General features: G+C 37.7%; 2 protein-coding genes and 2 long non-coding RNA genes across 21 annotated transcripts; 3 read left to right on the top strand and 1 right to left on the bottom strand.

Moving 5' to 3' along the window:
* Nucleotides 1-4280: 4280 nt before the first annotated feature.
* ZBTB38 (zinc finger and BTB domain containing 38) lies at nt 4281-64135 on the top strand. Of its 14 annotated transcripts, none has more exons than XR_012630002.1 (4): nt 35896-36763; nt 37604-37669; nt 42985-43091; nt 47519-49402. XR_012630002.1 is itself a non-coding variant. In XM_074877616.1 (3 exons), exon 3 carries the CDS (start codon nt 58168-58170, stop codon nt 61744-61746), a length of 3579 nt encoding a protein of 1192 aa, XP_074733717.1. In that variant the 5' UTR covers nt 37604-37669; nt 42985-43091; the 3' UTR covers nt 61747-64135. The 14 variants fall into 14 exon arrangements, 11 of the variants coding, with proteins under 11 accessions (XP_074733724.1, XP_074733717.1, XP_074733718.1 ...); XR_012630001.1 differs by lacking the exon at nt 47519-49402 and adding an exon at nt 43306-44412; XM_074877616.1 differs by lacking the exons at nt 35896-36763; nt 47519-49402 and adding an exon at nt 58168-64135.
* Nucleotides 21656-28619, top strand: LOC141947277 (uncharacterized). The gene is made up of 3 exons (XR_012630067.1): nt 21656-21759; nt 24830-24931; nt 28366-28619. It is a non-coding gene; the product is annotated as an uncharacterized LOC141947277 (long non-coding RNA).
* On the bottom strand, nt 36958-51116 carry LOC141947031 (uncharacterized). 2 transcript variants are annotated; one of them, XR_012630004.1, is made up of 3 exons: nt 50857-51112; nt 38123-38298; nt 36958-37186 (listed from the first exon to the last, which is right to left on the bottom strand). It is a non-coding gene; the product is annotated as an uncharacterized LOC141947031 (long non-coding RNA). The 2 variants fall into 2 exon arrangements; XR_012630005.1 differs by lacking the exons at nt 36958-37186; nt 38123-38298 and adding an exon at nt 50590-50725 and having other exon boundaries at nt 50857-51116.
* Nucleotides 64136-67121: 2986 nt separating the features above from the next.
* On the top strand, nt 67122-118363 carry RASA2 (RAS p21 protein activator 2). Of its 4 annotated transcripts, XM_074877607.1 has the most exons (25): nt 67122-67258; nt 73857-73962; nt 79302-79405; nt 80409-80503; nt 86881-86957; nt 95629-95712; nt 96636-96662; nt 97588-97660; nt 98923-98999; nt 100360-100458; nt 102556-102712; nt 103849-103997; nt 105310-105424; nt 105876-105950; nt 106656-106779; nt 108179-108285; nt 109570-109656; nt 109738-109815; nt 110270-110343; nt 111609-111715; nt 111995-112077; nt 112971-113179; nt 114198-114301; nt 114888-115077; nt 115966-118363. In XM_074877607.1, the coding sequence occupies exons 1-25, from the start codon at nt 67198-67200 to the stop codon at nt 115994-115996; spliced, it is 2493 nt and encodes an 830-aa protein (XP_074733708.1). In that variant the 5' UTR covers nt 67122-67197; the 3' UTR covers nt 115997-118363. The 4 variants fall into 4 exon arrangements, with proteins under 4 accessions (XP_074733708.1, XP_074733709.1, XP_074733710.1 ...); XM_074877608.1 differs by lacking the exon at nt 96636-96662; XM_074877609.1 differs by lacking the exons at nt 67122-67258; nt 73857-73962; nt 79302-79405; nt 80409-80503; nt 96636-96662 and having other exon boundaries at nt 97553-97660.
* Nucleotides 118364-119153: the final 790 nt, after the last annotated feature.

The raw sequence follows: 119153 nt of genomic DNA, 5'->3' as shown, positions 1-119153 counted from the left end.
CCATACTCTTTGGCCTATGTGCTGTTTACACATGTGAATCTCATCTATTTTTTCATAGAAGTTTAGTGTTCTGTTCCATTATATATCTAGTCCATCAAATATATTGCTATGAAACACTTTCATCTGGTTTTCATTCAAGTGGCAGACCATGGGCTATTGCTATGGCTCCAGTCCTTACGTAAATCTTACACTACTTTGCATTGTAGTGTTAAAAAAATAATCCTTTTCCAGAATAAGCAACTGGGTTAGTGTCAGAGACTTGCAATTGGGTTCACTTACTTCTCCTTCGTAAACAAAACTAGATTTCTCATTTTAAAAGATTATGGTATTGCACTGCAAATGTGTGTCATTCTGGAGCATACATGTTCCCCGATTACTTTGTGGTTTGCAATACCTTGCCCAACAGTGTATTGGGCATTCGTATCCCAGATTTTAACTTTGGCATTAGCTTTTTGTCTGAAGTCTGGTTTCTTAAAAGGTTTAATGCTACAGACTTGACACTTGAAATTTGCGGCTTATTGGCTAGTGTTTTTACCCAAGTTTGAAACACATGCATTTTGATTTGTGTATCATCTAACATGCTAACATACTTTATTAAACCTAACCACAGAAACAGATTTACTGGGATTGTGGGATGACTAGTCACAAAAATATTTGTTTGACTGGCTGTTAACCCATGTTCCCTCTAGTACTTGAGACTGCACGCTTATATCCTTGTGCTAGGAGAGATTCTGTTTTTACAGTCTGATTTGATGCAGAATTCACTTAGCTGTGTCATACTGCTTCAGGACTTCTGGTTCATATGTCGTTGTGGTTCTGGGCTAAAATCTGGGATTTATGTTGTCTCTTGGGAAGATGAGTATGTATGGATCTACTTGAATTTTAACCATTAAATTGTGCAGGTCTAGCAGCAAGGTTACATATGATGTTCGGTGAGGGAAAAAGTCCATCTTGTAAGAATGGGAAGGACAATTCTATGGTATCAGAAAAAGTTTGCAGTTTTTAGCAAAGATGCATAAGGTGCCTGATGCAGTAAAATAAGATGTAAACAAAGTCTGACAGACCCAGGTCCCCTAGAAATCAACTGTATAAAGTAGTTGGATGTCAAGCAGAATAACCCCAACTGAAAAAGAAGGACTTTTTACTAGTCCCTTACACATGATGGTAATTATATGTAATAGTATAGCTTAAAGGGAGAGAGGAACAGAGGGAGGGAGAGAGGACGGAAGGCAGGGGTAGGAGGAATTGATAACTCAGTTTTGTTTACGGGGGCCACTATGGTGGCTTAGACTTTTACAGTCACAGAAGTGGTGGTTGGAAGGGATCTCTGGGGTCCAGCCTTCCACTGGAAGCAGGACTGTGACCTGTGGTATTTTGGGTCAGCCATGGCTTTGCCTAACCTGCCCTTGAAAGCCTTCCAGGATAGAGACTCAACAGCCTTTCTGGGCAGTATGTTCCTGTGCAGCACCACCCATGCACAATCACATGCATCCAGTCACAGCTCCAGTGACTCAATTTGTGGCCTTTGCTCCTCGTTTTACCATTCGCTACTACTGAGAAGAGTTCAGGTCAATGATCTTTGCCACTCCCCTTCAGCTAGTTTTAGATTGTTATCAGATCTCCCCATATTTTCTTCTTTGCCAGGCTAACCAAGCCCAACTTCTTCAACATCTTTTCACAAGTCCTATGCTGTAGGCCACTTACCGTCTCATCAGCCCTTTGAATGGCCCTCTCCTGTTTCCTGACATCCTTCTTTAACTGGGGAACCCAAAACAGGACACATTATCCCAGGTGTTGACTCACTAGCACTGAATAAGGAGGGATAATAATTTCTGTTCGTTTGCTGTCCATGTCTAGCTCAGTCTGTGGCTCACTTTATTCACAATGAAAACACCCTGTTGGCTCATATTCAACTTAGTGTCCACTGTGACAGCCACATGCTTTTCAGCTGGGCTGCTGCTCAGGCAGCCTGCACTGGTGCTCGGCACTTCAATCCCATGTGCACAACTTCGCACTCCTTGTTAAATTTCATGAGGTTTCTGTTGACCCAATTTTTAAGTTTCTCAGAGTCCTCTCAGCTGCAGCTCCACTGTTTGGTTTGAGAACCATACCTTCTAAGTTAGTATTGTCTGAAAATCTGCTCCAGGTGCATCCGGTGTTATCATCCAAGTTACAGTGAAGGTAATGAACAATACTGGCCCCATTATTGACCCCAGAGTGTTCTGCTTGCACTGGCCACCAACTAAACATCAACCCATTGATTACTACCCTTCAAGCCCAGCAATCCTCCCAGTTTCAACTCATCTGGCAGTTCATTCATCCAGATCATACTCCTCAGCTTTTTCCTCACCTTGGGGTTTAACCACTTGCTTAAGCCCCATTGCTCAAAATGGCAGCTGTGCTGGAGAGCTTACAAACTGTTCAGCCCTCTGAAAATGTGTATTGATGAAAATATAAAGTGCTGATTTAGCTTCCCAGCACTTTTCCTCTACCGTTGCTGCAGTGCTGATTGCTCTCCTCTCTAAAGCTCTCATTAAGTCGCCACCCTACTTCCCTTGAAATGGTAGTACTGCAGTGATTGATAAGAAAATAAAGATTTGAAGTAGCAGCTTGGTCAAGGCAGCATCAAGATACAAAACAGAAAAAGCATCTTGCTCCCAGTTTTGTTCGATCCCTGAACTTAGAACCAGTGCAAAGTATCATGAAATAACCTGTTCAACTCTTGCTACACAGTTATTGTTTAAAAGAAAGACAATTAATGGTTTTTAAAGATTTAACCTCCTCTTTCTTGCAGTAAGCTCTTTGGGTTACTGAAGTATCCTGTATATTTAGAAGGGCATGTTACATTGGTCCTGGGTTAAAAAGGAAAACAAGTCAAACTTAGTATTTTAATTTGACACAGAGATTGCACAGTACTACAGCTTTCTTGTAACACCCTAAAAGCTTGTGGTACCTCTTCATTTTGGCAACTCCAGACTGCCAAACAAAAATAATGCATATTTTCTTTTTTTTCCCACTGCCTTTCTGAAGAGAATCCTTGGTATCTTTGGTGGATTTACTACAAAAGAACATCCTCAAAGAATACCGCAAGCAAGTACGAACATTTTCAGCAACTCCCCCACCTCCTCAAATGATAGCTGCAGAGTCTTACCCAAATGGGAAGGCATGAACTAACTTGCTGTCTTCAGGTTCACCCAAGACTGGAGATAGACCATGGGAATGGAATTCCAAAGTGGAAGAAAAAGCAACATTTTTATCATTACTGGCATGGAGATTTCCATTTGGACAGTAACTACTTGTCTTTTCTCTTTCTTCCCTCTCCAAGAGCTGATGCATTATGCCAGCTACAGATATGGGAGGGATCAGGAAGTCCTGTCCAATTTTCTTAGATCCTTCAGGGATACAATGTCCAAAAAACACATGTATCCTGTGAGAGATGTGAAAGTTTCCTGGAGTGTATTAGAAGGACAACAGGATGGTCCTCATCAGATGGGGATGCTGAAGAGCTTAACAATCCTGCCTCAGAGTGGCGTGGCTATTTCATCAGTGCCTTGTCAAAATTCACAATAGAGATTCCCCCAGCAAAACTGAATATTGCTGTTCCACACATGAGAGGCTGGGGCTAGGTTCTTCCTGCCACAAGAAGTGCAGCAAGAATGAAAGGGGAAGGTGAGTGAAAAAAGGACACTGAGCTGGAGAAGAAGCCTAGGGAGATGTCACAGTATGTTGGATGGGTAGGAGTATGTATAGTGGCTTCTGCTTCTGAACTGAACCGCTGCCACTCATATACTTTTAAGCCCTTCAGGGGTGGCAGCAGCAGCAGCAAATGTGGGTTTCCAGGTTGTAGATGTAGAAACCAGTGGGAAAACGGATGTTCTGTGGCTCTGTGGTGGTGCAGTTCCCCCCACCCCGGGCTGCTCAGTGCTTGGTGCTGTTCCCCCCTCCTGGCCACATACCAACCCAAGATGGATTGCGAAAGGCAGCGGACCAGAGCATTAAGGCACGCCCTTAATGTACCTGGCTCCTGCTTCCCCTATCACTTGGGAACGATAATGACAGTCAATCACCTCCTGACAGCCCAGTGCATCTGTACGTGGGTCGTGGCCTAAAGGGGGTGATACCAGAACTTCAAAATCTAGCAAGTTCTGGGCCTGCACAGCTGGTGGAAAGTACCAGAGTATTTCCTCATCTGAGTTGAGCTGAAATGGAAAATTACCTGACAGGAGTCAGTTATCTTGGACCCTATAAATAACGATTCTAAGCGAGACCCTTTGAGCTCTCCTGGATCAGTGGGCTGCGACCACCATCACCCCTGAGCTGAGACACCTCTCAGGCTCAGACTTCTCGAAGTTTGAAGATCATCTGCCCTCAAAGCCAACGGAAGGCCAGGGTGAAGACAAACTTACTCCTGACTCTCGATTATCGCCCGTTGAGAAATACCAATGCATTGTGACTATTTGCTCCAGACTTGAGAAGAGGGAAATTTTAAGTACAGGCTAGCCTCTTCCATCGACCTCCGAATCTATCCATGTTTAACTACGCACATCTGCCTTCACAGGTGTGGGTATTTATATATACTTCACTGGACAGTCAAATATTTTTGTGCTGTTTGTGTGTGTATGTCTATTGTTTTACATATGTAGATGTACACTTTGGTTCAGAATACCTTGTAGTAAGTTAGTGTGAATCTTGTTATTCTTGAATCTGTAATCACGTCACTATTTTAATCGACATATTTTACCAGATCACTTTGCTAATCTTTAAATCAATCAACCATTAAGTGCTGCTAAAATTTAGCCTTTGATCTACTGCACACCATTAATAAATCTTAAATTGCTAGTGTGAGATACCTTCATCCGCAACAGACTCCCTATAGTCATTTCCCTGCTTCAGAAAGTCACAGCACGGGAGAAATGACACTTGCTCACAAAACAAAGGAAGATGTGATAAAACTGTCCTTTCCTGCAGCATTATTTAATTTCAGCCTTGTACATTAGCAATCCAAGTTGCATATTGAGAAGGTAAAATAAACTATCTTATCAAAAAAATCCTGTTAGTCATAAGTGCTATTGTGACACTAACGTTTTGCACGTGGTGATATCTCACTTTTCTGGTTTAAAACGTGTGAGCATAAGGGCGCGGTTGCAGTTGGTTAAACATCAGAAGTACCGTACTAGAAGAAAGAACTCAGGGGCCCTCGATGTGACGCACAGTTGCGCTGCAGTCACTTCCTCCTCTGGGTCAAACTTCTGCGTGTATGAAATCTCAGAGCATCTGGTGAGAAGTGTATGACTTGGTCCTGGATTGCACCTGTTACAAATATAGCAAATTAACTGCAAATTCCAGTAAGGTCAAATTAGCACTCAACTAGTTAATATAAATTAACGTATTGATTTCAGTGGTACCAGGATTTAGTCCTTCAGTCTGTGGCATTCAGACCACAGTATTAATCTGTGTGCAGTAGCTTTCTAAATTTTCACTCTTTAAATATTTTACTCCAGTGGGTATGAAGTTAGTGGTTTGTATATGTCTTGTCTAAACCAATAAATTTGCTTTTACTGCAGAGTAAGCATAGTGTTTTAAATATATTGCTAGCTTTGTTCTGTAGTTTATGCTTTATGCTTTTCTTGACAGGCACTTAGATCAAAAGAATCTCCTGATCTGTAATCAGTTTGAAAATACTATATAAAACAGTATTTGTGCTTGTAAAATTTGAGTTTGTCTGAGTTGGATTTGAACTGTGATTTTTTGTTTCTCTTTTTATTCTCTGTAGCAGCTCTGTCAAATTATTGCATTTGTTTGATAAACAGTTCATGAAATATCATAGCTTTTATGAAATACTAACATTAAAATTTTAATAACTTGATGTGTATAAAATCCCAAAGCAATATCTTTTCAGAAAAGGTATTTTTTTAAATGCAAGAACTGCAATACTATGATTCATGAGAACAGAGCAAGTAAACAATGACTAGAGACAGGAGGAGAGACATATATTGTCCTCCACTGGAACAAGAGCTGTAAATATTTTAGCCAAGTTACAGTAGGCAACTTACTCATTTCAGAGCTAAATTGCATTGTGTGATTAGTGGGTCAAATCTTATAAGGTTACCTGCATCAGTACTTGAACCAGATATTTTCAGATTGCAGGAAGCTGCCAGGGTGTTCTCACTGTTCCTGGACTTTGCTGGTGTCGAACTCTCCAAAGTTGCACGGGCCGTTTTGGAGGGCCAGAGTGTGATTGATCTGCATTAGGCCAACAAAACCCAGAGATCCTGCAACAGAGATTGCTGTGAGAATTCAGCCAGAACTATTTGTACAAAAGCCAACGTTATGTGTCCAAGATAGAGTCATTCCTTCCTTCTCAGTAACTTTTCTGATGTCACTTGCTTGCTTTGTGGGTTTTTTTCAATTTCTGATTATACAGTGCTCATATTTTCAATGGCCACAGTTTTCCCTAAACAGAGATAGGTAATCCTTGGACCATCATTTTTCAATCTTTATTAAACTGCTTCAAGTTCTTTAGAAAATGTAAATAAATATAAACAGGAGTGCAAAATAGAAATATTTTTTTATGTTTCTTTTATTTATGAGCATTTTGTAAACTTCAAAAGGAAATTCAAACATTTATATTAAGGCCTGGGTTATGTTTCCTTGTTAACTTTTCCTTCTTGAGCAGTAAACAGAGGTCTTCCTTTGAAATTGATAAGAGCCCAAACTAAATAATTGTTGCCTTGTGCTCAGTTTGTTCATATTGCAGTATATATAAAAAAAAAAAAAAAGCGACTTTTCAAGGTCAATTAAACTTTCAGTGCTACATTATTGCTGTGACAATCTACATACCAACCCCTCCACACAGCATTTCTTCTTACCCTGTCTGCAGTATATTTCTCCAGTGAGCTCTAAATGAAGTCAGGATTTCAGCCTTTGATGATATGGTCTCCATGGTAGTCCTACAGGTACTGGGCATCCTGTGCCCACTTTCCAAAAGACAATACATGCATCAGAAACTCGATCTCATTCAGTAGTCTCTAAAGCTGGATAGAGTGTCTCATGCTTTTGTGAGCTGGAGCAGTTCCCATATGCTGTGTGGGGCACACAGATCACTATCACTTGTTTTCTTACCATATGACAAACTGCAAACCGACAGGACCAAGAGTCCACAGGACTAAAAGTGATATCATTTGTGTGGTTATCATGGTCTGGATCATGAGGGGTTTTTATATGAAAGGAAACATCCACAAATTCTGTGCAGTTACTGTCAGATTGTCTTTGAGGAGGTCAGACTTCTCTGAGCTTCTGAGATAGAGGGTGATCTGTTGGGTGGAAGAAATCATGCTCTGATTTCTAAGCAAGCAGTGAAAACCACGCAGTACTGGTAAGAACGTTTCCCATTCAATACAGAATGGGAAGTACAATATGGGTCATTTTGCTTCATTGTCAAATTAGTAATTGCTTTTCAATATTACAATTTCTGTTACTTTTGCTATTTATTTTAGATTTTTAATAAATATGTTAACATCCATGTCTAAAGAAGTCAACATGGTGCAGTAAATAGAAGTAAAAAAAAACCTGACCCGTCACTGACCATTCATATGAAATTAAATTGTCTGTGTTCATCGTGCAGTCCTAATGATCACAGAAAGTAACCTAGCAGCAATGAAATTTTAGATTTCAGGGCTTTAATATTTTAGAAATTACTTTGTGTTTGGTGATATAATGGACTAAATTGTTGTTGTTTGGTTTTTTTCCAAATTTGACATTATTGCTTTAAAGGATGTAGAATGAAATTGTTTTCCGAATCTGCCTAGCAACAAAAGATGCTTTCTCAGATGCTTTCTCTCCCTCTAGTGGAGGAAAATAAAATAGTTTTCTTTACGTTTTTGCATGTGTAAACCATCAAATAACACTATCAGAGGTCAAAAGCTTTTCTGAACAAGAATATATAATAATTTGTGTTTAATGTATAACATAAATGTTATATGACTAGCAGTGATAATGAGATATTCATATTAATATTTTTCTGCAAGTGCACTGTTTTTAAAGTGATCCTTAATGATATGAATTGTAAAATATTTATGTGTGTAAATATTTACAGATATCTAGACACATTTTAAAACAACAATAAAGGCCCACCAGTTAAGATTAAAAATAACTCTTAATCTCAAAAGTAAAATACAGCATGCTTAATGCTGAACACAGGAGTAGCTTGCATGTCGGTATTTGCCAGATTGATCCTCAAACAGCATATGCCTAAATGATAAACTTTCTATTTTAATCCAAACCTTTTCAGAATTTGTGGTATTCATCTTAAGGAGGAGACTGCCACAAAACTTGGATGTGTATCCATCTCTTTCTCAAAATTAGATGTTACAATCTACTGTTTTGTTTCAGTCTCCTAATAAAAAAAAAAAAAAAAAAAAAAAAAAAAAGAACAGTATAAACATCTTCCAAGCACTTAGTATTCATTGTAAATGCAAACTGCTTATGTAAGTAATGATTTACAGGACTAAGGCCATAATTAGGGTAGTAGAAAACACTTCTTATGTATTACTGATTAAACAAGATGTGCCTATAATTACTCCACTTCTAGTTTCCAAAATACAAGACCATTGTTTTTGGCTAGATTCCTGTTACTGTTTTCCCTGGAAAGTTTTTCTTATTCTCCTCCTGAGCTACTTTTTACCATATTTTTCTATTTTGTGTTTTTATTATCTCACTTTCTCTATTAGTATTTTTCTTTCTCTTCCTTGTTGCCATGCAAAACTTCACACAGGTAGGTGGAAAAGCTGTCACTCCAAGGGAGTCTGAAAGACGGTGTGCATGTAGGTAACCTCACAGTCTTCAGCTTTTAGGGAGAGGGGCTTTCTCCACCTGCAAGTCACCAGCTTGCACCGAGTGTGTCACTGTGAGCGTTTTTGTTCAAATTAATTGGAGGTTGTGTATTTGTTGTTCTTACCAAGTCGCTAAAGGGTAACAAAGCTACTTAACAAGAAGTGTTGGGTGACAGTTCTGGGTTGCCACTGTCTCTCTCAAGTACCAGCAGAAAGTGGATTATTTTGTATGGAGAACTGACTCCAAGGACAGTGGTGCAATGAGTCACTCGAGTTGTAATTGCTGTAAGTAGCACAGAAGCTGAAAGAGTGGGGTGAAACAGTGCGCTAAGAGATGATACAGAAGAGATGATGGAATGCTCTTCAGAAATGCCAGTGTGGCCTCGGGGCTATCTGTACTTGAAAGTCTCCTCCAGCATGAACAACAGAGGTAACAGAGGGACAGAGAGATGTATGAGGCAGTGCTTTTGTGGCTGCCACAGCAGCTCTGCACTTCCGTCCTGACAGAGATAGGCTGGCGTAAACGCATCCCAGGCTCTGGAATTTGACAAACTATTTACGGCTCGGTTAGTTTGTGCGGTGTTTTAGGGAGGGTGACAGAGAACAAAAAGCAGAGGAGCAAAGTGTGAAAGGGACGTTTGTCCACTCACTGTTCATGTTATCAAATGGGGAGAGAGAAGTAATAGATTGCTGGCCAGGATAACGTAGTAATGTCATCACACACACCAGCCTGTATTAGTTGGTTATGTTTTCCCAAATGCTGTATTCCTTTCCCTTTAGTGTAATAAGAATGTAATAAAGTTTATTATTTGAGAGAGAGAGCATCGGCTCCTGGGGCATTCAAAGTTAGTTGTTAACTTTTCCCTGGTTTCAAAATGGAGTCTCGAGCTCTAGTGGTCGGTATCTGCCCAGGGACCTGCCAGATACTTGGAGATGCCCTTTCTGCTGCTGTGAAGGCTGCAGCTGAAGTGGCACCAAACACACAAAATGAAAAAGAAAAAAAAGGAAAATTATTAAATGTTCTCCAATTTAAATCAGTTGATCATCTGTGGAGTTGCATTAATAGAGACTGCAAATACGATTTGAATGCAACTTTATGTGCTAAGGAAATTATTGTTAACCTTTATAAGCTTCATTTTGGAATAGCTTTTTGTTCATGTTCTAAAATGGTTTTTCACCCAATTAATGTGTTTCTAACTTTGAGATGATGATTACTTCAGCCTCTTAGTATTTCCAGGTGCACTGTCTTTCAAGATTAAATATTGCAGACCCACTTCTCAAGATTTTCTTTAAAAAGGCACGTGCTTTATTCAGCTCATTTCATTGCTGACCTGACAGTTTGAATTTTTTAATTTATTTCTTAACAGAAATGTAATGAGACTGTAACAAGAAGCTATAATTAGTATTAATGAGGCTTCCTGGAATGAACAGCCACCACAACATTTTACCGCCCCTAAAAATAATAGGGCCTCCAGTTGTCCCCCCGGTACGCGTGTGGCGACACCGCTCCCCTGAAGGGCTGGCTGCTGGAGCCGTGGCTGCGCTGCCGAGTGAGGGCAGCTCCGCCGCTGCCGGCCCCCCCGCGCCCCGCACCCCGCGCCCCGCACCCCGCGGGACACGACGAGGGCGGCTGCGGTGGCGGCCTCCGGCCCGCCCGCCCGCCAGGGGGCGCTGTCGGCGCAGGCAGCCCAGCCCGGCCCGCCTCGGGGCCGGAGCGCGTGGACCGCGCCGCGCGGGCGGGCGGTGGCGCGAGGCGGGCGGGCGGCCCGGCAGGGGGTTGGCGCGAGGGGCCTCCGCCCTCGCGGGTGCTCGCTTGGCGTGGTGCGGGGCAGCGTCCGGCACATCCTCAACCTTGTTGTGTCACGGAGAGAAACAGCGGCTCGGAAAGGTACGTCGCATGCAGATGTGACATACCAGACTCTGCGGTGGGGTGTGAATCCGGCATAATGCCAGTTAAATCAGTGGAGTGACAGCAGGTCACGCCAGGCTCAGACACATTATGGCTTCTGAAAATGTTTAATTACTTGGTAAGGATACACTATTAATATTTATTTCAGCCAAAATCCATCTGAAAATGTTGCTACTTCGGATGTAGCAAAATAGATCAAAAATATATTTTAATTCCTATATTAATTTATCTTACAGTGTTGCCAATTTATTGGCGTTTTGATAGGTGATTTAAGTAAGGCCAATATAGAAAAAGGGGGTTTACTATTCAACAAATAATTGGTCTATATCCTTGGAATTTTATAAATGTTTGCTGCACTAAGCAACAGCTGTTAATGCTTGTTGAGTATCTTTAGTATGCACAATTCATAGTGCTTTGCAAATCATTATAAACGTTATATTGTTTCACAAACAATGCCATTTACGTCACAGAGAAGCCAAGAGACAGCCTTGGAGCAGACTGCTGAGAAGACTGGAAATAATGAGCTCGTCCTCTGACCCCATTTTGATGACTCTTTGACACAAAAAGCGGGTAGTGCTTGATAGGCTGGTAAGGCTGATAATCCTGGGCCTCTAAGGAGGTTACAAGTTGTGTGCAGTAAACCTTAGAATCTCTGGTGTTCGCATCAGGCTCAGAAAACTATCCATGGTTTCAGTATTTGTTGAAATTCACCTGACACCTGTTAGAAAGGAGGGTTCCTTGCTGTCAGCTGCAGTATTCTGAGAAATAGAATATAGTACAGAAAGTATATGTCTGACCTCTGTGTCAAAGTTCAATTACCCTAGTCTTTCTCCCTGCAGTTCTTCTGGGCAGGTGGGGAAGCTTCTGGATCTCACCATTGGCCTTATCCTCACTTTTTGAGAAAAAATGCTGTGGACCAACTAATAATACTACTAAATGACGACGTCTCCATTTTCCATAGTTGCAGCAGCTTTACAGAACCAAATCTAATCTTACTCTGTCAGTAGCCAACTGTAAACCTTCATTACCTTTTGTAGAGTTAGCATCAAGTCCCTGGGCCTGATTCCGCCAGAGAGCTCCAGGCAGTTTTAGATAACTGTTCTCACAATATCATTTGTCATACCAAGGTTTTGACTTACACAAGATCTGAAAGGAGAACAGTCATCAACCTACTGCCAAGTCATGGTTTCAGTGGGAGAGCACAGGGAAAGAAAACTGTTACAAAACCTTTCAGATGTTAAATTGTTTTAACTAATTTTACCCTCACTTTCATTCGCCACTTTATTAAAGTTCATTTATAAACAGAAGAAAAAAAGTTTCAGCCATTGAGAAAAAATGTTTTATGAAATACTTTATTTATAGCAAATAATGGAATAAATTGGAAAGAAGCCTGGATTCTGTAAATGTGTACACTGACTATGAAAATTGCCAGTAAGTCTTTATATAGAGAGTCTCATGAAAGACATAAGTTTCATTATTGCCTATTATGCAGGACCAAGTCCATAACAAGTTAACATGTATGACACTAATCCTGCAAAGCTCACATCTGGGGCCTAAATGATACAGAATATTTTTCCAGATTTTTTTTTTTTCCTTATTTTTAGAGAGCTATATTTGCATTTCAAGTTGCTGCCTATTTTAAGTCTCTTGTTTTGGGGGGTTATTAGTTTTTTAATATTTTAGAAGTCTTATGTCCATCTGCTGAGTTCCTTCTGAACTTCTGCCCTCTTTAAGATATTTCAAATTTGATGCCTAAAAATTGAGATGCTAATGACTTCTGATTCTTTGATAGCAGTACAGTGTGTTGGATTGTTAAATGTATCTTGATTTATGTGTTTCTTAGTGCAGTTAATAACTTCTTTGCTTAGTTAGCTGGAGTGGCCTGCAGCTGCTCCACTGAAGTCTCTGAGTGTTTTTTAGCTTTGACACCAGTGTGAGCCTGGCTGTGTTCTAACCTAGAGGCTGTGCATCTGGTTTTTACCATACTTAGCTGGCTATGATAGCATCATATTAGTCAGAACAATGAGGAGGCAAAAGCAAAGCTAAAACTGAAGCTTTAAGTATCTGACTCATTCAGTTTTTGGCTCAGGGAGGTGCAAATTGCGCTTCCTGAGTTTGCAGCACACCTAGCAAACCTCAGTTACAGCACATGCGCTATGCTATGAAAAGGTCTGCTCGCTGCCTCAGCACATACTCATCTAATTTGCATGTTGTTGCTTCTCATTGCTAATTTAATGCTGGTAGCGGCTTCTTGTAGGATGTTTGCTGAAAGAAGGCTTTGTTTTTGCAATTCTCCTTACCAGTTTTGCAGTCTTTGCTCACTGTCACCCAGAGAGGACAGTTTGTAGTAACAGTCAGTAGGGCAGTAACTCGACAGACATAGGGCCCACTTCCTCTCTGCCCTTACCCTTTGATATTGATAAGTGGAATACTAGTAATTGCAGTACCACTCATGGTGGTAATAAGCAGCATATTGCCTAGTGATTCCATTTCTCAGAAATAGCAATAGACCTGCTTCTCAGATGTGTTCCATCTGTTCCATCCACCAGAATAATTTTATGACCCCAATTCCATATAATTATACCCAAAAAAAGTCCAAAGCTGGCAAGTGTGCTGGCATCTTGCTGAAAGCATGTTGCAGCTCCTTTCAAGTCACAAGCCCTGTCTGAGAAATACCAACAAAATGTAGTGCGTTGTAGTAATGTAAATCAGATTCAGCATATACTGTGCATGGAGATAGCCACAAGGTATGCTGAGCATGAGGAACCAGCAAAAGGAAATTATGTCTGCAAATCTGTGGTGGCCAGAGCAAAGGAGGAGCTTTTGAGGGCAAGTCAGCAAAGATGGTAGACATGTTTTACCCAGTGCCCTTGTCATTACACAAAATACTCTGGTGCAGGTACTCCTGGTTGCTGCTGTTTTCTACACAGGATACCAGCTTGCAGCTGGTAGTGAACACAAAGCAAGCAAGGCATGCTCCAGCTAACTTTTTAGGACTTTCATAAACATCTGCTTTGGGGGAAAGGCTGGTTTCATTCTAAGGCTTGGAACCAATATTTGGATCAAAAATATGGAGATTTTGTGGTTGCTTCACCCACATTTTCCAGGCCACTTAGGTTTTTTCTTCCACAGTTAAAATTCACTGCGTACATTTGAGATTCTCAGAAGTGATGAAGAGAGTCCCAGGAAGGAATTTTCATTAAAGGTGAGTTAATTTTTCGGTTATATTGTTATTTATATATATTTATTTCTACAGCACTTAGAAGATGCTCTCTTGAACCACCCTGGACAAATGGAAGGCCACAGTACTCCATAAAGGCACAATGATCCAGTCTCCGATGCAGAACTGAGTAATAAGCTGTAAGAATGGGTAGTGCTGATATAGAAGGAGGTGTGCTTGCTCAATCACACCTTTCATCTTGCTTATCTGTATTTACCTTACTGAGTGCCATGACCTTGTAAGAATCACTCAACCTATTTCCCGTGGGCTATTCTTTTCCCTATTCCTTCTCATATTACTTTTAATATTTTGTTATTTAAGAGATTTAGTTCTAAAATAATTTTATGCATTTCTTAGAATATTTTGAAACAGCTTTGAAGGCTTGTCTTTGAGCTCTTTAAGCTAAAGGGACAGGTGAGGTGAATTACATGCAATTAAATAGTTTATATCATTCATGCCATAAGAAAATACCAAAAGCTCTTTTTTTTTTCCTATTCTACCTGGGTGGAAGAAGGATTTTTGTAAAATTTTCAGAGAGGAATCCTAGAAAACATTTTGGGAACCCAAAGAATATTAACAGAGTGATAGAATGTCCTCCGCAAATAACAAAAAAAAATTGGACAATGAGTGCATGTGTTCCCTCTTTTGTGAAAGACAATCAGAAATTATGTGAAAATCAGTGTGACCTGTGCACAAGTGGTGCCTTCCTAGCAACTCACATTGTAATCCACATTTCTTTCTTGTTTGAAGTCTGTCCCACATTAGGATTACAATTAGGCCAGAATCAGAACTGTTCATATGGTGCTATTTGGGATGAAATTCAGTCTTCTAAATAGAGGCTTCCAGTGCCTTTTAAACACCCTGACTTGCCTAAGACATCCCTACAGGGCTGTCAGGTATGATGGGGCTGTCAGGTATGATGGGACTGTCAGGTATAATGGGGCTGTCAGAATAAGGAGACCTGTATTCTTCTGGAGCACAAAGTGGTTGGAAGGTGGGACACTCTACAGCTACCTGTTTTTAGGGAGGTGAAATCTCCTTTGTACTGTCAGTAGACAGTGTAGAGTCAGTACTGTCACAGCTACCACCGCTGTTGAAAGGGGAGCTCCTTCCACACAGCAGCGTCACTGACTGCAGGAAGGACCACATAGACTCCTTAGATACAGACACTTCACCATGATACTGGCTAAGCAGTTAGTGAATCCTAGGTCCTGAATATCAGATTGGCCTGCCTCTCTTGAGGGGGCGGAGTTTCCTTCTGCTGGGGGTATACTCTTTTTGATTTGCATTACCAGACCACTTCAGCAGTTAAATATATAAGTATTATAAATCTTTTTATTTCCACTGTAACCAAACATTGATTTCAGATTTTCAGTTATTCAGATTATGAAAAATTTTCAAACATGTTTAGTCAAAATTAGCATGGAGTTTTGAGAGTTGGTAGATGTAATGATTATAAAAGATAGTATAAAACAGGTTAGAATGGTGATTTGATTTTAATTGCCTTTAAATCTTTCCTAATTTATTTGTCAGTGTAATATCAGTGTAATGCCATTAGTAGTGCCCGAAATAATACAGCTAACATACATCATGGGTTTATTATTTTGCATAAGTCCCAAAATGGAAGAGTTTTACTCCTATAGATAGTCTAATTAAAACCTCCAAATGAAATCTTTGATGCTTTTAAAATGAAGCTTTAGCTTCATGTATAAACATTGCTGATGCACAGACAGCTTTAATTTCTTATCAAACTCAGTGTTAACATTTTTTAAGCTTTTTTAATATTGGAAAATCTGCAAGATGAAGACTTCTATTCTATACCAGGAAACTCCTTCACCTATGGCAGAGGGCTACAGAAAATTTCTTAGAATAACAGAAATATTCCTAGAATATCCTAGAAAAGTATCAGTGTGGCATTGAATGATACACAATCTAGACCTTACAAGATGTCCTGGAATTGTTATGGTGAAGCCCATGAAATGTTAGAGAAACTGCTAAATTAGGGTTATCTGTCTCTCAGTGTCTGCCAGGATGATCCCAATGCTGCTCTTGGTTATTTTGACAGTTGAATAGTCTACCAAATGAGAACAGCTCAAAGGTGGCTTGAAACTTCGGCGTCTCAGAAATCCTCTTTCTTCAGCCAGACAAGTAAAACCTGTGGGGCTTTGTTTCAGTATTTCTTACCCACACATAATTACTATTACGCTAATATAGTCACACTAGTGTAAAGCCAGTCCAATCTAAATAAGAGCAATAGACAGTGATTTCTTTTGTGGCAGATGAAAACAAAATCCTGTTTCCATCCCAGTGCCTCAACTCTCAAGTTCCCAGTGAAAATGCTGGGGAAGCTCTGATAGGTCTAACAAGTCAAACAAGTCTCTGCCATCCTGTTACTGATTTGTTATTAATTTGAGCTGATTTTAATGATTTTGGTGATTCTGATTTAAATAAGGAATGGTTAGGCCTAATCAATTAAATGGAATTTTACACGAGTATGGGTTTTATAATAGTTTGAAAAAAAATAGTAGTGTAATGTTTTAAGAAGCCGTAGAAATACTGTATTTAGTTTAGAGTAACCATACAACTAGTCATGCTGCTACAAAGTTCTTTGTAAAGTCCTAGGCTAAGGCTGCGTAGGCTGGTAATAATCATTAACTAGATTTCTATTCAAAGAATAAGATTCATGACCAGGTACTATTGTTAGGCTGTTTGGTACAGACGATTTATTGCCCTGTTGACCAGGATGTTCTAAAGGATACATTGTGAAGGGACCTTGAAGCATGTTGAAATTGTAATCTGAGCCAAAGTCCTTGAGACAAGGACATTGGAGGGTCTTTCTTTTGAGTTGGTGGTCCGTGGTGGTCATAAAAGCAGCCCTTTGACTCAATTTAAAGACAAAATGTGCATGACTGGAAAGGGGTGGGATTAGGAAAATTATTTACAAGAACTGATATGACTATGTATGAGAATCTGTTTACTATGCATCATTCTATCCCATATAATCAGCATGCTACATGAGTTAGGTGTGCGTTGTTGATGAGACGACTCCCCTGCACACCCAGCCATTAATAAAGAAGTGTCTGCTTATCTACATCACATTGGTGTCGATAAGTTCTTTTATCCCGTTTGGTGACAATCCCAGACCATGCATTTAATCTTGCATTTTTTAAACAAAAGAATTTTTCACTTTTGCAAAGAGTGGCATAAATACGATAGGTGAAAACACTCTAAGAATTTCTAACCATACAGGTAGTATAAGGATATGTAGTGTGTGAAAGTTTTGCTGTAGTGTGGTAATGCTGAGTGTCTGTATTGAATCAGTTTGTATTGTTCTCAGAAGATTCGGTGCGGTAAGACACATTGATATTAATCATTCCCTGTTAACGATCCTTCTGACTTTGCAGACTACATCCTAATAGCCATCTTACATCTAAGCACAGACCTGAGGTTCCTGTTAAATGCCAACTAGGCACACTGCAGGCAGCATGGAGCTGCTGCCCACACTGGGTGTGAAGCCATGCTTCACTGTGTTGTGGGTAAAGACTTGCATGAGCAGGCCCCATGACTCCATTACAAGAGCTGTGAAAATTCATAAATTGAAATTTTACAATATGCCTGCGTACTGATCTAAATCAGCATACAGATCTAAACTGCAGATAAGACCCTTAAGCTACTGTTTCCTTTTGCCCATACATAGATACACTGATAGATGAATGACTAAGCAAAGCGTTAGTTATTTATGCACATATAAAGCTGACTTTCTAGGGCCCCTGACAACACGGGAGACAGTGGTTTAATTTTACTATGTCTATTCTGCATATTCTAGCAAAAACAATAGCAGTTTTCTGCTTATTAAGTGAATACTTTCAGTGAGGTCATCCTTCTATACAATAAATGGAAGATAGAGTGCCTACCATGTGTGTATATATATATACAGTAGGCACTCTATGTACATAAATATATATATTTTTTTTTATGGCTGAAGTAGCTAAATGCTCCACTTGCTAAACAGATTATTCTGGGAGACCAGAAGGCTGGTTTGTGGTAATGCAGAGCATTTTAAAAATAGCTCCAGATGCCAGTATTGACACTGTTCAACTGAAGCTGTATGATTGCACAGAGCCCCAGTAAAAGCAGAAGCTGGCCTGTCTGGAGCAGTTTGAAGCTTCGGAGCCATGACTCTGAAGTGAGGCATTAGTGTTAACAGGTTGACAGGAAGGGATGACTCTGCCTCCTGAGGGAAGCTGCAGTCACTGGCCACTGCTTTCCCTTTTGCTTAAATAAAATAAAAAATGTTAATGTTTCTCTTTTTGTGAAAAGCAAGTACACATACAATGTCTGTCCCCGATATATTCATCAAAATAAACTTCCTATACTCTGTGTTTTTCTCAAAACTTTTTGCAACGTGTAGATCATTTTAAAGCATGCTTCTCTCTTCTCCATGTGCTCAAAGGCCACATCTGTCTATGGAGACTAAATGTAATTTTCTTGAACCACGCAGACTCAGTAAGGAGATGCCAACCATGCCCCATCCATATACTGTCTGCATTCAGAAGTATTCTCGAAGAAGATAATTATAGGTAAACTATGTAAAATCTAGCTTTACTGTTTTGTCAAGTCAGAAACTCTATGTAGTACCTGTGTTATGGCTTACTGTTACCTAACAATCAACCACAGGCTGGTCCTAGATGTAATAAAAATTAGGCTGCTGTGTCCTCAGAAGCAGCCGTATTAGGTGGGAAACCTGCTTGTCTGTAGTAAGCCTCTGGCTAATGGTTGAGCGACAACAAGCCATGAGCAAAATGAAAGCTTGCATCAAAGTTATTATATGACTTTTGAAAACAGGACTTATGCTCTGAAATTACCTGCCTGCTTCCGAAATGCTTAAACTGTAGTATCTGCATACGTGCATACTTCCTTAACTGATCATCACACAGAAAAAATCTGAGACTCCTCAGATCATTTACAGTGTCCTTCTTGCCTCTGAAATACCTGTTTTTGAGTGCTTGTCTCTGTTCTCAGGTATCAAATTCAGTCTTCTCAGTGATGTATACTTTGGTTAAATGCAGGGAGCATCTATTAAAGATGCCTGAAAATCAAACACAAAATAAATTACAAGTTACCTCAAGGAAACCCAGCATTTAAGACTGCATTGCAAAGACTCTGCAGTTACATAAAATTAAGAAAATGTTAGAGGTTGGGGAGGCATTCATATATCAGAAATACAAGACCCTGAGACAGCTAGGTTTCAGTGGAGGACCAATGCTTACAACAGAATAGTTTCAAAGGCTCTGTACACGTAACATTTATATTTATGGATTTTTTGTATGTGAGGTTTTTGTTAAGTTGCTAAGTAAAGCCAATTGCTAGTGACAATTGGCAAAGCCAATTTGTCTTTAAATGAAAAATCATATCCTGCTGACTAAAACTTTATCTCAAATACTGTTCAGAACTGTCATCTGTTTGGATATTTGAAAGCAAACATTCAGAGCACATTATGTCATACTAAGTGCCAGATAGATACTACCATGAATGTACCTTATTTTTCTGGTAAATGTAGTACTTGTGAAATATTCTAGAGTCATGGTTTTGGATGCTGCAGTATTTTAGCCATTAGGGTTATTGCATTGCAGGTTTATTTCCCTGCACTACCCATCTGACAATTGAGGGACCATCAAGAAGGCTCATTGAGCAGCTTACTCTCTTTATTTGTTTGTTCCTTGCTTTGCCCTATGAAATATATCAAATTAATCAATTTAGCTATCAAAAATGGTGCTTTTTATGATGAGGATACTTTTCATTTCCATGCTCTCTATATTTTTCTTTCTGCTAAATGGCCATCAAAAGGAGACAGTTAAGGATATGCTTTACAGGTTCTGGTATGATATTCTTTCAACCATGAAAACCAATATATCACACGTAAAAGTTGCAGTAAAATCAGCTAACAAACGCATTCAGACAAAGCTGTCTTAGTGTGAATGGCTGCTAACGGCACTTGTGGTTGTGGGGAAAAATAGCATCAAGCTCACTGTACAAATTATTACCTTCAGGTGTTTTATTGTGTTTTTTTGTTACAGGACCTGGGAGCTGGCTTTCAAGATCATGAACATTCTCAGTGTTGCTGCATATAGAAAATGTAGTAAAAAACATCCCTTTATACAGTTGATTTCAATTTTATTAATTCAGTTAAGTTGCTAATACCAAAGATAGTTTGAAAATGCTTTCAAATGAAGAAAGAAGTTCAGTATTTTCTCCTGTGACATCACCTCCTCTGTTGTTCCCTCTTCTGTGACCTTGGTGCTGACTGTTATACAGTACAAATACTTGATACGAGAACTCCACCATTTGTAATCTGGATAATCTTTGAAGTACAAGGAGCAAGTGGTAGAAGAACTTTTGCTCTGATGACATTTAACCAGTGTCTTGCTGCATGTGCTGACCTTTGCAATATTTACCACTGGTGCACTCAGTGAAACAAGTCACCATCAGTGCTTGGATTTTAACAAAGCTTAAAGCTATATGCCTGTTACTAATAGAAGGCATAAAAGAAAGGCCGGAAGATATATTCAAAACAGAACCTCCTTGGCCAACTGTGCTTGGAGCTACTTTTGCCAGGACAGCTGGAATTGTTTTAATTGTAGTTCTTATGATCATCATTGTAATTAGCTACTGCCTCTTCTGCAGAGAAGGAAAACATGCTGGCCATTTAAATAGCTCAAATAAAAAGGCCAGAAAAACTATCATTATTCATGGACTGCAGATGAGTTTGCATCTTCTGCTACTTCTGATAACAGCTATGGGAAGACACCCTGATAACACTATTTTACATTTATCAGCCTTTCTTGTTTTGTTGTTTGCACTATGCTTTAACCCTGTGGTTTATGGTCAGCGAAACACAGAGCTGCAAACCAAGCTATTCAACAGGCAAAGACCTGGTGCACTTACTCACCGCATGGCAAACAGTAATGACATCGCAGCTATTTAGCTTACTGAGTTAGGTGGCTGTTCCTAGACGTAAAACTCTAGCTCTTGCACCTTCTAAGAAACTATGATCATCAGCACTGTAAAATAAAGAAAAAAGCCTGGGATGCTCCTGCACAAAGTGTTTTTATGACACTGGCTGGTACTTAAAGGAAGTTGAACTGTTTGACTTTAACAATTTTCATATCCTTATGGCCATACTACTATGAAGCTTACGATGAAACAAGATCAAGCAGAAGACTGCATATGAGTTGGCATGTGAAAATGCTACAGGTTTGCAAAAGGAGATCTAAGACAGGATTTATTTTAAAAGAAATTAAAACCTACTTTCACTGGGCTGTAGTAAAAATGATGATTATAGAGAATACAGTGGAATCTAGCTGCGGGTACCTATTGTTAGCTAGGAAAACAAAAGCAGTGAAGTTGGGACCACAGCCTTTCCAAATACAAAATCAACTTGCAGAATCAAGTATCGGAATTGTTTTTAATATTTGAAAAGATGTACACTGTTTTGTCTTTACTCATTACATTTAGAACAATTAAGTTTTATTAAGATTTTAGTGAACTACCATTTTTTGGTGAATTTGTCCCCTTTACAGTTGAATGCTGAAATACATGAAAATTAGGAATACAAATCCTTATTTATTTATTTATTTATTTAAAGCAATAAGTTCTTGATCTAACAAGCCTGATACATTGTTCTTGTAGGACCTCTGCAAGTGCTGTACTTGAGGGAAGGACATGCATATTTTTCACCTCTTGCTTCCCCACAGTCACTGTATCCCCTGAAAAGTCTAGAGGTTGCCTTTTGGAGTAAGGTAAAGCTAATAAAATCTTCGGGTTTTTGTTTTTAGAGAGACTATGTAGATGTAGAAATTTGAAAAACTAGACTAATTTTTGTTGAAAATGTTTCCAGCACTCTCAGCCCCAAGAGACACATTCATAAGTACGTACACCAGAAAATGAGTTGTCAGCTTCTGAATGATTATAAAACTAAAGGAAAGCAAATCTGATGTTCACTTGCCTTTTAATGTTTACCCTTTTAGGGTATGCTTGCTTTAGCTTTGATATACATTTGTGAAACTAAAAATTATTTTTAAATTTAAAAAAATAATAAAATAAAAGCTAATATTCTTTCTGCTAATAGGATCCCAGAATCCTATCCCATGATGCTGTGATGAGGAAAAAAGTTACACTGTACTTCAGGATAAAATTTCAGTAACTGCTGCATTACTGTATGATTCACTACGTATTTATATGCTTATCTTGTGACATTTAAATTTGAAAGCAGTGGCCTTCTGTATGTGATCTTACTTCTGCAGATCTAACAAGCAGATGAAAATGCGAAGAAGAAAACTGCTTATTTAGCAGTGAGTTTAGAAGAGCCAATGAGATCCTCCACTGAAACCTAAAATACAAAAAAAAAAAAAAAAAGAGGAAGTATGAGCCCAGCCACTTGCCAATTTCTTCCGTGATCAGGCAGCAGATAAGCTGTTTTCAGCTTGGCATTTATTTTAGCTTAATGTCATTGTAAGTACAGCACAATTTGCACAGGAACTGAAAACTAAAGCCAGCTGATAATGAGCTACACTTTGCCAGTTGAAATGAGTTGTGAATTTTAGGTATGATGGGGAAAAAACATTTCCTGCCTCACAGTATAGCGTAAACAGAGAGAATGGGATCCAAGTAATGACTTGGGAAGAAGTGACCTGAGGTTTGTGGGTAAGCCGAGCCCTGCTTGGAGGCTACTGCTGCCTGGTGCCTGGCGGGCCCCTGCCCGGAGCTGCCAGCCCAGTGCTGCTCACTAGTGCCCTGGACAGCCCCGCGAGGGCCGTGGGCTGCACTGCTCTGTGGGGCCTTCCAGACTGCGGTGGGACTGCACGTTCCCGAGTGCTTGGTTAAACCTAGCGTTCGGTGAAGAAAACATCACAGGATGTCAGAAACAACAGATGAACCCTGAACTGTATGGTCATGTTGCCGTAAAGCAGGTATTAGAAAACCCTCTCAGACTCAATGTGAGTTTTAGAAAGCAGGCACTCTTTATTGCGGCGCTGGGCGCACAGGGGATAGCTCTTCCTCAAGTGTGTGCCCGCCAATTGTCTCAAAAGTCCAAACTTGTATAGTAACCAATCATACATATTCAGCATTATTCCGAGAAATGATTAACATATTCAACACTTTTCCTGGAACTCATTAATATATGTAAATGTCCTTCTCACATGTGCACTTAAGTTTCTGAGTAACCTTCGGGGATCCTCTGGTGGTCTCCAATAGTCTCCATCACGATGTTCGCTGGTTGACCCTTATCCTTGTGCATGCTCTTTCTACTTGGCTGATTCCCATCTTCTTGCTTAACTTGTACCACTTCTGTCCAGAACAGTTCTTTCTTCTCGCCAGTACCTATCATTAAGATTTATTTTTCTGTTTTCTTCTTAATCACCAAGTTAATCTATTGCAAGTATTTCATAATTTAAATTTTCCACTAACCACTACATATAGAAGATTATTAAGTTACAATTTTTACTTTAACTAAATACCTTTTATTTTACTATATTGATCAGTCTGATTTAATTATGTATTTATCAATACTTATCTTCATTACTACCATTAATCACTTTTATTCATTCGATTTCTTGATCCTTAAATCAAGATGGTAAAGGTCAGGGGATTTCAAGCAGCATTGTTGGTGCATAACAAGTTTCCTTAGTTTCATAAGACCTAACAAAATATTATAACCAACAAATATGATTCCTAAAGTTCATCTAGTTTCTACAATTGAATTTCACAACACACAGCCTTCTAACATGCTACTTCTACTACATTTAAATCTGGTGCTTTTTGTAACATTCACACCTACAAAACATGTCTTCTAGAGATGTACACATTTCAGCATGAAATGCCATGGAAAAATATGAAAACCAACTATATAATGATACCAAAGGTCCATATTAGCAACGGAAGTTAAAAATTATTTCAGACAAATACTAGAAAATAAAACAACAAAGATGCGGTCTTTGATTATTAATTTTGTTTTCACCATAAATAAATTTAATTCCTGCTGCTTTTCTTATTTCATCCTGTTATGCACAGTGTTGAAACAGGGGAGGAGAGAGCGGGTGAGAAGAGTCCTGCTCTAGGGGGGTGGGGAAAGTCCAACCTGATAGATGGAAAAAAGTGGTGTCTGTTTGAAGACTGGAGTAACACAGTGTGAAGCAGACCGTTCTGAGTATCGCTTAACTGCACTGCAAATACAGTACCAGATTTAGAATAACCACAAATTGAAACCTGAATAGTGGTGGAAACTGTCATCTCTACAGAATTTTGGTAACATGGGTAGAGTGATTGAGGGGATCTCTCTTCTGAGTGTCTTGTTCAAAAGCACTTGCTGCCCTTGATACCAGGAAGCAGATCTCAGTTTTCCCTTTCTGTGGCTTCTTTGGGGTTATAGCCCTAGGAGCAGATGGCCCTAAGTTCAGTCACTAGTGCAGATTTATGGTGGCTGTTATAACCATAGTAATTTCAGTATCTTTTAAAGGCAGACTGTACAGTCAAATTCAATTCCAGTTGATAAACCTTTAGGTAATACCAGATTTTCACATAGTTTAATCATTAGTGAGGTGATTATAGACCACAAGCTAAGGCAACCACAGACCTTTTCAAACAAATATGGTCAGCAAGTTATATTTAACTAGATGCTAAACATTCCAGAAGCATCAAATCCTTTTTTCCAATAGAGCTCCTCATGAAAGTAAGGGGTAATGCCAGTGGAATTTTTGTCAAGTAGGCAAAAGCTAATGAGGGATGTAACTAATTTCTGACTTTTTCCCCTTATCCCGTATGAGAGTTCTAAAATTGCTACTTTTGCTTTGTTGTGTTTTTATGTTTTAGCTGTTTTGTTCCTGCTCTTCCGCTGTATTTGTCCAGACATTGGTCCATTTTATAGCAGCAGAGAAGCTCAAACAGCAGAAGCAGCCAACCTTCTTTCCCATGGTGAGTAACCACAGGCTTGCAATGGCTGAGAACTATATGCCATGTAGAAAAAAGACATAGAGACTGATTGTCCTTGTTCTGATCCTTTTCCCTTCGGTGGATTATGATTGTTATTGCTGGTTATGATATTCATATATTTTTCATTGTTAATGGAGAGGATATCTTCTGATGATTTATACAGAGGATTTCAGAGTGACGGCAGCTGTTGATGGGTTATCATTTCGGGAAATGCAGATAGAAACACCTCGGGGTGTATCTTCAAGCTAGCCTTCACTACAGATGTTCTACTGTCCTGCAAAGCTTTTCAGCACTAGTTCCAGGAAGCTCTCTCAGGCAGTGCTGTTTTGCCCACATGTAAAGATAGGTTGGGAGATTTCACACATGCTGATGGAAACCAGTCCTTGGGTCTAAATAGAGTGGAGGCTAGACAGCAGTTTAATAGACCAGAAATAGACTCCTCTTCCACAGGAGCTAACATCTGCCGGCAGTAACTGCAATCATAGGATTAGCTTTCCAAATTTTAGGTATTTCAGGAGAAAGCATGCTTTTATATATATTTTTACCTTTTAGTGTTTCTACTCTGAAGGAAAGCTGGCATCATGTATATCATGATTATTCTCTTTCAGTGTCTTCAAATCAAAAAGTGATAGGTTTTGGTGATATGTCTTGTTTTCTGTATTCGCAAGCACAGTGAGTAGTGTGGTCTCTGACAATGAAGCACTGTGCTTTTCAGTGCATTTTTCACTGATAACAGAGATCCTGGAAAAGCAAGTTATGGCCTTACTGGTATATGTTCAGCCTGGCTTCCTAGGCCTAGAGCTTCAGTAGCACTTATAGCAGGACCATAGTGACTTCACTGAATTTGCAGTGATGTGACAGATTGAAATTCAGCTTGAGAAAGAAGTAAATGGATTCTCAGCTGAGTGAAGAGAAGTTGAACTTACATGATTACTTTCCAAAACAGATTCGCTCACAGCATTAGATGTTTCCAACAAAGCTGGCTAGCACATTGCTGGCAAAAGATTTTGTGAGCAAGTTTTGCTTGGATTGTTCTGCTTTGTCAGTGTGGTTTGGAACACAAAGGCTATTGTTTAAAAAGACATGGATGTTAATTTGCATTCCATTGCTGGGTTATTACACAGGGTGTGGAAAGAAAAAGCAAGCTCTGATTTTTTTTTAAAAAAATACATTGTTTCCTTTTTCCTTTCTTCTTCCTCGTGCCTGGTTCTCCTTTATTTTAATGTTTCTTCTCCATACTATGCTCTTTGAGATGGTGAGTGTCCTCTAGCACTTTCACGCAAATGTAAGTACATCCACAGCTGTGTCTGTAAAATAGAATAGAACAGAATAGAATAGAATATTTCAGTTGGAAGGCACCTACAGCAATCATCTAGTCCAGCTGCCTATAGATCATCTAGCAGAGCTATATAAACTAAAAAAAGAACTTAACTTACAGAATCAATTCTATAATGATGTCTATGAGCAGTGACACTTGCAGTATTTCTGCTCTGAAATTGGAAGGTAATTGCAGTATGAAAATCCATGTCCAAGCTATTCCAGAAAACTCTGCGTGTAGTTTCAGAAGTGGCATAGACCCCGCTTAGACCACACTGCCACCACCTCTGCCACCATCCATTGATTCTCAAACCCAAGCCACATGCTCCAGCTGCCTCCATAGCCCTGGTTCTAGTGGTCATACAGCAGTGTGGTGAGATGGATGAGCTCACTAATATAACCAGAAATAACCTTAACAAAAGACTGTTAGTTTTCAGTTGAACTGGTGAGCTGGTCTGAGCACAAAGGCTAGCATAAGGAGGGTGGGAGGAACTGGACACGGGAAAGGGGAAAGAGTAGAACTGTCAGGGCCCTGAAGGCACTAATAAGCCTTTTTTGGCCCCACCTGGGGCCTCCTCCCACACTCCCGCCCATGGACCCAGGGCCTCTATTTCGGTTTGGATGTACCTATTTCTACCACAGCCACGCCTGTGCCTGTCTGTAGGTCCTGTTGATCTGGGTTACTGTGGACTGTCTCAACCTCAGACCTGTGGACTGACTTCCTAGCCTGACCTTGGCTCTCTTCTGTCACTATGGTCCTGCCTGGTGATTACGAGGTTGGGTCTCATCCTGACCTGTAGACTGGCTTCCTGGATTGACCTCAGCCCTGCTCTGGCACCATGGACCTGCCTGGCAATCACAGGGCTGTGTCTGCCCCTGACCTGCAGACTGACTTCTCAGCCTGACCCTGGACCTGCCTCATTGCCATGAACATGCCTGATGATCTGGTTTGACCCTGGCTACTACCCCTAGCCTGCCCTGCTCCATTATTTTAGGACAGTAGGACAGTGTCTGGTGATGCCTCTGCTTTACTTGCTGTGATACATCTCGCTGTCCCTTAGGGAGCTGCCAGCCCTCGCTGTTCCCTGGCAAGGACCAGGCACTGGTAGCAGTGTGGTCTCTGACTGGCTCCTACCAGTCTAAATTAATTACAAGACTGTGTTAAGAGGTGGCAGTAACAATGAAGATGTTGTTACCTCTTCCAGGAGCTGCTTCCCAAAAGAAGCAGTCTTGCCTCTTCCTCAATGGCAGGTACTTGTTCCCACCCCTCTTCCTTGTGCCAGCACAAGCCTTTGTGCAGCAAGGCAGTGAACCAAAACAAATGTAATGAAGTTGGTTCTTGAAGAAAACAAGGCGTGGATTTATGTGGGGCAGGAACAAGCACCTAGTGTTGAGAAGAGTGGCTGACACAGCTTCAGCCTCAAGTGTTTGTGGAAGTCTGGCTGAAAGATCACCAGGGTTAGGGGTGTTCTGGTGATCACACCAGGTCTGTCTGGGATCCTGGGAAAGTGTGAGATTGGCCTAGGCTGAAGTGAGCGATGGCATGTCTTCCTTTCTGTCGCTACCCAGACTAGCTCAGGCATGAAGGTGCTGCTGCAGTTACATCCTGCAACTGGCAATGTAGATATAGCTGTGGTTGTTTAGGCCTTTCTTGCATAAGTAGACGAAGCAGCAAGCATATTCATATAGACCCAGAGGTGCTGGGCACAGGGTTTACTTTCAGTTCATACTGAATGAGGAGAAGGTCAAAACCTAAGTGTTCTGTGCTTGACTTTGCCAATGTATTTATGTGAGGATCAGCCCATTTAGTACTGATTGGTTGTTTTGGGTTTTTGTACTGCCTAGTATTTCTGTTGTTCTTTTCAAATGTCATCTTCTATCAGAATCAGCATGCAAGTAATGTCATGACTGGTATGTGTCTGAACCAGCTGTGTTCAGAAGATGTTAACTTCTGAAATCTTTAACCCACTAAGTGAGATCTCCAAGAAAAAGCTCTCACCATTGACCATAGTTGTAGCAGGGAAGATAGTGATTAGATGGAAATGGAGATTAAGCTATGCTCTTGATCATTAAGGTGTTCTCTCTGGATCTGGCTTTAGGCATGCTGAGGAAGCTTGCGCTGCAGTTGATTACTCGGGATCTGCTCCATATCTTCGGTATCCAGCTCTTGTGTTACGCTAACTTAATTTTTGGTAAATGAGGAAGGAGGGAAAGTTTTCATAAGAACTGATAAAGCCAGAACTGCCCAGCAAATAAAATGTATCATCTTCAACATAAGCAGGTAAGAAACCTCTAAGAAGATTAATGAAGAGAGAAAACGGTAATCAACAAGAATTTATTCAGTATGTTGTAGGGGAAAAACACATTTCATAAATTACTTATTACTAATGGTTGGATACTCATAAGAGAACATTCGCTTTCTGCCATTAATATTGAGGAATCTGTTAAGGACTTAATTAAAATTATTTGCTTTGGGACTAACAAGATACATTCGCATAAAGATTATGGTATTCTAGAAAATTCTGAAGTTCCAGAATTTATCAAATATTACGGACATATAAGGAATCATTGAAAAGACAGTCTAAAGGGTAGTAAAACCAAGCAGGCATGTGAAACAAACTGCCAGTATAAGTAAGGAGCAAATAATGAATGGTATCAAGGGTGGAAGAAACAAAGATTATTTTTGTCTGGAATAGAGTCCCTGATGCTTGGTAAAGATTAAACGGTTGTACATCTTGTTGTGAGCTATATTAAATCAGATTAAGGTTAATGAGTGCCAGATTAAGTGTTTTCCAGGATATTCAGTAAGGAAAGGAATCTGAAAAGCTGTTATTTTTTTTTTTCCAAGAGCGGAAAGTGTTGAAGGAGATTGGAATGGTACTTGGAGAGACATATTATTATTTTAATTGTTTTGCCCTTCTTTCTATATGCAGCTTGATGTTTTAAAGAAAAGTGGATACAGTCATGCTGTCCTCCTTTGAAGTCATAAATAATGTGAATAACACAGATGATTGATTCACGCCTAATGGCCGTTACTAAAAATATCCTCCACTTTTAGATTTGCACCTGAGTAAATCAACATAACCAGTAAAAAATTCTTGGTGCTTATGAATGATCCTGCAAAGGTCCAGTGAAAATTACAAAATAAAAGAACAAATGAAAGAAACTTACCTGCTGTTAGTCCACAGCAACACTCTTTCCTTGTCTGGTGAGCACTTCCTCAGACTAATTATATCATGGTTTTGGAAGCCTTTTATAATGTTTGTCTCTGACATCCCACTTCAATTTGTCTGACAACAATTCTTCTTGGTTGGAATAACCCACTTGTGCACGTAGTTCTGGGTTCTGTTCCTGAGTGAATCACTTAACCTCTCTGTCTTTTTCTCTTTCCATCCATAAAATTAGCATAATAATGCTAATTTATTGCAGGCTATAGTTAGGCTCAATTAATGTTTGTAATGATCTCTGAGATTGTTGGATAAAACATTCTGTAAAAGTGTATTATTATTGTTAATAGAGCCTTTTGTACAACTGCACTCTAACAAAGCACTACCATTGCTCTGTAGCTTTAGTCCTAAAATTTCACTGAAATTCCTAAGGACTTAATGGGATAAAACTTTCTGTTAGTGTTTCTATTTCTCTTCCTGACTCATTCATACCATCAGGAGAACAGTTTCAGTTCTGAAACATGGAAGAGCTGCAGAGTTTGTACGAAGAGAAATGATGTCATTTCATAAGTGATTTAGGTCTGAAAGCTTTTCAAACAGGGCCTCATTTACACTGACCTCGGTTCCAGCTGAACTAATTCAGACTTCAAAGAGCTGCGATGTGTAGAACAGCTTTCTTAAATTGAGGTACCTGTCTAGTTGGGAATATAAATAGTCCTTAACTGTGGAAATGATGGCAGTGTAAGAGAGTGGTAGTAGACACAACTCAATCTGTACCATTGGAGGAAAAGTAGTCTGAGGTTCATAGTTAATACTCTTGGGTTTGGTTACATATACCAGGTTAACAGCTGGAAGACAAAGGCTTAGAACTCCCCTCCCATTTGTCAGGAGCAGATGAAAAGCAAAGGAACAAGCCTCACAACTGAACTGGGTGGGAGAAATGGTTTGAGCAGCCCACACTTAGCAGCGTAAGGGATAGCTAAGCTTGAGCAAGTAAGCTTGAAATGGAGTTTTTGTTGCTTTGGTTCTACATTTGTTAGACTGTTTGGAGTTGTGAGACAGTCATCTATACCCATGGGTTTTAGGAAGTGAGACTTCTCCATCCTATTATGTGACATTTGATTTTATCAAATGCTAAACAGGTTTTTTGGAACTTCCAAAACACTTTCTTTTCTGCTGACATACTTCAGCTTCCTACCCCTGCTTGTTCTTGCACTTGTATTACTCAAAATTGATTTCTTACTCTTTTTAATAATGAGAAATGTGTGTTATTCTCATCCTGTCTGTTCTTCAAAATAGCTGAATGTCCCTACTGAAACTTTATGGAAAAAAACCCTCCAACAATAACTGAGAAAGACCATGTCCACAAAACTGATCCTGCTTAAATTCATATGTTTCAGAAGTAACTCTAATCAGGAGTTTATAAAAGGAAATTTTCTGGTGATTTGAAGACGTAAAATGGCTGAACTTTCTTTTGCAAAGAATAGATTTTATGTTGACTGCTCTGAGAAACTTCTTTTTTTTTTAACCTAATTCTTATTGCTCTCCTTGTCTACTGCCTGGTATTAATGATTTTGCTAAAATGACTGTATCTCTCTCCAGGCTGTTATGTGATTAAGCGAAGCCTCTTTCCATATCAAATCTTTGAGTCCGTTACTCTAAATGAAAACTCTGCCCCTTAAAACTGGAGGAAAAGAAGCAGGTGATGTGAACATGGAAATGCTGATCAACACAAGGGAAGCACAGGAAGAGTGTAGGTATGGCATCAAGCACGTTGTGCCATTTAGTACAGAGAAGAATAAAATTGATAGGAACACATTAAAAATACAATACCTAAATCCACTAATCAGGTAAATTAGCCAGGAGTGATACGAGATAGAAATTTGAAACCTTTGGCATTGTGTCTGGCAGCAGTTTAGAAAGCAAATAGGGCCTTAGGAGGTATAATTAGAGGGAGAGACCATGCTCATCAGTAATTAAAGACTCTTCAGGAAAAAAGCAAGACAAAGCCACTTTTTATTGCTATTTTGAGTGTCACGTTACACAGAAAATACAGAAATACAACCTGTAAAGGTAAGTGCAAATATCTATAAAGGCATCGCTTTCTTCATATTCTATGGATGGATTTACAGTTTTTAAAGAAATTCTCTTCACCATTTGTTTACAGTGAATCCCAGGTGTTCTAATCCTTAAAGATTTTATAGTTTATAGAGTACTAGACTGTAAGTGGCTGTTAGAAGTGTTTCACAAAAAAGCATATACAGCACTTCAATATACCTTAATACATGACTTCTCTGTGATTCTTCCGTTTAGGCAAGCCCATACTTTTTCATCATGCAGATTCATAACACATTGATACAATGCAGTATATCAGAATACATTTCATAATATTCAGATATTTGCTATTTTTGTAGAATCTCAGTATTTGCCTTTTATAAGTGGAATTGCCTTTAAATGCTGCTCTGCTTTTAATTCAGTAGTGCTGAAAAACATCCCCATCTAACAGGAACAGCAGGAGTTTGAACTTGCGTCTTAGACCACTTAGGTATTAGTTTTGATGGCTTGTTCATGTGAGTGTGGCAATTAAGAATGAAGGTGTGTAAACCATGTATAGGAATAACCAAGAACAACTGTTTCCTGTCCCAACAAATAATGGAAGAATTTGCTTAGCCATACAGAGACACAGAAGGAATTGCGGGAAAGCCTGGGAAAACGGTCAGCACTCAACTGATTTAGTCTGTATCCTTGGGTCAACTTGAGCTAGATGTGTGCACAAATGGAAGTCCAGGGCATGTTAGCTGGGTTAGGTATAAAAGTGCTTTACTTTGGCTCTAGAAAGGCAAACTGTTGAGGTTCTATCATCAGTCCTTTCTTCTCCTTCCCCCCCTGCCTTGTTGTCCAACAACAACTAGTTGAGGTTTCAGTACTGAAGAAAGTAGTAAGCAGTAGGATTTGGGACAGAAGGCATTTGACCGGTGAGTTCATTGCTAGCCTGAATGTCTGGGCATATGGATGCTTTGCTGAACGTGAGTGTTAGGTCAGAGAATTTAGTTCATGATCAAGGGTGTGTTTTGTCTTTTCCAAAATAATTCTAATTTCAAACTGAGTATTCATCAACAATGTATTTTTTGCAATGGCACTAGTGGAATGAGACAAATATAATTGATGTAGCTAAATTCAGAGGCTGAAACTGTTGTTCCAAGAGCAGGTTTGTTGAAAGGCTGTAGCCAGTTTTGGTATGCACTTTTGGAAACACCCACCCTGGATTCCCAGCTGTGCTTCATGTCCCCTTGTCACTGCTTTGTGAGGATGGTTTCACAGTACAGTTGACTACAGTTTCTTGAGGGCTGGGATTGATTCTATCCTTCGTTTTCTGTATGTTTCTTGTTTACTTGACAAACAGTTAAAAAAACCCCAAACATAACTACCGAGGTGAGAATGAACCTAAGCATAGTACGTCTGTTCATTCATTTATATATTATTAAGCATAACTTCCATGTCCAGGGTGTCTTCTGTAGCTAGAGGGACAATTTATTCTGTTGGTCCAGCTTGGGCCCATGTTGAATCAAGACAGAAGTGAGCTGATCCATACAAAATTGAAAGTGTTTGTCACTTTTTTCTCAACGTCTGCTAGTCTTCTTCCAGATATTTACTGCTACAAGGTTGGTCCTTGGCAGAGTTCCCAGTCTATCAGACTGCCCTCATGTATTTACTTCTAAGGATGACAAGATGTGGTAATACTTTCAGACAAAAATCAGTAGAGTTTTAGGGACTTTAAGTGAGTCTTTCTTTCCACAGCCTATCTCCTTTTGCTTCGGCTCTCCAAATGATCAACCTGGAGGACTAGGACTTTTCCTCTAAGAAGCCATATACCACAAGGTGGAGGCTGCAATGCAATGTGACTTTGGGACTTCTCATTCCTCACCAATTTTGATAAGCTATAGTATGTGCGGAGAGATTAGATGTTGTTGCCCTCGAGTGGTGATAAACAGAGGAAGAGGAAGCACGTTTACAAGTAGGAAGCTTGAAAAGTGGGTAAGATTATGGCACAAATGGCCTTTGAGATCCAGTGAGAATACTTGAAATGGCCTCACTTTAAGCTGATTGAATAAAGAACTGACACAAGCTAAAAGCATGGGCTGAGCTAGTCCTGACCCAGCAGAGGCAGGGAATTTTGAAGTCAAGAATCAAGAGAGCCAGTGCCTTGGGATTATAACAGTTTGGGCACAAATCAGGTTAGAGCTTAAGTCCCAAGTTTCTGACTGAGGAATAACATACAATATTAATGTATCTCTACCTTGAAAATTTGGGCCTAATTTGTGCAACCTACAAATGCAGTTTTTTGAATATATTTATTTACTGTGCCACGTATCATGCAGCTGTAGAAGGCCCTGGAATATGATTTCTGAACTGAATTTATGTTGACTATGAGGCAAAATCATTGCAAATCTAAGCCTGAAAAATTATTACTAAGCACTGAAAATGGTCCATTAAAGCAAGAGGTATGCATAAAGACTTAGACAAGCTCACTCCCCTGTTCACTGAGATGTTTATTCCTCTGCTGCGTTCACTGCCAGCAGGCTTTTATTATTTCCTAAATCACACAACCGAAAACACCTTGCTGTGTCTCTCCCAGATAAGTACTTCTCTGGGAGAATGAGAATGGCGACCTCAAGAATGCAGAATGGATGTATTTGTTGTGACACTCTGCTGAAATCTGTCTTTTGCTGAAAATCATTGTCTTTAAACAAACCTTTCGCTTGATTCTGAAATTGTAGTATCATACATTCTCTTAAACCTGAAAGACTGCTACATAAGGCCCAAATCTTCCCTTCTTGAAATCTATAGGAGCTTTGCCGTGGTTTTAAACAGGGCATGACTAGCTTGATAGTATACATTTGTAGTGCTAGGACCTGAATAATAGGCCTTGAAACAAAGTTGACCTCTAGATGAACCTCACAACCAAACACTATCCATTATTAATATCTGCTGATTAGTGAAATCTGTATTACCATTAGCGTTTAATATTGGTATCTGATCATTAAAGAAATATGTATGCTCATTAGTGAAAGATGTAGCTTAGACAAAATATAATCAGTTGTAAGGATGAAATGTCATGAGAATGTATCCAACTTTCCTTGTATGGCCTTGTTCAAGGCTGAGAAACCAGGTGTCTGACCTTGTTGGAATCTTTATGGGAACAGAACCAAGTAGATAAAGAGACTCCCTTGGTTCTGTCTGGCCTTGTTCAAGGCTGAGAACCCAAGTGTTTGGCCTTGTTGGAAACTCCCTTGGTTCTCCCGTCCGAGCCCTGGCCAGGCTTTGGGTAGAATCCAACAGGAGGATGAAACCAGATGTTTCTGCTCAAAGGAAGGTGCCAGTCATTTTGACTTGCTGATTTTTGACATATAAGGCTGGACCCTCTTGTCGCGACTTTGGAAGCCTCACCTACGGATGGAGGCACCGCGTAGGACTTCCCACTTGCAGGGAAAGGGACTTCAAATCCTCACTGCAACTGGGGCTCCCCAGCGACTGCGGATCTGGATGATGGTGACGTATGCAAGTGGTGATGTATCTTTCTTAATCACTATTCTCCCCATTGTGTAGTAATGATTAGGTGCATTACCTTGCTTATTCTTATTTTCTATAATTAACTGTATGTAGTAATAATTAAGTGTACTATTCTGTATTTTTCTTACTGCTTATTCTCTGTATTACTTGGTTATATCCTTTAATTATTAACAGTAAAATAAGCCTACTCTTTTCACTCTGATGTCTGAGTTTAATTGGCATCCTCGATCAGCAAAACAACAGTTGACTAAGCGATGAACATTAAAAACCCCTCAAAATTAAGCCATATTTAAATTTTTAATTTTAAGTTGATATATGGTGGCATGTGTATAATCAGACAGCTCTTAGTTTAAAAAGCTCAAAACAAACAAAAAAATCCAAATAAAGGGTTGCTAAAATCCTAACTTATTTTGTAATCATGTATTGGAATAGCAGTTGTTTTTGCTGGTCTGGTCTGCCTTTCTGCTGGCTGGGTTCCCTTTCTGTGTGACAGATGTGCTATTTATGGAAGGGGATTCTGAATATTTTAAAGCACTGACTGTTAGGATCATCTCATTCCCAGCCTTTAAAATGAAAGGGAACAAAATGCCAAATAAATTCCCAAAGAAAAACCTCCAAATTAAATAGATAACTATTTAATCATTAAAAAACAAAGAAGAGGAAAAAAGGCAAAATCAGATTGTCTATTTTTTACAAGAAGTGAATACGTACATACAGCCGTCTAGTTGTTGCTGTGCAACATTTTCTGATTTAACACACCACTTGGTGGTAGTTTTCACCCTTAAAAACAGGTGCTCTTTTAGGAAAAAAAATGATAGGGTACATAGGCTCCTCGAGAAAGAATATGTGGCTGAAAATTTGGCTGCTTTCTTTCTCAGCTATATTGGCAGGTCGAATTAAAGATAGCGCTTCTCTGTACAAATCTGGCCTCACAAGGATCTATTTATTTCAGCACTTGGCCAGAAACCATTTATATTCACTTATAGATACGGTAAATAATATTTACCTAACGAAATCTTTCAGTGAAATATTTTCAGAGCTAACATGTTAATCTTCACAATTCTGTTGATGTGTTGCGTATCAGCTTGCGGTATTTGCAGGTAGAGAGAAAGGAAGCTGGGAGAAGTCACTGAAATAGTGTGGAGGGGATTCTGCTCTCTAAACAGGTAGATCTTATGGTTTATTTTACCTCACCTGATGGTTTAGCCTTCTAGGAAGGTAATTCAGGTTATAGTAGACTGCGGCACGGGTCTCTTATTCTCCCTTTGGAGACACGGTGAAAATAAAATCAGTTTTGCTTAATAGGCATTTAAAAACCCCTCAGATTAGCAGTTTTTAATGCTTTTTTCTCTGCATATTTTTCATTATACATGCAAAATATTATTGCATTTTGAAGTTTTCCAGAAAATAAGCCTTTTTTAACATTTATAAAAATCTACTTCCCACAATTACTCTTGCAGTCTCTGCAGAGGGTGATACCAATTTAACGTATGCGGCTGAACAATGTGCATGCTATTCATCTGGGAAGGTAACAAAAAGATGTTAAGTAGGTGATGTACATTTTTTTATTATTATTATTTTTGCAGCTGTGGTTTAATATTTCAAAATTATTTTTTTCTTAAAGACGACAGCACTTTAGTATCTGCATTGACCTCCATGATGTCAGAATGTCATTGTGCAACCGTAGCTAAGAAAAGCCTCTGAGAAAAAAAAACAAAGGAGCTTTGCATCTTCCAATAACATGAGATGTGCATATACAGTACGTAGCATTTTGGAATTCATACTGTGGTAGTGAGTTGTTGCTTTCAGTTTGATTAGACAATCATTGTTTCGTTTTCCTTGCTTTGACAGTGAGTATGCTTGCACGCTGCTTAAGTCTTCTTAGTGCTATCTAGGTCAGTATACTTAGGACAGCTTTTACGTTCTGTAAGTCTGACAGATACCGTGCCTGATGGAGATCAGCACCAAATTTTCTTTTATTTATTGTATCTGAGGGTAGAAAAATATTTTATAATTAATCAGAATTGTATACCACATAGCACCTACTGTTTCTGCATTGCAGATATATTTAGCTCTAACACTGCTTGTGGTTAACAGGGTGTAGCGTAGACACAGACAGCTGATCATGCAGTCAGACCCTGTGTTCGTGTGGTTTGTCAATACTGCTCAGGATTTTGATGGACTGTAAAAGAGAGAAAACAGAAAGGAAAGAAAAAGAAATGGTTTATTTTTGTGAACATTAGACCTTTAGTTATGCTATTTTTGCTATCATTGTCTTTTTATTTTAATTTTTAATTGTGAGACTTAAAAAATAGGAAGGCACAGCAAATGCATCCAGGATTTAATATGTGCGACGTGAAAGCCTTCTGCATCAAGAGGATGTTACTGTAGTCACTCCAGCGTTTCTCCAATAAGCAAGAAGATTGTTTTGTTTTCCCCGGCAGGCGGACTCAGCCATTGCACAGACAGATTTTGATAAGAGTTTGAAATGCCTACTACTGTATCATTGTAGAATTTGGAGTTTGCTAACAGTGTTAGTGACTGGAGCTCATCTTGCATCACCAGTTGATGACAATTTTCTTTGTTCCCTCCCACCCAGTTGAACCAAGACTCTGTAGCTGATACGCAATGTCACTTACAACATTAATCAGATACTGCATTTAAGGTGAGCTGTCCCTTGCCTCCTCCCTTACCAGAGCTGTGCTGCAGTATGTATCTTACTCCTGCAAGCCTAAAATGGCAGGCAGGATTAACGTTGCTTGTGCTGTGTGCATGCTGTGTATTGAATTCATTATACTGTGCCTAGTATCTCAAATGTGAGTATGTAAATGGTCTGTGTGCCATGTCATGCAGTAGTGAAGACTGGTTTGTGCTTCATTACAGGCTTAGATATTTGAGCATCACCTTAAGAATTCTTTTTTCATTTGCAATGTGGTGAGCTGTTAGCTTGTCATCACGTTCAAACTACATTATTAGCCCTTGGAAAGGGGGAAAAAAAAAAGCAAACTGTGCTTCCAGATGGTGTCACCCTTTTTCTTCTTGCGTTTACTGTAGTTTAAATAATGTATATTGTATTGTTAATTAATGTGAATATCGAATTAAAGCACTTGAAACTTACATATTTATTATGCAGGTAGGAGGCACGTCGAATCTATTTTTAACTCTTACGCAGTCCACGTTGTGCAATGGGCTTTGGTTGTCGAGTTTATATTTTCAGCTGTGATATCAATAGGCTGATTTTCAGTAAATGTGACAAGTGGCCTTTGCAGTGGTCAGCTTCAAGCTTTGAACCCTCTGAGGAGGAGAAAAAAAAAAAACCAACCTTGTGTTGCAGTTTCGGAAAACCTTGGATGAGGACATTTTTTTTTTCCCCACTCCTGCTTTCCCTATTGATAAACTCGGTTCTCCTGATCACGGTCTATTCAAGCTGCTTCCCATCTGATTTTTGACAACTGCTTCTAAAAAATTATCAAGAAGACCAAGAATAGAACTTATCTCCATCGCTTTACATAAAAATGGCTGGGTGCATTGCCATGCTAACACTGCACTAAGTGGTACACGCAGGTAGGTTGAGATTTGCATGTTTTACTGATTTCTCGGTCAGTGTTGCAAGAACATGAAATGGGCTTTGGAATGTAGCTTTCAGTTAAAAAATGTATTAAACTGTTAATGAAAACAACATAATATTAAATTGTTGGCTTCACATACTGGCATGACAATTATTCTTATCTGTTTTTAAAAAATCTATTGTGAAAGTAGAGCAATCATGTCTGTTAAAATAATCATATGTACTAAGGGCGTGGCAACGCTTATGCAACAAAAGAATTTTTGAAAACCCTATTGATTCGATTACATTTTAAATCTGACTATAAGCATTACTAAGCTTGCAGTTAAAATGCAAAAGTAAAAATTGAGGTAGATAAGGAAAATGAAAAATATTTAAATTCTGTCGTAAGCGGTTTTGTGTTTTGTGCGAAATCTTAAATAAAGATTAATATGCTTTAATGCTTATTTTTTCAATATTAGCTACAAACATAAACCTGCAGTATTTCTTTTGATTTTAAGGTAGAAGGACTTTAAAGAGAGAGATTGATATAAATGGCCCTGTCAGCTTAAACTGAGTATCAGTTTACTGAAGTGTGTTTTACTTCACACAAAAAAGGTTATGAAATAAAAACTTAACAGCCTTAGGTACAAAAACCTGAATTTGAGCATTAAGAATAAAAAGAATTATGAGTATTGCATTACTTACACCAACTTTTGTAATATATTTGTTTCAGATTAATACTGGGCCAGAATCAGTTTCCTTGGCAACCAAATCCTTTTAAAAGGTGCAATAGTATAGATGTAGAAGATGTTATTCTCTTTAATAGCAATATCACAATGCAAATGGAAATTTTGCAGTTGTTTCCTTTCAGTTCCAAATGAGAATCTGATCTCATTTTATGTTTCCATGCGGCTATCATTTCTTAAACGATGCCATGTTTATAAAGCTGTACACAACAAAAAACTGTTTTATTCCTGTTTTGCATTGGTTGTTTCCAGAAATGTACCCCAGTTTCTTTTTTTAATTTAGCCTAGTCTTGCATGTAGGTCAAGGTTTGTACTGTATGTATATAAAGTGATAGTTTCATTATCACAAGTATAAAAGTATCACTGAAATATTTAGCAGCTGAGAAATGTAGAGGATCAGAAGTATGTTTAAATCTTCTTTCACTGTTGCTGAATTCAGCCACAGTAATGTTAATAAACCTTTCTTTAAATAGTGGACCCATTCTGAAGTTCAGGTAAAGAACTGTGTTTAAGCATGCTGGAAAAGAACTTGCTGTCGGATCTTAAACAAGCCTTCATAGAATAAACTCTCTTGTGGTCTGCGGTAATTTGCAGACCTTATAGATTTTGCAAATTTTAAGTATTATAATTCCTTATTTTATTTCTAGCTAATATTTTTAACAGCATCAGTAAAGTTAAATCTTATGTGTACCACAGGTAACTGCTTGTACAGAATCAGATGTTACTAAACGTCTGCACTGAGCTTATAACGTAGTGTATCTCCTTATGAATCTCCTTTGTACATGACTTGAGAAATTCTCACTACTGCAATGAGACTTTTGCAGCCCGGTAGCCATTTTCCTTTCATGTCCTTGACTTTAAAATGACTAAGTATATTTTGTGTGGATGAGGACCCAGCACTGAAAATTAATGCAGAAGAGGTGTTTAGAAGCACAGCCAATTATCAATAATAGCCTTGACAGTGTCAGTAATATCAAGCTATTTCTCATTTATTTCTAAATATATCAGTTCAGTGCATTCCAAATAAACAGAGTATAACTGTTCAGGAATATGACTTATCATCTGTCTCGATAGGCCAATGCTTCATAATGATAATAAAACCATTTGATTCATAATTATGAGATTAGCTTGACATGGTGCAATATTCCCCTGTTCCACCTAAAGAAGCAGAACTGAAAACGTAATAAACAGCATCTCTCAAGTAACATATTAGAGTTTGCATTTCTTTGCAATTTGATTTATCTCCAGTAGCTTGCTTCTGCTGATTATTTTCCTGTCTGAAATGTTAATATGGAGTGCGCCATTACATGTAGTTATCAAAATTGCATTTCTTTGTTTATTTCTTCTGTGGTTATTTTTAAAGGAAGTTGCTGAGCAAACGCTATGTAGAAGCAATCTATTTATTGCTGCTGATATTTATCTTTAGAAGAGATGGAGCACTTAGCGATAAACTGTTTTTATTACGTCTTTGTGTTCAAACATACCCACTTGAGACATTTTAAAAAAGTGTAGCTCCGTTACATGAGCATGCTTCGCTATGGTTGTTTTAAATCCATTTGCAAATTTGCTCTTTTGTTAGGGGGTGCAAGTCCTCTTGTAATTAATATGACTGAACTCAAGTGCTTTCATGAGTCTGGAAAAACTCATTGGCAGCCTGTGAAGGGTAATTTCTTCTAGCTAAAGAAACTGATTTATTTATTACAGAGCAGTCTAGTAATTAGCAATTTGTTTCCAGTTTGACTATTATACGTGGGTTGCTGTATGTATTTTAATGGTAGTTACATCTAGCTAACGCAGAGTGTCAGAATGTTATAGCCAGAGGTGCCATAAGAAATCTCTTGTAAACTTCATCCATTTTATTCTCTCTGGCCAAGGGGGCTAACGGGGGCACATAAGAGCAGGTGCAGTTTTTCACACCTCCAGCTCAGCCTGCAAATGTTATTGTTAGGGGGGCTTGGGGGTTTTTTTTCAGTTTTATCATATAAGTCTAATTGTTGATATAAGTCCTCCTTTTATAATTGAAATGTGTTCTTTTATCTGTGCAAATTCCATTTCTGCGTAACAGAATATCTTGCTTTTCAATGACCTTTCTGATTAAGGTTACTTCTGCCTCTAAACTTCATTTTGATTTGAAACTGCAGGGCTCTCAGTGTGAAACTATCTGTGTTCGGATAATATTTGTCAGACTATTAGGCAGACTCTGGTAGTAATGAACAGGTACCAATTAACCCTTTGGAGGCATCCAGTGTCTGTTGTACTTTATCATGTGAATTGCTTTATTATGTCTTTAAAGGGCTTTATTATATCTAATATTTGAATTCTAGTATTATCAAATTTGGGAATTCTTTAGCTTTGATATTTTACTGTCAGATTCCTCCAAACGTGATGCTTAAGCTTCCCATTCACTGTAATATTTCACAGTCATTTGTGAATATGACTTTATTGGTATTTGAAGTAATAATAACAGCTTAATGCAATTTTCTTTATTCGAGCCTTTGTTACGGGTAGATGTGAGCTATGGAATACTTATTCAAATCAAGATATAGTAAAAATGTACTCAGCTAAATCAACAAAAAAAATTAGCTCACGTTCTTACCTTTTAAAGCCGAGGTAATGGATCCTGTATTTCCTAATGTTATTTATAAAAGTATACAGTATATTTGTAAATGGAAGATGGATCTATGTATTCTTAATTACTGCAATATAAATAAATGACTAACAGCTGAGTCATAAGGCCTTATCCTTAAGGTTTTGCATTTGCTTTATGGAAGAATTTTATTTTGTTTAGTATTTTTGAACCAAAGCCCTGTTCTGAATAATTTTTACACTATTACATGATAACTTTATTAGGATGTTTGATATAGAACATAAAATCAGGATGTTTGACAACAATGAATAATCAAGTGGAGAGATACAGGAAGTGTATTCCAGAGAACAAGAGTTGCCTAGAAATGTCATTATCACAGATACTGTGATGATATCTGTGACAAAAGAGACAAAAAGAAAAGTGGCAGAATGGAAAGAAGAGAAAGGACCTTTTGAAAGACTGAAAAAAAAATAGAGGCTTTTAAGATAAAGAATAACTTGTAATTGGTTTCAGCAGTTTATGTGGAGTCAAGGAAGTTGGCTAGTAATGATGACTGTTTCTCCCTGTACCATGATTTGTTTTCTAAACTGGGAAACTGTGAAGCTAATCTTAAAATACACTTGTTTTCCACTGACTCTGCCCTGTGAAACTCAGGACCAGACTAACTAAGGAAGCTGTGAAGCCTCCATTATTTGATGTCTTATTAGGTAAATGTCCAAGCCATAATTTGGATATAGTTGAGATGGGGGAAGGAAGTAGAGCCAAGGATTAGTTTTAGTCTAATTTTTCCATCGACCCCAATGAAAAATCATTTTAAACTTGAAAACGTCCTTACATTTCTGTCTAGAACATATTATGAAATATTATGTCCAGTTTGCACTACACAGGTTAAACTATAATAAAACAGTGCAGACAGAAGCAGTATTTGCAATAGTTTGGTTAACAGTACTGTTTTATTGCTGGTGTGTTGTAAGCCTCCCCGATGTAGATTTGGAGTCCTACAGTGCTCCAGGGAAAATTTTGATGAATTCCACAATGTATCTCAAAATTAGTAGTTGTCTAATAATTTAGTCATTAAATTTGGATTTTCCCCTTTGCAGGCTGATACACAGTAGCCACAGAGTTCACAAAATTACTGAGATGGTTTTGCCGAAAATACCTGTCGATACCACTTTTAAAAGACTCTAACAGAAGAACCTCATTTTAGGTGGGTAAGTTTATGGGGTGATTATAGCAAGCCGAAATCTCTTTAAAACTCATATAGAAACAGTGCTAAAGTATTTAACACTTTTAAACCACTGCATTACATGATTTTTTTTTTCAGTTAAAGTTCTACCTTTTTTAAATAATAATTTAAGAGTTGTTCTCACTATAGTACCACATTGCTCTATTCTCATGTCAGTACTGTTGGATTTTTCCAGCTCCCTCTGGATTTTCATTGCCATAGAGGTTGGACAAACAAAATCAGGCAGAACAGATCTTTGAAACAGGTTGTTACAGCCTCCAGTGATCTGTACAAATCAAACATATTGGCAGGCAAGCAAACCTCCTGAGCTTGCCAGAATGTTAACTCTGGATCCCAGTCGCTAGTGTTCATTACAAATCTGTGCCATACAGTAAAAGTAGAGGAACTCCTTTAGTGCCAATGCCCACTTCTGATGTTGTTTTGGTCAAGCTGTATGTAGTTCATCTGATCTGTACCTTTATACATGACTGTAATCGTGGTAGTAAAAACCTCCTGAATTCATGAGCTGCAAAGAGCACTTTGTAAATTCAAGTATAATATTGTGATAAATGATCAGGATATTTCAAAATAAGAGATTCACATTTTGCATGGCTTCTTCAAGTATTAGCAATTTCCTTTCTTCTTACTGCGAATGTGCAATAATCATCTTGGTTAAAATAAATTGTCTGGTACCTGTGCTTTATATTTGAGATATGTATGTACTGAATGAAAGAATCATTGAAATCCTGATTAATTCATTAGTTTTGAACATGGTTCTTTGTATCATAGAGTATGATTTGCGTTATAGAAAGGGAGTAGTTTCATTGATTTCAGTGGCACTATTTGCACAAATTTCTGCAGGAAATGGTTTGCTGCATCATAGTCATTAATGCTGTGATATCTTAAGTAGAAATAAGTAATTAAGGCTACCAGGCAGGATGTAAGATAAGGAAGCAAATTTAAAAACAAATCAAAAGATTCTTCAATTCCTAAAGTATCTCAGAATGTTTTCTGTATTTAAGTTTACTTTTAATATACAATGTTGTATGATGTAGAAAATGGTAATGGATTTCCAGAGACAATAGGATGGCATTGGTGGTTTAAACTAATCAGAGAAACATTAAAATTAGATAAATTCAGGTTACCTGGACTTAGAGACCAATGGGCTACAAAATCTAAGTTGTACCTATTTTAAGTAAATTATCATAGAACACTTGCTCAGTATATTTTAGGTAGAATACTGGGCCATAACCTGTTTCCTTGGCAACCACATACGAATAAAAGGTACATTAGCAAAGCTGCAGATGTGTGTCAGTGAATGCTTATTAAGCAGCCCAATGCATTTACATACCATGTGCTCGCAATAATGCATGCATCTTGAAAATCACCATATAAAAAGATTTTTGGGCATGGCCCAATGTGGATTCTTAATACTCAAAGGTTTTAACCTAAAAACATCATGTTTTCAACGGAAATATCTCTTCTGATTTTTTCATCGTGCTTTAAATTGGACTTGCAATAACTGGACAAAATTGGCATGGTAGGCTTGCTCTGCAAATGGAAACCTTTCTCCAAGACTCGGAATACTTATAGCACTGCTTTAAGACAACAAAATATGGAAACAAAGGTTTACGGTATCTTTCAGAAATGCTCAGGCATTCTAAATAAGAATCTTGTACCAGGGTTCTGAAGTAAGTATAATTATACTGGTGTACACAGTGACAAACTAAAGCCACTTCATAAAAACGAAACTGATGTTGCTTGTAGCACTCTCATTCTATCCAGCATTTCCAGGCAGAGATATGACCAAGTGTTGTCTCCTAACACCGAAGAAGGTGGGGGGGAGAAAAAGCTTAGAAAAAGTCAAAATGGCAGTTGTTCAAGGACTTTCAAAATAACATTTGGATGTAGCATTTAGGCAGTAGTCACGCTTTCCATACAGGTGTTTGTATGGTACTATTTTGGTTTATATTCCTGGATTTAAAAGAAGCTCAGATATATATGATCAGTTTTGACAAATATGTTTACTGACTTCAGCAAGTTTACGTACAGGTTATTTTTGGCCTTTCTTGAAGTATTAATTTGTACATAGAATGGAAAGCGTATACAACCCTTCGGGTTCACTATGTTATCCCAAGATGATAGATCTTTAAGAAATAAGTCTAAAATGCTTATCATTAAAAAGACAGGAAAAATGGGAATCTGCAAATCCAGAGTTTAAATTCAGTTGTGTAATCTGAGAAGTTGTTTATGTGACCAGTAGCCTAATTAAAACCCCCTTGAAATCAATGAAAAGATTCCCATTGACTTTTTTTGAAGTGTGCAGCAAGAGAGAAGGCTTCATACGTAACAATGAGCTTTAGCAAATAAAGATTATCGTGACAGTGTTAAACATGTCCATAACTCTCAACGGTCAAGTGTACCAGAATCTAGTATTAATTCCAGATAGTTTGAACACTCTTACATGAATGTTTCATGATCCTGAACCATAAACAATGTTATAATATACCATCACGTGCTACAATACTATTAAGGTTTTTGAACAAATAAGAGTTTGAGAAATTATTAGGGAGACACAAGTCAGCTGTTTTTTTCTTTTTATTATTTGTTGCTCCCCATCTGAGCTGAGCTCACTGTCAGGCCAGGACTGGTGCCTGGGGCAACTCACGTTGGTGGCAGTGCAGGCAGCACAAACCAGAGCTGGAGCCATCAAGATTTTCTTCTTCCTGCCAGCTGCTACCTGCTTTTGCTACAGTCCTCCTCCACTGCATGAGCAGAGGCCCCAGTACAGCTTTTAGTTTGGAAACATGCAGCAGGATGGAGGAGAAGGAGTAGGGCTTGGGCTGGGCTACTTAGGTCGGCACAAAATGGAGCATAAGAATATTTAAGAGCCAAAGTTCTTGTGTCCAATAAGTTGTCATAATAAATGGCCATACTAAAGTGGTAATTCAGAGTAACTGCTATCACTTGTGCCTTGTTTTTGGCATGCTAAAGTTTACCACTATAACAGCAAAAACATAAAAATATTTTGCAATATTTTAAGGAATATTGGAGATCAGTGGTGGCCAGTTAACAGCTTGAAGACCAGTTCTAGCTTTCAAAATGGCTGTGTCCAGCCATCTAGCAGACCAACTAAATGAGGTGTTTCCAGGGGAAAGGATTCAGCTCTGTTTGCAGTCTAGCATGATTTGCTGCATCAGCTGTAGTAAAGGGCACGAATGGCCACGTTGGCCTGGCCCCCAGCACACCTGACGGAGAGTGACAGTGGCCCCGGAGCACGCAGCCTGGCTGCTGCTCTTGTGGATGTTGGTTCGGATAGTCAAAGGATGTTTCCTCTGAAAACTGGAAAATTAGAGGCTGGGTTCAACTACTTTTATTTTGTCTTTCTGATAACTGAATGAGCAACAGAATACCACACAGTAATTGTCCAAATTTGCTACTTTTGTTTCAAGCTATTAAAATATATATATAAATTACTACATTTGACAACAGTCAACAACAGAAAAATGTGTTGTCTTGTTACTCTGTCTGTAAACATAACTTCATGATTGCAACTGACCTATGCTAGCTAAGGACTGTGATACGTCCCAGAAGTGTAGGAGGCTAGAAAGTGGCTTGTCAGCAGCACATAAAAAATGAAAGACTGTCGTGGTTCAGGCCTAGCCAGCAACTAAGCACCACGCAGCCCAGTGGGATGGGAGGGGAATCAGGAAAAAAAAGTAAAACTTGTGGGTTGAGATAAGAATGGTTTAATAACTAAAATTTAAAAAATACAATAACAATAATAATAAAAAATATTATAATAATTGTAATGAAAAGGGATATAACAGAAAGAGAGAGAAATAAAACCAAAGGGGGAAAAGGAAAAAAACCAACCAACACAAAAACCGAAATCAAGTGATGCACAATGCAGTTGCTCACCACCTGCTGACCGATACCCAGACAGTCCCGGAGCAGCGATCTGCCCTCCTGGCCAACTCCCCCCAGTTTCTACAGTGAGCATGACGTCCCGTGGTGTGGAATAGCCCTTTGGCTAGTTCAGGTCAGCTGTACTGGCCGTGCTCCCTCCCAGCTTCTTGTGCACCCGCTCGCTGGCAGAGCACGGGAAACTGAAAAATCCTGAACTTAGGATAAGCACTACTGAGCAACAACTAAAACATCAGTGTGTTATCAGCATTATTCCCACACTTAATCCAAAACACACTGTACCAGCTACTAAAATAAAATTAACTCTATCCCAGCCAAAACCAGCACAAAGACTTAAATAGAACATAATACTGAGATTGTTCAGAGAAAGCAAGATGTAAAGTCAGCTGATTCTTAGTAGCACTACAACATAAGTTTTTGTATTTTGTGCAAAAGAAGAATTTGGATTAATGTCAGTTATTGCTGTTGCTTTTCTTTTTTAGACTGGTGGAGAGACAAAGGTATAGTTACACCTTTAAAAGTTGCTTGCATGTGTTCTGCTTAGTGCTAATGGGACTCAGATTAGGCCATGCCTAAATTTTAAGAAGGCGACATACCTTGGAGAAAGGCTGGCTTTGGTGCACATCAGAGCTCACGCAGTTTGAGAGCCAAGTGAGTTCTGCCAGTCTCCTGTCCTCTCAACCAGACTTGGAGGAGCAGGCAGCTGCTGCAGGTCTCCATGACTGCACTCCTTCTCCCTTCCTCTCCCTCCATTTGATGCTCGAGAAGAGGAGAAGGGTTACACAAAGGAACTCTTTCCCTTGCTCATGTAAGAGAAAGGGGAGTGAAGCCACTTTGGGCTGCTGGGTCCTTCTTGCACCCCACTTCTGAGTGAAATGTTGGCCTGCCCAAGAGGAGCCGTGTTCTCCTCCTCAACAGCATCACTGGCTGCTTTGACCTCAGCAGTGAGCGCAATGAAGAGTCCATCCAAGCGCTTTTCTCATGGATAGGCTGGCCTGCTCAGGGCACTGAGAAGGAAATCAGTCAAGCCTTGGCCAAAATCTTGTCACTCATGAGGAATTTGCAAGAGTTGGTAATGCTATATATGTTGTTTCCTGCTGTTGTTTAAGAACTGAAACTGCTTGACTAGAAAGGAACATTGGAACATTTTTTTCCTAAGCAGTCTGAAATACTCTTAAGGAAAGAATACCACGTGCCATGAGTTGCAGAAGTGAGATTATCAGACTTCGGCAAAGCATCCAAACACCACCACTTCAGTAACACTGGAACTGTTTTATACATTTTAGAGAAGTAAAAGTTTGCTGACAATTTTCTCTATACCTTGTAATTTTACCACGTAAGAAGTAAAGAGCTGCTAAACTGCTTGGACTTCTATTTAAAAATAACATATTCGTGTGATGGTATGTGCAACCATTTATATGTTTAATGTGAATTAGTACACATTAATACACATACACTAGCAAAATTTCTATTTTTAAAGTATATAATTTGTATTGTGTCTTACACCCTGAAATCAGGACTGCAGATGCAGATAAATCTTGTCTGACTTCTCACAGATGTCAGTGTAGTCCATTCACATAGGTCCGACTGCAGCACCTGTTCCTCCATTTTCTTTACATGCAATTGGTTTTACATGAAACATTATAATGAGAATGTAAAATCTTGGGTGCAGCCAAGATGGCCTTATAAAGAATTTTTTTACTCTGAAGAATATTTTTAATACATAAGGAGATGCTGGGACTGTGAATTCCAGATAGCTCAAATTATATATATATGGAAATTAGTACCTTCAATTACAGTACTAGTCACAGAAAAGGTGATTCTTTTTTTAGTGGATGAGCTGAAATTGCCTTAAAAAACACTCTATCAATAAAAAAAGGTTAGTTTTCTCACAGAATCACAGAATCGTCTAGGTTGGAAAAGACCTTGAAGCTCATCTAGTCCAACCATTAGCCTAACATAAATCTCCAAATCTGTTACATTGTCTATAGATATTAAGACTGTCAGAGCATCAAATTGTCAAGTACAAATAAATTAATCTCTCTAAATTGGGGGTACTTGCTATAGAAATGATGGTTATGCATTTGATTTTCAAAAAAATTTAAAATAATCGATTTTAATTAAGATTTAGGGGGAATGCATAACCTAATCTTCCTTAAATTTGTTTCATGTGTCAGTAATGCATTTCTTTCTTTTAAAGGACTACAACAGGTTTAATTTAATCCATATTACTTTATTGTTATTGACAACACATTTGTCACAAACACTTCTTATAGCACTTGTGTCAGAAATCTTCATTAATACATATTAATATGTATATGTGCACCTAAAATTATAATAAAGAAACAATAGTAAATAAGCAATAGACAAAGTCCAAGATTAAAAGTAACCTACATGTGAGTTATGACACTTTGCTTCTCATTTATGTAGGTTGGAATAAAAAAGAAGGTTGTCAAAACTTTGGGACGCACTTTGCTTTTGCAATCAACACTGCTGTGTTCTTCAACTATTTGTTCCATCTCTCATAGCTGCTGGTAAACAGCTACTGACACGAACAGCTCAGCTTGTCATGAGATGAAAGAAACCATTTTGTGGTAGCAGAGTCCTAAGGTAAAAAGATACTAATTTCTTCAGCAGGTGAACTTACTTACAAAAATCCCAGTAATCCAGAAGCAGTCATTAAGCTCTCCACAGAGATGTTCAGCATTTCTAAAATGATCTTTTAATGTGGATTGTGTAAAATAGTGAAAGAAGAGGGATGTACAGATCAGTTTATGAAATTATGACAATTTCCTGACAAGAACAACTTTCCTTCTGTATCTTTTAAACAACCAGGAAAGCATATGATAGCTCCAAGGCAGAATACTGGGAAAAAGACCTCCCCTCCTTACAATAGATTGTATATCTTATGTTGATATTAAATAGTTTTCTCAAATAAGCAGTGTTTATCATGAAGGGGCTCTAGCTAAGTTCTTACGTCCAGGCTCATCAAGGGTGACAATGATAAAATATGCCTCTGGATTTTGTTTGTTTAAGTGAATCAGTTCCTACTATTCAGTGCTTCTAATGCATAAGTTTAAGATTTGAAAACAAAGTAACTGTCCAGTAAACCTCATACAAAATAGCATGTAAAAATAAACACAGGTTAGTCTTGGGCAAAATTATTATTTTCAAGCAATCTTTAAGACAAAAGCAAATTGTCCCATTTTTCCAACAGTGTTTTCCACCTGTCTCAAAGCCCAGTTTTTCTCTAAACTTCATGATTCTGAGAACTGGGAAAACAGATTTTGCTGTCTATTTAACATGAGAGGCAGAGAGAGAATATATAAGACTGTACCAAACATATCAGAGCATCTGGCTAAATGAAATCAAGCTAAGCATTTGTTAGTGCTTATGATGCACTAATAGTATTGTAGTGCTTGTTTCCTGAGGCAGTAAATAATCAGAACACAAAATTAAAGAATAATACTACTTTAAAATAAACATTCTCATGAGTTTCTATATATGCTTAAAAGATACTATAATCACATAAGGAAAATAAACGTGGCTGTAGTTCAGTAACCAAATGTAATTTATTTCAGATTTTTTTCAAGGAAGTATTTCATCTGTCCCTTTTAGTGGGAAGTTGCAGAAGTTATGCACGAGGCTGTGAATCTCCAGAAATGCTTTCTCTTTCTCCCTGAGACAGGCTTTGAAGGAGAGAGAGTAAGGCAATCAAAACGCTTTGTGAGGTTTAAGAGGAATTCTAAATTACATGGGCAAAACTGCATCGACAACCAGGAAGCAAGGGGTTAGATATAGAAACACTGCATTTCCTCACCTTTCTAAATTCACAGTCCTTGCATATAAACAGCTCGTCTGATACGCTCAGTATCCCAGCTGGCTGCGCTAATTACGCACCAAGCATTTGCTGTAAAACAGGCACGTGAAAAATAACGCAGCAGTTAGCAGAGGAGGAAGGGGAGCCGGGGCGCTGGAGCCAGCCCGTATTTCACAAGCCACAGGCAAATCTGATTACCGGGATTATCAGAGCAAAATGGCTGCTGCGCCCTGCTGCCGCCGCGCGCGGGCCGCGCGCCCCGGCGGGGCTGGCGGGCGCCGGGGGCCCCGCGCCGCCGCCAAGATGGCACCTGCCGCCGCGCCCCGCGCCCGCGCACCCGGCGCGCCCGCCCGCTGAGCTGTTGCTGCTGCTGCTGCCGCCGCCGCCGTCCTCCCGGCTAGAGAAAGCCCCAAAGACATGGTTTATAATCGCCAGGTAGCTCAACAACAGTGAGTTGCTCTACATTCGAGCGTGAAGTTGCGTAAGCGTTTCTAGTACTGCTAGGAAAAACCCTACTGCGCGTGAATGTGCATTGCTTCCTCGGCTCGAGATTTCGCTGAGCCCGAGCGCAGTTGTGCCCCATAAACAGGAAGTGTCTTCAAGTGATCTGCAGCTGACGGGCTGCCAAACGTTTGATGTCTCGAGAGGGCCCGCTCTGAGAGAGACAAACATCCTGGCGTTAACATGCCGCACCGGGAGCTCGCGTTTTAGCTGATTCGGGCAGGATTAAGAGACAATCGCGCTTGAACTCTGCAGCAGCAGTTCACGTCTAGTGTACCCGAAAAAGCCTTTATTTCGTATCTCGCTTTAGTGAGGCGGGGGGACGGGGGCTGGCGGCGCGCGGCCGGCTCCCCCGTGTGGGCGAACGGCGCCAGGGACCTCGCGCCAAGGGCGGCGCCGCCTCCGCCCGCGCGGCCCCGCGGGGGGAAGCTCGCGGGAAGCGCCGCGGCGGAAGGGTGAAGCCTCCCGGTAGCGGAGAGGGCCGGGCGTGCCGCGGGAACGGCGGGGGTGTGGGGGGGGGTGTCGGGGGTGTGGGGGGGGGGGGCATGTGTTTGCAGTTATTTTTATAGACAGGTCAGTGAGAGAGAGCCCTCTTACAGAGACAGGCCGCGCTTGGGTTTCCGAAGTGAGAAACACCCCTAATAAAAAGCGCAAGCCTGCGCCGAGCTCTGGTAAGGTCTTCAAGGGTGTTTTCCATGCGGCCAGAAACGATCATAGAAAGTGTAAAGTAGGAAGTGAGAGATTGAGTTAAGGATGCTGATAATAGGAAGGAATTACAACTCTGAAAGAATGGTTCAGCTGGGGGCCTCAGAGATCTGCTAATACCAACATCATATTCTTATGCTAAATTCCACCCACCCCCCAGCTGTCTGAATTAGAAGTTTGAGAAAACGGTGCAAGGCTGGAAAAATTAAAGTCTATCATGCTTATGAAGCTATAACATAGAAAAGGTATGTTAATAGGGCAAGATGCAAGCAGTGAGAGTCTAAAAGAGAAAATACAAATGTAGAAATAATGTGTAGCTATGTAGATTGGAGCACTAAGCTATACACCACTGCAGCTAGTAAACATAATTAGACATCATTAAAACTTCCCAGCATGCCTGAAGCTGCAAGGAGACTGAAGGGACCCTGGTTGGGGCAGCCCTGTGTAGCTGTACTGCCCAGACAGGACTGGGAAGCGATTCCATATAAAAACTGAGCTGCCATCATAAAAGCGATGTTGGACAGTAGGTTTCCAGGTGGGCAAGAATCAGGATAGTAGAGCTGGGGGGCAGGTGGTGTGTATGTGCTTGGTTTTGTTTAGGTTTTGTTTTGTTTGTTCGTGATGTGTAGCCCTATTTCTGCTTTAGAACAAAATGGTGCCCTTTAGGAGAGCTAGATACAGATGAATGTTTGTCTTAGCTGGGGAAACAGGCCGGAAACAAAGCTGAGAGAGCCTTCAAAGTATGATAATAGAGTGGAATGAAACTGAACATAAGAAAATTGTGGAGTGAACATGTTTCCATAGTGTCATGTTGGTAAGTACCAGAAAATATTAGCTCCTTTAAAATCCTGGTAAAAATTCATGAAATAAGAAAACAGAGGGACAACTGTTACTACACTTTATCAAGTATCTTGCTGGTTTTTATTTTGCCTGGATACTAGCAACTGGCCCTAATGGTTTTTTTTGTTGATGCCACTAGTTTGTCTTTCAAATTTAGGTGACCGAAGTGGAATAAAAGAATCTTTTTCACTTATGTAATGGGGTACACTTGCCTGGCAGTGGGCTGCAGAAGTGAAAAAAAAAACATGCCTAGGTTGCAGCAGGTAGTAAAAAAAATTATTTTTGTTATAGTTGGTATTCATTGGCCAGTAAAACTCATGGTGATATCTTTGTTTAATTCAGAGTACTATTAATGTAAAAACAGTAGTTTCTTCCCTCTGCAGTATCTGTGTACAGCTAGCTGCTCTAATATTTATAATTAGCGGTGTCATCTGTGAGGCATAAGTAATCAAATTTGTGTTTGGATGCATCAATCTCTGATCTTTCCATTAACTTTTAGTATTATTTATTTTCACTTATGACTATTGTCCTGGAGTGGCATTTTGTTGATGTCGGAAAAGGTAACGTTATAGTTTAATCAACCTATTGACTGTTACACTAAGTTTCAGATGAATAATTAAATCTTATTTCTCAAAGTGATTTAATAATTGTTAATGATAGGTTAAGTTTGTTACTGTCTTCGCAGAAAATCTGCAAGTAGTAAGGTAAATCCCAATCAAAAATTTTGCTCTTCAGAAGCTGAAATTACCTATAGGTACACCAAAGACTATTAAGTTATACTACAAAGGTACTGTTTAGATTCCTAAGAAATTATTTATGTTTGAACTGAGAGTAAAAAGTATCAAAATAACACACGTATTTGTGTCAAAAAAAGATGACTTAGTAGGCTGAAGAGTTTTCTTGACCTTTAATAGGTCAAATGGTATTTATATGTTTTGGGCAACACAAATAATACAGGAATTTCTTATATAGTTCTATAATAAAAATCATACAGAAGAATAGTAACATTCCAAATTGATTTTCCATTGTTTTAATTGAAAATATTTAATAATGCATCTGAAAAGTTTGATCTCAGTGTGTTCTTGGTCTCAGTAGAGCTCCCTTGGAAACTGAAGAGTAGGTTTTCCTTTTGCAGTATGAACTGCAAATGGAATGTAAAATATTCCTAAAATATTCCGTTTATGTGTGTGCTAGGTAGAGCATTCTGATTTTATAGCATTTCAGACACATTTCTCACAAATGCAAGAAGCAAAGGCAGTAGAGAATCATTACACACATGAATAAATGGACTATTTGGGGAATGCCTAGGTTGAGACAGAGAAGCAAAAAGTGTTGGCTCTGAAAATCAGTTTGCTCTGCAGTTTTTCTGTATGACTTTAATACATAGCAGACAGTTTAGCACATAGCAAAAAAATTAAAGCTCCAAATAGCAAATGATAGTTTCTACTGTCTTTACACAAGGAATCTAGTTTGATATTTTATGGAGCATACCAAAATATCCAGGACTACAGAAACTGGCAATCTATGTACATGCAGGTAGAAGCTGAAAATACTCACTTTTCTCCTTAGGAGTATAAATTTTGAAATAGCTACTTGAATAAGAAAACTTCTACTGAAAACACTTGGGTTTGTAGGCCTTGTTTATAAGTGCCTCTCAGTATATGTGGTGGTGCAACCCCCCCTATGCTGGGCTGCTCAGTGCTTGGTGCTGTTCCCCCCTCCTGGCCACATACCAACCCAAGATGGATTGCGAAAGGCAGCGGACCAGAGCATTAAGGCACCCCCTTAATGTACCTGGCTCCTGCTTCTCCTATCACTTGGGAACGATAATGACAGTCAATCACCTCCTGACAGCCCAGTGCATCTGTACGTGGGTCGTGGCCTAAAGGGGGTGATACCAGAACTTCAAAATCTAGCAAGTTCTGGGCCTGCACAGCTGGTGGAAAGTACCAGAGTATTTCCTCATCTGAGTTGAGCTGAAATGGAAAATTACCTGACAGGAGTCAGTTATCTTGGACCCTATAAATAACGATTCTAAGCGAGACCCTTTGAGCTCTCCTGGATCAGTGGGCTGCGACCACCATCACCCCTGAGCTGAGACACCTCTCAGGCTCAGACTTCTCGAAGTTTGAAGATCATCTGCCCTCAAAGCCAACGGAAGGCCAGGGTGAAGACAGACTTACTCCTGACTCTCGATTATCGCCCGTTGAGAAATACCAATGCATTGTGAGTATTTGCTCCAGACTTGAGAAGAGGGAAATTTTAAGTACAGGCTAGCCTCTTCCATCGACCTCCGAATCTATCCATGTTTAACTATGCACATCTGCCTTCACAGGTGTGGGTATTTATATATACTTCACTGGACAGTCAGATATTTTTGTGCTGTTTGTGTGTGTATGTCTTCTGTTTTACATATGTAGATGTACACTTTGGTTCAGAATACCTTGTAGTAAGTTAGTGTGAATCTTGTTATTCTTGAATCTGTAATCACGTCACTATTTTAATCGACATATTTTACCAGATCACTTTGCTAATCTTTAAATCAATCAACCATTAAGTGCTGCTAAAATTTAGCCTTTGATCTACCTCACACCATTAACCTTAAATTGCTATTAAATCATAACTGTGTGAGATACCTTCATCCGCAACAGTACAGAAGTAGCAGTCTGATATATTTAGCTAACAGTATGTCAGATGATGTGTCTTTGAACTAAAACCATCTGTCTCCAATAAAGAAACAGAAAAAACACAGGCAAGTTCCTATGGGGCAGTTCACTGGGAGGTAGAGTTGACATCATTTATTTCCTATACTCAGGAAATAACTCTATCAATAGCTCCTGTTGTGAAATGTTTTTGATGTCTGACAGTTGGTTTCTAATACCACATCACATGAGCAAGTCAGATGTAATCTCAGACATTGTCCATGAGAAAAAAGTATCAATTATGGGATAGTAGCTGCTTGCTTGAAGAAAAGTGTTCTTGTCAGTATTCTTTCTGTAGAGGACTCTATACTAGAAACCATCTACAACTATATATGGGTTTTCAGATACCAAACCAAAGCAGATAACCATACCTAACTACTGTGAATGTCAGGTTATCACTCCAAAGGAATAAATATCTCTTATTTTAAGCCAAATATCAACACATGATAAACTATGATGTTAAGATTTACAGGCACAAAATAATGCCTCTAGTTTTACAGCTGTTGTGAGCGACCAGATAAGCAAAATAATATATGTCTACATTTCTATCACAGTTGTACTGATGAATTAATTTCTTGACATCCGTGGCATATGTAAGCATCAGAAGTATTTTTTGTGAATCACAATTTTGATTTTTCTGAATTCTGTTCATTGAAAATTCTCAGCCATTAAACTGTATTAGAAGTTTGGGCCATTTACATAGACAATACCTTTCTGATGGAAACAGTGGCCATGCTGCAGAGCACGAATTTTACTTTTAAGCTTCATCCACAATGTACCAAATTAGGATCTTTTTCATATTCGTTGTGTTTGTCTTCACAGTAAGGTGGTCACTGTTTTTTGTATAATTTGATTTGCAGTGAAGTAGGTGGTGGATTTGTGATAAAGTGTCCCAAGTGTAACTAGATTAGCTAGAGCAAGGGTGTCTGTCCCATATTACTTTGTGATAAAGACGCTAATTTCAAGACAGGATTACTTCTGAATAGCTTGGGTGAGAGAGCCAATGCGTTCTAAATGGCCATTGCTTAGTGAATATGGGTTAAACCTTTATTTCACCATTTGGATCAAACCCATCTTAATAAATATATTGACGTTTTTAATGTAAACTATTAGAGGGTAAGGGTCATAATAAAAATTTTCAAGCTTAACGTTTAAGTTTGGAGCAGTAGATGGAATGTTTAGAAAGTATTCCTAACTTACTAGAGCACTGCAGTGTGGCACTATTTTAACGTATCTTACAAAATATCTGTAGTTGGTCATTTTCTTTAAGGTGCTTTTTGATTCCACAAGTTGAAAGGAAAGTGTCTTTAATAAATACACGTTGTTGTTTTTTTTTTACTGTAGTGATTGGTAAGTGCCAGTAGGACTACTCTTTCTTCATGACTTGATATCAGAAATGGGCAGTAGTAGAAAACAGTACTCAGAGATGGAAAAAAGGAACAAAACTCATTATATGGTACAGATCTGAATTTGGACAAAACAAAATCATCTGATTTAAGTCGGATTTTCTCCAGATACCTACTGTCAAATTAATCCATTTTTTCAGTCTATTTATCATTCATATTTTGGATCTTTTATCTCAATTAAATAAACTACTGTATTCGTACAGGAACAGCCTGGCTAATCTAAACATTTTTTTGTCAGCATTAAACCTTATTATTATAAATTTACAGTTATTTAGTGGTACTTACTATTGCAACTAAATATTACTTGGTGGAATTTAAGAACGGACTATCAAATTACAAAGTGTGAACTCTATAAATCTAAACTATAACTGAAGAAAAAACATTCTATTACTCTCTTGTTCACTGAATTTATGAATTCAGTTATTTATAAATTTTCAGTTATTTTAAAGTGTAAACTAGTAAAATGTAATCACTATTTAAAAAATACTGTTTGTGTAAATAGTGTTATACATACTCCACTATTGTTTCAAAATTGTGTTGCTTGTGCATCAGTTTGTTTATGAAGCCTTATCTTGTAACTGAAACTTTACTGCATGGGGTCTCTGATCCTTGTTTTAAATATCAGCTTAATAAGGGGGTTTACAATGGTTGTGTTGTAAAATCATTGTCTGACAAACCGCCCCAGAAAACAAAGTCCCCAGTATCCACAGAACCACAGCAATTCAGCCTTCCCCTTAATGTCTACCAAATACCTCAACCGCATGCTGGGGGAATTACCTCAAGGGTTCAGTGAGTCGTTCAGTGTGAACGTGAGCAGATGCACCTGCTGGCACAACAGAAAGCTGGCGGCTGTGGTCCCCAATGAAAGGCATGAGGTGGGTGACAGACCCATCCGGGGACACGGAAGATCCTCTGCCTCCTGCTGAGGGGCTACGGATGTTCCTGCATCCTTGATCTGTACATAGATTACCCTCAGTATTGATGCGAGTCAACCTCAGATGACTTCAACCTAAAATGCTATGGCAAAATTATTCTTAAAATTTAAAAGTTAATAAATTTTAAAAATATATAAAAGAAATATAGAACTATAAACTTGATCTGTAGCTGAAATGGATGAAAAACGCCTTCTAAATATATTCTTTTTTTTTCTCTTGTAGATGACAGTCATGTCCCATTCAAAGGATCTCAAGGATGACTTCCACAGTGACACCGTACTTTCCATTTTAAATGAACAGCGCATTCGGGGTATTTTATGTGATGTCACCATAATTGTGGAAGATACCAAATTTAAGGCCCATAGTAATGTGCTGGCAGCTTCAAGCCTTTACTTTAAAAACATTTTTTGGAGTCGTACTATCTGTATTTCAGGTCATGTACTGGAGTTAGATGATCTCAAAGCTGAAGTGTTTACAGAAATACTGAATTATATCTACAGTTCCACAGTAGTTGTTAAGAGGCAGGAGACTGTAACAGACCTTGCAGCTGCAGGGAAAAAACTGGGAATATCATTTCTAGAAGATCTTACAGATATTAATTTTTCAAGTTCCCCCTGCCCATATGCATACTGTATTAATGAAAAAGGGACTGTCAAAGAGGAAAAGCATGAAAAGAGACATGAAGACTCTGCTGTGACAAATGGACCACGAATCACAAATGCATTCTCAATTTTTGAAACGGAAAACAGTTTGTTTTCTCCACTTGATTTGAGGGCAAGCTTTAAAAAGGTATCTGAGACAGTACAAGCTCCCAACATCAGCCTCGACAGAAGCGACGTTTGCAAGGATGCTGAGCCAGCCAGTACGCTGGCTGAACACTCTTATGCAGTGTCGTCTGGGGGAGATACTTTTCAAGGAACACCTTTTCTTGAACAGGATAGCAGTCCTTCATACAAGATGGGTGAAGACCACTATGAAAATCTCCAAGCCACACCCCTCAGTCAGCCAGGAAAACAAGCATGTAGTACTGCTAAGACTGCCTTTAAGCCCCAGGGAACTGGTTTGCCTATAGCAAAAGTACCAGCCTCTACAGTAACCACTACAGAAGCCCAACATGAAGCAGTTACTGATCAGACAATTATTTCCTTTCCAAAACCTCAAAATAAAGCAGGAGATTTCCATTTATCTAGAGAAGAGGAAAACAATTCTGCTAGTGTCTCTGGATCCGTGGCAACTGTTGTTCCACCTGTTTACAATTGTAACTGTTGTGCACAGTCGTTCAATGACAGTGCATTACTCAGTACTCATCTTCAGCTCCATTCAGAGCATCAGGAGACTTTCGTATGCAAATACTGCAGCAAACAATTTGCAAATCTAAATATACTGGAAAGTCATGAAAAAGTCTGCGTGAGATCAAGTAGTTTATCGGTTCACAAGGGAAATGAACAAAATTTTGCAGATAACTATACTGCTACAGATGGAAGGAATGGAAGTTCATATGCAAACACAGAGTCTCTGTTGTCTGAAAACAGCATTGCTGATTATTCTAATGCAAACTGCACTTTACCAGAGACAGATCATTTGGTTAAAGTAGTTGATGGGCAGATATTATATACTTGCATTGTTTGCAAGCGCAGTTATGTAACGCTGTCTAGCCTTCGAAGACATGCAAACGTGCATTCATGGAGAAGAACATACCCTTGTCACTACTGCAATAAAGTATTTGCATTAGCTGAGTATCGCACCAGGCATGAGATCTGGCACACTGGAGAAAGACGGTATCAGTGCATTTTCTGTCTGGAGACTTTCATGACTTACTATATACTAAAAAATCATCAGAAGTCTTTCCATGCAATTGACCATCGTCTCTCAGTAAATAAAAAGACAGCAAATGGAGGCTTAAAACCAAGTATGTACCCATACAAACTTTATCGACTTTTACCTATGAAATGCAGGCGACTACCTTACAAGTCCTACCGAAATTCTTCATATGAAAATGTTCAAACAAGTAGCCAGGTTAGTGAAACTGCTTCTACTAACTGCTTCATTCCGAGTTCTCTTAGCTCTGAGCTACCACCCCTGAATTTTCAAAGTAATATAATAGCAAACAACAGAACTCTTGCCTTGGATACATCTTCATGTAATGATACAGCATCTTCCACGAATCCTCAGAATTCTTCCTCTTGGGGAGTAGGTATCTTAAATTCTGATTTGCAGAGGGACTTTTTCACAGCTGAAAAAAGAGTTTCCACTGCTGCAAATGACTCTGGTTCTCAGGAGTGTGATTCCTCAGTTGTATCTTTAACTAATGTGAATGAAAATTCAACCTCTGTCATCAGTTACAGCAGTTCTGCACCCTCTGTTATAATGCACAGTAGCAGAGTTTCATCAGTAATAATGCACAGTAAAACAGTCACTTCTGTAGAAAACAGTAAGACAGAATCTTCAAATAATGTACCTAGTCAATCTGTAAATGATGATTGTAAATATGGGTCAGATAATTATGGGAAGTGCATTACAAAATCAAAAACTATTAAGGAGAAAAAGAAAACACTGCTGTACAACAGAGCAGAAACAGCTGAGGATACGCAGCAAGTCACAGGATCTGGAGGTTCATCTAGCAAAACAACAACTACTGTCCAAGAATCAAGTAAAACTGAAACGTACATTGCAAAGCCTGCCTTACCTGGAACATCTACTGACAGCAATGTTGCACCTCTTTGTCAAATAACAGTAAAAATTGGTAATGAGGCTATTGTAAAAAGACATATATTGGGATCGAAGTTGTTTTGTAAAAGGGGCCGAAAATCTAAACACGAGTCCAAGCAGGACAACTTAATCGAGGAATCAGAAATGGAAATAAAAGAAAGAAGCCCATCTAGGCTCTACAGCTCAGAATGCCTGGAGCTGACAGAAATGTGTGATGACGTAAGTGATCAGGACTCCAGTGATAAACCCTGGAGACCCTATTATAATTACAAACCAAAAAAGAAATCCAAACAGTTAAGAAAAATGAAAAAGACCAAATGGAGGAAAAAGCATGGAAGCAAGAACACCGTTATGGAAAGCCCCAACACATGCAGTCGAGAGTATGCGCTCAGGAATGCTCCTGAGGAAAAGGCGATCAGTCAGGAAGAGAACACGGAAATGCCTAATCTTCATTGTGAGCTCTGTGAAAGAGATCAGTCTTCCACTGGAGAAAATCAAGAACACGTGCACTGGCATGTAGCTCCTTCAAAGCCTTACATTTGTGAATTATGCCAAAAACAATTTCAAAGTCCATCCACTTTAAAAATGCATATGAGGTGTCACACTGGGGAAAAGCCCTACACTTGTAAAACCTGTGGTAAATGTTTCTCAATTCCTGGAAATCTACAGAAACATGAACGTATTCACCTGGGTGTCAAAGACTTTGTCTGCCAATACTGTAATAAGGCGTTCACTTTAAATGAAACACTCAAAATACATGAAAGAATTCATACTGGAGAAAAACGCTACCACTGTCAGTTCTGCTTTCAGAGCTTCTTGTATCTTTCTACCAAGAGGAACCATGAGCAAAGGCATGTACGTGAGCATAATGGAAAAGGATACGCTTGCTTTCAGTGCCCCAAAATTTGCAAGACAGCAGCTGCTCTGGGAATGCACCAGAAGAAACATCTATTCAAAAGTTCAGGTCCACAAGATAGAAAAGAACAGTTTTGCAATGAAAGCACTAAACTTTTGGAAAATCCACGTTTCCTCGGGTCAGAAGGAAGTGAAGTAAACAGTATACAAAATGTCACTCCAGAAGTTATCCTCTGAGTGACAGTTGTGCAAAAGAGAAGAAAAATCCAAAACTATATAGGTGAGAAAACATAGATGCATTAAACGGGGAAACATCTCCACTCAAATTAGTATCATTTACTAAGATCAAATATATTTCATGTAAATGCGTGTCAATATATGCAAAAGAAGTAAAAATAACACAGAAAAGAAAAACTAGTGTTTGCAATAATACAAACTTAATGTGAAAGACCCAAAACACTTTTGCCACAGTAGACTTCTAACATATAGAGAGGGAGAAAGAAAAAAGAAAAAAAAAAAATATGACCAACCAAAACCCTTCTACTTAGCATTACAGGAAACTAGTCACTGAACTATTTTACAGTGCTGTTCTTGAGTCAGAATCGTTCTAGGCAAAATAAGTATGTAGGTTCACAGTGTACTCTGTAGAAGGAATTTTTGCTGCAGAAACCATATATTGCATTTTTTTAACAAGAAGTAATGTGTTTATAAACAATTGTAATCTAGTGTATTCTAAAGTGAAGGTGGGAAATGTTTAATGAACTTGGGTATGCTGAAGTACAGTTGAGTTCTGGTGTGCTTTTCTGTAACTCAACATTTACAAAACATATTCAGGACTTTAAACTTCTTTTCCTTTTCATACTCAGTTTTGTAGTTACCATAATAACCGTTAAGTCTGAGTGCTTGTGTGGAAAGTATTCCAGATTTATGATATCTCTGAGACATTTAATAAAGATTCAGTGGAACTCACGTTAGCCAGTCTTCCAAACTGCATCAATCCCAATGTTGATGGCCTGGTAGAGCTGTTCAGGTGCATTTGTCTAAAGAAAATTGTTCTCATGAGACAGTCTAGCTTAAAGAAATCCTGCATATAAACGTCCACCTCCTGGTGGGTCTGTAACTCCCGTCTTTTAGAAATATCATTCTTCTCAGCAGAAGAAGAGATTTAGACAGAGTCTTCCTCCTCATCCTGGAATAATGCCTGGACAACAAACAACAGAGCCACTCCCCATAAATACTTTGATTTTGGGAGGAGTAGGTAAATACTCAGATTCTTGCTTCCGTATGTATCCCTGAGGCAATTGCTGTGTAAAAACAGGGATAGGGCCAGTTTGTGGGGTTCCCTGTCATCCCCATGCCTTAAATACAACATCTAACCTTCGATTGTCCCTTCTCAGTGATCCCCCTAACCATGCCAGCATCTGGCCCCAGGCAGGTGGCAGTACAGTGTCCCTTGGCCCAGCACCGTGGGCCCATAGCAGAGAAGTGTCTGGAACAAGTTGCTGGAGGAAGGAGTGTTGGCTTTTCTGCCTCTGTTGTCCTGCTGCACCAAAGGGTTATGGTGACCCTTATGGCTTCACAGTTTGCTAAGAATTGGGAGAACAGGCTTCTGAAAGACATCACCAAAACATTACAATTAATATTATTTTGTGAAAACATTAATTTTAACTGAGATGAAGAAATTTTAGAAAGTCAAAGAGGGTGTATGTCTACAAGTTGCATTTTGTATGATAGGGCTCTGTTTTACTGTATCTGCATTTCCAGTTAGTCATGTCCGTTCATCTCTGTGAAGTGTTAAAAAATTAAGTCAGGACAAAGGTTAGTGATCCTCAACTTCATTCTATGTGCAAATATGGTACACAGGTTGTTTACTTACTTCGTCTTATTGAATATTTTTAAAAGAAACTATAGCTTGGGTACAATAAAACTACAATTGAAATGATAATACTGTATTGATTGAAGTAATAATATAGTCCACTTATTCTATCATTGGTGAATGCTGTGAACCCCTTGAGAAATTTTGGTTTCATGGCAGCTTTGGTTCCATTTAAATAAGGATAATAGAAGAATAAACACAGGAAATTATGACGATGTTTCAAAGAAAGTACACAAAGATATCTTCTAAGTGGACTTGTATGATGATAATTATAGACCAAAGCAAATAAGGTAGAATATTTATAAATATAAAGATAATTTTACAAATATTTTATATAACTGTATAGTTCATAAGAAAAATACTGATAGCTTGTGTTAGGTTTGGGGGGGTTTGTATATTTTGATAAAAACACAATGACTTTGTAACTCTGTATATTCTCTACAGTTTATAGCAAAGCAGTTTTAAGATGGCAATGTCATGTTTATAGTTCAATTGTGGCACTTTTACTACAAGTAACACGTTGCAGTAATGAGTCAAGTATTAATGACCAAATTAGAATTAAAGTAAATGTAAGAGAAGGTAAATACTATACGTTGTCAAAGACTGTAATTTGCTACACAATGGCATCTGTATTTTTGTTCAGAAGAAAATATTAAATGCAGATGTTAAGGATTGATAAAGAGTCTAATCTTATTTTTAGAAAGAGTGATTATAACTCTGGTTTTGCTTAATTAAAATAACATCTTCCTATTTTTCTGTAAGTCTCTCCATTTTTTAAATTAGGTCAATACTTACATAATCTGTAAGATCCAGAGATATGTATCTTCTAATAGTTATTTCATTAGAAGATTAAGCAACACCATTACCAAACATTCCCTTCGTTAAGGTCAAAACAGTGAATTGAGAACACGTCAGAGCTCAAGGAAAGTGATGGTATCTCCTGGCATCATACCATTAAGGGTGAACACAGTGCTGAGGTGAACAGACTCTATCTGCTCAGTATCTTAAAGGACTGGGAAGACAGGTGAACTGTGTTTAATACTTTGTGACATTTTAAACATGTTTTCATGAGGACCTGAAACTTTAAAAATTCTCTTCAATTTTGATAGTAACCTTGCAGTGTAGATTGTGTGCTTTACACACTGTACTTTAAATCTTTTGGGACTACTGTCAGAAAACATAGTTCAGAATGCAAATATCTAATTGCATAAGGAAATATGAATATACATACAAAATAGAAGGTTACACACATTCAAAGTACTTCCCCCTTCAGCTAGGTGTCACTAGTCTGTAACTTGCATTAAAAATTAAATTTAAGCTAAATTATGGAGGTCATTTTGGGATGGTCCTCAGGAGAGATGTATAACTAAACAAAAAAAATCTCAAGTTTGCTACGTAAAACAAATACATTTTTCTCTATTTTAAATGCTAATTAAAAAGACAAGTGGATCATCTCAAAGCTTGCACATCTAAACAACATGTTAGTCCATCCTCATTTATGACATACCCTAAATTAGAACAAATGATATTGGTGTCTTCTGTGAAATGAGATAACATGACACAGCTAAACTACAGGCAGAAGCATACAAAGTAAGCCACTAAGTGTCATCATCCCTTTTATTTGTTCAAAACTTCCTTAATATAGCAATTATCACTGACAATTCAGCACCTTGGCTGACATAAAAGGTTATCTCACAAGAGTAAAGATCCCCCTACTTACATCTTCAGTGTTAAATGAAGACATCTTTCCCCTAAGTTTGCAAGTTAGCACAGCAGTGTTTTAACTGTGTCCTTACCTGAGCAGACCTACTGTCGTACAGATGCTCCTAAAATGTAACTTTAAGAGAGGCCAAAAATGAATGTTATGCAATTGAAACAGTATTCTGACTATAGTATGTTAGATTAAAACTTTTAGCTGCACTTTTAAAATAAAATGGAGTGTCAGTAATTAGACACTCTATGGAAAAACTAAAAGTTGCCTAGATAATGTCGATAGGTCTGTGCTTTGAAGGAAGCTGATACTGAGCTAAAACAGTAAACTCCAACTAACAACTTTTGAGAGAGTATGGAAGAACTAGTCACACAATCTAACTTTTAAAATGTTGCAACCCACAGTTTAAGCATACATCTTCATTCTTGGAGTGCTACCCTGCTACGTTTCTCAGATCAAAGCCCTGACTCTGCCCAGGTTAGCCTCAGTTCACCAGCCACCAGTCAGACAGGGCAGCCAACCTAGATAGCTAACTGTAGATAATCAAATCCTCAATTTGTACTGTAGAGGAACCTCTCATTTCTAACAGGTTAAAATTCAGTTTATGCAAACTCATGTCTTCGTGCAGATTTGGGTTATGCATGCATACAAATACACCCGTTACTGGTGTGATGAAGCAGCTTATTCCCCACCAACCCCCCCGCCCACCACCTTTAAACGCATACCTGTCCTCCCCAGCTGCAGCGAGGTGCATGGGGCAGGGGCAGCAGGGGAGAAGTTGGATGCAGGAAAAGCCACCAAGGAATGAGGCACAACAGCGCCTGACTGTCAGATGATGTGGCTCAATGCCATATCATAATAATAATGGCAAGATTTGTGCGGGAGAAAATAAAAAATGGTCAGAGCACCATGGCAGAGGACATCAGTTAGACAAATGACAGATGCTGACCTGAAGCTTTCCAAACTTCCCTTTGCTTTAACAGAAGGACAGACTGAAGAGGGCTTTCTGGGCGTAAAGTGAAAAATCCTAGTATCTACCTGCTTTTTGAAACAGCTTTAGCCCACTGAACTACCTCTGTTTGAGGATACGTCAGTCAGTAAAGGCTTTCACCAGACTCTGCCTACAGCACCTGGAGGCTGACGTACCCTCAGCGTGGGCCCTCAGAGTGTCACCAAAGTGGACATGCCACCTGCAGCTGGTGGCTGGGAGGATCATGCAGACCTGAGAAAGATGCCCACCACCAATGTGCGACTGGGGCCAACTCCAGATGTAAGCAAGATCCCAGAGTTTCACATTAGGATCTGTCTCTTCAAGAAACATTGGTATAAATCATGATACAAAGGCCCTTTAATTCCTGGTGAAGGTGGGCAGCTGCTGGGCATTATCTGTAGTCTACCAACACCTTCAGGTGTCTCAGGACTCGGGCGAGCGAAGCCTCGCTCACTGCAGTCTGCAGGCAGCACTACACCTGCTTTCTCAGGCAGCCATGGAAGCTGAACCATTTCCTTCTTCTTTTATGGCATTTCTTACGTGGCTTAACAAACAAACACGAACGAGCAGCAGCAGAGAAGACTCTGTTAACAGAGGCCATCGGGTGCTTTTCACAGAGACAGGCACCCAGCACAGCAGAAATCAAAGCAACCGGCTCCCTCACGCGTTTCAGCCGTTCAATGCGATTAATATGGTAAATACCAGCGTTTAACGTGCCTCGCAGCCTGGGCCCCGCTGCCCCTGTAAGGGGTACACAAAGGAACCGGGCAGGCAGGGCGAGCTGCGGAAGTGGCCGAGACCACCGGGCACCCCGGGAAGCGGAGCGGGAACAGCGAGACCCCCCCGCTAGGGGCGGCCACTGCCGCGGCCGAGCCCGAGCCGCCGCCGCAAGGGCGGGCCCGGCGCGCAAGGGCCTGCTGGGAGACGGGCGCCAGCGCGCATGCGCCCCGCCGCCCCCCGCCCCGCTTCGGTCTCTGGTGCCCCCCGAGGGCGGCGGCCGGCGGGGGCGGAGCGGCGGCGCGGGGCGGCTCGCGGGCGTGTGGCGGGGCCGGGCCGCTCCCTTCCCCCCGCGGCGCGCTGCACTGCGCAGGCGGCGGCGCTGCTGGCGCGATGGCGGCCGGGGACGGCGGTGACGAGGTGCGGGTGCTGCAGAACCTCCGGGGGAAGATCTGTAAGTGCGGTGCTGCGGCCGGGGCGGGCGGCGGCCGGGCCTCCGCGCTCAGGCTCCTGTCCCGGCTCCGCCGCTCCCCCTCCTTGCCCGCGGCGGGGCGGGCGGGCGCTCGTGCGGCGGCCGCTGAGGCCGTGGCGCGCGGGGCCGGGCGGGGGGGGGGCAGCCGCTCCTCACGGCGGTGCCCTTCGGGCCGGGCGGTCGGGAGAGCCCCGCCGGCTGGGCGCGAGGTCCCGGGCCGCGCGGCGGCGGCACCGGGAAGGGGCTTTGTGGCGGGCGCGGCCGGCACGTGCTGGCGGGGCCGGGCCGGGGTCTGCGCGGCCCCGGGGCCCGGCGGGCGGGAGCGACGGAGGGAGCGGCGGGAGGGAGGGAGGGAGACAGGCGGTGGGGCGGCCGAGGGGGCTGGCAAGCACCCGTCGCTCTGAGGGCTTCCTTGAGTCAGCGGGCGAGTAGAAATGCCCCCTCCCGTCCAGACCTCGGGCATCGGAGTCTGTTTGTCAAGCAGAAATTGCGAAATTATTGATGTGCAGGAAGTTGGTGGTAGAGGGTTGTTCTGGAAACGGTCATTAATGCTTCTGTTTCTTTGTGTAGCGTATGTGCGAGTGAGAGGGAGGCAGAGAGAGAGGCTGGTGACTTTATTTTGGTGGTTAGGAAGTGCTGACTAAAAATACCTATACATTCAGTAACGTGGGAAACCAAAGGATGAGCTGGGGAGGAGGCGCCGGGGAGGAAAACAGATAGTGTGGTGCGGCTCGGGAGGACTTCAAAGTAAGTAGGAGAAACAGGATGTGCGGCGGCTTCCTGAAGGGGTATCAAAATACATTCATACAATTCAGATGCAACCCGTTTATTTCCTTTCTCACGCAGTCGATCGGCTTTTTGAGAATGAAGCGAAACAAGTTGTATTGGGCATGGCCCTGGGATTGAGAACGAGTTGTGAAAATCTTCTGAAGGATTAGGTTTGGTGGAGGAATGGAGTCGTGTTTACTTAAGTATTGTCACGCAGTATAGGCTTGAATATGTGTTCAGTAAACAGAAGACTAGGTGATGAAAATAGGAGACTGAAGTATAGCTGGAGGTACTCTTGCTTCAGTGTGTTAGTGATAGGGATTGCCTCTTGAGTAGACAGGGCTGAACACACACTTGCTGAGATTTTACATTGTTAGCAATTATCACAGAAACAATACATGTCAGTTTACCTTCAAAAAAGAGTATTGTTAGTTTTGGGGCTAAGGCATTAATTACTGAAGCTGACTTATTTATTGACACTGTTCTGCTTCCTAACTTTTATTATAAGGTTTTTGACAACACTGGACAGCAAAACATTCAAGGAGTTTTACATTTTGTGATACGTGAACCTGATAAAAGTTTTCCATTAAGCATTTCAAGACAAAAACCAAAATGTCTCAAGACTTATGTAGAAACTAGTTTATTGTCCCATTTATGTCTTCTGGATTGAGCCTGCAGTTGTATCATAAATTTGAATGTTCAAATACCTGGCAAAAGTAGTGGTACACGGAGGACTCTGACCTGCTTCCTAGGGAATACATAAAAAGTTCATTGTGAAAGATGGACCCATAAGAACTGTAGGAGCCCATTTGGAAAATGCGTGGAAGTAATAGCTGCAATGAAAGATGTGTCTTGTAACAGTGTGAAAATGACTTAGTAAAGCTACTTGTTTCTTCTAACAAAACAAAAACACTGTTTAAAAAAAAGAGTCAAGTATCTTGTGGAAGCTTGCAAACCCTAGATGCTCTTACGGCTTTTTTGCACAGTAAATACTGTTCTATTTTCACTTCTTGCTAGTATTTTACTGATGTTTTTTTTTTTAGGGGAAAGCTCTCTGAATGAACAATAATAAGCAAATGTAATAATGTAATCTCCCTTGATCTGGAGGGATTAGCAGTAGCAGACCTCACTTTGGAAAGTTGATGTTCATAGTCTATAAGAATTCCTTGTAACCTTTTTCTTGGAAGTGGAATACATTTCAGTGCCTAAGCTTTGTTGGCATTTAAACTACTACAAGACTTGACACTGACTCATTTTAGATGTATTGCTTGAGAGAGTGTGGTAGATTTAACGAGGTAATGTCAGTTCTATGTAATTCTGCATGTATGGAAAACACCATCTGTGGTAAGTTCATACTGTTGTTTTACAATACACAAATAGGTGATAAAATTTAAAGTTGGTGACGTTATACAAATCATCACAACAGATTTGGAATTGAGGCATATACTTACAGGTGGCTTAAATAGCTGTTACATACCTAGCCGTGAAAAAACAGAGCAGGGACACATTTGCAGGCCCTGGTACTTTCTCTGTTTTGTGGGATACCAGTGTTCACAGGAGTCTCCTGCCTCCGGTTTTCAAGAGGTAAGATGAACTGGTTTTACCAGTTTAAGACCCCATAATATTTTTTGAAAATGTGGTATTACACTTTAGCAGGTTTCCACCAGAAATCCACTGAAGGTCTGTCTTTTCTTTATGATGACTCTTTTGTATTGGTGGCTCTATTTTATGTGTCATAGTAATGACAAAAGCGCTTTAGAAAGGTATGGGTATATCACATAGCTTTAGGCATATCCCAGAGTGTAGTGTTTTAAGCTGTATAACTAGCTTCTGTTTTCACTTTATGATGTACGGTGGTATATTTTTAGGTGGTAAGTGATTTTCATTGCTTTGATTTTTGGTGTGTTTACTGAAACCTGCCTTACTGGAGCACTTGGGAAATTACTTTGTCATCTCCCAGAGCTCATTTGACAAAATTCAGGGCGCGTTCTTTTTCAGACTTCTTGCACTGAGTTGTTAACACTGCATGGTTATCTCAGATTATGATGCACAATTAAATCCAATTGTTGCTATGTAGTATGTTTAGTCCTGTGGAGCTTGTGTGCATAAGCGTCTCAATTTCTTTGTTCGGGGTCCCTGTCACAGGATGTACACTAATTGCACACTTAATCACTTAACAGGGGATATTGTGAATAGCATTTATCTGTCCCACCTCCTGCTTTTGCGTAGTTTCTGATGCACCTTTAATGGTGAACAAGCTTTAACTTGATGTTTTCATGTAGTGTCTACATTTAACAAATGATGTGTAGGCAAAGGAGTTTGACAGAACTGTTGGATTTGGTAGGTTGCTCCATTGCTGTTGTTACTCATAATATTAAAGTAACATGGGGAGTTTGAATTTATTAGATGATGTACCCCTGAATTCCTATTGCTGTAACACTTGAGTATTTATTAGCATTGTAGCTTTTCTCTTTTGCTTAGGTTTGATCTAATCTTATTTTGAAGTGAGATTTTAACTAGGTATTATATAGAGAACCTAAACAATATTTTCTAAATATATTAAAATCCAAAGCAGTATGCATAATTGGCCAAAGTGTGGGCTTGGGTTTTTTTTAATGCTATTACTATGTTTTGTTCTTTTCTCAAAGTAGCTGAGTGACAGTAAAGTTAGTTTAAAAGTTAGTAACTAATTGCAATTATGAACTTCTGCCTTTTCAAAACAGTAAGATTGATGTTTATTATTTTAGTGATGCATTTCATGGTTTGCCTATTGAATTAGGCTGCTGAATGTGTCATGTGAAAATAATTTCTGTATTAAGTTAGTCTGGTGACCAAACTGGTGAATTGATACAATCAATACAAAATAAGTCTGTTACTGCTGGTGTTGCATCACTTGCACGTTTTACCATTTGAACTGCAAGTTTAACACTATGTAGTTTTAAATGACAGCCTCTGTAAAGAGGCTTGAAATATAGTTCCATAGTCAGATGAAAAAAATTGGCTTAATTTCTCTCTTCTTCCCAAAACAACTTTACTTGGTGTTTCTGACTAACCATTCATACTACCTAGACTTTCTAAACAAACCCTTGGAAAACACTGGTGTACATCTCCTCAGTATACTTCTCTCACTTCTTTCTTTTTTTCCCTCCTTTCAATCCTTTGAACGGTGAAACATATGCAGTCTTCAGAATTAAGAATTACATACTTGATGAATGTACTGAAAATTTAAACATTCAAGCAGATACCTGGTGTTGTTCATACTTGATTTTTATGCAACCATTACAGCCGTAGGTTTTTGAGGAAAAACTAAGACTTAGTGTATCAGTCAAAGACCTGTGCTGCTCCCCCCCGGACCACTGTATGGCTGAAAAGGCTCCCACAATCCAACATAGATATTAAGAGGTGTTTGGAAAGATGTGAAATCTCACGCTCTGTACTCTACTGGATGAGTGCTCTGAGGTTATTTTTAACTCAGAACTGAGAATCATCCCCCCTGCCTCCCAAAAGCCTCAATAAATTTGTCCATGCCTTAAAGCTAAACACTTGGGCTACAAAATAAAAGTTTTTATCTCATTAGAAAATCAAAACTTCTATTTCTTCTATTCCCTTGGGTAGAAAGTTTCTTTCAGTACCGAAAGACTGCAGTATAGTAGACATAAAAATTGTGAATTACATATAAATATTTAATTTTTACTCTTTTAAGAAAACACAAAACTATAGTAATTGCAATTTCCTTTCAAAGTCCACTGTACAGCATCTTTACAGTGCCAGTTAAGTAATGCTATATCTTAAATATTTTATGTAAAAATAGGATGGTGAAGCTACAGAGTATTAACTAAAAAGTAAAGATTCTTACCAGGAACAACAAACACATACAGTTCATGCTTATCAATTACAAACTACAGTATCAGAAGCTCTCTGGGGATTATTAGCCTCTTTCATGAATTTATGTTTGTATTTTCTTTAATATATTTTATTAAAATAGCTTTTTTAAGGCAATGTTCAATCTTTGATGCTTTTCTTGGTTCTTCTGCAATATCACAAGGGTAATTTTGAGTTTAGTCTCTTTTTGGAGCCTAATGACGTTAAAAACTGGTTCTGTTCACGTCTCAATCTGTCAATATGAAGTGTGGTGTTTAAAAATAATACATATACTTCCTCCTCTCCCACACCCAAGTTGGTGAAAAGCTCATTGATGCTTCTGAGAGCACAAGTTTTAACTGTGGAAGTTACTCAAGTGTCTGTTCATGCTTTTCCATCAGTGTACATATCCCTGACTTGGAAAACATCATAAATGAAGTTCAGTCGCTGTTCCTGTTAAACCGTCATGTCCTCTGCTCAGATACAGTTGTGGTAGCCTTTCCAATGCCAGGCATTACTTACTTCGCTTTCAAGACTGTAATAATCTGCTTCACAAAAAAGAAGGGGGGGGAGGTCGAGAGAGAGAAAACAAGAGTTCTGATTTTATATCTTAACAGCATAGACAATAAAGCTTACTCCACCATGCTTCATATCTGCATTTTTTTAAAAAGGAAGGATATGTATGACACTTCAAATCTAGTTTCAAGCTGTGGAGGCGCTATATTACTGAGACATAAGTAATTAAAACTCAATACTTTGGTGCAGTTTTCATCCTATTACTCTGAATACCTTATGTAGAGTTTAGATAATGTTGATCCCACATTTCAGTGGGAGAGTTATTTCCAGTATCAGGTAAGGATGAACACTACTGTAAAGATCCTAGTTAAGACCTAATGCAGAACACAATTCTGGTTGCCTGTGTTTAAGATAACAAAAGTGGAACAGGGACAGAGTCGCTACTCGCTTACTAGTAGCCTCTTATATGAGAGAGTACCAGAAAAGCTTGTCTTGTTTCTGAATAAAAGGTGAAAAGGGTGTGTTTGCTGTCTTCAAAGACATTCAGAGGGGAAGGAAACATCGGGGGGGAGATAACTGTTTAAGCTAAAGGACAGTGTTGCTGTAAATAAATGTAGATGTCTGTGGCATTCAGATTTTGGAAGAGCTTTCCAGTTTGAGCATTGGCAACTGTTTTTAGCTGTAACTGCTTAGAAGTAACCATTTCCGAAAAGGGCTACCTGATGTCCAGCATGTGTTATTGCAGTGGCCTAGACTCAGTACCCAGCTCAGTACCCCCTTTGTATTCCTGTGTTGACAGTCATCCTGTCTCATTAGAAACTTCCTTTTCTACTTGTTCTTATCTGTGTTTCCTTTAGTCAGTAGGTGATTTGCTCTCTTCTAGTAGACCAGACAGGTAGGAAAAAATAAACAGTACTCATAGCTGAACCTTTGAAAATCTATCAGTCAACTTAAAATCAGCTGTTCATTGTGGAAAATGAAATAAAGACTTGATGGGTAAGTTCTTATTAATCAGCTTCCTTTAGCCAAAGTATTTGCAGAGAAAATACCAAGTGAGCAATAGCTCAGCCAGATCATGTCTTGGTCTTATGACCTAATGCCATATCACCTCAGGCTGCAAGCTTCTCGGATTTAGCAAGCTACCCAGGGTCAAGCCCGAGATGAGCCCTCTCAAGGGAAAGTGCAGGTGCTGCAGGAAGTGGTGTTCGTGAGTCAGTGTGCCGGCCTCTTCCCGTTGACTCTCATTCCACCTGAAGCTGGATGTAGCAATTTCTGTACACTGTTGGATCTTAGGAATTGAAAATTAATATGGAAATGCATGCTAACTGAATAGGAAAGTAAATTTTGGACACGCATTGAAACTGTGAAGTTCTTGTGCCTAGTATTTTGTGGGTTTTTCCCTCTCAATATTTACAGTCATTTGTTTTATTTACAGATGACGCCAAACACTTAGTACCCAACAAAATGAGAGATTTTTTCTGTACCATAAACTTGGACCAAGAAGAAGTTTTTCGGACCCAGGTAGTTGAAAAGTCTTTAAGGTAAGCTTAATTTTTAAATGGAGATGATAAGACTGTCTCAGTTCAAACAAAACCAAGATATGTATCAATGTGCGTGTGCTTTTTATTATACCTCTTTAAAGTGAGAGCTGACTTGTGGCAACTACTCAGAAATGTTATAGCAATGTGTAAATCGTGAGAGTAGTTGAAAGAAGATAGAATTGAGGCTTGTGAGTAGTATGTTACTTTTAAAATGAAGCATGCTTAACATATTTCACTATTACTTTATTCTGTTAGGTTGGGCAGCATAACATTCTTTTTCTTGCCAGGTTGTTTTCAGGGGAAAGCAAGCTGCTTGTTAATTGCTCTCCATGTCATTTCCTACTTATGACATGCAGTTGGTCTGTATTGGTGGAATTCTGCTTTTAGTATCTGTCTTGTAAAACCTGTTTCTAGAATGAAGGAACCAGAGATTTTCCATGTATAGTTTTGTGTGCTGTGGGATGTCCCCCTGACCAGGCCTTGTTCTCTCCTGAGTTGTTGTTTTGGGAACTGTAACCTGTACTCACACAGGATGGCTTGCTTTGCCTCCCTGAGCAGCACTTAACTGTTGATTCTGCTACTTAGAGCCTTAAAAGCAATCAGACAAAAAAATCATGATAACATAGCTGTAGCAGTGTAGGCGCTTTGTCTCAAAACTCTGAAGTTCACTGATGACCCATACTGAAGCATCATTGCAGCTGTGTTGTTCAGAATATCTGAGTGACAGTTTGTTATCTGGAGGTGACATTAAACCTTCCTTGTAAAACCCAGAAAGCCTGTTCAAACTCTTGCATTTTTTCCTATTTCTTGATGTTTTCCAGTGGTTTTATTGTTAGTGTTTATTCTTTGAGCCATCTCTCTAAATGTTTCCGGGTGAGGAACAGCATACTGCTTATATGGCAAACTGAAATAGGGAATTTTACTTCTTCAAAACATCATTTTAAAGCCTCGTGCTTCTGCATGAAAAGCAAACACCATATACATGCAACCAGAAACAAATATTTTGCTCATATTCCTGATCTGTAACTGCTATAGTCAGATCCAGAAAACTTTCAGAATATAACTGGCTGCCATTGAGACAGATTACCAAACTCAACTGAGTAATCCTTCAGAGAAGAATGTTAAAGAAACTGTATAAATAAAGCAGAAACTTAAAATTTCCCCTTCAAATAAGAAGGGGATGGGTAAAAGGGAACCCAACTTACCTTTTTAAAAGAAAGACTTTGCTGTCTGATTTTTGACATGTTAATAATTGAAACCCTAAAAGTTACTACTATGCTTAGCAACAAGACTTATTACAATTAATATGTCTGTTTATGCAGACATTCTTACTATATTCTGTTTAAGAATTATTAAACTTATATACTTTAATCACCTGATAGTAAAAGAAGTATTAATTGCATAGTAAAACATTTGATAAAATAAATCACCTGAGATTCATCATTTTTTTTTAAAAAAAAGTACTCAAGTTTAACTGAAACTTGATTAAATCAAACAATCCCATTAGCACTTTACAGAAGAAAGGAAGAAGAATCTCACTCTAACAAAATACCAATTTGGGGGAGTGTTAAGTGATGCACATGCACCCTCCCCCTCAAATTGAGAATTTTTCAGGTGATACGAAGTTAATATTTCTAAGTTGAGAATTTTATTAAGAGTTAGTGTTCTGAATCACTCTTTGCCCATAGGCGCCTTTCTGTCTTCACTGACTGCGTAGGGAACGCTTTCATCCTCTGAATTATTGCTGGGTTGTTAGATTCACAGCATGAGTAGGGCTCCCTACAAACTGATGAAATGTAATAAAATAAGTCATCCTCTGTTAGCAGCAACCAGAGTTGGATACTTACACTTGATTACTAGTGTGTATGCAGTTATGAAGGCTGATTCTTGTTCCAGAAACGTAATTATACCATCTTGTGCTAGAATACCGTACTAACCTAGAGGTACTGGAAGGGAAGATGAAAGCTCTGATCTCTTATTAGTCCGAAAACTTTATAAATTGCTTTTTAGTGTGGTGTAGTACAGTATAATTTTAGTAATAAATAGAACTTGAAATTTAATTGTTTTGTTTTATATTACTTGCTTTTTCTTTCGCACGCAATTCACAGTCTGTTTCTGGCACTGTATTCTGGGTTGCAAATTTATACTAGCTATAATCTAAATTGTATTCTATGAATATCCGCTAGTTAAATGCCTGTGGAAGTAATTATCACTAGCATTAAAATGATCTTTGACTATAGTGATCAAAAACTAATGAAGAAATGTATTTTTAAAACGTGCAAATAGGTTTGGACTTTTGCCAGCACTGGGATATTGTTAGAGTGCAGATATGAAGCAAATGACTTTTCAAAGTTAGAAAAAACACGAATTAATACTGAGGTGAAAGAAGGGTATTTTGACTAAAGACTCAAGAAATATTTCGTGGTGTGGTGTGGGATTTCTGTGGATTCTGAAGAAACAAACTTTTTTGCCTTGGAAAGTGTAAAGAACATCTGTGAGCCTCCTCAAATATGGTCAAATATGAGGAATTGGGGAAGGTTTGTGGTATGTGTGTGTTGCATTTTTTTTTTATTTAAACTAAATTCAGTTTCTTTTTTTCAAATTGAACTTTGTGTGAATGCAAGGTTATAGCAAAAATTTATTCTCTTGTTGATATAACTGTAGATTTTATCAAATGATAGATCTAGGGGCATTGGTCAGTTTCTGCATAGAACTGCCAGTTAAATGTGGAAAGGAAAGGAAGAGCAAACGCATATGTCGCATATTTAAACTTAATCTCCTGTATTACTGTAATCCAGTTCTTCCTGTATGACAGTCTGGTCTCCCTTCGAATTAGCACTGTCTTCTAATTTTGTATCTGTCACAGTCTTTAAAGTTCTTGCATCAAAGTCGCAAATGAAAGTACTAAACTGACTGAATCCCTGAGGAACAGGTTGAGTAAGTTCTCCATTTTAATTATTCCTCATTGGTATAACCTATTGTACCCCTTCAGCCAGTTCTGTATCCACCTAAGAATTTCTTTACTAATCCTTTGTACTGTGCACCTTGGATTTTCTCTCCGTGCCTCATACTTTGCTAAAGAACAATCAACAACTGGTTCATAAGGCAGTGGTGTTAATCTGTGAAAGGAAAAAATTATCAACATGAACAATGCATTATCTTCTATTTATGCTCATAATATTGACCTGCTCTTTCTTGCCTAATCTGAGACTTCATGTAATGTTGAGATCAAAATAATGATTGTTAGTGGTTGATCATTCGGGGGGGATATAGTTGTGATGTTTGCTCTCTTTAGCCATAGTGTATGGCTGCTAAATAGGTTTTTGGAAATCTCTACTAAGAGTCTCCATCTCAGACTAATTGTCTGATTATAATTGGATGCATAGTGTTATACAGATTCAGCAAGAATAGGGACTTAACACCTAGTGATACACAGAAGTTGCTATTGTATGTCGTGGTCTAGCATTCTCCTTAGGATGTCTGACTGAAGCTGAGTTAATAGCAGTTTCCCTTGACACCAGTGCCAGCTAGTTCACCCACTGTTCACTCTTTCTGCTGTAATATCTCTTTGTACTGGTGCAACTAATATTTGTAGCTGTTAAGGGGAGCCATATCATGGAATTGACCCAAGTTTAAGATAAGCCTTTGTTTCATCTTTTTTGGTCTGAGTTACTGTGTCAATACAATTAAAATGAGCAACCAAGGTAATAAGGAAATGGAGGCTGCTTAGGGCTGCACTGCTGCTAAAGGTAATGCTTGTGAATTTATACCTTTAGTGGTAGTGCTGACAAGAAGAACCCAGTCCTTGAAATCAAAGCTGGATTTGTTGGCTTTGAAAATTTTAAAAAAAAAAAAAAAAGCTGAAAAACCACAAGCAAACTTTTCAACTGAGAATTCTTAAATTATTTCTTAGTGTAGTGCAGACTAATACTGATTTGTCTGCTTTGAAGCTGAAGGTATAGGGTCCGTGTTTGAACAAAAGGAACATTTTCACTTCTGAAATTCCTCCAGTTAAAGCTCTTGTTTGTAAAAATCAGTTCTAGGAATTTGGAATGCCAGATTTTTCACCTATGTTTTTTCCCTACTTTTTAAGTTAGTTATCAGGTCTTCTCTTATTTTTAACTTATTTAATGAACCATTGGTCCTTTAGCATTTGGTGGGTTTTCTGTAATTATTTTGGAGGGAAGAGGATAGGGATGATACCCTCTTCTTCCTGGTATCCTTTTGGGTAGGTAATACTATGAGCTCATTGTTCCAAACATAAGTATATTTGTATTAGTTTAATAAAGTATTGTGTCAGTACAGTGTCAGAAAGGTACTTTACAGGGAAACAAAAAAACCCCACTTCATTTCTGAGTTTGGTATGACTGTCATCACAGTACTCTTCTGTAGAAGGAAAGCAGAGACTGAAATTAGTTTCATGAAGCTGCACACTTTTTCCTGCTGATGTTAATTGTAGTTAAAAGTATTTTAAGTCTTTAAGAATCCAGGAGTTCTGAAATAGCAGGGTTTGTTTTGTGGATGCACTTCATTGTCAGAATTCACAACTTGCAGTGACACAAAAAACTGGTTTTGTTCAGTCTTGAAATACAACATTCTGACTATTGGCTATGATTGCATCAATACGTACTCCTTAACGGAAGTATAAATTCCTTCAGTGAAGACACCAATACATTGTGTGACGTGTCTAACAGAGGAACTCAGAGTCTTTTTACATAGAGGTCCCTGCAAATGGCAGTTAAGTAGGGTGAACTGTAAACATTGGACTTCCTTAGATAGAGAAATGGGGTGACCATTTCAGCATGTGGAGAACATGTATTTGAGATTAACATTTCTTCACTGTTGTGTTTTATAGTTGCTAATGTTTATGGCTTCTTTTCACAGGTCTGAATCTCCGAGCATCAGATTTGACACAGAAGTTAGAGCTAAGCAAATGTCAGTTAGTGAAGTAATTCCTAAGTTGTGTTTTGATGTAATTTAATTGTGTACTGAGTGAAAAAAGAGAAACATAAAACTTGTGTCTCAGGAAGTCATTGGGGGTGGGTAGAGAACCAACTAGAATAATTTCAAGACAGAAAAATAGAATGGAAATCGCAGAGGAGACAACACTTCGTGTGCACTCTTTTTTTTTGAACATATATAAGGCATTCATGAAGTTTTATCTTGCAGTGTTACCGTATGTTCTTGTAATGAAATGGTTGTGGATAACTTTGATAGATGAGTATAGTTCTAAAGGCCAAGGTTTGGGACTGCAGTAAAAAATTAGCATTTTAGTGTTTGTCTTCTGTGTAAATTACATACAGTGTTTTTCTATTTTAACTTTCAGTCTTTCTTTTCAGCCCTTATTTTGGGGAAGAGTTTTACTTTGAGATTCCAAGGACGTTCCAGTGGTTGTCCTTCTACATTTATGATAAAAGTGTTTTACAAAAAGACCTGCGTATAGGTAAGTTCTGGGATACTGTCTGTATCTTGCATAACGTTTGGTTATTTTCAGTATCATCTGTAGTATTAAGGATACAATTATTAAAGTGATGCCTTTTTCAAAACATAGTATATAGTGTACTTAAACTACATATTCCTTTAAAGTTTGAAGAGCAGGAATTTGTTTCCTTGCTTTAGTTGATTATACTAAAATATATTTTAGGCTAATAGGACATTTCATAGTCTTATAGTCTCAATAAGTTTTTTAAAATTCTATTTGTTTTTTCTCCACTTCTGTTTCATTGGATTACTTGAATAATTGTTACTGCCTGTAGGTCTTTTAAAGAATGAGTTCTGGAATAATTCCACAGTAATTGCAATTGTGGAATAATTCTTAAAACTATTTATAGATTTTTTTTTTTTTTTCTGTCAGTGCAACCTGTAACTTTGTGACTTAGAAGTTGCTGCAAAATGCATTATGTAGCTTAGGTGAAAAATTGCAGGAGGTGGATCCCCCCTCCCCAGCATAGCAGCTGCTATTTGGATATAGTTTCTATAAAGAAGTAATCGAAGAAGGCTTCACGTTACTTAAATTGAGGAAGGAAATAATTTGCACCAGGATGCCAGATAATTTGGTATAATAACAGCTTTCCAAATAGCAATCAGGAGAGTAAAAGGCATCTACCTTCAGTTTCCTATTTAAACATTCTTCAACACCATTACTGTTCTTTCAAATCTTTATTATGTTATTTCCAACCACAAGTGTGTTCTTTATTTTACATAATCTTGTTATTAGTGATATCCAAGATAACACATGGTAATTAATTTAATTTGGCTTTATATAAACTATTTTTTTGCTTTACTTATGCTTCATGTTCCTTGTTTCCATAAGCTTTTCATATAGTAGCATAAGCGTAAAAAAACCATAAAAGATTTTAAACAAAAATCAAACTTCAAATCTATTTAAATATTTGTCCTATTCAGATGAATCCTTATGCTTATCTCTCCCTGTCCCCCTCCCTCAGGAAAGGTGTCAATCAAAAAAGAAGATTTATGCAGCTACACAGGAAAAGAGAACTGGTTTATGCTTCAACCTGTTGATTCTAATTCAGAGGTTCAGGTAACTATTAAATTGCACGTTTACTTTTTTAAATTAGTAATAGATAAGTGCATTAATGGTAGAAGTTTATATTGAACTGCAGATAGAGGTTAACATCTGTCTAATTCTTGTGGGACGGTTGTGTCTTTCAGCTTGATTAGAGAACAATGCATATTCTATATTTCTAAACTGGCTGTATTGCTCATGATACTTAAAACTGGCAGAAGAATTGAAGCAACTGTTTGGAAAATGTCTCAATGGTACTTTGATGTCTAAAATCATTGCAAGACAAGCTATCTACATGAGACGGGGATGATTTAGGAAACTACGGAATCATTTTTTTAGTCAGTTTTGTGTTATCGGAAATTATGACTAATTATATGACACAAAATAGTTAAAGTCTCCCAAACCGGAGGTACTTGTGCTGTGCTCATTTATCTTATTTTGAAATACTTTCTGCATTCAGTATCAAGTAACTTGCACTTCAGAGTTGTATTTTGGTCTGTGGTTCAAGTTCTTCTGACAGGATTGTTCCAGTAGTGTAAAAATGAGATGGCTCTAGACGTTGTAGCAATTCCCTTTTTGGCTTGAGGAAGTAAACCAAACAGTATTCTTGAGAATCTCTTATCCTTGTTGCTGTGATAAACAATTTATTAGATTTTAATAGTTTTTTCAGATTTGCCTAAGGGAAAAAGTCTTGAACTTGGCAGTGTTTGTATTTTTCTAGTAACTTGGAAGTCTCTGGGTAGGGAGAATGCTGTCTACTTTTACAAGAGGTGAATGTGCACAGAATTCTCAAAAAAACGCATGTTGTTTTCCAGGATTAATCGTCTATGTGTCTTAAGTTAGGCATGCAGTTGTTGGATGTATAACAGGGCATGCGATTGCTTTACATGGAGACAGATTTTCAAAACATCTCAATACCACTTTCTCTTATCTGTTGAAAATCAGTCCTTGTTCAGTTAGGATAGAATATAATAGCATAGTTCAGTTGGAAGTGACCTACAGATCATTTAGTTCAACTGCGAATTGTCTCGTTCTTCTTCAATTCTTCCATCTAATTACTCTGAATATTCTAGAAAGTCTTTTACAGATATAAACTGAAATGCAGTTTCTGCTTTGACTTAAATATTGCCATGCTTGCTATGTTTTTTCCTCAGTCATAAAAATGTATTCTGACAAAAAGTAATCTTTCATTCAATACAATGTAAGTATGAAAACTCGATTAAAATATTCCGTTAATAGAATTTAGCAATTTCTTACATATTAGAAATAAAAAGTTATTAATTTTCCATAGCTTTGTAGCTCACAGTGGAATGTAAGCTCTTACCAATAGTTTTCTATGGCTGGGACACGTGTAGAGCACTCTCCTCATGACACTTCCATTGAAGGATGACCTTTTCTGCTAAGGTGTCTGCTCCTCATGTTAGTCTTTCCTTGAGTTAGGGCATTTGGGTAGGTTTCTCCTCTATTTCACTTCCTTTTTCCAAGAAATTTGTAAGAGCAGAGCTGAGACCAGTTCTAATCTGCCAGATTTGGCTGAAATGTTGTTGGTTTGGATGTGCCATAACATACTGAAATATATTCCTAGGAGATTCCCAAGATTATTGATGGAATATGGGTAAAAATAGCAGGCTTTCACATAGTGTACATGCAGAAAAAGTTCACAAATGTTTATAAAGCTAGATAACAGTTTTTGGGGAAAAAAATTGTTTTCAGATGTGCTCTTCTCCTTATGGCACCATACATGTAGTTGACATTTTTTCTTCTAGTTCCCTCCATGTGAGTGTTTCCAGAATTTGTGATGGGTGCAAGGCAGTAGGATGGCTTTAAAGTGTTTTGTGTTCCTTGGCCTATACAGGACACATTGCAGTTTGCTTGATAGGGGTTTTGTTTTTTTTTTTTCCTTAAATCTTGATTTGTTTCAAAAAAAGTGTACATTCTGTGTACCAGTGATCTGTAATTCATACAGGCTAACTTTGCTATAATGAGCAGCCTGTATATCAGGTACATTAGTGCTGGAAGTGCATATTGAATATTGTATACAGCTTGTAGATGTACAAAATCCACACGAAGTCATAAGCTCTTTGGCACTGACTGTTGTCATCTTCACTAATAAGCGTATCTTGGATTTTTTTTTTTCTTTACAGTTCATCAGTTCTTATAGTCTCTACAGGAAATTGTCAGCTCTACCTTGGTAGGACAATGAAAGTATCAAAGGAAGACATTTGAGTTCATTAATAACTTCGTTTCTAGAAAGGCTTAAAAGTATATTAAATGTAACATTTTGTCTTCTGTGGAATTACCAAGAATTAAACTTGCCGATTCCTGAAACGGTCTTACTTGTAATGAATTCAGGACTTCTCTAGGGTCATGATCCACTCCTAATGCAGAAGCTGTAGACCAGTCATTTTCTCTTCTGGTTCTACAGCTCTGTACATACAGGTAATCTGAAGTGGAGGTGATAAATTCAGCAGAGTAAAAGCATTATGTGCTTGAGTGAATATAAGTTTTTGGTGAAATAAGGGTGATGCGTATTTCCTTTCAAGTGTGCATGGGAGAAGAGTAGCTTCTGCCCAGCCATTGAAAGTGTGTAAAAATTACTTTGATTTTTAGAAGGTATCTGCTCTGTGTTTTGATCTCAGCTGTTTTTTTTTGTTTTGCTGCTGTTTACAATATTATGAATGGATATTCATCTTGTTTTCTTAAAACATTTTCCTTTGTCCACTATTTTTTGAAAAGTGTACATGAATATGGCAATACTAAACAAGTAAAGTAGCATTTGAAAAGTTGAGTGGAACAGACCATATTTAACTGAAGCTGGTGCAAACTTGTTAATACATGTGTATTAAAAATCTTCGTGTTTCCTAAAATGCAGATAACTGTAGCATGCTAATAAAGTTCTTGGGATTGCTTGCCCCCTGCCCCCCCCTTTAAAAAAAAAATAACCTTCATTTAGCTGGTTTGAAATGAGGTCATTTTGTTAAGCATGCCCTTGATCTTTATGTTATTCACAGTAAGAAACATTTTGTAGAGATTTGATCTATGCTTGCAAAATACATTGATAAGGTCAAAATCTTTTGCGCACTTCTAAGGTTTTTGGAGGTAAGTTTAACTTTCACTGTTCTCTTCTTTAAAATTGATAGGATTTATAATTACTGAAGTAATGTACTCTGAATAGATTTGCCTGGTGTTCATGTAGAATGTGTAAATTTGGAAAAAATGGAGATGGAGCCTCAAGCCAGCTTGTAGATTCCTGGTGGCTCAGATCTCTAACCGTAGGAAAGAAGAAAGGTCTGGGTAAAGTAAACCTTGTGGGATATGTGAGTTGAACGAATATTCCTGGTGCTAAGGAACTGTTGGCATTACATAGTGCTAGGAGCTCAGTGTGGTAAGATGTACATTTCAGGAATGTGGCATATGTTTGCTCTACTTTAGAATGGGAAAGCTGATGGAAGCTGATAGAACCTGTATTTGCTGTGTAGAGACATTTTTGCAGTAAGCGCACAGAATTAACAATTCAGTACTAAATGTGGGAATATTATGTTATTTGTGGAGTAATCTAGAGCCCCAGTTTTACTTTCCATGAGCCCCAAGGACTTTAGTTTACCAGAGATGTTTGAGTGGATAACCTGGGTTATTTTAGTGGGGTCTTTTTAGTGTTTTTTTAATTAAAGTTCTCTTAACTTCTGGCTTAGAATTTTGTTCTTCTACTTATGTTGACACTGTGTATGACATAAAGATGATCTTTCTTATTCTTGCAAATTCACTACTTCAGTTGTGATATTTGTTCCATTGAGTTGGGGGAAGTGGAAGGAAGAAGACGGAGAGTTCAAGAGAAGTACTGTAATCTAGAGTTTCTGACATTGAGGGAGGAACTGGAAAATAACTGTTAGGCAGTTCTAACTCTATTCAAATGCCACCACTACCCTCAGTAACTTTCCCAAACGTCAACTACCCTTCAGATGAAAGAGTATGCATCTCCTCCAAGGTTTTATGAAGGAAACTAAGGCTGTCAAAGTTACTTTGTGGTAGACTTGGAACAGTAGTGTGATTCTGTATATGGAATGTGGGCACAGTGTATGAGTACCTGTTGGCATAAATATTTAAAATACAGTTGCTAGCCCAGTTTTCACTTAAGAGCTTTAGAAAACCAGAAAACTTGTATTTATTAGGGATACTTGTAATATTCCATAGTGTGGAAATGATCAAAATATTGAAACTGAGGAGAAAAAAACCTCTTAAAATACAGTGTTAAAAGGTAGTAGTAATTCTAAAACCAAAACTGTGTAACTAAATTGGTTGTGTAGTTCTGAAGTTTAGGTTGGTGATTTGGGCACTCTGGTTTTGGCTTCTTTGTTACTATGTGAATCTTGGCCATGTGATCAACAGCACCATCATCCTCTAGTCAGTATCTGAAAATTGATTGTTAATCCATTTGTAAAGTTAAAATGGTACCTACCTGCCTTTCAACAACCTTGAGATCTACAGATGAAAACTGTGTTCACATAAAGTGCGCTGCTTATTTATGGTGTAAGAATAGCTGATTTCTCTTTGTTTTGAACTAAAACCTGGTTGCATATTATGTCAAAAGTTCTGATACAGATCTGCAGATCAGCCAGGAAACCATTGTGCTGCTCTCAACAAACAAAACAACAAAATGTACCCAAAGCTCCATACATGGCAGGGAAATATTTACTTGGAGTCATATTTCTGTAGCCATCCTGATGCTGAGTTTTGAACAAACTGCATCTATAGATAGTTCTCAGGAGCAGTAAACTTGCTGTTTTACTCCTGATCAGTGTAGAATACAGGACTGGGGGGGGGCAGGGTGAAGGTTAAAGCAAGAAGATGTTTAAGCCATTTACAAGGTCTGCCCTACTAAAACTAGTTAAGTCAGCTATTACAATAAATACTACTAATGTTGTCTTTTCATTTGTCATTCAAAAACTTTGCCTTGTAAGGCTGTTGGCATGCTTCTCAGTATCTTCTTTTTATCCTGTAAATCTATTTTTGTAATTGAGTTTCTCTGCTTGACAAATATTTTTTTAATATACCTGTGTTCCAATCCATGTAGAAACAGTTTGCAAAACACTTGGCAGACATCCCAAAATAGTTACATTTAAAACTTCCTTATAAAAGAAACTTTACTTCTCCTCCCACCTGATGCAGAGAGAAACACAGCCCTTGCCCCGGGGGATTTACAATAAAAACATTTCAGTTTTATGTCAGAACATAAGTACTATAGAAATGTGTGCAAGGTCAGCTAAGGGTTTTAAGTTTAATTTTAGTGTTGTACAGCAAAATTGTAGTTCAAATTAGAGCTTGCTTCCTTTGCCACACTTTAAAATTACCTTCCAGGTCCCTTACCTAAGAACCGTAATTGTGGACAGACCAGTGTCAAAGAGTACTAAGGAGAACGTGGTTTAGAGGAAAGACTGTGTCAGTGTCTGGTTGTCTTAGATGTGAAAACCAGCACAAATAGCCAGACACTGAAAGGGCAGTAGCAGTATTATTCAGGCAGCAGATGTCTGGAGCAAGGTTATAGTACCAAATTTTGGTCATCCCAAAAAAGTTGCATATCATGGTTTGGAGATTTTGGAGCCTTTTATTGAGAGGGTAGAGTAGGCTGGCCCTTGCTGAGTTCTGAAGTTAATCCATGCTGTGCCATTGTTTATGGATTCTTTTTCTTAGTGGATTCAACCATATCAGAAAAAAGGAAAGGAGGAAGTCAGGTTTAGCAATTATTGCTACCTTTTCTCCTTTGGTTGTATTTATTGCTCCTATGAATACATCAGCAGACTTCATGAGATAGTTGAAAGCTGCACTGGGATGCCTAATAAATTCTAAATGATCTTTAGTCTGGTGGGATGGACAGCGTTTCACAGCTGGATATTAAATGTTGCTGGTTATGGGTACTGCATACTATTCTACTTTTCTAAATATACCTAACTGCCTTCAGAGTTCACGGTTGTTTTAGAACTTTCTCCTGAAATGCTCTTAAATTCACTGTGTGTTTGTTCAAGGGTTCATCCCCTGCCTAGGACAAAAAAGCTGAGAGGGACTTTTGCACTTGGTACTTCCTCATGCTGGAAGAAACTGTGCGCGCGTGCACGTGTGTGTGCGTGTGTTAAATCTATGGAGGCTTGACTGATTCATCTGCTCTCTGCAGTTGAGGATAATGCTGCTCTTTACCATTGTCTCTCCAAGTTTCAATGCATTTGTTACACTCTACTTGCGGGATACATGCTTGAGAATAGATATTTGCTTGAAGTGGGTGTATTGGAATTACCTGAAATGGCTTCTAGCTGTAAACGATATCATTGTCCTAATTACTACATTTAAAGTAAAGTCTTTTAAAACTATTTGTTTCTCTCTTTTTTTTTTTTTTTTTTCAGGGGAAAGTTCACCTTGAATTAAAACTGAATGAACTGATAACAGACAATGGATCTGTGTGCCAGCAGCTAGTAGTACAGTAAGAAGATACATTAATCCTTGAATCTTTAGTTGTTTGTTAGAACATTATGTGTTTTGCATCTCATAATACTGAATGTAGTAACACTTTTCTTTTCACGTGACTTCCCTGGGAGCCTGCCTTGGTGAGGGAATGGGTATGTGCTTAGGGAACGTCCACAGAAGTTTTTCACAACTGCTCATCTCTGCTGCTCCCAAAGCACTCACTTTTATTAGGACTCAGCATGGCTATCTGGTATCATTAGTTCAGTGTCTTTTAATTCCAAATGAATTGGATCTGATGAGAAAGCTGGGAATGCCCACTGCAGCTGACAGCTAGAACTTGCAGTACTGCTCTTACTGCCAGAATTGAGTTGCTGGTGGTGGTGTTGGGAATAATGTGAAGCTTTTTCATTGGTAATATTTTGGTTTGGTATGGGAAAATCTACTTTCAGTTTTCCTTCAGAATTACTTTCACGTGGTTAAGCATGATGAGGAATGTTTATAGAAAAACAAAGTACAGGAGTTGCCATTCTGGAGCAGCATAATGTTGCCACATTTCAGTAAAGTTTCTTAGAAACAACCTCAGGAGTTTTCACTACCAAACTTAACTTTGACTCCAAAGTGTAAAGATATTACAGCATGTCAGAGAGCCTCATAGAAACAGTAAATTTTTGGCATACATTATTTCAAAAAAGACAAATGTCACCAGCATTAAAGAAAAAGCACAGGATGAGACATACAGGAGTACAGACTGGTTAGTATCTTCCAGTATTGTTACTCTTGGAGCTGTGTGTGATAATGATCTTATGTGATGGCTTTAGAAGCCTGAATATACAGGTTACAGATGTTAGTCACAGAAGACAGAGATACCACATGTACTGGTCATTCTTTTTATTCATTATTAAGCAGTACATTTAAGGCTAGAAATTGATAAGAAGCTAATGCAAGTACAGCTATACAAAATTGTTTTGACACTCGTAAGAAGTTTTTGCAGTAAGGGCATACTAGAAGATACCGGTCTCTCTAGAAACTAATCATATCCTGTATATTGGAAGAAGTCTGATAGCCTTTTATGTTACTTTTCTCTGGGAGACTGCTTTCATTGAAGAGACCAGTGGGAACTGGAGACTTGCAGAGACTCAGTGCAATTGACAGCGTTCTCTTGTGACTCTTTTTTACATTCTCAGCATGAGTAAGGTTCAGGAGAACCAGGTGGTCTTACTGCAGTTTTTAGTTTTTCGTGCTTCAGAAGGAAATAAAGGCGTTTTCTGCATTTGTCTCTAACAGCTTGTGGGATAGGCCATGTGAAGAAAAGGATACAGAGAAAGGGTTGTAAAGATTTAAGGAAAAATTAAGATTAAAACTCAAAAGGTAGTAAAATTCTTTAATTTTGCTTTCCAACATTGTTCATGAACTTACATTTATTCAGAGACTGAGGTTTTTTGGTTTTGTTTTTTTTAAATCTTCTCTGAGAACTTAGTATTAAAGAATGTGTTGCACTGCAAAACTGTGAGGGGAGGAAATGGTGTGTGGTCTTCTGTTTGTCTCGGTGGCTTCAGATCAGCTCCAGGGAGCAGGGGAAGACCATTGCATTGTCAATTTTGCTAATGTAATTTTAATTATGAAGTTTAAATTACGTTCTCTCTGTCATCGTTAGCTATCTAAACCAAGATGAGTAGTTTAGTTGGAGTGAGACGTAGCAAAATCATCTCTTTCCTTTTCTGTTATTTAACATTATATGAAAAGGAAAGCTAGTTCTAAGCCAGTGAAACTGTTAATGTGTTAGTGGCTATTGTAGGCTGGTAATGCAGGCAAGATATGGAAACTTGCTGTATATCAGTGTATATTTATAACTTAAAGGTAATTCTGAATGTGTTTCCATTTGTATAGTGGGTGGTATCTTGGTTCCTTGGAAGCCCTGCTGCTCTTATTTTTGTATCATACTTGCAGTGCAAGACAAAATTAGAACAGCTTTTCCCCCATGAACTATTCACCACCAAAAGCTGGCTGGAGCTTTATGACTTTGTGTTTTATGCCCAACTTAACTTGCTGATAGATGTCATTTTTTTTAAATTAATTTTTTATATATCATGCACTTTAAATTATTTTTTTTAATTTTTAAAAGATGTTTGGATTTTTCCATATGATGAAGAAAAGTTGCTTTAGAAAGTTACTGTTGCAGATTGCAGTTTTGAGTAGGAAGCAGGTTACTCACTGTGCTGTCTCTTACGATCCCTTTATGACGGAGATAAATGATCAAAAGGAAGCCAAGGTTCTCTCGTGGTTGCTCTGCTCACCCACTCACTGACATGTGGGAGAGGATTGTGCGTTAAACTGCAGTATTACATCAGTACTTTTGTCTTCATCTGAGATTATGAAATGCACTAGAGTTCCTTAAACTAAAAATGTTTAGTACTATTTTATCACACATGCTGATAGCATTGAAATAATTGGCTGTATAATATATTGAACATAAACGTATTTTTGGATGTATACATGAGTATGAGAAGTAAGAAATCGCTCACTGGATATAGTATTACAGAAATGGATGTGAGGGCATTTTTGAGGCCTTTGTGATCTTAAAGCATGAGGAACTTACAGAAAATACATGTGAGATTCCTTAATAGAAAATTTAAACTCTTTAAGAGTCTGCTTATTTTGTAAATTTATGGGGATAATTAGTGATGCACTTACTGCTATGTTTTGTTAGTCACCAGGCCCTGAGAAGTCATTGTATTAGTAACTCCTATAACAAAGCTGAAAGATAGGAAGTAGCAGAGCTGTGATTGAGTAAAAGAAGACAGAGTGAGCATATATGTGTGTTTCTCGCCCTGCCTCTTCTCGATCTGGCCAAAACTAAAAATGTATTGGCCAAAGAAAAAAAAATCTGGAAAAAAAGAATTTTTAAAATATGGGCTATAATACTTGCCTTTCAGAGTCATGTTTTACTGCATGTTCAAATTAGTGGTCTCCCAATGTAATGAGACAAGGAAGCTTTTAAACCTTCACCAGTTAAATTTTTTATAGGAAAAAAGAATTCTAGATACTTTTGCTTACCTGGCTTCTGTGCATAGGTAAGTTTCTAATGGATTTCCACCATGTATTCTGTGAGAGTCTAGAAATTCTACAAAGATGAAAAATAGTAGCTATAGCTTTAACAACACAGGATTAAAGATCATATTAAGTGCACGGACAATAGCAAGTAATTCAAAGGCTGTGATTCTGAGCATTATCTGGAGTCCCCCATCACTTTTTTGTTTGTGGCTGAACCAAAGCCAATAGGATTAGACTTGACTAGGAGATAGATTCATATTATTTTGGTTCTGTAGACATGGTTGTAGGAACTTCTTTTTGCTGGTCTTCTAGATGGGTTTTATGATGAGGATTGATTTAAAAACTGAAGGTAATTCCAGTAGAAAACAATTTTTAAAAGTTAAGAATTTGGACAACAGAGAGCTGCTGCTGATGTTAGCCTCTTACAGCTAATGTGGAAGGGAAGAAGGCTTCATTTTTCGTACCGGTATGTATAGTAAAATCAGGTTTTCCAAACAATAAGTTGTTGGGAAAAGAAGATGTGATTTTAGAAAGATAAGTGTTGCTGCATATGATGAAGGGATGGTCAGTTGTATAACGAAACCAAGAATGTGATTCCTCATGTTTGTTTCTTTTTGTCCACTCTCCCCCTGCCAGCCCCATTCTGTGTTTGGTGTTAATTTACATCCTTATTAGGGCTCTATTCCCCAACTTCATGTAAGGGAAGTAAGCCTGGGGAAGGATAAATATTAATATATCACAAATTGTGTTTGTATCAGCAGAGCTGTGGATAATGGTCAAAAAAACCCCCTTGCTTCTTAAAAACTGCAAGTTTCCTTTTATTGCTCAAGTTGACAAAAAGTGGTCATGTACAAGATACACCACAACTGACTGATCTGGTCTTACTTGATGCTGGGGGGTGGGAAGGAAAAAACGGTGGCCAATTCTCTGAAGGTGGGACTTTCTGAAGCCAGCTAGGGCTTTCAGGTGGTATAAAATTTCTAAAAACATGACACCGAAATACATTTTTCCCTGGGGAAAGTCAAATTAAGTCTTGTAGTTGCTTATCTTAGATCAATGAAGCCCTTACCCTTTTTTGAAATACAAGCATAAAGTTAATCTTCCTTTGGTGAAGGGCTATCTTAGAGACCATTTAACAGTGGGCTAAGCCCTGATTTTACACATAATTTTTTGTATTAATTGGAAACTTGCTGTTAAATTTCATGCAGTTACACCCACAGACTATTTCTGAATTAAAATTTTGTTTTGTCTCTGATACTAGTTGTTTCCTTTTCTAATGTGTGAATGAGGAGGGGAAGAAGATAATGCAGTAGATTAACTGCTGACTCAATATGGGCTGTTTTTTTCAAAACCACAATGGCATGTATAGTAGCATATTTCGAAAATACATGCTTGCAGCTCTCCTTTCTGGGGGTCTGTAAAAACAAGTTTGTGTGACCGTTGTTTGCATGTTTGCTGCTGCTGAAACAGTTTCTTGCCAAATTAGGCTGTTGGATGGTGGTACTTGCTTCTCTGTTTAACATGACTTCAACTCTGAAATAAAAAGTTTTATGTATTTACAATATGAATACTTGAAAGCCCAGAAATGGCTTTCAGTTATTGTCAATTACAGCTAGATTTTGTCTTCTTTGTGCTTACTTTTCTAAATAAATTATACACTATACTATCTTAAATTGACCTGTCAGTTTGTTACTGTCCTCTTTATCTGCTCTCATGAAGTTGTTCTAGGGAACATAACAGTTTTTGAAGTGTACAAATCCTAGTGGCTGCAGTTACTTAGTTTCTGCACTTTGAGGACTTCAGCTGATTTGAATGGTAGAGGTACAGTCCCTCAGTCACTGAGGGGGTTTATTGCAGGCTGCATCTTTTTAAGGACTTATTTCCATCTTACAAGCTGAATATATGCCAGTTCTATCTGAAAGGCTCATACTTCCTGTATGAAACTCCTCTTGCAGAACAGACCACTGAGATGTGAAGCAAGAATTAATGTAAACAGAAAGATCTCTTACTGTACTGTAACTGATTGGTAGTTTGAAAAAAGAACAAAAGTCCTTTGATTAGCTATTGGTTAGACTTTACATAAAGACATAGTAGTTTAAAAAATAAAATAAAAGGCTTTTAAGTTCCTGTCTAGTTCTTCAAACTCTGTGCATTTATGCCTTTTGAATGAAAATTGCTTGTGCCATCTTAGAGAGATGAAACCATTTGTCAAACCTGAAAGGTTTACCATACGGTGGAAATGTATTTATTATAGTTGTCAGAACAGGAATATATATTTATTTTCTTTTTTGATTGGTCAGAGTGTTTGGAGGCGGGGGTGTTGGTTTTGGTGAGGTTTTTTGTTTGTTGTTTTTCCTGTTGTAGAAGATTGCAGTTCTATCACTTTGCCTGATTCTTTGGGGAAGGGCAGCATTCCTGTGAGATTTGCTATCTGGTAAACTTGTTGAGGTGTCACTTTTCCATTTCTGTTAAGACTCATCTAATTGAGCCCCTTCAAACATCTTCAGAAAGTTTTCAACGGGTTTACTGGAGGCTGCTTGTTCAGTAGCTTAAATCTGCAGTAATTCAGTTTTGTGTATTCAGTCTCTAGGGAGTAACAACCCAGTTTGGTGCTGAGTTGATTTAATGGCTTCCTACCCTTAATGGCTACTTGCCTTGCATTGCCTTTGGAGCTTGTGAGATCTTCTGCATGACTAGGTTAATTCAGGTTGCCAAACTGGCTGAAAACTGATTGGAAACCTGAATAGCTTTCTGTAAGGTTAGGAAACAGAATCACCATATGTGATAGATGCAAGGCAGGAGTGTAAGAGAAGGAAGAGGATCCACCATTTTGGTGTAGTTCAGTTGAGTTAGCTGTGCTGTCAGATGTGTCTAAAGCACATTCCAGACAGTAAGTGGAGAGTTCAGGGATGGTTATGACTGGCTAGCTTAGTGTGAGAGATGGAGGTGAGATAAATTTGGAACAAATTCTTGAGCCTGATGGGTCTGAAAAGGAAAGATATGGGAATATTAGGAATTGATGGTCAGGGGGACTGGGGTTGGTTTGTTGTGGGTTTTTTTGAGATGTTGGAACAGGGTAGGCTGTCTAAGCTAGGTAGATCTTCCTTGCTGGCAAAGCACTGGGACTTGGGCAGGAGATAAAAAGGGAATGCTAGAGCTGCCTACACAGGGAGACTGACTGGAGCATGAAATCAGCTTGAAATGACAGATCTGTACGATGAATCTGGAGATTCTAGTTCTGCTGCAAGGCTGTGTAGTTGTCAGTAAAATGTTTTTCAACTTGCAGGAAATAACAAACAAGCCTTCCTTTAGTTTGTGTATGTTGCGATCAAACTGTAAGAAGACGAGAGGCTGGAACAAGCTGTTCCTGTAACCAAAAGTAGGGCATTGTGATAGTTTTTTGTCGGTATGATTGTACGTGTTTTCCCACAGGATTGTTACGTCAGCTATGCAGGTCATTCTACAGTGATCAGGGAAGGAGTGAGAAACTTCATATGTAGGGAAAGAAACTGCTTTCTGTAGGACTTCTATCTATTTACTAGAGAAATCCAGGAGCTTGGTGAACAGGCTGTAGGAAGAGAAATTGTGGTGTTCTTGTTAAAATAGTTGACTTCTATCCAGGTAAGCTTGACTTGATCCATCTGGTATGAATTTCCTGTGAGATTCCGGTTGAGGCTAACTTACAGGTACACTCAGCACTCACACCTGAAACCGAAAATCTCTGGGAGCCACAGAGATAGTATACTTAGTGCTACAAAATGCCTGATAGTCTGAAAGAGTCAAGTCCTAGCTGCCTCAAGTCAGATACTCCAAATGACTGAAAAGTCTGGACAGTTGAATTTTGTCACCACTCTTCTGTCGTGTGTGTTGGAGGAATCAATTAATGCTTATGAAACAACTGGATGTTTCAAGAACCCATCTAAATGGTGGGTTTGAAATCACTGTAGGGTTCATTGTGATTCAAAAATTATTGAAATGCTGAAGGCCGCGTGCTTGAAAACTGGAAGAAAAATAACAAATGATTGTGCAGTGGTTCAGCACTTGATGTTCCATAAACTGGCTAAGACAAAGGGACTTGGGGGGGGTGGGGGGGTGGAATGCCATCTGGTTTATAGTTGTGCATACTCCAAAGAGGGTGGAGTTTTGAGGCAGCACAGGAGTGTTAGTGTCTGTTGTTTCCACACTTGTGTTTGTTTGCAACTCTAGTTTTTCTTTAAACACTGTTTTTCTACAGTTCAGAAAGCATTTACTTAACAACAGTGTGTAGCTATTATTGCTGTGGAACTTTAACTTGATGTGCACAACTTAATATTCCACGTTATAGCATTAGAATATTTACTTGATTATTTATATGAACTTAGAGCAGAAAAATCTATTTTCTCCTTAAGTTACACAGGGTTTGGATTTTATTCAAACTGGGTAATTATGGCAGCCAAAACTTACTTGCATTAATTTAGTTAACTTCCTGCAATATATTATTTAAAAATAGATTATTTTTTAAAAAAGATGTAACATTCAGATCTCATTTGTGTTTTATTTGTTTATGAAATTTTGTAATCTTCTGAATGTTTCTGGACTTAAGGAATACTACAGCATGCATGGCTATATTACATCACACTTTTGCTAGAAAGTCTGATTTCTGCTGTAAATTTACAAACTGTTTTGCTTTATTTTTCTTGTTCCAGCTGGTTTTATTTAATACTGATAAGTGGGCAGCATTGGAAGGTTAGTCAGCTTGCTGACTCAGCTCTGCTTTTAGTAGTGTTGCTGCTGTGGTGTTTCAAAAAGATGGCAAGCCTTCAGAAAAGGTCCAGAAAATGCATCTCTATCCCCATGAGCATTACTTGATAACCATCCCATCCCTTTTGCATCAGGAGTGGTGAACAGTGTGCCTACGTACTTTTTAAATGCCAGCTTACCATTTACTGTACGAATTATGGAAGAAAACGGTATTTTTAAAAGGGTCGTTTAACCCTGATGATAAACTAGTGTGAAAAAAGTTTGAAAATAAACTTAAAACACTATTTCAAGGGTAACCTGATTTTGTGGCTGAATCGTATGGATGGAACCTAGACATGCTAGGACTATATACTAATAGTTTTGCATGCTTCATTTTAAATAACATTTCAGGGTATGACTTCGCATTTCTCAGATTACTCAACTCAGAATGTAGTTTAGCCAAAACAAAATATTTGAATCCATTTTTAATGCCTTCCAAATGTAGTTGCTGCCATGTGGATGAGGCCAAATAGCTTTTTTGTGGACCTTGAGAAATCAAATTTAAAAGTTAATGAAGTCTGCAGTTTCCTGTAATATAGCAGTTCATTTTACTTAGGTTTTTGCCATGCATGTGTGGTACTGGAATATCTTTTATCGAAGCAATTCCGAGAATTTTGTTCTCACAGAGTCCCCTAAGTCTGAGCTTACACTTGAATATTACCTTGTATTACCATCCAGAGATCTGTAGTTATGATCTACTTCATGTACATACATTATGTTGGATCAATGTATGTATCAGTGTGTAATACAGCAGGACTTAAAAGAAATGTTTTTTTAAAAGAAACAATTGTTTGGGTTTTATTTTTTTAAGCCAAAGACATTGTTTCACTGATTTATTGATTGTCGTTTTCTTGTAGCATAAAGGAGTGCCATGGATTGCCTCTTATAAATGGACAGAATTGTGACCCGTATGCAACAGTTTCTCTTGTGGGGCCTTCCAGGTAACATTTTAGTACAAAATTAATGCATCTAAAATGCTGTTATATTAAACTGGAAAAGAAAGTCATAGGTTTTAAGCAAAATCTTTAAAATACAGAAAAATCTTAAAATGCTTTCTGCATACATCACCTTTTCCATTGTTACTGTACTCTCCCCTTCCCTACCATATTCTCAAGACTGTGAAGGTGTTTGGTCTGTCTGAATTGCCTGCACTAGTCAAGAACCACTTGTCACTCAGTTCTTTCTTTCTTCTCAGGTTTTGTACTGGACTCTTGATATCTGTCCTGTACTTTCTATTAATTTTTGTCAAATTCCTGTATGGGATGATACAGTCAATTGCTAACTCACTTTTCCTCTGTTCTCTGTTTTTCTTAATGAGTGGGTTTCTTTGCAGCAAATGTTTAGCACTTGGGAGGAAGCAAGAGAGTAGAGGTTTTGATGAGACCTTTCTAATGCCAGCACCCTCAGGATGCTACATTCAAAGTCCCCATAGTTTCAACATCTCCTTTTTTCGGATTGGTAATCTTCAATAGCTGTTGGGGATTTTAAGAAAAATCCCATATCCCACACATTCACTATCTGCAAGTCCCTGCCCAGTAACATCTGAAGTAAGCTAGGTTTCAGTTGTTTCTTTTTTGCGACATCAAACCTAAGTCCATCTGCTTTCTCCAGTACTGAAGAATTGCACTGTGAGCATAGTACCAGAATGTCTTCTGGCAAACTAATGTGTTTTAATGAATTTGAAAGGAGTGTTCCTGAGTAAGTTTGCAGTGAATGGGGCAATTTTTCCTCCTTGGTAATAAATGATCACATTTTTTTAGCTTTGGGTTGGGGTTTTTTTGGTGGGTTTCTTCTTGCTTTGGTTTGGTTGGTTGGTCTTTTTTTTTTTTTGAGAGGTCTAAGGAGATTTGACTATTACACCTAGGAAGCATGGTGTTGATTGCCAAAGAAGGTAAATTGACATATATTTCCTGTTTGAGTCCTGTGATACAGATGGAACTAGGTGAACACTGGTCCCACAAAATATTTACCCTGTTGATATGGGAATATATGTGCATATCTGACAGAACTTCCTGGTTAAGATTTTCCAATCTCATGCATGTGTGACTCATGTACCATGACTGGAATATTTATATGACCAGCGCCTGAAAACAGTTAATTGATGTATAGGACCATTTTTCTTCTCCCTTGTCTGTTTTCCCCCCACATTTTATATTTGTTTCTTTTAGAAAGCATTTTTATACTGTCATAGCTCTTTACTAACTAAATAAGACTGTATTCTTCTATAAAAAGTTTAATTTTTTAAAAAAAATTATAAAACAGTAGGGAGAGGGAAGCAATTGTTTTATCTGACCCTATGCTGTTTAGCATCTAGCATTAGCAGTGATTCCTTCGAAAGAAAACATTGAGTGACTTGGTGCAAGCCTCTGTCTGTGAAGAAGTAGTGGGTATTTCCTCAACAAAAGGGGGTGGGGAAAAACAAAATTGACACTTGAGCAAGACGAGGAAAACTGTGCTGGTAACCTGCAAGCAGTGGTAAAGAAATTGTCTGCAGACTTAAGCTTGAAATGCTTTAGAAATTGTTGATATATTTTATTTAATATGTATAAGTTATATTCGCTTGTGAAATGAAATAGAAACTGTGAGCTGGACAAATGCATGATTAACTAGATACAGCACTTAAAATTTTAACTTTTCAAACTATATTGTGAAGATGCACTCATTTTATTTTAAGATTTTCTTCATTGAGCAAAGTGATCTCTAAAATAACAAAAAATGTTTTAACTTTAAATGCATGGGTCCTTCTTGACAATAGAATGTCTTTATAATTGTGTGTTTAAGTTGTCTATGGTAAAAATTTTACCACATTGGAACAGGAATGACCAAAAGAAGACCAAAGTAAAGAAGAAAACAAGCAATCCGCAGTTTAACGAAACGTTTTATTTTGAGGTAACTTTTTGTGTGGTATTCTGCCTGTTTATTTTATGCAACCCTTCAAATATTTTTAAGCAACCTGCATAGCAGTACCTAACACAGAAAGCTCTCTTCAAGCAGATTGAAGAGCTTTTACTAGCCGCTCGAATATAAATAAATGACATGATTAAATTCCTGGGGGCTGCCAGACAATAGCATTCCCTTTCAATTGCTGTGTGAAAAATTACTTCCTCACAAGCACATACGTGAAGGTAATTAGTTATCTTGATCACTTTATATAGCATTTGTTGCTATCAGGAGTTCTGAGAGAACTTTAACCTATCCAATGGAATTTGATTTAAATATTTTCAAGAACACTGAGCTAAAAAAAGCCCCAACTTCTTTAATAAAACAGTGTAGTGATTATACCCAGTAAGGCTAATTTTATTATTTTATTTTTAAAAATGCGTTAAATTTTTTGCTATTTAGGATTTGATTTGAATTCTACATGAGTTACCCTACAATAACCAAATTATGAGTTTGAATTTTCATTATTTGTTTCTGTAATAAAAACTACATTTGCATGTAAGCGTACTATTTTGTTCAGCTGAGAGTTGAAAGTAGTACAACTAACTCTTAAATATGCCTCAGATGTATTACAGTTTACTGTGTTTATGTAGATCCTGGTCCTGCTGTGGGACTTCAGTGAGAAATTGTTCCATACTGATGTATAGAGTACCAGTGTATGGTGTGTGTGTTTCAGTTGACCTGCTCAAGATACTGAGGGTAATTTCTTCGGAAGTAAGATACTAGGATAAAAATCTGATCCAAACCACTCCACTTTATGACTTATGATTTATTGGAGTTAAACTGAGAATGCAATAATCAAGAAATGAGGAAAATTAAAATAAGTTACAATTGTGGTATGACTAGGGCAAGAAGAGTGAACTTCTTATTTGTTGTTTTCTTAAACATCTCAGAACTAACTTTAATGCTTTTGTGGTGCTCATGCTGAAATCAAAGAAATTCTTGCCAGTTTCACGTCATACTACTTTCTTGTTTTTTCTAATAGATCTATACTGTAATTCCCTTAGATATCAGCTAGCCCTCATCAGGCTCCACTATGAGCCCTTCTTGACCCATTTTTCACCTGCTTTCTGTCAAAAGGCAGCTTGGTGAACTGAACTTCTTCCTTTCTAAAAGGAACAGTAACTATTTACCAATGTTCAAGAGGCACGATTTTCTTTTGTTTTTTGACATCCATAACAACAGTAAAAAGAGTGTTAATTTACTTGCAGGTAACCAGGTCCAGCAGTTACACTAAAAAGTCCCAGTTTCAGGTGGAAGAAGAAGATATTGAGAAACTAGAAGTCAGGTAAGTTACGTAGATTAGAAAGTTATTTATTTTATCATTAATAAATCATAATGTTTTATCAAGACAAATGTTTTATTCTAGTGTAGCTCCAGAGAATTACTGATCAGGCTTGTAGAAATGATCCTTCTAACATATAAAATTACTCAAATTTTTTTAGCGTGTTTTTCACTAAAGAGGAGGTTTTTTGTTTTTAAGGAAATAGTGGTAGAGTGTATCTCACAGCCTAAATTTGTTTCCTGTGCCTCTGAGTAATGAGGCATGAGGACCTCCTATCAGTATATATTAGTTTGGGCAGAATATTGATAATAGAACTTGTACTGAAGCATAACAGCATACCCGATGCTAGTCTATGGTTTCAAATGTAGTTGGCTGTTTTAAGAGGGAAAAACATTTTATGAGATTCTTAGGATTTTGCATCAGTTCTTAGAGGAACATGTGTTGCATCTTTTCCTTGCAAATGCAAATAATACTTCAAAGTATGTTCCCCTTTTCTGCTCATTTACCCTTAGAGCAGGTCTGTCTGTATTCATGCTATGTAGTTAAAACAGTTGAGAGCCCTTGTACTTAGTTTCTTTTCTTTATTGTGCTCATGCACATACATGCACCTAATCTGCTGAATGACAAAAAGTCTTCAAGGCTAGCATGTTTCCTAACAGGGATCAGAAGAAAAATTTAGTGGTTAGTTTTAATAGCCATTATAGAACTGACTTGGTATGTGCATTTTTAACTATTAGCTTCATGAATATCTTAATTAGAATTGTGTATTTCATTATAGATGCAAATATATTTAGAAAAATAGTCATGCCCCAACAAATCTAGTATTAATTTTTTTTGTTCTTCTTAACAACTGCTGTCTGTCAGAAATGTCAGAGAGGTAAGAAGTAATAGAAACAACCCAAGGTGCATGTCTGGAGTCTGTGATTCCTTTCGAGGTTGTAAGCATACGAGCTGCTGTTTGGAAAAACAAGCGCATGTGTTGGTGTGACATTGCAGTGTGCCAAATTCCAGCAATTAGATAGGGATATGTAAATATATTGGTTGAAAAGTTCACTTGGATTATCTGAGAAGAAATGTTTTGGGGGTGGAGACTGCTCAGAATACATATATGTTGCCAATATCACTTTTATTTACTGATGCAAGGTCTGCGAGTCTAACTTTCACTGTTTGTTTCTTTATCTGTTGTTTACGGGTTAATAAGCCACTCATTTGATTCTTCTTGATTTAATTAGAGTGGAGTGAGATTTCTAACATTTTCTGCCTGCATGCATGTGGATTAGTGCTGTAAGGCAGTTATTGTTAACTTGAAGATTTTTATTTCTCTCTGGGAGAAAACAAAATTAAGCAATGTTCTTATTTCCAGGGTTGACCTATGGAATAATGGAAATTTGGTACAAGACGTCTTTCTAGGAGAAATTAAAGTTCCTGTGAAGGTGTTAAGAAATGATTCCTTTCAAGCATGGTGAGAAATAGTGGCTCAGAAGTTAATTTGCTTCTATCTTGCAGATCTTCCCTTGCAAAAGCTATGTTTTACTCTAACTGTCCATTAAAATATGTCTTCCTGTTCTAGTCTAGGTAAAATGTCTTTCTAGAGTGTTGCCCTTTTCAGTAAGTTAAACTTGCCAGAGGGTACATCTAGCTCTTCTCTTCCCCCAGTCTGCCCACTCCCACAAAATAGTTCACATGTTTGAGGAGAAGATGCGGAGAGTGAAGAAAGGGAAGACTGAGTGTAACTATCTTTCAGTCAGCTTAGTGGATTTTAGTGATCCATATATGCTTTTCAGCCTAACCATCAAACCTGGAACTTCTCAGATTGGCATCACTTGTAATTAAATTCATAAGTTCAACTTACAGAATGACTGATTAAGAGTTTATTTTAAAATAATCATTGTATGCCTTTTCTTTTGTCCTTCTTTGGGGAAGTTCAGAAAGTATCTTCTGGAACCAACCCAATGTCATTTCAGGGGAGTAGGCACAGAGGGTTAAAAGCTGGAAAGGTAAGGTATGAAAGGAATTCAGGAGAGAAAGCCTTCTGCTTATAACAGCAGCAACCTCCCTTCTGAAGCTCTTGCAAGTTGGAGCTAATCTCCAGCCCCTCTGCTGTCCCAAATGTTTAGTGGCAAAAAGTGATGAGTACAACAGATTCAAATGTCTCAGTGTGTAGAATATTCTGCTTTTAGTAAACTTTTCAGTACAGAGGAAAGAGTGAAGGAAGCCCTCGCATATCCACATAGAAAACACATAGGAAGGAAGTGGGTAAATAGGAGCTAAATGGAACAGAGGCCTTAGCCAGGAACCATTATGGCTCTGTTCTGCGGACCCATCTCAGGCTCCAAGTGTCTTGGATGTGTCAAAGTTGAACTCTGATTCTTAGTGTTGGATGTGATCCTAGTGTCAGTATTTTCTATTTTTGACATGGTGTATTGCAGATACAGACTTGTTGTGCGAGTGCTCTGAACTGATAAAAAGCTGTATGACCGTATTAACATAATGACATACCTCTGTTAACAACCTTCTAAGAGAAAGGTTATATGAGCATGGACTCATTACCAGTGTATTGTGTTTGTATAGCTTTTTGAATTGACCTAACTCATGTCCAGTTCACTTGAAGCATCGATAGAGAGGCTTGCGTCTGCCTATATACTTTGTAGGCATACCTTGTATTGAACATCCTCATATCCAATTATAATCTGCTTATCAAAAACAGTTCTGTGATTTTAAAATAACTAATTTTTTATACTATTACTACATTACATAAAGAATTCTTGAATACAGCTGAAGTACAGCAGATAAAACAATATCACTAGTACTAAATATTTGTAAAATAAGCCTAAGAGTCTTGCTGTCAAGTAGAGGTTCTCATTGTAAATCGTTTTACTTTATATTAGCACACGTTCATGGGCAATGCATCTGATTATATTTGTACTTCTACAATCAGGAGATCAGACTTCAAATATTGTTTTACAATCATTTATTTAAAAAAAGATACAATTTCAGTTTGTTGGGCTGAATGTTGAAAGTATACTGTGGCACAACTTAAGCTGTTAAAATTTTTGTAGTGCTGCACCTCCTGTTGGAATACAGATGAACTACAGCAAAAACCAATGAAGAATTGTTTAGTATATTTTGTATTGAGAGTAGGGAAAAAAGCACAGTTTTTTTTTCCCTATGATCTTGCTTCTCAGGAATACAGTCTGTTAAAACTACATATTGTTACTGGTTTCAGACTAGACCATTTAAATTTTTGACACTAGCTGTTCCATCTGCAATGTCCAACACCCTAAATATAACCTAGATGTAAAATGAGAAGGTCCAACGTAGTTTCTAACTATTCTTGCTATTCTAGATGAGCTACAAGAATTATATCCTATTTCACTGTTCGGAAAGAGACAAGAAAATAAATACATGTTTCGTTATGTGCTAAAGGTGCATCAAATGCTGCTCCTTTTCAGACTCTATTTATGTATACTGAAATAATTAAATGTGATACTTTGCTGTATTGTAGAATTAGTCAATGAAATGTGAATCTGATATTTTATAATTGCCCTGTTGCTTTCAGGTACTTACTTCAACCAAGAGAAAACGGAAACAAATCTTCTAAAACTGATGATTTGGGATCACTTAGATTAAATATCTGTTATACTGAAGACTGTGTACTTCCATCTGAGTACTACACTTCTCTAAGAAACTTGCTGCTAAAATCATCAGATGTTCAGGTACTTCTGTTGAAAATCACTTTTAAAATGAAAACTTAAAATGGATTATGCAGTCTTGTATGAGACAATGAGAATTATGAACTAGAGATTTTTTTTTTGTTCCTTCACGTTAATTACTTGCAGATGAGCAGCTTGTATTTACTTCTGCTCCAAACTAGCAAGATTTTCTTATGTTAGAAGAACCAGCAGAAATAGTGAAATAACCTATGCTGTGTGACTGGAAGAGAGAAAATACTTTCTTCTCGTTGGTTGCTCTTCTCAACACTCTTGTTTTCCCACTGGCTGCTATTGGCCCCCTGGATTTAGTGGTTTTCTGGGGACGTTATTGACACTGAAGGGGCAGATAATCACCTTTACCAAAAATGATCTGCTTCAGAATTAATTTCTAATTCCGTTTCTGTATTGCGTCTGTCTTCCCCAGTATGTTTATCTGCATGACTGGATTTCTCACATGGACATGGTGACTAAGAGGGAAGTGTGGTAGATGGTTAGCATAACACTTGAGACAGGAATCAATTTATAGTAACCAGGCTTTATGTTCCTAGGTCTTTTATAGCCTTTCTTCACTTCAGTGTTGGTGAAGTACTAGCAGAGGAGAAGAAAGATAAAGAGGAAGCAGATTGTGACTAAAATTTTTGCTAGCCCATATTCAAATACTACTTCACTGAAATTCAGAAAGAGCTGAGTATGTAGCTAGTGGCAGTCAGCAGCTGTCTTTTTTTACCTGAATGAAGTAACTTGATCAGTTTTTGTATTGAAATTCCCAACTGTAGAATGGTGACAGTCACTTTGGAAGTGAGAACTGTATTTTCATGTACTCCGGTCATAGTTTTAAAAGTCTTTACTGCCTCTTACTTGGATTTGTGACAAAGCCATACTCTAACCCTTTAGGGAGAATGAGAAGAGTGAGTAGATGCTGAATTTCATTCTTAAATGTCAAGTACAGAGTAGATAATACCAATTTTCAGTTAAGTATTTCTGTAGAATGGAAACTTTTAGCTTGTTATACAGTAAATATTGAAACTTTCTGTTAAGAAGCTGTGTCTGTAGTCTTGTTGGATTTGATCTGTACTTTGCCAAATACATGAAGAAATTTAACTACTTCACTCACTATTTCATGTTCTGCTTTCTCACAGCCAATTTCTGCATCTGCTGCCTACATACTGAGTGAAGTTTGTCGAGACAAGTATGATGCTGTTCTGCCTCTTGTACGATTGTTGCTACACCACCATAAGCTAGTTCCATTTGTTGCTGCAGTGGCAGAACTAGATCTGAAGGACACCCAGTATGTATTTCATGTTTAGTGATATCATGCCTTTTTAAATCTTTCTTAGTTTTAAAGGGCTTCATGATACAACATCGATAAGTAAGCAAGTAGATTTTTTTTCTTTCATTATGTAAAATTGATTAAAGACATTCATCTTTGAATACTAGTTTGTAAAAACATTAATTAAAACCACACTGAAGCTGAGATCAGTGTGTGCTATTTGGTAAAATTTTCTTGGAGCTTGCATACAGATAAATATAAGCTAGCGGTCTGGAGTTGTGTCCAAGAGCGCATAGTTTTTATTTTTAAATGTCATAATTTGGTCACTCTTCAAATTTTACTGGTCATTAGATTGGTACTTAACATTTTTTAAATTGCTGAGAATCTTATCCTGTTTCCTTTAGTATGTGATTTAAATGAGGGGTACTTTTTTTTTTTTGCAAAGATGCCTCATTAAGTATGTGTCGTCCTGCATGCCTTGAAAGTAGCAAGCACAGGAGTTTTTACTCATAGCAGCATATGGCCTGTGAATTTGCAGCTCTGTGGTTAGGAGAGAAATGAAGTAGACTTCAGTAGTGGCCACTGAGGTGCCGAGTCAGGTCCTGTGGAGATGTGGAAGGGATTTTGTCACCGCAGGATGGTTATTTCAAAGCTGACTTACCCCAGATTTAAATAAGGTGAGACAGTTTAGCTGTGTAGAAGAAAGTGACTCATGGAAAATAATTTTCTAAACTACATTTTAGTACACACATTCCTTTCAGTTATAATTGAACTGTAACAAAGAAAGATTAAATCTCTCAGATTAGAAAAATTTACTTTGCACAACTGGCTCTCACTTTTCTTCAACAGCTATAATGAATAAATGCATAATCCTAGATTAAATGTGTTTTGGTTAAAGTGTTTGGGTTTATCAGTGTAGTGTAGCAGTGTGTTATTTGTTGTATCTCTAAGATTTTTTTTTTTCACCAGGACTGCTGGAGGAAGAATTATATATTGGTGAAGTACAAGTCTTCATTATTTTGGCATTTTCTCCAATTTTCTCTCTCACATTCAGCATTGGATTTTAGCTTCCTTTGTCTAAAATTTCTTAGGTTTTTCCTTATGATTTTATTTATGTTCCTGGTTTTGGTAATAGCTGTAATATTCTTGTTATTCTCTTTCTGTTCCAGAGTGCCATTGCAAACTGGGTTTCTAGGTTCTGGAATTTCTGTCTGAAATACATGAAAAAATGTTTTCAAAAAATTAATTTTTTAATAGCAAGATAAAGTATTCATCAGATTCTGTAACTGAGCTTCTTATTTTTTTTTCTGTTTAAATTATTTTCTTACAGAGAAGCAAACACAGTCTTCAGAGGCAACTCATTAGCAACTCGGTGTGTAGATGAAATGATGAAAATAGTGGGGAAGCACTACTTAAAGGTTACTTTGAAACCTGTTATTGATGAGGTAGGTTATGCTACTGAAACTTTTTTCAGGACACTTAGACCACTGAGGTATTCTGTCTCTTTGACAGGCGTTCTTACAGCTCCCTGTGTAGTAATAATCACTTAAGTGGGGGAATTCTAGAGGAAAGTTAAATTGAGCAATAATTGGTTAAGTTTAGCGGGAGGAGCTGCTTTTTGTTATTTATGTTCCAGATGCTTGAAAATAAACAGTGACAGTTGCTCCAGCCTCTTAATACATTGCAGAGTTTACCCACATGATGCTTTATGTAACTGATCCATTTAAAAAGGCGCACACAGAAGTGAGAATGATTATGACATGCTGTTATGGATAGTTAGAATCTATTTAGAGTTTTACCCCTAAATCTAGGGACAGAATCTTGTTTTAAATAAGTGCATTTCCATGCTTTCTGTCTGAAAAATTGATCTCCTACAGTTTTGTTTGTTTGTTTCAGATATGTGAGTCTCCTAAACCCTGTGAAATAGATCCCATCAAATTAAGAGAAGGGGATAATGTAGAAATAAATATGGTGAGTTTTTCCTAATTTAAACTTTCTCAACATCTGAGAGAAAAACATTTTTAAAAAGCAGCTTTGTGTAATGGAAAATGAGTAACGTAGAGTAGCAGTATAATTCTCTGATTCCAGAGTAAACAAAGGAAAAATTCTATGTTCTTATCCCTGTTTATGAAAACAGCAAAGGAAAAGCCCACTGGAAAATGGGATAGGGAGGAGAAACTAAACAAAGGATTACAGTCTTCCTTACCAATTTGTTGGGTGTTGTGATTCCTGATTTAGCATCTAGATGATGAAGTACCTAATTAGGACTACTTTACAACTTTTCATTGAAGTTTTGCTTGCTTGTTACCAGAGGATGACATTTAAGACAATAGTTGCTGCAACAAACTTAACATTCACTAGGTGTGCATGGGAAGTGCTCCTTCCTTGTAACATGGTGTTGTCAAATTACAAAAACCGGTTTTGATAGATAGTTGTATATTGCCAGACACTGCTTAGATACTTCAATGTAAATGAATATCATTAAACTGTCTTTTAACACTAGTAATCCCATATGAATAGTATGAGGCTTTTTAAAATATGCACTGTACTAAAATACATAATTGAATAGTCAGTGTTTTGAAAAAAGGAATTGTAGTGTTATATTTGTACTCAGGAAAAAAACATAGTAATGCAAATGTTAATGGTCTGAAAAAATACCTTTTTTCATAATTGCAGGAAAATCTACGCTATTACGTAGACAAAGTATTCCGTGAAATTGTGCGGTCAAGTATAAGTTGTCCTACCCTAATGTGTGATGTTTTTTATTCTTTGAGGCATCTGGCTGCCAAAAGATTTCCAAGTAAGTGTTCTTTAAAAACTTCTGAAAATGGTGTTCAGAGTGCAATACTTAACTTTTGCAGTTACCTTATAGGGATTGTTAAAATTCTTGCCTTGTCCAAAGCTGTTCCCTGAACTACTTACCTTGACAGTCAGGCATTTGTTTTTCTGTCAGTCTGTAAGTTATAGTAAAGCCTTGTGGTCAGTCAGCAAGGATCTTGTATTTTCTGATACAGAAATGTAGCAGGTCAGGAACACTGCAAGACAGCAGCAAATAAGAAGTCACTAAAAGTATGAGATACTAGAAGAAAAACACAAGTAATACATGAAGTGATTTAGTTGAAAGATACATAGAATTGGGAAGAGGTGATCTCTTCATAGCTTCTAAAGAAGCAAGATGTAAACCTGAAAATAAATTCAATATTTACATCTTAACTAATGTGAACTGCAACTATGACTGTGACTAGCACATTCATAACTTCTATGAAGTTAGCTTTACTTCTTATGGGTAGTTTTGAGGAGGGTAGGTAATGTAAAATATTTAATGTGTTTGCAAAGTGACCAGTATTAGAATAGTTTTATTCTTTCAGAATGGTTTTAATAGGACTAACGTGGTGGGTCTAAAATACTCTTATGCTTCAGTCAATTAGACCCTGAAATGTCATATAATAAGCTACAAATGAAGAACATACTTCTCATAATGTGGAGCCTTTCTCTGGTTCATGTTGGTCACTGGAACTGATGCCATAAATTCCCCTAGTTAAGACAGTCAGTCTTAAATTCCTCTACTTAAGACAGCTTTCAGAATAGCTGACTTCCCAGACAGATCAGACTGAAGTAGTCACTAGAGTAAGAATGTGATCCCACTGTATTTCCCAGTATAAAGGTGTAAATATACACAGAATATTAAGTGAGAAAATCCTGATTTATAGCAGGAAAGTTATGTAACACTATGGTTTTATGATGTAACTCAGAATTGGAGTTAAAGTTGCTCATATACGTTGTTGACGTATTAATGTATTTGAGTTAAGTGATTAGCTTTACAGATGAGTAAACCCGATAGCCCTAGAGTTTAAAGGTAACTGCTACACTATTTTCTCTTTTGGTTCAATGTGCATACAGCTGTGCCTAATGAGCACTGTATAAACACTTGCAATAATCTCATCCTTCCTAGTAGTGGAGCTGATGAGCTGGTTTTATGAGAACAAAACTTCTTTTCAGAGAAATAAACTCTGTTATGAGTAGAACATTTCTTACCACGATCACTTTTCTCATTTCATGCACTTCATTGATTTTTCTATTCTGTTTTAAAATATAAATGTCTCCTCTGATGTTATATTCTTAGGGATTTTTGTGTTGACTGTCTTCATTATTTCCTATTAAGTTCAGTGCATGTTACATTTCATGGTTTTTCTCTGCAGATGACCCTCATGTACAGTATTCTGCAGTGAGCAGCTTTGTGTTTCTTCGTTTCTTTGCTGTAGCCGTAGTCTCACCTCATACTTTTCATTTACGACCTCATCATCCAGTAAGTTTTGTGAAGCTTTGTTCTGTTTTATTCATAACCGTCAGATGTGTTTATCTGGGAAGGTATAAGTTACTTTCAGTGGGTCTGTAACTGGGAAGTAAGATGACTATGTGTCTCTAGGTTGAGTTTTCAATTTCATACCTCAGCAAAGGAACTAATACATTTGCAGTTCTTTAAGCATTAAATTTCTCAGTCTTTATGAAGTGTTCTCAAATGATGCAGAAGAACTATTAATATTAAAGACACTGTACCTTTTTTTGGTAATGTGCAGCTTTGTTAGAATAGCAACACAACTGAGGGTTTTTTAAGGCATATGCTTAAACTACATTGGTTCTTTCCCCTGTGCAAGTTAAATATCCAGATGTCACACTTTAAAAAAAAATATTCCCATTTGTGTCTTAAACAGAGGTTGTAGAATTATCCAGTAATTGGTCTGCATATTTGTTCTGGACTCCACTGGTTGCAGTGGGTTGCCAAAACTTCCATTTTCAGTTTTTTGAATTGTCAAGGAGATCTGCATTTAAAAAAAAAAATCTTCAAAGACAAGAATATGGAGATAAAAAAAAAAATAGTGTATTATTTTCACATACAATACAAAATATGTATGAAAACTTCTGTTCCAGAGGTTATCTTTATTAGGTTATTTTATCTACTTATGTGTGTTGTGCTTTCAAAAGATAAAAATCTACTTAAATTCATTCCTTTGACATTATCCAGTTTGAGTAAAAAAGATTACAGGATTTTATCACTTGAGGGTTAAACATTTTAAAGGGAATAGCAAGGCCCCTTTCTGTGTCTGCGTTTATAATCCTGTAATAAAATGCAAGCAGTGAGGCAGCAAATTAAGCAAATGTGTTAAAGACAAAGTTTTAAGTTCACGTTGTATTATGACCGTTTCTACTATTTGTCCAGTAATAGTTAATTATGTTTAGTGTTAAGTTTTGAATAGTTCAGAAGCATTAGACCTGTAGTATCAATTACACGATTTGAGGGGTTTGAGATGTGAAAATATATTTCCAAATAGTAATATTAAATTCTAGAGGTAGCAACTAAAATATTAAACACTGTGTGGTAGCTTATAAAATTTATTCACAAAGCACAAGTACTAATAGAGGACAACACTGCATATGTATTTCTTCTCTTTGGGTGAAGAAGAAAAGGAATGAAGATGTTGTCAGATTTACTACATTGTGTAATATAATAATTTTGTGACACTTTCTTTAAAAAGGTTTTACATGGAATTGTGCAAAAATGTAACTTTTGAATTTTGTTTCTTTATTTTAGGATGCACAGACTTCTAGAACATTAACTCTTATATCAAAAGCCATCCAGACTTTGGGGAGTTGGGGAAGTTTGACCAAAAGCAAGCTTGTAAGGCTACTAAAATTCTTTCTCATTTCATAGACAACAGTCTTTGAAAGTTTATTTATGTCAATATACCTTTTCTTTCAGTCAAGTTTCAAGGAGACATTTATGTGTGAGTTTTTCAAAACATTTCAAGAAGAAAAATTTACTGAATCTGTTAAAAAGGTACTTTTCAACTACATTTTTTTTAATGGTTGATGTATTTGATCAGTCTTAATTATCAGAAGGCTGTGTCATTGTTCAGTTTTCTACTAGAGAGAAAAATTGTGATCCATTTCAGACATACTAAAAAACCCCACCAAAATCCACACAGTTGAATACACAAGAGTTACACATAGTGGAGTAAGCTGATTTAGTTTTAGAAAAAAATAATTTTTTTGTAAATTTTTTGAAACAGACTTTTAGATCTGCTTTTTAGGAACTAATTAAAGAAATCTTTGTGTGGCTTTTGGGCATCCCTTGTTATGTTGTTCCAATTCCCTCCAATATATTTTTCATTTCATCTGTTGCGTGAAGTAATTGTTCTGTTCCAGGAGAAACTATACATGTATATTTTCAAAAGAGCTTTTGGTTGTTCTGTTTCTGAACAGTATGTATTATCTGTGTATTTTTCCTTAAGTTCCTAGATGATGTTTCCTCTACTGAAAGTAAAGAGCCCAGTGGTCTGAGTGAGCCAGTACATCTGAAAGAAGGGTAAATACATCTTAAATGTATATTGTGCAAAACAGATTTGACTTTACTGTTTTTTCATTATAACAAGATTAATGCTCAGTAAAATGTTTGATATACTGTAGAAATTATGATACTTGTATTTTGTGATAATTCTTTGTTAGTTTGCAGAACTAGTTTAAACCAACAGCTGTAAACTTTCATAACTGATCTTTTAAATACTTTGGAAAACGTAATGAAAAGCAGCTTAAAACCTATTAAAGCCTGCCTGTATTTCCATTACAATTCAGTGTGTGCTCTGTGATGGTTTATTCAGGATTGTGAAAGTGTATTTTAAAAGAACATACTACTTTAAATTAAAGTTACTTTGCATGCTGTTTAAGCCCAGACAGCTAAATGTTCTTCCTTTAAAGCAGGAGAAAAAATTACCTTATAATTGGAATACTTAACAGTAAATGATAGAATGTCTTTATAAAAATTCATCTTTCTAAGAAATGAACTGTCTTGTTTTTTTAATGTTGATCAGGAATAGCCGATGAATTAATTCAAACATTTATGTGGAAAAAAATATTTGTATTTATCTGAGAAGCAGTTTCACAGCAGATAAAGATTCTTCTGTGAAACAAGCATACAAATTTCAAACAAGGAAGAAATGTACCTCTTAATAAAATTCTAAATAGAAATGAAGAAGACAATTGTAGTGGATCAACACTTAGTTATAGCAATTTGGAAGCTAATCTGTATTATAAATTGATGGCTGTAAAAAACAAACAAACAAAAAACCAAACCAAAAACCAAAACAGTTGCCAGTGAATATAGTCAGTGTACTGCATACAGTTTGATTCTACCCTTGCTATTGAGTCATGTTCAGCATAATTTCATTTATATTTAGTTTCTGATCCAAATAAGGCCAAGTACATTCACATGTAGAAAGTGGCAGGAAAGAGAATCTTGTAGTTGAATACACCTTACTCCCTATTGGGAAAATTTGGAGTTCTGGATCCGAATAAATAAATATCCACTCCAAAATTACTGCTACAAACAAGAGTCTGGATTGCTTATTTTTCAAACTCCTTTCCTGTTTACGGAACCCTGTACGTGATCACCATATTGGGAGGTAATTTTGACGATCTATTTTGAATGACTAATAGATTTTTTTTAAAAAAATCTACAATGAAGTAGGTTTTGATGTTGCTGCATGAAGAATAATAATGTGTTACCTCAATACATGGTTTTGAAAGCTCTTCTGAAGACTAATGGTTGCATTTCATGTGATTCTGTCTTTACAGAGAAATGTACAAAAGAGCTCAGGGAAGGACTCGGATTGGTAAAAAGAATTTCAAGAAGCGGTGGTTCTGTCTAACAAGTAGAGAATTCACCTACCACAAACAGCAAGGTAAATTGTGTTTATTTTACAATTATTTTTATTTTCTCTATATTTTCTAAGTGTTTGCATCTGTTTTGTGCTGTCTAAAAAGCATAATTCTTCCCTTTCCTTAAAGTACATATGATACGGTTTTAATTGCTTTTGCCCTGATTACCAAATGCTTCTGATTCATGTACATTTTCTCAATAATGCACATTTTGAAAACTTAACTTACAGTATTGGTTCACTCAGATTATAAAACAGTTTTTAAAAAAATCACTTCACTCATCTGTTTACCATTTTTTGCAGATAAAGAACCGATTTTCACTATTCCAATCAAAAACATCCTTGCAGTGGAGAAACTTGATGAGAGCTCCTTCAACAAGAAAAATGTGAGTTAAAATATAGTTTCTATGTAATTCTTGATGTATTCTTTAAATAAAAGATTGTAATTAGTTCCTAGAGTTACTGAAACCCTATTACTAAACACTTAAGCAAAAAATAATTTTTCGATCAAGAATAAAAAGCTGTATGCAGTATTTTCAAATACTCTGAACCTGGAACTTAACCTGGAGATTCGGATCTCTGCACCAACTTTTCTCACTGATTTTATGACTTCTGCCCTTATTTCCAAACTTCTGGAACGAAGGTTAAAACTACTGTGACCTTATTACAAAGCACTTTTATGTAAGGTGTTAGTAGTATGAATTACACTATGTTCTACTAGAAATGTAGTGTTTCCAAACATATTTATTCCTTTTGATGACAACTTCCTACAATACCTTCATCAGATGAGACAGTTGTTTGTGCTCACAGCCTCATTCTGGACCTATAACACATCAATATTTCTGTTATTTCAATACAAAATTCTGAGGCAGTGATACAAGTACAGCTGTTACTTAGGCTGAGGATGGTTAAAGGAGAGACTTCTGGGAATCTTCTGTTATGCTCAGGATATGAAGCATGAAGTCTGAGGTCACATTTAAAGATATGTGAATGAAGAGGACAGAAAAGGCGTCATGCCCTAGTTCTTTAAGGATTTTTTTTGGATGAGGAAATGGTGTAGGCGGAACACAGGGAGCTGTTTTGTTCTGGTTTTTCTCCTAAATAGGGCTGTGCAGTAAAATGAAAGAGGTGGAAAGTCTTCCTTTCTCCCTTGTCTTGTTTTCTATCTTAATTTGGCTGCTTTGAATTTCTGGAGCTTTGAAATCTATTTTGATTTACACAAAGTTGCTCAATAACTAGGTCTTTTACTGACCAGAATAATGTTGCATTCCTTCTACAGATGTTTCAAGTACTACATGGAGAAAAGCCGCTCTATATCCAAGCAAATAACTGTGTAGAAGCTAGTGAGTGGATAGAAGCTCTTTGCCGAGTAACGAGATGCAACCAGAAGAGGCTTAGTTTTTACCATCCTTCTGCTTTTCTGAATGGGAACTGGCTTTGCTGCAAGGCTACAATAGAGAACACAATGGGCTGTGCTCGTTGTACTGCGTAAGTTGTTTCTCAAATGAAAATACTTATGTTTTGTATCTTGAATCATACATTATTTGTCCTACAACTTGCAAATCTGAAGGCAAGGCTTTCCCAGTCTACTTGAACAAGTTACGCTACTAGAAAGTTTATTCAGATGCCAAATTGAATGCAGAAATATGACGTGCCTAGGTCATCTGTATGAAATAATAATTGAAATACTTTGCTGCAGAGGGCTCAGCCTGGAAGTCTGTCTGTTTCTCTAATGGCATTGTCTTTGTTTCATACAGTCACTTTTTTTTTAACCTCACATATTTTAAAACACAGTGTGCTAAGAAAATGAGATAAATAATCTTGGATGTAGATTCTGACAAAACGTTTGGTGTTTGTAGGTATGTCAGGAAAATGAATAATGTCTCATAATGCATTATTGCCTTTCTTTAAGGTGCTGATTTCTGAAAATTAATAAAATAAACTTATCCTTAGCTGGATAGGTTGCATAAATTACAGACTATTTCAGTGTAAGTCCTACAAGATGACTTTTTGAAAATATGTAAATAATACTTTCTACAAGTTACTCAGTTCATTCTTACACTAGGTTTCTCAACAGTTCAGAAGATTTCTATTACTAAACTTTTGGTTGTTTTTGTCGTCTTTTTTTTTTTAACTGTTCTGGTTTATCTTGTCCTTCTGTTCTGGTTACCTGTCAAGTATAGTAGATTTTAAAAGAAGTGTTTAATTGTCATTTAATAACAATTAACCTTACTTTGATATTTTTGGAATGTTTTTCTCTTGCCATACTGAGTAATAAATTCTATTGGAAAAAGTGATTTTTAGTTTTGCTGTATTTGTTGCCCCCAAAACTTTCTATAGAACACTTGCAATGAGTGTTAAGTTTTGTGTAGCAGTTGTGAAGCTGTCTTGAGTGACAGACATATTAAAAGGCTAAGTATGTTGAAACAGAATTGGTTTTTACTTGCTTTCAAACCTTTCAAGAATGACTTCTATTGACTATCCATTTCTCTTTTTCACCTTTTAGAGATGTTCCTGCTGATACTCAAATTGAGATTGATGGAGACAGAGAGACAGAAAGAATTTACTCGCTTTTCACTATCAACATGTTTAAACTACAGAAGTTGGAAGGTACTCAAATAATAATTCAGGAAAGCTATACTGATGTTCAGCGCTAATTATTTAGGCCCGTAACATCAGTTTGATATCTTAACAATTTGCCTGAAAATATTAGAGAGTAGAGAGACAGATTATATTTCTGTCTTTTTAGTGCTCTGGTATCAGACATTCTTCATTCATTTCTTTACAGAAAATCAGGCATGCACATTGTTCTAGTTTAGTTTACTTACATGAAGTATCTTTAATAGCCTAAACAGAGAGACTGCACTATAGCCAGTTGCTCTTCTGTCTTTGCTCACCTTTTGCTGACTATGGAGTGAATTCTGTTGAACATGTTTGAGTTGCAAGAAAGCACTGGTCTTCTGTTAATGAGAGAACAGAAGAGAGCTGGATCCTCCAGATGCTGAACACAACCAGCAGAGAATAAGCCACAGAACTTTAAATACATCTAGTTGATACTGTTTTCTGCTTTTGTCTTAACCCATTTTATGTATAAGCTAGAGTAACTTTACATTTCAGAATCACCATTTATGTAAGAGTTAGATCTGTTTGTTAATTATCAAAATTCTAATTGGGATAATTGTGATAATTTTTGTAGAGGCTTGCGGAAGTATAGCAGTCTATCAAGGTCCACGGAAAGAACCAGATGACTATTCTAACTTCACAATTGAAGATTCTGTAGCAACTTTTCATACACTTAAACAGATAATAGATATAGTAGAAAAGCTGAATGAATCCCATGAGAAATACCAAAAGAAGAGATCATCTAGTGCTAAATATGGTAGTGAGTAAGTATCTTAATGTAATTTTGACATACATAAATGTGTATTTCTAAAAAAAATAAATCACAGAACAAAGCCAGGCTTGTTGAGGTAGAGATAATTAAGCTAAAGGTAGATTTAGGCAACACAAAACCACAGAGAAAATAAGGTACATAAGTTGCAGTAATGCAGCTTTTTGCCAGTTGTTAGAAGATACAAGAAGTTCCTCTGCTGTGGGATTCATCTGTGTTCCTGTTGAGATTCCCATAAGCAGGTGCAACAATTCTGTCATTTCCTTGCAACTTAACATCCGAAGTGCGTGCAGAATTTATCCCTATCTACTTACCTTCTAATTTTTTCAAAATTTTAAATATCAGTTAAGAAATAATTGAAATATCAAGTTCTATAGTATTGTAAAAATTACACTGCGGAAACATACCTTTCATGCAGTATATTTACTGTTTGTAATTCGTTTGCCATACTCAATGATAAATACTATTTCTGGTGAAGTTAAAAAAAGATCTTTCTGTTCGTTGGAGTACATTGTTGTTCCAGAGCAGATTGTCTCAATTCTCTTCTGTCCTAGCTGATATCTGTGGAATACCACTAGCAAGTTTTCTGATTTCTTCTTTGCATTAATAAAGTTTGATTCACCAGAAAAAAAAAAAAAAAGCTCAAACCCCAATTTGGTTTGCCTTGTTTAGGATTTGACCCAAGTTTTCTAGAAAAATTGAATTTGATTTAGAGGTCTCACAGGAGAGTATGTGAGGTTTTCCACAAATCATGAAATTTCATTAGTGGTAGAAATAATGCAAAAAATATAGGTTTGCTTAATAAATTAAAATTGTGTGATGAGAACTACCAAGAAAATGTTAACCTTAAAAATATTTATGCATAATATTTTATTTTTTCCAGAGAAAATCCAATTGTTGGAAAAGTTTCCTAACCAAAACAAACTGTGGCACACTTGGATGAAAAAAGAAACTGGAAACATTCTTGAGTGTTTTGGTTTTTTGTTTTGGTTTTGTTTTTTGAAATTCATTATATGCATTTTTACAAAGTATTTAAGAATGAGCATAAATGCTAGTTGTGTTGACAATCTATTTAATATTTAATAGAAAAAATCTACTTGGAAATCTGGTCTTAAGGTTTATTCTCATTTTGCTGAAGAACTTGAAGTTCCAGGTTCTTGAAGTAACAGGTGTGAATAAATCTAAATGTTGTTTGCCATTGTTGTCTTATTGGAAAGAACTTTCTAAACAAATAAGCTTTTTAATGGAAGAAAATCCACATGGCATTTGTTGGTTGGATTACATCTCGATATATACACTGCAAATTTGCATGAATTTACCATGAGTGCCTGCCCTGCTGATACGGATCTTGAAATAGACATCCCAAGATACCATGACATGGAAAAGAACTGAAGCTTCACACTCAATTCATTTGACTTTTTTCCTTGTATTAAGTGTTGTTAGTACTTGATTGATCTGCAGCTGAAGTCTTACAAAATCATGCAGTATGCTGCAAATAATCTGGACAGCAGATACCAGTGTTAGTTATGCTTTTAAGTACTAAAGAAGAAGAAATCAGGGAACTTATGCTGTACCTCTTGTTTACATTTGGGGTGAGTAATATAGGGAGTAACATTAGACCACTATCTATTTTCTTTAGGATTTTTTTTTAAGGTACATATTTTTTCTTAATCTAAAAAGAAATGCAGGGTAGCAATGTCCTTTTTAAAAAAGTTTGCCTACAGATAGAAAAGTTTAAATGTGAACAGATTGTGGTTAAGTACTGATCAATTTACATCATCCCATGTATGATTTTGGTTTTTTTTTATAAAGGTAATAACTAGATCCAGTTCACCTTTTGACTACAAATCTAATAAATAATCTCTATTATAATCACTCAAAGCACTTTAGATATCTGGACTATCCCAGATTATTTTTAGATACTTTGTAGTATCTGCTTGTTATGATCAGTTGAATGATCAACATTGTTTTGTCTTTAAGCAATGCTTCAGTGACTGTTTTTGTATCTTTAGTTATATGGATTCGTATTTGCCACTTAACACAATTTTAAACTGGCATTCTTGACTTTAGTAAAATTAATTTTTGCTCACTTCATCTGAGAAGTTAGGTTTATGCTGAAAGAACATGTATGTATATAACCAGGAAGAAGCAAAGGTATTATTGTGGCAACTTTGCTTCACCAGTATTAAATACAATGGTACTCCTTGGAATATTATTTTTAATAATAACTATATGTGGTACTTTTATTTTTGGAGCATTTGCTGTGGGGTCTTTCGTTGTTGTTTTGTTGGGTGTTTTTTGGTTTTTGGTTTTTCTACAATCATGATTTGGCCAAGTTAATTAGGAATGTAACTTACAAATAGAATAGAAATCCACAGTGCTTGAAACTGTAAGCTGTTTAAATTACTATACGTTTATTATACTGTGGTAGGGAGGCTTTCTGTAATAGAAGCAAGTTGGCAAGACAGGATTGAAATCTCTTTTGGAATGAATGTAACTTGTTAGAATAACTACTTGGTTTAACACCAGACAGACTATTTTAGAATATCTGTGATTCAGTATCTGCAACATCACAATCATCTAATCCCCTCAGCTGTTTTTGCCTTTTCCTTTTTTACACATTTGATGTATTCTAAGGGACTTTTTATTTGCCAACAGTTGAAAATGGAGGGGCTTGGGGGTATGACGGACAAGACAGGATGGGACATAGTAATGCCAAGAAATGTTTTGCCAAGGTAAAACGGGTCCGATTAATTGCCATTAATAAAAAGCTGCCATTAAACAAAGTTGAATGTGGTAGAGTGTCAAAGTTTGGTTTTGTTGTATATGGATGAACCCTGTGGCAAAGTGTCTGTTCCTTGGAGCCATTTTCTGTTGTTTTCAGTCAAATTTATGAAAAATTAAATTGTATACTCTTGCAACATTTTTTTAAAAAATATGCACTTTTTCTTTGGTACTGGAATATCTGGAAAAAAACAAAGGCCATTGAAGATTTGATTTCTCATTTTATGTTTTAAAATGCAGTAGGTGTTCTAGAATTTAATTAGGTACAAGTAGGATGATTAATAATAAAAGTTGCCTTCATTTTTATTAGTCTAGAAAGGTGATGTTATTCAGTAATTAGTTCTGTTAGGATTGTAAATTATCATTAGTTTTAATTTGTGTTATGATGATGTATTGTTGAATGTATTTTTATTTAAATTTTATTTTCTTATCAAGACATTAAAATGTTTTGTAACATTGCTTGAGAATAACTCACAAATAAATTACAACAAACTTGAGATATGCTGTGTGTTTACTGTGAGGCCTGGCTTTTTAAAATGGCAGCATTTATCTGAATTAATAGGGGTTTACATGCAGGAGTTGGGTATAAAGAGATAAATCTAACTGACAGGAAAAAAATCCGAAATTAAGTTGAGGGATCTTGCATGGTCATTTACAGCATTGTTACATTCTAAGACTGATGGTTGGAGAGAGAAGTGATAGTTAAATCATTTAGCATGACAGCATGCATAGAAGCCTTAATAATTTGACAGTTTTCAAAGTGTTCTCAATAATGAGTCTGGTGTATTGAAGGATATCTAGTACTATGTTATTAATGTTATATGACTAACTTTTTTCTTGCTTACTGATTTGTCTTTCATTACCTGTCCTGTGTACCAGTACCAGCTATATAATTTCAGACCTATTTTAAATATATTGCATATGGAAAAAATAGTCTTTACTTTTCTCAATCTTCTTTCTTGTTTATGTAATCTGGACACTTTTTTTTTTGCCACCTGCTCTCCCCTCCTATACTTGTGGGCATTTTTTATACGATAATTTTGTACAAGCATGTTTTAATGTCTTGAGATGTTTTGTTTCCTTGTACAGAGAGCTGACCTGTTGTCCTTTATTGCTGGTATGGAAGCTCCTATTAGGAGTTACAGTGCAAACCTTCCAGATATTTTGGAATTAATTTTGATTAATTCTGAGGTAAGCTGTATTAAGGCCCAGTCTGAGTTGTCATTACATTCATTTCCACAGATCAGAAGGCAGAAGAAGTTAAAGGTGAAATTGGAAGTATGGGAG

The sequence above is a fragment of the Strix uralensis genome, chromosome 9 (assembly GCF_047716275.1).
Source record: "Strix uralensis isolate ZFMK-TIS-50842 chromosome 9, bStrUra1, whole genome shotgun sequence".
Lineage (NCBI taxonomy): Eukaryota > Metazoa > Chordata > Aves > Strigiformes > Strigidae > Strix > Strix uralensis.
Note: the sequence above shows the minus strand (reverse complement) of the source record. Positions and strands in the feature narration are given on the sequence as shown.

Bases quoted from the DNA above. Each gene is read 5' to 3' on its own strand.
- ZBTB38 (XM_074877612.1), top strand. From the start codon at position 57,001: ATGGGCAGTAGTAGAAAACAGTACTCAGAGATGGAAAAAAGGAACAAA. The intron at 57,061-58,167 runs GTACAGATCTGA...TTTCTCTTGTAG, and splicing joins GGAACAAAACTCATTATATG to ATGACAGTCATGTCCCATTC.
- RASA2 (XM_074877607.1), top strand. From the start codon at position 67,198: ATGGCGGCCGGGGACGGCGGTGACGAGGTGCGGGTGCTGCAGAACCTC. The intron at 79,406-80,408 runs GTAAGTTCTGGG...CCCCTCCCTCAG, and splicing joins ACAAAAAGACCTGCGTATAG to GAAAGGTGTCAATCAAAAAA. The intron at 80,504-86,880 runs GTAACTATTAAA...TTTTTTTTTCAG, and splicing joins ATTCTAATTCAGAGGTTCAG to GGGAAAGTTCACCTTGAATT.